Here is a 115,666-nt window from a genome sequence, read left to right as displayed (position 1 = left end):
CAGCATTCTTTATTTAATTTTCAGGTGATTTTCTTATTTAAGTCTTATATATCTGATTATTTTGGTGTCATTTGGTACTTATAGGTTCAGTATATATAAGTACTGTGGTATATAGGTAATATTGAGGACCAAAGAATACTTTGATCTTGGGACTGATTCTCTACCCCCAACATGTGTGTGACGAATGCACTATTTAAACCGTTTTTATATCCCGATGTTTGATCTTAGCTTACGAAACCTTCTGCTCACTTTAAGAGTTTCACTTAAAACACAAATTTCTCTTACATTATATAACTTGTGAAGGATTAAAGCTGAGTTTTGATCAAACAGACGTCTACAACATAGTTGTTTTAGTAAAAAAAAAAATTCAGCCAGCCTTGCGGTGCCTTTTTGATTTTCTGTTTGCGAGACAGACAATTTTGTATGCATAAGACTTTTATAATGACTACATGTAGTTTTTAAGTACAAGACTGCAATAGTGGATGTTCAATCCTTGATTTCCATAGTCACCTGATATATGGAGAGGATGACCTAATTACTTTATAAAAATAAATTAATATTTAGAAACACACATCGATATCCTGTTATTTCCAGTTCTCTTTCAGGTCTGAAATCTTCTAATCCTTTTCAATTTCAAGGTTTTATGAATCAATTTTAAGGTGACTTGTTAAATTTGTTGTTAATTACAAAATAAGCAATTTTATTTGAAATTAACAAAAAATGTAAACATCTTTTCTGATAATGGCCAGTGTTCTTAATACCTATTGATTTTTTTATTCTCTCTCAATACTTCAAAGAGAAACAAAATTGATGTGGGTTTATAGTATAATTGCAGTGTTTATAATGTGTTGATAAATAGATCGGTGTATTAAACATGTCGCTGCTGCGGACATACAGGCAAAACTATGTGATGGCCGGCCGTAGTGGTAATTGGTACTGTATTGGATATTTACCTAGTTACTTCTATATATGTATATGGTGTGCGGCATCCGTCTTTGAACTTGGGAGCGAATGCCACAAAGTGCCACAACTGCCCATGGCTGTTTGTATTGTCTCGATGTTGACACAATAGTATAACAAACATTAGGACTGACCTGTGTACTGGCCGACTCTCTGTTCATTGAGCCGTCCACCGACCTTGTGATACACCTCCGCGTGGTAGTGCTGTCCGGTAGCCTTATAACGTAGGCGCGTAGGACACAAACATACATAGGGGTTATAGTTAGGGCCAGACAGGACACTCCCAATAATACATGATACCCAGGTATACACAGGTTATACTGTACAAACTTTTGATTCATTGAAAATGGCGGAAGTGTCAGTTAATCAAGTACATATAAGTTCCCCTTGGTAGTATTTGTTGTCTTTTATCAATCCTTTTGTCTAAGGAATGTAAAAAGTAGCAGCAAAAATTGTGATGGCCATGACTTGTATTGACTATTGATATCGATATTATAACATCAACTGAATAAAATGTAATTGCAATGTTGGATAGAACTTAATTTTCTTCAGGAATAGCTGAAAATGCATATGCTTATAAATGTGACGTGATTAAGTAACTCAGTTGGTAGAGCACTTGGTTAGTGTTCTGAGGGCCTCGGGTTCGATACCTGGTCTGGCCGCTACATTTTCTCCTCTCCTGTTACATAAATGTCTTTTGAACTTTGAGGAAATTTTCATTCTTTTCTTCTATCTTTACATTTTTACCTGATATTTCTCATCCCACAACAAAAGTAGTATTAAAACATGATTTAAAACTGGATTTGAGTTCCTAGACAAAATAATAAATTCTCTAATTCATGCTCATTTGTTGTCTGTATTCCTTACATTTCAAAATTAAAAATGCTATTATGTATAATGGAATTGGAGAATTTCACATCTTCTCACAAAGACGAAGATGCTAGCTAATGTGAATTAGACAATTAGAAATCTGAGAAATGTTACGAGTCCTATATATTACACGCCATTTAGAAATTGATGGGGAGAAATGTGACAGGACAATACACATTGTCATACCTACAGAGACAGGCACTAGGTTATAGCTGTCACTGTTAATGGAATCTGTTATTCCTTAGCTCTGACTTCTGTTAAATTTATTTCTATATCATTATAACAAGGAATGTTACACTACACAAACTGTCATTCAGCTAGCCTCTGGAATATACACAAGCAAAACATTGTAGACTCAACACCCCTCTGGAGTTTACATACAGTTATATGTAAAGCAGCTGTCGCCATCGATCTTCTGCTCATCGTTAACAATTATCTGTAATGATAGATAACGGTGATGATAATCTTCACACAATTGTTTGTGGTTACTCTATTGTTTTTTACTGGAGGTGATAAAACACAATATGTCATCAGATCATAAAGGCAGCATGCAAACAAAGCCACATGCCACCAAATTTATAGCAGGGAGAGGATGAGTGCCTTTACCTCAGGGGCCCTGGAGTGATGAATGGGCAAGGGAAAGGTGTCCGTGGTGTTTGATCACTGTGTAACATTCAGTCAGAAAAAAACACAACATCAGGTAATTGTTTCAGAGTCTGTCGTCAGGATCTGTCATTACATCTTCCAACATGCTGCCCAAAGGTAGGAGGTAGAAGGACAGCTTTAACTTATTCACAACTGAAAATCCAAAATGAACGATTCTAGTCTTTGAATAAGAAGAGTTAATTTGGTCTCCTTGTAGAACTATGACATCAGGGTCCACTTGTATAAAACGTCTCAAAAATGAGGAAAATCTGGAAAACATGGGTCCAGGGAAAATCTTTTGTCCTTTAGAAGTTTTTTTACAGAAGATCCTGGAGGCCATTATCTGAATCTGCACATTGTAACAGGAATTAGTAGAACGGTGAAAAAGAGCTTGTGTAGTTAGGATAAACTGAAGTTTAATGAATTGGAGGCGATGATAATTTAATTATTTTCATACCTGCTATAGGTTTAGGTTGTTGAAGTCTTCTTAACATGTTGAATAAAAACAAGTGATTTTACTTCATCAAACTAATAATAAAGACTATGTGTATGTAGTTAAAATGAATGAGAAAATTGTATATTTTGTATATTTTATATATATCTTGACTATGTGTAAGACGAGCTGCTAAGCTCAACATGTTATTAAGTTTAAATAGAGTCTATTATTATTATTATTATTATAAAGAATCACATTATTACAATCACAGGAAGATAAGAACAGAAAATAGAATCAACAGAAAGGGATTGGTATTGTGGGGAAATAAATTAAAAAAGAGAACGAAATAATGAGAGCCATGAGCAGGTTGTCATGGAAACAGACGATTAATTTGATAAAAGTGGCTGAAGAGAAAAGAAATGATATCTAGCCTGTCGCCCTCTATGGACAAATCCTTTAGTCTGCTCAGCGTTTGATACCTGATATTGTTCCACATTTATAAATCAGTTCAGTCATTAAAGTATCCATTTTTATGGAATATCGTCAAACAATGAAAATTTTAGGAGCCAGTAAAACGCTCTGGCCTTTATCACCATCACTGAGTCTGACTTTAATCTGCAGAGCATCAAAGACATAACCACCATTGTCAAATTACACTTTTTCTGCTAAATGAGGATCAATTTGCATGAAATTGGGTTTATTGCTTAGGATGATGTTTCGTTGTTAAGCCTAAATGAAAGACTGGAGATATTTTACTGTGTAAAGTTAACATTCTCATTTGATAATGGTGTCATCATTTCAAGACCGGAGTTGTACTGTTGTTGTTGGAGTTGAGCAATTATCATGATTGTGACTGAAAATGTAACCCATTTTTTAGACTGATTGTGACTGGTGTTATGTTATCACCAGTTGTCATGACTGGAGTTGGACTGTTAATATCATGACTGGAATTGGACTGTTAATATCATGACTGGAGTTCTCTGTTGTCATGACTTGCCAGTTGTCATGACTCCAGAAGTTCTCGATTGTCATGACTGTCAATGTACAGGTGTCATGACTGCAGTTGAACATTTGTCATGAGTGGAGATGGACAAATGGCATACGACTGCAGTTGTACAGTTGTCATGACTAGAGATGGACAATTGGCATATGACTGTAGTTATTGGTTGTCATGACTGGAGATGGACAGTTGTCATGATTAGAGTTATCGGGAATCATCACTGGTGTTGTCAGTTACTGTCCTGACTGGAGTGGTCAGTTATTGTCCTGACTGGAGTGGTCAGTTATTGTCCTGACTGGAGTGGTCAGTTATTATCCTGACTGAAGTGGTCAGTTATTGTCCTAACTGGAGTTGTCGGTTATTGTCCTGACTGGAGTGGTCAGTTATTGTCCTGACCGGAGTGGTCAGTTATTGTCCTGACTGGAGTTGGACAATTAGACTCTCGGAGTTGTACATTAGTTTTCATGAATGGTGTACATATAGTTATCAACAATGGAAGTCAACTGATATTAATACAGGAGGAGTTGTTACAGATGTCATAGTATAGTTACCAGTTGTCATAATTGGAGCTGTACTGTTGTTCATGTTCAAGAAGCAAAATATTTACTTTTATGTTGGCTCTTATTTAGGGATATGCAGATGGTATACTGTAGCATTTATGGGATTTTCCGGACAACTCTGCATGTGTGCAGATTTCTGTCTTGGGGACTCCGATAACGTTTAACATGGGGACCTCCTCTAAAAATATAATTATAACCTCACTGTGACATGTAGCAGTTCCATGTAAGGCACATTCTTTACTCTTAATTGTTGATAGTTAAGCTAAACTTTTCATCTATGTCTAGGTACACTGCTGTGAAGAAAATTAACAAATGTCAAGTCTTTTCTTGTTTCATGCTTTATTTTTTCTGAGATAAAAGAACTTGATGTATATTACACATGAGTTTTCCCTCTACATACCCCAGAGAGAAAATTAATTTGGCATTTTGTTGATCCTTTACAGAGGTTCGACATCAACTGACGATAGAATAATTGATGGAGGAGAGTAGTGTGTATAAATAAAGAGGCCTGTATGTGTTGCCTTTGATACTTAGCGGGATCAAAGTGTCAATGATATTTAAAATCAATCCCCTATTCCATTTAACTGTATAACATACAAAGAAGATAAAAAACAAGAGAGATTTTATGGTAGTGGGTTATGAGAGAGATTTTGTCCTGTATGTCTAACATTCGGCTGGTTTGGGTTCAGTTTACAGATATATCAACTCATCAGCTCAGGCCGTTTGTATATATTTGAATATCAATGAGCTCTGCTGTGGAAATAAAATATTAAATTACTTTGTTAATGAAATGGTACCGCTGTGTTGATTAGTATTCAACCAAAGAACATTAAACATTTAAATTTTGCAATGAAATTATTTCCTGCATTAATGTCAACATGTAGGGTATCATATGACAGAATCTATATTGTTCTGGAAAAATCTTTGATATAGGTCACATGGTAGGTATTAAGGTAAAATATCAGCCAATCGATGAAGAATACGAAAATGATCCAAAGAAATAATCAGAAATCTTTTAACTCAGCTTGATGTATTAAAGAGGGAGGATCAAGGAAGCAGGCAAGGTGCCCTTTTTTGGTGAATGTTATTACTTTGGTTAAGAAAGACATAAAAAAGTTTGGTTGTCTTTGATATTAGAGATTAAATGTTATAAGGTTCAATCTTTTCCCCCTAAAATATGTTTAGTGTATTTGTTGGTAATGTGTTTTGGTACTGTGATGAAGTTGTACTGTGAACTATAGCTAGGCTAATTACATAATACAGGCCAGTCATGGCCCCTAACACAATTACATACACTACTTACATACATAATAGGCCTGTCTCCATTCTTAATTATCTCATAAAACCGATTATGTTTGGTAATTAACTGATAAAATCAATTCTTTATCAGGACTTTTGAACCAGGATACTGTAGAACTATTACAATGATATAAAAGATACTCGTATCTGTATATAAAAGTTGCAGTAGACAGGATCTGGAATGAAGCAGACACAGTAGAGATCATTGACCCCCAATACTTCCAAAAACACGTCTATACGTTAAAGTTAGAACAACCAATGAATGTTAACTAGCATTTTATTATCATACATTTTTCCCAAATCAAACAATGGAATATTATTTCGCTGTCTGCTTTTATAGCTAGTGTAGGGTACATTTGTTCTGACATGAAACTGGCTAATTTTGTTAAGAGAAAGGAAAAATATAGTCAACAGGCTTTGAACCTATTACCTTCTGAATTACAGGCTAAAATGAGCTTCAATATCTCCATTCAGAACAGACCAGTAAATTCTCTCTTCTGCAAGTTGTCTACCAGGATTGTGTTAAAAATTATCAGTATCCTGTAGTTTAGTCTAAATTATGCATCATTATCTTCAAGGCATTGCTGCGTTGAATTCATTTCTTACAATGCATTACCTACAGTACATTATAACTTGTACTACTGATAGTGCATTACCTGAGAAGCATTATCAATAATGCATTTGATTACCTACTGAGCATTACCTGTTCTGTTTTACCTAATGCTGCATTACCTGCATTTCTATGCCTCGGTATACAGGTGTGAAGGAGATTGGTGTGCGGTAGTAACTAGACCCCTGATCACAGATACAGATGTGAACACCAGGGCTAATGAGCGAAGGGCTGTTTTTGATGAAGCTGTCAATTTTTTAAGAGGTACTGGCTCTGATGTGGTAAACAACGGCTACGCACCATTTGACTAACTGGGTGTCGGCCATCTTGGCTGGGCAGTGTTGATGTAAACAAGCAAAGTGATGTAGCTTTTGAGTGTTTTGCCATCATGAGTTTTTGAGTGCAGAATAGGTATAGATAACGGAGGGGTTCAGAGTAGCAGAGGGACATTATCATTACCCATTATTGTAAAGTGTTTATTGGTAATGGCTGTATTTTACTTACTTTTTGTTACCATGGTAACAAATGGAAAAATGTAAAATACTTGAAATCTCAAAAATATAGCAAAGCATGTTTTTTAGACTTTTTTGGAATGTTCATCACTTTTTAAAGGAATTTTCAATTTCTACAGGAATAAAGAGAAATTAAAGAAATGCTTCTTGGTGATTTACTACAATGGCGGAATTGTTCTTTGTTGAATAAAACTTTTCTGGTGCTGTAATCCCAGCAGTACTATTACATCACAACAATTAGCTTAACGCTTAACAACCATGTAATGAAACTTCTCTAATGAGCTCTCTGGTGTGTATGGAGGGCTTTAGCTGCAAAGGTTGTTTCCATGTTGTTGTCTCAGTTTTCTTGTCCAATCAATACCATTTTGATCATTTTCGCTCCCTACGTGCCAGGCGCTCAAGTTAGTTTCCTGTCTCCTGGGTGTAACAAGGACATTTGCCGTCATCCATCTTCTAAGCTCGCACGCTTTTCCTGCGAGAGCTGTCTATAATCACAGTTGATGGATCAGGCTCACCGCGGAACTCCAGCTAGAAATCTGTATCCAGTCTTGGAACCTAATTTTCTTGTCGGATCTGAAAGCGAGGTGTATCAATATTGGAGTATAATATGGTTAGACGCTTGACATTTTGACAATGATATTCTTTTATAATCAATATTTTATCTAAACTCCCAAAAGTTGAATGATTTTTGGATGGCATATCAAGTGATTGCTATTGTAAATTGCTCATTTTTTTCAAAAATTGACATTAATTACTGACAGTGAAATATTCTGAATTTAAATGCAAAAGTGCTGTTTGTTTGAATAATGACATAAAAGCATGATATTTACTTATTCAAAGCTGGTGATCATAAATAAAGTCAATTCCATTTGCTAACATTGGACCTGAAATGTATAGACAAATTGATAACACACTTTTAATATGTTGATACTAAGTAACAAGAGCAGTTTAACCTTGACCATTTAACTAAGCTGGTAAATTATTTAATTACGCCAGGTCGCATTCAAAAAGTTTTAATGTGTAAGGTTTTTAGTACTATTGATATAATGGCCTTTGAAGTGTACTGTTAACTAGAGTAAGACAGATGAGCTATGAAAAGGCTGTTTTGGTCGTTTTTGTCCATTAAAATTGCTCTATAATCAAGACCATATTTAAGTTTATACTGACATCCACCATATGCTATTTAACTGGGGACATTAAGTAGATGTACAGAGATAAAAGACATTACACATGTAGCTGTAAAATATACAGCTGCATCGAAAAAAAACAAAATTTACACGAATAAAAAATGAGGCTGCAGTCATTTCTGCCCACGTATTGAGGATGTAGGTCTTCCATGTGTAATACAAGAGATGAAATGGGTCAGGAATGATTGGCGGAAACACGAAAAAACATCAGAAAATTTTTGAAGGGGAAAATGCTTGATTTTATCGTTAGAACAATAATGTTGATGAATTTGAGGCCACGACCCACCACGATGTTCCAATATAGGAAAGCAAATACTGGCAAATGTAAGAATTATCGTAGGTTTTCCAGGGAGCAATAAATCGGAGAGATGATAGATGGACCTTTTAGCTAGAACAATATCACAAAGTTATAGGATAGTTCAGGATGATGGCATTTCTCTGATTGTTTGGATACCACAACTCAAACGAACCGATTCGATTGGATACACTTCCCAAATGGACAGATTTTATTGGCTAAAACAATAGACTGGTATACATCATTACTTTAATTCGCTGTCATACTGATTGCTGAATACCTCCCTAGGGAAGCTTTGGAAATGAATATACCTTAATATGACACCATTTTATGGAAAACTATATCAGTGTTGATGCTTGGATACTCCAAGTTGATGGGAGTTCATCCAAATATTGAAAATTGCCGCAAGGGGTACTCAGTAAGGGAATGGATGAAGTTTTTCAGTTTAGGGTGATCGAGTGTGATTACGAAAAAGCAACTGCCAGGCAAACTGAAAAAGAGGCTGTTGATTAGATTCCATCACATGGTTACAAATGGCTTCCCTGGGTACAAATGGCTTCCTCGGATATGAGATGAAATCTGTCCAAAACGAAGAGGAGTGTGATTGATTAAGTCCAGGAACTCTTTTGAAACTGGAAAACTCAAAAGTGATTAGCATCACTGTAACGAATAGAGTTAGTGAGATTAGAATCTGGCTACTGGAGTATGAGCTGGGATTTTTTGTGACGTTTTATCAATACAATTTTGCCTTGTAGCCTCGATATGGCCGCCCCTGATGATGTGATCAGAGGGATAAGCGCTGATGCTGTTTTTGTGGAATTTTCCGTAGGCATTATCAGACAGTAGAGCGGTGTGGAAACAAGACTCAGGTGTTGATGTATGGCTCTGGTGTTCCGTTTCTTCAAACAAAATCTCCTGCTATGAAAAGAGTTTACCTGAAGTAAAAATCTCAAAAATTGGCCTAGTAGTCATATTAAACCATCTGTGGAAGGTTAAAGAGGTCAAACTAAAAGGAATTCTGTAGCTTAGTGTAATCAGATCTCCCTTGGCAACAATAATAAAATACAGATAAGACAAGGCACTTGTTTGTTTCTTTGGAAAATATTTCTCTGAGATAAGTCAGTGGTTTGAAGATCATAAAAAATATTTTTTATTGCTCTGGTATTTTGTGCTAAACTCAGAAATGGAAAAATGGTACACTGGATTGTCTGTATGGAACAGTGTTTTTTTCAAATTAGGTTAAAAATTACTATGTAGTTTTGTGTAAAAATAAGAAACCTGTAAAACTTCACAGATAGATATCAAAATGCGAAGTGCATCTTTTATTGCTAGATGAATTAATTTCCAGTGACTAATTTTTTTTATATTACAAGGATAAGATAGTATTTACAGTAGACATTATGAGTAGATTGTCTCTAATCGGCTGATCGAGAACAGATTAATTATCAGTTATGATTTACCTGGTATGATATTTAAGGAATAATAAAATGCACAATGCTGGTGATTACAGGAGAAATTGATCTGTCAATTGTCATGCTAAGTCAGTCTATTTTACAGGTGTGATTGGACATCAAAGGCTGACAGATAGACATATATAACCTACCAAGTAACATCAAACACCTCGTGTACAGGTATCATTGGTTCACTATATAAACACTTTCTGCTCGTGTACAGGTATCATTGGTTCACTATATAAACACTTTCTGCTCGTTGACGTAAGCGATTGATGTTACGGAATATAGATGGAGGAATTCTAATCAGATCCTCGTCAGATAAAATCATCTCTTTGTAGCTCACTTGTCATATTTGTAAAAACTTGATGATTTGTTAAAATTTGAATTCTACAACATATGAATGATGTCCCTGTATAATAGTTTTGTGGATCAGTGGTAGTGATTAGTATATGACATGTCTGATACATCTTTATCATTGAATTAGCAGACGCTCTAGCTAGCGTGCTATAGATGCATTCATTCTTTATATCAATAGTATAACCAGTATATTTTCCATCAGTGATCCAGTGAGCTAAACTTAAATAGAACATGTGATATGACTGAAGTAATCATCTAATCATAGTATTCCATATAGTTTTAAGGCTGTTTCATTTAATTCTTTATTCATCAAATGATGATTATACCAAGACTGACTTCAGTGTTAATGATTTGTCATTATGTTATATACAAATGAAGCAGTAGAACCGTGACGATTTTTCATGGTCTTTAGTACTCTTGATTAACATGGCTGATTTATGGGGAATATGTGTGATATGTTAATGATACAATGACAGCTCCTGGGTTTGATGTCAGGCTCCGAATTAATGGGAATGCCTTCATTATCAACAAGCTGTTTGCATTCAGTGAAATTTTTTTTTTCGATTAATGGCATCTCATTCAAACTGTATGAGGGTGACAATTACTCCGTAGTCGTCGTGCTGTTGTGTGGGATAAAGTGTCAATTTTCTATCGGAAAGCGGACAATAGATCGGATAGGCTTCATCGCTCTGTCATGATTACATTGGAAAGTTTTTCTGCCATTTGATCCCTGGGTTTCTGTAGCTTACAAAAATTAACTGCTCATCATCAGATCTTTGATTACTCTCATAGACTGACCAGTCTGGTCGTAATCCAGACGAAATGACCATTCTGGTCATCAGTCAGACAGATAGGCCCTTGCTCCCAATGACCATCATGATGGACGTCATGGATAGCTTAGCCTGATCACATCCTCAATCACTTTCTCGTAACTTTGAGGAAATAGTCCCTATAAATGGAGACTTGTTAGTGGGTAATTTTTCTTGAGTGGATTTGCCTTTGTGATTCATGTTGCTCTTTGACCTTGAGCGTCATAACGTTTGATGTTCTAAGATCAGTGAGATGTCATAGAGGATTGCCGGCCATCTCCTCTTTGTGATGGTCAGTTTAGATTGGTTTGGACATTGATCTTCAATCACTGCCCTACATATCTAATTACGGCCATGCTTTTATCTCATCATGTAGACATTCAGTATCAAAGTCATACTAAAACATTACCTGATGCTGAGACACAGGAGAACTGTGTTATTCGATGAATATCTTAAGAATTTCCTGATCTCTTTAATGAGGTAATTGTATTTTGTTCCTTGCTAGATTACAGAATTTATGACTCCATTTCCTGTTTTGCCTCCAGTCCTTGATGTAGTACTTTCCATACTCATATTGAATTCTAGTTCTTTGGGTGGTGGTCGTGCTGTTATTTCTGATTCTTGTATATAAACACTTTTGCCTGGGATCATAGACTGGATAGAGTGTCTAGCCCTATATGTTGTAATACTGTAAGCTTGTGCTGTATGTAGCAAGTAAGTGGATGGTAAGTGGGCCATCATTTACAGGGTTAAAATTCAAATCCTTGATGCTGTTGATCAACTATGTAATTTGCTCTACATATATCTGCTTACTGAACCAATATTAAAAAGAGATATCATTTATATCAAAATGTTACTGTATTTATTTGCAATTATGCCCCACCAAGGCCTAATCATCCTAATAATCTACCATGAGCCTTTAAGAAGATTTTAAGCTTTTACCTCCTAGTTCGAGTTTGACACATACCAGCTACTGAATGTAGGTCTATGGTTTATTTCTTGATACTCCTGCTTTTCTCCACCTGTAAAACTTGGCATGTCCTTACATAACCTTGGTGGTTAAAAGAATTTAAAAAATAGAAATTTTCATTGACTGTTTCCAATGTCCCTGTGCACTTATCTGCCATCTGTTTAATGTAAAGGTGCAGAAGGAGACAGATTTAGGGCCAGAAAACATGTAATATTTTGATCTCGAGTTGTTTGAATTATGATTTTAACATCTAATTTGCTGTGCCTTCTCTTTTCTTATACCCAATGTAAATTAGAAGGTAGTGCTTGTTTAATGCTGCGGCTCACATGGTTAAGGTGATACCTTGTCATATACAGATGTATACTACACCGAAAGGCAATGAAAGAAAATGTTAGTTTTGTAAAGAAAAAACGTGGATGATTAAAGACACTATTGACATGAAAAGAAAATGTTTCACAGCTGGCTGACCAGAGATTCAGATAGCAAGATGTTAAAATGTCCCTTATCAATAGACTTTGTGTGCAGACTTCTTGCATTTTAACGAAGGTGAATGCATTGCCCAAGTTGTAAAAAAACATAGAAAAGTTCCCTTCATTGTGTTGATGGCGTGATACAGGTTTTGTTTGTAGAAATGTACACATTCAGGGTAGTTTTTATGTAGTTTATTTGCATAAGTCGTTTAGATGAAAGATTCTTTCAGAGATGAAACAGTATTTGTGTTTGGTACATTCATATGAAAAATTGGTGATAGATGGAAGAACGTATTTTAAAAGATTTTCTAAATCTCAAATATTTTAGGTTGTGTTTATCATGTGGAATATCGCCCACAGATATGTTGAGTGAGAAAGGCAGACATTCCAGCGAGTCAAACTAACTATATAGGAAGCACTGGGTATACTTAAAACAGATACTATATATCTTTTACTTGATCTGTACAAAAATAATTTACGCGGTAGATGACTTCTATGATTATAGCGAATTCAAAGAGGATGTTTATTTCAACAAGAACAGACATGTTTGGAAGATAAAATTTTGTATAAATTGTCTTTTTCATCTCCGGGAAATTATATGAATATATATATCAACTTGTCTTCACGTATCAGGGGTTGTGATTTTAGGCGGGTATGGTGTTATTTCGTGAGCTGATTGAAACTCAAACAGGAGATTTTCAACATTTGATTGTCACATATTTCAATTTGGTTTTATTGCTATATTGGTAATAATTAATATGTAGTTGGTCATGCTAGTACATGTATTCAATACAGCCCTGAGTAAGTCATGTCGACATGTGTTGTTTCAGTATAACATATACAGAAGTGTTCACACTGTTTGATATCCAGATTTAATTAAGATCTGTGTGACATTTATTTCACGACATTAAATATTTACAAGTCTGTATACGTATTGACATATTCTGAAATTTTATGGATATTGTAGTTGTATATAAAATAAAACACCCAAGGTTCAATTACTTTACATCTCAATAGTTTATACATTTGATGAATGGGATCAAAGTGAGTTTTAACTGTCAAATATCTGTTCATGACTACTTAATCAAAGTGCAGATGTTTTTGATGACCTTTTCAGAAGTTGATGTTTAAAAAAACCAGTTTGATTGATGAGGACTTTTTCAAGCTACTTAATTAGTCTGAATTTACCATTCTAAAGAGCTGGTTAAAGAGAACGAAAGGTTTCTATTTTATATGATCAACATTATAACGTGCATAAGTCTGACTTCAAGTAGAAAGAAGATGAAACATTTGTTAAAATAAATTCATTTGATTACTTCTGAGGCAAATCTAATTTTGACAAAACCTCCAGTTCTTTTAGTGTTTGAATCATCAATTATAAGAACTCTCCTGCTTTTGAAAGTAAGAAAATTGTTAGTGATGCTGGTAGAAGTGAAGATATATCTAGCTGTTGTAACTGATGGAATGGCAGATAGTGACAAGGACAAGAAATTATGGGAGAGCTCAGAATATCTGGTCCCTTACCAATATACTCTCGATACCACTGGCGGCCGATAAGACAACAATGGCCGAGATAAGAACAAGAAAAACATGAACTCTTGTGTTATTGAAAAATATTATTACATCTGTACATGGAAAGGAATGATTGCTCCTAATAGAATTTGTCAGTTATTGTCAGTTATCAATATTAAACTGGAGTTTTCACGCACAGGCACTAGATGTGTAGGGATGTGAGCTCCATTAGTATATCCATATGGTTATATGTGTGAGGTTATACACTTTGTTTTATGCCCATAGGTATAGATTTGAGGGGAAAATAATTGGGTTTGAGGGTACATTTGTTATAGGTTGTGAGGGTATACTTGATACAGTTGCTATGGTTACTTACTTTTAGTTATGAAGTTTGGTTTGGTTTGATTGGTTAAACAGTCAGGGTCATTACAGGAAGTGTCAGGTTAAGAGTAGTAGGAAAACCAGAGTACTTGGAGAAAAGCCATTGACTTGCATGCAGATGTGGCTGCTAGAAGGTGGATAGCTCATGGTAATATGTCAGGACACTGACAACCCCTAGGTATTAAGCTAATGGTTGCTATGGTAGTTTAAATGTCGAAAAGTTTAAAGTGTAAGATAGTTTTGATAATAAAATCATTTTGTCTTTAATCAAGCTAACAAAGAGTAATTTAGGTGAATTAGGTTGTCCCTTCAGTGTGCTATTTCAATCTTTAGTCTGAATCATTCTCCTCTATAAAACCTGTGTTTACTATGTATGAAAGTCTCCAACGTCAGAACCATTTCATCTCCAAAGTAATCAGACGTTTTTCACAGACAAACGTTACTACGCTTTCCCTTTCATTAAAATGGTATAAAGTGGTGGTAGACCCACCCTCCCCAAGTAGGAAGACACCTTCTCAGGTAGGCTTCAAACGCACTTGGATCTAACAGTCTGCCTCCAGTTTATTGCCTAAGTACAAAGCAGAAAATGAGGAAATTGTGGCAATATTGCACTTTACAGTCTGAGTTGTGTGGTAATCAATACCATACTGTCAGCTTTACAAGATGTAGCAGATATTTCAGGTAGTCAAAATGAAATTAGCTAATTATACTCATACATATATACAGGCTCATTTGGAAATAGTAAACAGATTTAAAATCCTATGTATCATAGAAATAATGGTGATAATTGTAAACCATGAACCAGTGGTACTCAAGACAATACATATATATATATGAAATATTTAATCAAATCTTTGTCTAATTAGTAATAACACAATATTTGTAATGATATTTACAATAAGAAGGCCAGCCAGTGAGTATCAAAGCGATGTATTCCTGCGTGTTGCCCTGTACTGGCTAGGTAGATTTCAGGCCTGTTGATGCGAGTTGACGTTTAGTCCTCCAAGACGGCTATGCTCAGACACTGATCTGATCCTTGTCGCTTTGATGTTTTGACTTCGACTACGGCAGACAAAGCCCCGGCTTGGGTTGTCTTCCTCTGATCACTGTGAAGTTATCAGATTATATGATTTGCCTTTTGTATAAAAAAACCTTGAATTCCTGACAGAGTTTCCTATAGGCGTAAGGCATTGGGTTACTGGGCGAAGCTCGGGGAAATCTGTTTGGATGTATATATAGGGGAATCATTACATAACCCTGTTGGTAGGTCTGGTAGGTATGTGCTTTACCACTACAAAGGCTGACAGGCCACAAAAAATTACTACTTTGAGGTTTATTGCTTCATACGTTACTTAATAATGAGTGTATGATTTCTTACAAGTTGGCTCTTTGATGTTTCATGCATATTAGTCCAGTCCTTCTACACGACGACGACAACAACAGCACTCTTAAATACCAACAGATTTTCCAGTGTTGGAGCGATTGATATCGGGGCTGTCTTATTTATAGGTGTCTATACAGACCTCTATTGAAGCAACAGAAATCATTTAAAAGTTGCCACATTACTGGATTAAAATCTTCTCAGTCCAAAGCTAATTTTGAATTAACATTTTTACTATAGCATGTACATTATATTTTTACTGTAACAACAAACATCATGTGATTATGAGGGACAGGGTCAAAAGAGGGACTGTATCTTGTAATTATTATGTTCAATGACAGATATTCTTTATTGTACGATGAAATCCTTCTTGACCCACAGGGAGTTTTATATTTGTTGTACGGTGAAATCCTTCTTGACCCACAGGGAGTTCTATATTTGTTGTACGGTGAAATCCTTCTTGACCCACAGGGAGTTCTATATTTGTTGAAGGTATTTCTCCATGTTTATCAGATAAGTATGAAAAGATTATGTAATAGATAGAAATGTAAACAAGTGTTGACCATTGCTTTACCTGTATTTACCTGGTATTGATCGCACATTTGTGTATATATGTGTTGTTTGACAAAGTTCAGATCAGATCTTCGTCTGTATATAGGACAGGTATGAAACGTTTGATCACCTATATGCTAGCCAGGTTAGGGACATTTGATAATGCTAATATTTGTAGAACATTAATGAAATTATTAGAGTGTATTGGTCGGCCAGTTATCTCCATGACGATAATAAGATCAAAGGTATGTATTCTCTAACCAGTACAGGTGTTCACGCTGTCCGAGCTGGACTACCTGGACAATACATGTTAGCACTAAGTAGCGGGTTTTGTATTTGTCTACATACTAAGAGGGAATAGATTATAAGCTATCGTAACATCTCCTAAACGTCCCCCAAACCCAATCAGCCAACTTGACCCTCACTTATGACCACTTGTAAACAGGTGTATGAATTGGTGTCCCAGGTAAAGATCTATTTAATGAGACCATCAACCCTGTTGGCATTATGTACAGAATTATTATCTTCAGCCTTTATGGTGTATTTCATTCATCATAAACATTCTTGAAGATCATCAGTACAGAGGTCAGAGTGCAACGATAACACTTTGGTTGTATTACAGGGTTCAACCATGAACTTTTTTTCCTAAAGTACATGTACATTTGACCAAGTACACCTTGAGTACATATAGATAAGATGTTCATCAAACCTATGTTTTAACAGTGGCTGAGGGGGCCAGGTGGTCAGACATTATTCCACTGGCCCTCCATCTCTGGGTCATCTTTTTGTCACCAACATTTGGCAGGTACTGATGGTAGGTTGGTGGTTTTTCTACGGGTGCTCTGGGTTTCCTCCACCTCCTATACCTGACAGGTCTTTTAACGATCCTGGTTATAAAACACAATAAACCAAACTGAATATATATTTTGACCTCTGAACTTGACAAGATAACTCTTACTAATCCTCAGCTCTGTCAGAGATTGTCCAGTTTTTGACCTTGTCCTTCATGTGTATAGATGATGGTTTAGTGAACGTGTAAATCAGATGCTATCGGTAGAGTTTGTTTGTAGGTATACTTAGATTTTATAATTGTTTTGTGACCTTTACAGTAGTGTGGATATTTCCATATATATCTGATTGATATCGGATTGCCATAAAAGCTTGACATTAACACCCTAAGAAAGCCTTTATCTCCTTTGTGTAAATTGAACATTTTTATGACATTTCCATGGACAGAAAAATAGGTTGACCTATGAATTTGTTTGAAGTTGCTATTCCAACTAAAGTTCCAACATTTCTTTTTAATTTTCTGTTTGATTGATACACACCATTTTGTGTATATATATACTAGGGGTCATCCTACAGATGTTGTACAAGTAGTGATCATTACACATATCTACTCCAGGTTAAAAAGGCCATTACTTAGGACTAGTGGCCGACTGTAACACTAAAGATTACTATCGCCTCACTTAATGGCTGCCACACCTGAAAATACTTCCTACAACTCCGATTTATGTGGCCATAATTTTAGCGCCTTTCCTGTCAGGAGAGCAACTGACCACACCGCCTTTGAAGGGATCAGATTTTATGTCTAGAACCCATCCTATCTCACAAAGAAATGCAAATAGTCAAGACTGACCGTCATATCAAACTCTACACCTAGGGCTCTGAGTGACAGTCGTGATTCACACCTGGCCGAAGCTCGTTTAATTACCCGACCATGTGGCCATTGTTAGGGTCTAAATAAGTCTTTACAATGCGAAGGTTTGAAGAATTGTTAAATCTTCAGATGCATATTACTACACTAAAACGCCTTTTGATCTGCCGATAGTTGATCACAATTGTTACGGTAAATATCCACGTGGTCTGAAGCTTCAAGTATATAGTTTTCTGGACTTTACTTTAGCATTTAGATACTTTGTAATAACTATGGAAACAATTTTTGTTTGAAAGAAAATAAAAATTGATTTTTCAGATTTACTCTTCTTATAGGAAAACTCTTTTGATGTTCAGAATACCACAAAGCCTATTTTTGCTATTGGTTGTTATGGATATTGACGGTATGCTATGCCTTATTGAATGAGTAACATTTTTTTCTTGTTTACCTGTGTAAACCAATACCCCAGTGTTATGGTCACCACTGTAAAATTGTGTAATTCACCAAACGTAGAATTGCACCTTAGGATCCCAGTGTAATTCATCATCACTGATTGAGAGGGCTTCTTGTTAAAACGACAGCTAGATCATCACAGAATCAAGTCATTGAAGGGATTCCTCCATAGTGCTCTCCAGAGTCACAACAGAGTGTACGTATTAAAGGAAGAAAGGGTCACCTAAAACTTAGGTATGCATACAATATGTACCTGTTTGACACAAGAAAGGGCAGCTATTGGAGTTATTTGTTAAAACAGTATGTGTGTTATACCATGGAAATAGACCTAAATGTTTGTGTGCTACTGAAACAACTTAGCTGATAGAATAACGTATTCCTAGCTGTCATGGAAACTTATTACAAAGTAAGTATCAAAGTGTTTTTGGAAAACAAAAACGTTAATGATGTAATAAATAGATCCTAGACTATTACATGTAAGTAGATGTCCACACATACTTTTGATTTGTAATTTCTGTAGCTAGATCTTCTGTAATGTCAATACTGGAAAGTTTCTATACTAAGACTACATTGTTGTGCTTAGAATGAGATAAATTCTTTTATCTACTCCTACATATATTGGTAGGGTGCTTGACTATGTTTGTAATGTATATAGTTATGTGTAACAGAAGTGTGCTAGTTTTTTAAAACCGAGGCCCACTCACCTCCGGAGTGAAAGGTTTGTGATGATAACATGGTCTCCACATTTTTGGGTCAAGTTTCTTTATATGTAGTTACGTTGTGTAATACGGCCCTGCTTGGATGTCGCCTTTTCTTCCTGAAAAGATGAAAGAGAAACTTGGTGTCATCTTTGTGTGTGATGTGACAGTTTTATGGCTGTTTTAATAACCAGGTAGAGAGTCAAGCTACAAGTCTGCTTCCCACATCCTCAAAATATTAATAATACATAATAACAGTGTACGAGCGAGTGACAGGTTGTCGATCTGTAATATACGTCTCGATTGAAGTTTGATCAGGTCGGAATATTTCCTGTTATATCGTGATCTAAACTGGAGTAAAATTGATTTCAGGGGAAAACGTGAATATGAATCGATCAAAGAATTTGATTTTGTAAGTATATGTATATGTCATATATATCAAATATTCTTTTTGTTATAGATAATTATTTATTTTAAAATTGTTTTGGTAACATTTGCCATTCACAATATTTCTTCACAATTTCAGATTTTCAAACTTTCAATTTTCTATTTTAGTGAATTCACTGTTTTTTGCTCTGGGTGTGTATTAGCAATGACTTTTCAAAGACATGTAGCTATCCTATTCAGTCTTGTTTTCAGAGAGTATGATACATTATGGCATTCCTTTCCTCTCTACAACTCTTTCCTAAATGAAAAATTTGTAGAAAAGTTTTGATAAAGAAAGCTTGGTTACAAATGAAAAAACACAAATTTGTATCTGGATATCATATCTAAGCTTTTGACTGTCACTTTCATTGTCTGTAAACCTGATAAATTATGGGATGTATTGGCGTTTATCAGAGACCTTTGGCTTCGTGTAATCTTCTGTATTGGCTTGAAGACTCGCATAGCCCTAAAGACATCTTATGTAGGATAATGTGGCTTGGGGCCACTTATTTGTTTGTGATCGGAATTTTCATCATAAATGTTTCTAATAGGGTGAGATCAGTGAGATGTGACTGTTATTTCCCACAAATATTGATGTTATGGCTGTTTTGGTGCATCAATTCGAGATAAAAAGAAAACATTTCTGAACATGAAGACCGTAAGATCTATAGATTTATTGCTTGTTTGGTTGTAAGTATGAATAAGATAGCTGTGAAATCACTTGTTACATCTCCAAAGATCAAGGTTCTAGTGTGATTTTTGGATATTAACGATGAACAAGAAAACACAAAAGCCACTGATATATGTTATGAAATACCAGTGGAGTAGATGCAAAGGTTGGGTACTTGAGTGAAGAGGGCCTTCTCACCTCCTCAGAAGGACTGGTGATAGCCACATCAAGAGGCCCCTGACATACCTCGGCAGATCAAACGGTCACGTATCACTCCAGTCAGGTGTGAACACTCGGGAGCTTTGTACGCGCTCCGATGTCCCTAGGAACTTGCGAGTACACACACTATGTCTCTCCCTTTGTAGAGATAAAGGGACTAAATCGACCAATCACCCCGTCCTTGGGCAAGATGAAGCACCCAACGTACCAATCATCTCCTTATAACCTGTCTTATAAAAAGCTCCATTAAAATTAACACTGCAGCTTCTGCATGCAACCTGTTCCACGGTAGACAGGTGTGAAGAGACTAGAGATAGCACATCAAAGGTTGATGATTTATACCTTAAGTAACCTGAGGTTAAAAGCTCAGCAACACAAGACACCTATGTATAGGTATATCTTTGTTAGTAGTTACACTTAATACCATTGTCCTCACATAGGTATTCACATACTAACTTCTGTGATCTGATATAAGGTGTAATGTAACAAGTTTTCTTGTAGGGATTGAGAGCTTGTCTCATTTTCTCATTAATTATAAAGACATGCATCCAGTACAAAGAGATTGCTTGTAAGACAAAAGTTAATTAGTTTACATACATCTAGCTTATAGATACCGTGACAGTTATGAGTATGATTATATGATTTACGGCCATTTCCTTGGTGCATCTTGACCCTTAAGGCAGATGGAGCTCTTCTGGGTCAATTGGTGTATTTTAGCTGTGGCCTTGTAGATTGTTTTCATTCTCTGTCTTATGTTTTCATTCTCTGTCTTAGTTGTTTACAGAGAAACAAGACTTAAGTTTCATGTCCTTATCCAAAAAATAATATAGTATCCATACTAATGACAACACAACTCTATGATTTTTTTTTCAAATTCAATGAGAAGTATATATATTGATGGTGTTAAACCATACCATCACTAGTCCTCTACCTCAGAGTTAGAAGTTCAAAGTCCATAGCAGTCAGTTTCCAGATAATAAATAGTTTGCCAGCTGTCAATCAAACCACCTGATATCGCATATGAATTTTAATTTCAAATTAATCGTACTCTTGACATTTGCTCGGACATTGAATGCATATGCGAGTACATGCAGACAGGAACATGTCTAAATCCTGTATGGCGATCAGGCAATTGTCATAGATCATTGCAGCGCTTGTTGTCGGAGAACTCCTCAACCATTAGACATTTTATTGAAATCGGAGTTACTGCCCTTGTAAATTTAACGAAGCCCTAGTATGACAGATTGGTAAAACATATAAATTGTTTGCTCGTCATGTCTATGACTAAAGTACTTGACATCCATGTTTGTTTACCTGTGTAGCAGGAGTATTTGTAGGTCACCATATCGTTACATATAGTGTTGTCCTATTTCTGACATCAGAGTCTGTAAAACGTTTGGTTTAAATGTTGAAGCGTCTGTCGGAAGTGACAGGTATAGTCTGCTACTTGTCAGCAGTGGAATGTAGATAAACATGAGTACTGGTAAACACCTAAATAGGTCATTAGGTACTGGATATTTTATGGTGGAATATTAGTTATAGATTCTTACTGCCTGGCCAATGGATGTCCTAGCATAGGATCTCTTTTAAGGGCATTTGTGTCCAGATATTTCTAATATGGCAACATCAGAATGAGACATTTTACTTGTTGCTAGGCAACAAGTGTACAGGAAGTCCTTATATGGAGCTGCATGGTATTGATGATCAGGGTGCATAGGTCAGTGAAGGATTGCCAGGCTAAAGAGATACTGGCTATTACTTTTATTGGGGCCGGAATCAAAAGCAGTTTGTTGTTTGTCCATCATCAACCCTTGGTCATGATTAGACCAGTTAACATTAAATAAGCTGGATACATGGCAGATAAAAGTGAGGGGTGGAGGTTAAATTAGTGAGGTTTGAATGTTCTGGCACAGAAGTTGTGAGGGCTCACAAATCAAATGTGGAAACCCTCTTGAGCATGAGTCAGTATGTAAACGTTCCTCCTTCAGATGTGTTCGTTTGTTGTTAGCTTTACAGATTTCATGATGATGTAATAATTGCCAAGGTTACTAAAGGTCAAATGTACTTTGTATAGACGGTCTTTGAAGACAATCAAAACAAGGCTGCTTCCACTTTCTCATCTTGCCAGCACAAACCTGCATTTGTTTCCAAGGCAAAGATGCAGACTTTCATGTTTAATTTTAAATGGAATTTCCAGAAGAATTCCTGAGTAGCTATGCAGGCAACGTGGATAAAGATCTGTGATTGGATATTTCTTTTGTGCTAGAAGCTTTGATTGGCTAATTAACATGTCCTGAATTCTGGAGTTCTTGAACATGTCCCAAGCAACATCTACATACATACCTGTTATACCATTTGAACATTAAGTAGCAATTGAAGTTTTTGAAATCTTTCAAGTAATGAATTTTGAAACAAAAATTAATCAAGCCTTATGAAAAAATGATCAAATTATGTTTTGAATCGCCAAAAAAATAAATGAGCAGCTTGTCTGTGTTTGAAGCTTGAGAGCACTGAGAGTTATGTATGTGTGGCCCAGTAACGGGAGATGTAGGAGGGCTGTGTGCCTTACACCATGTAAACAATCTGTTATCACATACTGGGTGCAGCTAACAAACACTTCTGGCTTCTGCAGCTGCACTGTCTGTTTAATGTTGATAGTGTGGACTAAAGCACCCGGAAAACCCTGTGCTTAACTTCTTCCAGAGTTATTTCCCCTCCATTTTTACTTTAGTTTTACAGTGAACTCTTTTTACTGTTGTCTGACTGTCGTTGTCCATGTTTTACACGACCTGCTGTAGTAAGTTCATTACAATGCCCTTCAAGATTTCTTGACTTTATTTTGAAAAGACAGGCCAAATCACTCTCCTATGCAGTTTCTCCATACTAAAATGTACTAAATATTTTGAATTCTTTTACATTGTATTGATTTCAGTATTTTGTGATGACTTGCCTTTGTCATTTGCTTTACAATTATGTGGTTATTGTGTGTTACAACATCATTGATGACTCTTCCTAGCTCACCCTTTGACTTCCTATATTTACCTGAGACATGCACACCTGAGATTTCTTTACATCATTTACACAGGTACAAGGCCATTCTGTTATTGATTTACTCTTAAAGAATAAAAAAGCAGAATAATTTCAATTCAAGGTATTTCAATTTGATACGGCAAGGTCACACTATCTTGTGGTTAATATAGCAGTGCATACAAATTTATTGTCGATTCAGCCTTATGAAACTTTCAACAAATGGAACCCAAGCCAGCGATGCCATAAACATGGGCAAAGGACATGCAATGCTCCAGTTTATTAAAGGGAGCAGAGCCGATCACTGTCAACCCAGTAATCAGCTGTGGCTGGTTAAATCAACAGTGCAGTTTAATTGTGGAGTCTTTGGTAAATATTTCAGTACAAAGTTCTACCTGTGTTCATTTTTATTGTCCTGAGGGGAGGAATATGTAAAGTATGGATCAGATACAGCAAGAATAGATGGTTCTTTTAACTCATTCACACCCGTAACTTCATAATGAACTGGTCTAGGCTTTGAATTGGAAGAGCCTAAATGTGTCTTCAGGGAAATGAGTTAGGAAGGTGCCAGGTTAAGACAAAGGTGGAGAAAAGCCAGAGTACCCAGAGAAAAACCACTGTACTACAGTCAGGACATGGCAACTCTCCCATGTGGAATTCAAGCTCAAAACCCAAAAGTGGAGTGCTAGTGATAATATGTCGGATCACAGCAACCACTCAGCCACTGGACCCTAGTAAGGGGATGAAAAAATACGTATAGTACATAGATTTAGTTATGCAGTGAATATCAGAATAAATTTGAAAATATAATCTGATGTATGGATTTGTGTATAGAGAAGGTATAGAGTATATAAAACAATACCAAGGAATTGGTAAACAAATCAAGAGGCTTTGGCAAGAATTCAAATACAAAACATTAAAATCTGAAAAAGTAAAACTCCAAAACCACTGTCTAATCTTACAGCTTTCAAAATCATTCAGAATTGGTTTTCGTTCCAAAATTTGATCATTGTAAGTGTTAGAAGCTAAAGATTTCAGTTAAAAAAAAAAAGAGAGCTTATCATACGGTAGCTGGAATGTGGTGGTTTTAGGGAGGATCTGTGGGGGAGATAGGAGGATCCAGGTACAATCAAGTGAGAATGATGATACAGAGATAACTACCACATATATAGACTATAATCTGGGGATAGACTTTCTGGGGTACGTCTTGTAGCTTTGATTGGAATAAACATAACATCACAGTTTTACACTTTCTGGGTTTTAAGCATGTTTGGTATAGGAAGGGAAAGACAGGAGGGAGGTGATATCGGGGTATTGATAACAAAAGTTACTTTGTGAAAATTAAAAAAATTGAATAAATATATCAAAATATAAATTTATATATATGTTTTACTATAGAAATGTCCCCTTTTCACAAATTGTATTTTGATGAGGAACTATTATAAGATTTGTGATTATTCTGTGTATTGGTACAAAAACATCTAGCTCTATAAACATTTCTAATGAAAAGTGTATTGTAGATATGATTTTAGGGATGATATATCATATAGATCAGTAGAAGTCAAACGATTGTTATAGTATGCTTGTCTTTGATATACCTAGATCACCAGTCCCTTGTACTTCGCTGTTATGTAGATAGGGACTGTCATTGCATCCTATGTATATCAGGTTGTTATCTCAGTCTAACAATAAGATTTCTGTGTAGGATCTCCATAGAAGGGAGAGATGAAAGGCATCTCCATCCACATACTTATTCATACATACGCCTCATTTGCATGTTGGAGCCTCTGTTTGATGTTCCTCTGATGTTAAGAGTTCAATTAGAGTTTTAAATATTTCTTCACTCAAAGCTATAGTAAAATTCGTACTAGAAATTCTTTTTGGGAAAAAAGAGAGGTTCAGAATTTTTGTCAATTTTTAACCAAGCCTGCAGAGTATATGAAAAATGCAAGTGATGCTGACAAATAATGTAGGCTGTGATCCCACCAACAACAGAGAAAGCCGTCTTATCATGTAGTTAAGCTTACCCGTTAATGTAAAGAGAAAAGAATAAAAAGTCAAAGCCCCCATCATTCGTTTGAAGATGAAAGCGGTAGTAGAAATGTGTTGATCTTCTAAGGTAGATAGCACCTAATTACAGCTCTATTTGTACTACCTGCCTGCCTGTTGTTGTTATATACATACATAGATATACGTACCGTATTCTACCTTTATAAGCCCATGCTTATTTGACCCACTCCATGTGTCACTTTACAATGAAAGAGAATATTACCTAGCCTATACCGTATTTTACCTACAATCAGCTCATGTCGAGTAAAAAGCCTGAATGTCTCTCTGAATTAACAAACTTCACAATTGTATGTTCTATGATCAGCTCATGATGAGACGATATTAGGCCTTGACCTTCATGTGAGTTTTGACCTTCATGTCAGCCTTGACCTAATTTATATCCACTTCCTGGTATGTAGAGTAAGGTGTTGTTCCTGTGTTAAGAGTTACTACAGTAATAACTAGAGATCTTGGTGAATAGAATTATGTTTTAGGCTAGAATTAGGGTGTATTCGGTTCTTATCTGGTAGAATTTCTGTACCATTTGTGATATTATCCAATTAGAGAAATAAATTGTGAAAGAATAGCCAAACCAATTGGGAAGTTCATGCAAAATAGAAATCTTGGAGTTGGGTCTATAAGTTCCCAAATTGTGGGCAGCAGTCTATGGGTATGGTTTTCATATCATAAATGTTAACAAATCATGGCTTAATTAGCATAACATAATGGTAAACTTCTCGGAAAACAAAACTGGTGAAAAAGACATTTCAGGGAAGTACTAAAACAGGAAACTTGTGAACATTGCCTCTGTTTGCCTGTAGTAGGCGACTCTGCTTTATGTGAGACTTGTGGTGTAAATTACAACAAAGTTTAATTAAAACCACTTGAAGGTACCACAAAAGTGCAATCGATGCACCTCACAGGTCTCAAGGATAAAACCCCAAATGGTGGTATGTTAGGTGGGACATGTGGAATCGCCAGCACTTTTAACGCCTGAAATGATACATATGTCTTATTGAAGACAGGCAAAGTTTCACAAAGTCTCTATCGGAGCTGCCAGAAACCCTTTCTTGTGTTGATAAAAAGTTTCATATGTCATTGAATATGAAATTTAAAGTGAGAGCTGTGAAGAGGAGAGGCACATGGTTTGGCAGATATCTGACTGGGATGAGGAGAGGTGAAATCTACATTGGACTGGCCTTTTGACGAGACAGCTATCAAAAGATAGGGCAAGATTTATATACACGTAATTATCATTTTGATGTTGTCTAAATTACATAGAGTGCACAGTTTGCCATTGTAAACATAGCGAGGGTTAGTGTTGGATCCTTCTGCTACACAAACTGACAAAAAATACCTTGCTGAGTCATAAAGCGAAAATTTGTAAAAAAAAAAAAAAAAAAAGTATAATACCCCACGCATTTCCAGTGAAGAATTCTTGGGAATAAGCCCATCGTTTGGAAGTGATAGGGTGAAGAAAGTTTTGCTTTGATTTAGAAATCTTTGAAATGTATTAGAGTAAAGAAAGCCAGGAAAATGTTAAGCTGTTTAAGAAATTTTATTTTAAAGGAACACAGCACTGGAACTGATTCTCATAAAACTTGGAAGTCCTACAAAGATAGAAAAAGTGAACAAAATGTGTAAACAAAGATACTGGAGCATTTCGGGGTATTTTGCATGATCAAGAGTACACTATTGGGTATTGGAGGGAGGGGGTTATTTGCAAGAGGGGTCTTATTTGCGATGAAATACAGATGTGACAGCAAGGACAATTTTAACCATATGAACAGGAATGGTTGGTGACAAAATATAAAGATATAAGGAATCGTTATAAAAATGTTTTAAAAATTGAACTATATAGGTACCACCGAGCTAATATTCTAGCTAAAAAATCAAGTGTTCATAGACTTGATTGAGATAGGTGTCACGTACAATTAAAAATAACCTTCGGTATCTACTCAGGTTGTTTGTGGTATACGTACATCAACTGATATTGTTGACCCTACTAGTTACTGTATTTGTCTACCTTAATCCATTCTACTACGACCCTCTGACAGTTGTCTTTGAGGAGGAGGAAATTATTCATAACCCTGAATGATCAAAAGATATATGGAGTTGTAGTACTATGATAAAGGCAGCCTAGAAGATCCATTGTATCAATTTTACAGTAGCTGCAACACTCTGTGGGATTTTACCATGTTTGATGTCTAACGGTGTCGGCCCTATGAACAAGCTAAGTCATCAATAATGTATGATGATATCTGTTGTGGTCGGTGATCACACCTAATACACAATTAGTCACCCACGGCCAGTCATACTCTCTCCAGCCAATTGACCATTGTTTTCAGCCAATCTACCTGTTGTTGACGAGAAATTGCCCAGGTGAAATTTCAGATATCAAAAGGAATGACCAATTAGGATTTATAACACATGTTTGATACGAAGCAAATTTACATCTGTTTAGGAACAAAGTTTTAAAAGGAATTGTCTAAAAAATATCTCAATTGGCTTATTGGAAATAAGCCATATTGTTGGCCCAAATAAGCCCTAAGATAAAACCATAACTGTACAATGCTAATTGCAAATTTCACCTGAATTATATTGTGTATTGAAAGTCAATCATTGTGTTGATTTGAAAACAGCATTAGTAGTTTGGTTTTAGAAGTCTTTTGCATAACCATATCACAAGCCTTTATGGACTCTCAGCATTGGAGAGATATAACTCATTATCATCACCAGGATTGTCCATAGAAGCCAGAGGGCCCACATTGGACACCAGAATATCACCAAGGTGTGTTAGATGATGGGAGAATATAGTTGATAAAAAGATCAAGCAAGGTCAAACATGTTTACAAAATGTGTTCATGTTTATTAAACTGTTTTTGGTCATTATATTCATACAAAAACTTTTTTTTGATAGAAAATAAAGATACTATCTATCTAAATCTCTTTTTTATCAATTGAATATCTAATTTACAGTGAATATATTATTTTACAAAAAAGAGGGAAGGTTGAAATAATGAAAATAAATTGACTTCAATAATTCTACATAATTCATAATTATAAACTTATGTATTAATTATTAACCTACATTATCAGAGATTGAGAAGTACTGTATGTTTCAAGCTGCTATGATATAAATATCAATTAATGAAAAATTGACAAGCATCTGAGGCCTCTGGAAAGTGCCCCCTAGATACACTGTAGGTAAGTGTATAAAGATCTTATCTATACAGATCCATATATAAAAATCCTTTCATCCTAATATAATCAGGGTCAAGTGAAATACTCCAGATTTCCATTTTATACAAGGAGTATGCTACTGACCAGGTCTGTCTGAACCCTTAGGGAGTCGGGAAATCAATCTGTTGATTCAATCTGGTTATCCCTAGAGTTAGCAGCATGGCCCTAGAATAGAAAGGAATGAAAATAAACCAGAACGGGTCTGTCCTCTTGGGAGAAGGCAAAAGGAAATACAAATTACTGGTATGGATTGTGTCCTGAATGGGGCTGGAGGGAGGAGAAAATGTCTGATTGATGCTGCAAATCCTTCGATATTCTGTTTCACTGCAGTATACTTATAATGATTTTAGTGTCTGGTTCAACAATCAAAGTTTCTTTTATGTGTATAATATGCTATTACCAACTTCATTAAAATGATATTTTAAAAAAGTGTTTGGATACAGACAGCAGGTGATATAGGAAGTAATATAGAATATTTCTTATAAAAACAAAGACAACATTGATTGTTTAGGTAAGATGAGGATGAGGAAGATTAACGAGATGATATACCTGTAGAGCCAGGTGATTGCAGCTCGGGAAACTAGGGATCTAGGATGAATGGAAAGGAAATCTAAGTCCTACTTCTCTGCTGACAGAACCATTAATCTTTAGGTCGGAGGCTATTCATGGTATTAGACTCTTTCTATAAGCATACCTGATATCAGGGTAGGCGATCAGTCCGCGACTGATACAGATACCCAGATAAGGTAACAAACTGATTGTGATAGGGAAGTCTTTAAAATCTTGGGTTTATGAATTCATATTCTCATCAGGTATAGTTGATACAGATGAAGAGGAGGTCAGATGTTGTTTGGAGTAAGGATGGATAATGGAGGGTGAAATTAATCATGGTGGTGGGTGGTTAAAGACACCCCATGTGGGGTACCATATTGTAGACTGAGGGCTCAGACGGTCTATTTATAGACTCTGGAGAGATTAATGGTCATGGAAAGTACATGGACACCCAGAAAGGGAGACAACCCAGACCATAGGTTTACATTGATTAATGATATATGGAAAGTACATGTGACAAGGGGAGACAATTTAGACCATATATGTAAAGATAAATGATACAGGCATGTTAAAGTACATGGAACCCAGCTACCTGTTGTAAAATAGCTAGCTCAGACCAGGTAGAAGTAGCAGTTTGGAGAGTAAAATTGTCAGATGAAGCAACAGAGTCGGAGGGAATACAGGATAATACCTACTCGTTAGAGTATCATTAGGTGACCAATCAAAAGTTGTCAAATTGATTATGGTAGTTATCTAAGGGAGATGTCCAAATTATTCTGATTTTGATTTAAATTGTCATGTGGACAACACATCCTTTATTGACTATGTATTTGTCAGAGTAAAGATGATATCTACCCTATATAGTACAATGATTCTACCATATATGTCCACTGGATCATGAGGCAACTTACTTCACTCAAGGGAAACAACTTCACTCAATTTACATTATTTAGAAATAACTATGTGCACATATAATGTCACAATTCTCTGACTGTTTGCAGAGTTCCAGTAAAGTTACTCTGGCCCTATATCAATTTGATTTTGATAAAAATAAGCAGCAGTTTATGATGCTGAAATATATGTCTACCTCAAAATGTAGTTTTTATACCTCGCAACAATGGTTGTATAGCAGCTCATGGACTAATTGTCTCTGTCGTTCAATTGTCATCATAATAAAGGACTTTGTTTCATCTCCCATCCGGTCATCTGTAACATATAAAGGTACATAATTTTATTGGGAGAATCAGTTTGTACTAAAGGCCTATGAAATCTTGATTAGTCTGGGTCTCTTTGGAAAATGTCCTTATTACAGAATTTTACTTGGATGTGATTGTCAGAAATGAAATATTTATATTTCTGGTTTTGAATTAGTTGTATGGAATATTAAGGAATGACCAAGGTTAATTTCATTCTGTCCGAATACCCTGAATATTATTTGGCTGATAAGCCATGCAGAATTATCCAGGAAATGACATTACTATAGTTTAGCTGTGTACTCTGTTGTGAACCCATGTGTATAGGGACAGGGGTCGAAGTAATTGGCATACAAATGGCGAAATTGGATGATTCAGTCAGACTGTCTGCAATCAGAAATAAAAATTGATCACTTATGGAAGCATATTTATGATGCTACTTCAAAAGATGTTGGGCCCTGTGGCGGTAATTTCCTGTATTAGTATTGCTGACCCGTTAGACCTGAAGGGACTATAACTGGTCGTGTTGGGAGTACTTTGTGGGTAGTCATACTCCTGAATCAATCCGTAATGACCAAACACACCAGTGTCCAGGTCCGTAGGTAAATGAATATTACATGTATCAATCTGTTTATACGTTCAAAGGCCAGTGGATGGATGTGACTAATTGTAGACAATGAAACCTTCCCCTAAGTGACATATTCTGCCTTCTATATAGGAGAGTTCCACTCTATATCAAAGCGGTTGAAGTAAGACATTACCGGGATTATGAGGTGGATCTTTGTCGTTAGGGGCCCTCTGCTACATTACACAGCGTTACACAGCGGCATGTTTGACTCCCTGCAGCCATTATTCATCATTGTGAGGCAAAGTGTCTTTTATGGGGTGTTAAGGATTTCATGGTGTGGAGAACAATTGTTATGAGCGAGTGCCCATTGTTATTTCTTTGCATGCGATCATCCCAGACTGCTTCCACATCATGGTACAGAAGTGATACTCTTTTATGTAGTATGGAAACCTGGATGTACTTCCTGGGGCAATTGAGTCAAATTGAAAAATTATGATATATATATTATTATTTTTCAAAAAACTTAATGGTGAGTTTCACAGCTTTTGGAAAACTTGAAGTTTTACCTGCATGTTGTAGCCAGACTGCATGATGTTGTCCATTAGTTATGTGTCAAAACTTGAAGTTTTACCTGCATGTTGTAGCCAGACTGCATGGATATTGTCCATTAATTATTTGTGTCCATGCAGGTGATTTGATCATTCTATACATTCAAAATCCTTCAAAATTCAACACATAGTGTACGTGTTTGGCGTTCAAACCTTAGATTGATTTGGCTGCTATAAGGTCAACCTTTTTTTAAACTTTTATATAAAAATATTTATTTTTAATTCCTATGAATTAAATAATACATTTATAAAGATTTTAAAAATTATGATATATGTTTGTCAATGTCAATTGAGTATCATTAATAGGTATATAATATAAAGCTTTTGCTTTTATTGACGATCGATTGAGATTAATTGGTGCGAGATAATTAACATATGTTCAACTGACCCGTTATTGGCAGCATACATGGAGATTTGATGAGGAGGCGTTCTAAGTGACAGGTATTGACAACACCTACTCAATGAAGAATGACCCATAGACTGACCAGTGTGTCTATATCCTCATTAGTATTGACTGATCAGTGTCTTACCTGTGTACCTGCTGATTACAGGTAATTACAGGTGAAACAGGTGTGGGATGATAAAGGCCCACTGTCAGTCAATCTGGGTGTTTGAATGGCTATAGATTTGTCATGAGTGTCTCAAGTCCGCTCACTTGTTTTATTTGTTTGACCTTGTGTATAGGTGTGAAGGTCATCTATCAGTGACAAGGGACTGTGGAATATAGCTCCCTAGGGGGCCAGATCAGTGACCCTGGGGCCAGACAAAAAACAGTGTCAGTGAATGACACTATGTAAACTTACACATAGACTTAGGGCATTACACCTTCTTAACACTACTAAGTCGTAAAACAGATGTTGTACCAGTCATTGAACTGGGCAGTAGTCATCAAACAGAGTGGACAGTGGACACCTTTTATATAAGTGATACTGCAATCAATACATTGGTCAGTGTATAGCTGCTAGCTAGCCAGTACTGACCAGTGAGCTGGGCTGTCAGTGTGTGACACTGGCACATTTATGATTCTACAACCAACATGTACAAGGTAGGCTAAGGCATGTGTAGGTAAATATTTGGAGGTGTATACTGTGTCAAACATAAGGTAAACAAATATGTAATAGGAACATACACCTCTGTGTTGCTCATCATTTCTCTTACTCAACACAAACAATCGTTTTTCTCGGACGGTGGGGATGGTAAACAACATCGGGAGGAAAAACAGATGGGATTTGCGTAGTAAGGTAGGCATGTGTTAGATGGAAACGATAAAACAGACAGAGGATTTCGTAATATTTTGAGGTATATTTATTTGGCATTCTATTTGTCTTTGTGTAACACACTACTGGTTTGTAAACCTTGATGCAGGGAGGGATATCTGTTTTCTGGAATTTCTTTGGTATTTGATTTACGAGAGAAAGGTATGTATAAACGTACTTTTGTGTTAATTTGTTTAGAAGTGAAGTACTAGCAGAAGGAGTAATTTAGCATTCCGGGTGACCTGCCATCTTCTGTAGGGCTATAATAACCACTGAGGGGAGATTATATAGTTTTCCTGAGGAGGACATTATCATAATTACATACTGGACAGAGTAGATGAGATATGTAGAGATCACAGTTATTGGTTATCTTTATAAGGATCAGTATACAATAGTGTTAGCTCACATAGACTCTGAATTCATCAGTATAGGCTTGACATCACCATCATTCTCTTAGTCTTGGTTGACACACACAAAAACACTCATGTCAACATGTGTGAGGACAAACCTAGGTATATACCTGTCATTAATGTAGCGTCATCATGTGTGAGGACAAACCTAGGTATATACCCGTCATTAATGTAGCATCAACATGTGTGAGGACAAACCTAGGTATATATACCTGTCATTAATGTAGCATCAACATGTGTGAGGACAAACCTAGGTATATACCCGTCATTAATGTAGCGTCATCATGTGTGAGGACAAACCTAGGTATATACCTGTCATTAATGTAGCATCAACATGTGTGAGGACAAACCTAGGTATATACCCGTCATTAATGTAGCATCAACATGTGTGAGGACAAACCTAGGTATATACCCGTCATTAATGTAGCGTCATCATGTGTGAGGACAAACCTAGGTATATACCTGTCATTAATGTAGCATCAACATGTGTGAGGACAAACCTAGGTATATACCCGTCATTAATGTAGCATCAACATGTGTGAGGACAAACCTAGGTATATACCCGTCATTAATGTAGCATCAACATGTGTGAGGACAAACCTAGGTATATACCCGTCATTAATGTAGCATCAACATGTGTGAGGACAAACCTAGGTATATACCCGTCATTAATGTAGCATCAACATGTGTGAGGACAAACCTAGGTATATACCCGTCATTAATGTAGCATCAACATGTGTGAGGACAAACCTAGGTATATACCCGTCATTAATGTAGCATCAACATGTGTGAGCTAGGACAAACCTAGGTATATACCCGTCATTAATGTAGCGTTGGAGAACCCATACAGTATCAGAGAAAGTATGTTGGAGAACAGTCAGCATCAGAGAATTTTGTCACTTACCTATGTATCAGCATCAGATGATTATGATAGTATAAGTACATACATTTGTATAAACACTGATAATTTGTATTGTGAAAGAATGTATATGTATGTATATTCAGCTTAATTAAGTTTTCAGCATTTTCATGAGTTAATTATTCAAATATCGGTTAATTTTTTGTCTTTGTCAAAATATTATAACTATCAAATGTATATTAACTCTGATGAAGCTATATAAATGTACCGAATGTTGTGGTGTAACTCATTTTCAAATGTATGAAATAAATCCTTGAATATTAAAAATGTATGAAATAAATCCTTAAATTAAAAATGTATAGAATAAATCCTTAAATTGAAAATGTTTTAAAAAATTTTATAAGAAAATATCTTCTTTAATGTTTTCAAATCTTAATTGATTGAAATATTAATTTATCAAGGATCACATTTAAAAATATGACGAAGCCGCATTTTATTTGATGTAATTTATCATAATTCTCATTATGTAATATAACTACCTAGATGATCGAGAGAGTGGAGATTATATTAAGAGCTGAGTATATATAGGAAGCACGTGACTCGGTCATGGTTTCTGTCTTTAAAGCTTTCTACATGGTTACAAACTGAAATCCTTGGATTTCAGTATATAGTTTTCTGTAGATTTACATTATTCAAATAAGGAAACACGAGAACTGGTAATATTCCCTGGTATCAGTTGTAATCTTGGCAGGGACACTACACCTCTAACCCAGAGTATTAACTGGGATTCTGAGTTTCTGACATTTGTCATGAATCTAATTTTAAAATGTTGCCTTTATAAGTGTTTTGACATTTGGGTGGAGAAGTATATGATATATTTGATCATATTTCAGCCATCTGTTGTGGGACATTTCAGATTTGTTTAACCTTGACAAGTTGTGTGTAAAGACAATTTGGTAACGTCACTAGGAATAATTGTGTTAACCTTGTCGATGGAATATTTACATCTGGACGGTAAATGCATAAATGGCTGTGGATAATTAATCTAACTAATTGGTTGTTTTGTATGTGTATATACATGCCTTCTACATGCCCTTCTGATTATCTCATACTAATACTCTCCATTGTCTTATGTCTTTGCAGGAATTATCAATTAGTATAGAAGACAATTCCACCGGTATGCCGTTACGAGGTGAGTAAAAGAATGTACGACATGCGGACATAATCTTTACTCTCGCTGCACCTGCACAGTCTAGTGCATATAGAAACTTCTATCACACACATAGACACACAATTAATCAGATGGTTTTCTACTCTGTGTAAATAATATTCTTACGATGGGAACCTCCGTTAACTTTTATGTAAAAGAATATTTCATGTCGAAAAGTTCAATGCATTTACAGCCTTGAGGCAGTCCTACTTTTGATTATTTCCCTTTAAAGTTTTGTATCGATGAATCTGTTTTATGTTAATTGAATAATGTTCCAGTATAATATCACAGCTCTGAAATGCTCTTTAAAATCAATTAGATTTCTTATTGTTACCTGATTCATTGTAAGGTAACACAAAGTTGACCTTTGGTAATTAACCCAAGGTCGGACAGATTAGTTGTAGGTTAATTCTTATAACAATAGGCCAATTATCTACATACAGGTGCCAGCTGAGTAACCTTATATATGTTGTTAATAAGGAAAGCAGGTGAAAAAAAATGAGCTTTCACTAAACATATGGTATATAGGTATAATCATAGGTATCAATTCCGGTTTATAGATGCAAACCTGGTACAGTAATTCAGTATCTATGCAAAATGCAGAGTTTACAGCAATTAAATCAAGTTAATTGTATGAAGGGAGGCGGATAAGGTATCCAAACACTAACCCTCGACCTCTGGGTCCCGAGTTTGAACCCCGTTTTGATTGGCTGATTTGACAAGTTACTTGTCTAAAACTTCTTCCTCTGGGTATTAAGTTTGATTTTCATTTTGGTAAGCAAGTGGCAAGGTTAAAAAATAATATCTTATAATTTAACTTAATATTACAAATATTTCACTCATGAATATTGACCTGTTAACTTATAACTATGTGTAAAAAAAAAAAAAAAAAACATGTAGAAATGGTGGTCATAAATTAAAAATTTAGTTTGACCCTCACATCAGCCATCACTGTATCTTGATAGTGGTAGTAAATGGGGTTGTAAGTGTTGAAATGCAGGTGCACGATATAGATCTGCGTTTAAAATGTTTTTAACGACTTCTGTACTCAGTGTTCGAAAAATTATGACAGATTTATGGTAAATTTAGTACAACACACAAAAAAATGTGTATTCGTCCCACACAGTGCCCTTAATGTTACTAAGGATGTAAAGATGAGGTCACGCCTGCAAGGTCAGACACATTAAAGCTAAATATAGTCATTTCATTTTCAAACATTCTTAATTACATTTGCATCAAAGATTTTTTATAAAAATAATTGAACTGTTTATTAAATTGTCATATGCTGTAAGTCATAGTTGAAAAATGATGATTGTATTAGAAACAATTTCATCCCTTTTCTGCATTGACTTGTTATTTATTCATTTTCAAATTTTGTGAGTATAACCCTAACAGCTGTTAGAATTTATAAGGCCCATTTTATAACTGGGTTCCCATAAAGGGACCCAGCTTGGTATCTCATTGTGAAAAAAAAACTATTTATAATTCTAAATGTATTTTGATTCCAGATTTAGCTTTTTACCTAAATTTTTATGTAAACATGCAATATTGATACCTTTCATGTCCAAGTCATTTAGTCGATGGTTAAAGGGCTTGATTTATTTGCTTTCATTCATTTAAATAGACTCTGAGTGAGTTGTAAAGAATAAAGCTGTATATGGTTTAATGTTCAAGATAGGATTGTGGGTATATTCTTTTGAAGTTTAAGATACCGTCTAGTTACATAACGGTGTGTTCAGGAGTTAATCTGAGAGATTTATTGTTGAATAGTGTGTAAAACCCTCATGCACTCATCTTAACGAGATTCTCATTGTAAAAATACAGGTATGGGGTCGATCGTTTACTTACCTGTAAAATTTCCTTTATATAGAAACATAAATAACTAAAATGTTTCATTGAAGAGATTAAGGCTTAATTGCAAAAACACATTTTGTGAATGATATTTTTTATGTGAAAATATTTACTTTGAACATGGAATATAGGATAAGTTCATACTCAAATGAGCGACATCACAGCCTGTTTTGTTTGGGGACTATCTCGTATGTGTTTCATCACGCAATTTTACCATCAGAGACCAGTGTGAACTTATGTTACATCAGGCCAACTGGACGATTTAATTGTTGTTTTTATAGATATACACACCCACAAAATGCAGAAAAAAATAGAAAATAAGAACCAAGACTATTAACACATGACAGAAACTCGTTTTACCATTCATGATATTGTGGAATTTAAAATGTACGGTATTAATAAAGGTTGGAAAATAATCATGAGTTACTGCAGTCATATGAATCATACATTCGGTAGTAATCAGCAGTTTTCTTTATTTCTAGTCTTCAGAAAATGATTAAGATACCATATTTACCTATACTGTATTTGGTGCCCCATCAATTTTTTTTTTTCAAATATTCAATTATTGAAATTATGAAGTATTTCTAATCATTGGATGACACTTCTAAATCATTCTATATTAAGGTTCTTAAATTTTATAATCATTAACAGAAATTCAGTTTAGGTATCAAGTCCTCTGAGTTGAATTAAATGGTTTACTTCATATTTTATTTTTAACTTTAAGAATTTAAGTCAAAGGTTATAAATGACAGTTTTTCACTAAGTATCTTTTGATAATTAATTTTTTAATATTTTAGATGACATGGGAGTTTAGTATTGTCAATATAAATAAAAATTGTTATTATCAGAGTATGTGTTTAGGTGGTCGAGTCTGATATATCCAACTTCTGGTACAGATACAATTACAGATGGGAAATACTAATTCAATAAAGGATCAGACGGGGCTCCGTACAACACACAAAGGGACATAACTGGAAACAGATGCCTGTGATGTCACAAATTTAGCTTTTAGAAAAGGAAATGAAAAGGAGAGTTCTAAAATTAACTGATTGTTATGGCTTTTATAATCATTCGCTCTATGGTCCTAACACTCTTTATATTTGAGAAGAATGCTTATGAAGAGTTTTTGTGAAATCCTGGATTAATAACTACATGCTCCCCTTGGTAATGATTAATAACTTGCTGCTCCCCTCTCTCTGGGTGCTGGAGGAATGATGAATGACTGTGAGGTAATGCGATACACCCACATTCTATTTGAGTTTCTCTCTCTCTAGTCTGGCCAGCCAATATTCCCAGTAGGACTGGCTGTTACACTAACCCCTCCCTCTGCTCTGTTGACCCAGCTGTACATTGGGCTATTGATTTTACCAAACTTCCTCCCCAACATCATCTCAGTCTGAGGTTCAGCTGCTGAAGGCAGACCGTTTGAAATTTGAAAACCCAGAACAGCAGGATGTTTGCATGTCATCTTTATTTTCGAGTAATGCTTTTTAACAGCATGAATAATCACTTGATACCTCTGGTTGAGAAATCTCACACCTTTTTCGAATTTCCGATATTCGACATATTCGTGAGGGATAAAACCTTGAGTGGTAGAGCCAATATAATTCTAACATTGGTGTTATGTTACCTTGTTTGTGACATGCTAGGACCAGGCGTGTAATAATTCATGTTTTTTTCAGTTGAGTTACCGCCTCAAAAAATGGACACAGATGCCAGCAAAATTTTAGCATTCGATCAGGCAGAGTTGGACAAGAAGGAGAAAGGAGAAAAGGGAGATAACAAAGGGGACAACCGATTAAACATCGAGGTAAGTCTTTATGAAGATCGTCGTATCATTGCATTTGTTAGCTGGATAGGTGTAGAATTCATTGACACTAATTTAACTTCAGAACAACAGGACATGCCTATAAAGAGTCTATATGAATTCACAATAATATCAATATTATTGTAGTATTTCTTGGTTTTCATTAAATAAAAGTGAATGAATTAAAAGCTGTTTCTTTCGAGATTGTTTTCAATCTTATGTGAAATTTACTTAATAGGAAATTGTAACCCTTAAACTTAATGCAATATTAAATAAGGTTTCTTCAGTATGAAATACAAAATAATGGAAAACCCATTTGTGATGTAAACTGATATATCAATCATGATTTCAGATAGGTTTGATAATTGATGAAAATGAACTATAAAACAAGATCAGTGTCAGTTCATGTGTCATAGAACACAGTACTATACAGGACAGTTCAGTTATAAAATGGCTGACTTTTTACCCACAAGATTAAGATAATCAAAGAGACTACATGCTGTAGGGGGATTTTACTAATCAATAGCCTGAAGGCCGAAGGAATTTGTTGGGATAAAATCTGTTCCCTAGATAGCCATGTTAGGGCACTCTGATCAAAATTGATTAGCACGATAAATGTTAACTTGGTCTCATCAATTTAATTAGGAATAATTGTCTCCCGAAATATTCCTAGGAGGTTCAGAGGACATGGTCTATTGTGAACACTGTACTACATTCAGAAGAACTTTTAGCAATACCAGTTTAATAAAAAAAAATTAAACCTTGATATTTATTTACAATTTGATCTTATGTGAGTATTTTACAGCAATATATTTCATCAGATTATCAAATAATAAAAATGTCAGAAATGGGTTATTTTTGTTTTGTAGATAAATGTGGAAATACAAATATGCTATCATTTCTTGTAATTATGAAAGTGAATAAGAAGAGAAAGGGATAGAAATATCTATTATCTTTTAGTTGTTAATTACTACATGGACGAAGCTGCAGAATGAGAGAAAGGGACAGAAATAATATCCATAGTGTTTAAACTGTTACTACATGGACGAAGCTAGCTGTCCCAAGCTTGTACTAGGTTGGTGGTGGTCAAAGCTAGCTGTCCCAAGCTTGTACTAGGTTGGTGGTGGACAAAACTAGCCGTCCCAAGCTTGTACTAGGTTGGTGGTGGACAAAGCTAGCTGTCCCAAGCTTGTACTTGGTTGGTGGTGGATGAAGCTAACCGTCCCAAGTTTGTACTAGGTTGGTGGTGGACGAAGCTAGCTGTTCCAATCTTGTACTAGGTTGGTGGTAGAACGAAGCTAGCCATCCCAAGCTTGCACTAGGTTGGTGGTGGACGAATCTAGCTCTCCCAAGCTTGTACTTGGTTGGTGATGGACAAAACTAGCCGTCCCAAGCTTGTACTAGGTTGGTGGTGGACAAAGCTAGCTCTCCCAAGCTTGTACTTGGTTGGTGGTGGACGAATCTAGCTGTCCCAAGCTTGTACTTGGTTGGTGGTGGACGAATCTAGCTGTCCCAAGCTTGTACTAGGTTGGTGGTGGACGAAGCTAGCCATCCCAAGCGTGTACTAGGTTGGTGATGGACGAATCTAGCTGTCCTAAGCTTGTATTTGGTTGGTGGTGGACGAATCTAGCTGTCCCAAGCTTTTACTAGGTTGGTGGTGGACGAAGCTAGCCATCCCAAGCTTGTACTAGGTTGGTGATGGACGAATCTAGCTGTCCCAAGCTTGTACTTGGTTGGTGGTGGACGAATCTAGCTGTCCCAAGCTTGTACTTGGTTGGTGGTGGACGAATCTAGCTGTCCCAAGCTTGTACTTGGTTGGTGGTGGACGAATCTAGCTGTCCCAAGGTTGTACTAGGTTGGTGGTGGACAAAGCTAGCTGTCCCAAGCTTGTACTTGGTTGGTGGTGGACGAAGCTAGCCATCCCAAGCTTGTACTAGGTTGGTGGTGGACAAAGCTAGCTGTCCAAAGCTTGTACTAGATTGGTTGTTGATAAAGCTAGCCGTCCCAAGCCTATATATGTACTAGGTTAGTGGTGGACAAAGCTAGCCGTCTTATACTTAGCTGTATGTTATATCTTTACTGTGGTCAAGCGTTACCTGTAAACATTGAAATAATTAAAAACGGAAACATGAATATGTCAGGCTGACAGGTATATGGTGATATGAATGGGATGGTTAGAGCAACATAAACCTTTTATACGACCATGACCTGCCTTTGTAGATCTTTGGTGTTCAGACGGACTTGATGGACAAAGTGGCTCCAACATAGGGATGTCATAAAAAAAATGGCCACAAACTTTGACCATTAGACCCATCAAACAGTTTTACTGACATATTATGCATGTGATTTTGTGATGGTCATCCAATATCAAAGCTTGACCAGTGTCACCAATGAGTGGACACTGTATGACCTCTACATCTGTCAGTTTATTATGAGAAGATAACTCTAACTGGTCTACTAATATCGACCTTTCAGGACTTTTTCAAAAATTTGATAGTGTAAGCTTAAAATGAGGGTTGGTTTTATACATTTACAGAACAACCCAAGATAACATAGATGGAATAGGTTATCATTCTTTTGATCTCAAGTTGCAGAAGTTGGAGCATTAAATTTGTGATGAAATATATATTTTAAGATTTTAAAATCAGAAATTTGTTTTCATTAGAAAATTTATAAAATATTGTACCTGAGGAAGGCAATTAAAATAGAAAAAATAATTCCATAATGTATGATTTTATGCCTAACCAGTTATACATGATTACAATAATGCTCAATAAATTTTTGATTTCGTCATTAAAGAAAGGACGGGTGAGTGCTTTTTATGACACTCCTCCCCCTCATATTTAATAATAATTATTCAGATCTTCTCAGCATCAGATAAATACAGGTGTGAAAATCAGGTAATTGCAGTATAATCGCCATAGCTCGTTAATTGATTATTGGTCTTTTATATGTGCTACATTAATCAATACACACAGTATAACGACCTTTAATTTGCTGTTTGTCGCTGTGTATTTTGATTCTGTGCGAATAGAGCATTTACTTGCTTGATTATAGCTGTTTATAAATACCATTATCTTACAAAGCGAGACAAATGAGGCATTTCCTTTTGTCAAAGCCGGTAAAACAGGTGGACGAAAATGAATGCTTTGATGTTGATAAAATCGAAAATGGTTGATGATGATGATGATGACCCGAGCATTCTATGCAGTGAAGACCCTAAGTAGCGCACAGTTTGTACCTTCTATGGACACAACCATGGGAAGCTTAATGATCTATATGAGAAATTGATTAGTATCTAAATTACCTCTACCTATAGTTTTACCTAGACATGCATAAGTTGTTGATTTTAGCTGATATTCCTCCATAGTTGTACCTTTCTTAATAACTTGATTTATAAGAGAACAATCATTAAATCTCATCTTTACTAAGTTTTGATAATTATATTGGCGCATTAGGAATCCAGAAATTTACTATAAATATTACTGATAATGTAGGAGATTTAAGACAATATTTTTTCAGCGTATAAATATCCTGTAATTGTTGATGGGAGAAACAGGTAGTTGTTGACAGGTAAATAGCTCTAGTATATCCAGGTATTAACTTCTGTCGGAGCTGTTTATTCATTAATTAACAGTGTACACATAGAGATGAGAGCTCTGCCGACCCACGCCCAGGCAATCAGGTGTTTACATCTAGATCGTGTGACTGATTGATTTCGGTGAGGAAATTGTTTTATGTGCTGATGAACCTTAACGACAGGTATTCTGCCTTTGATGTGTCTGGCCAGGTGATGGATGATCAAGATCTGTGATTAGACTCGCTTTCTTCAACTCTGATCATTCAGCACACTTACTTTACCAGGCAACAGTATGAACACTTTTCTTACAGAACCTACGGCTAATGTAGAGCTTGAAGGGAGCTTAATTAAGCATACCTCAAGCTCCCTTTCATAGTGTGTGATGCAGAACTCACTTACACAGAACTTAGATATTTTCCTTGAAGGAAGCTTATATTTAAGCTTATCTACCTGACACAAAGTTAAAAAGCATACCTAACTTACCTAGAGCTTAAAATGTACCTCCTTTGAAAGGGCTTCCTTGCACAGAGCTTAAAGCATACATTACTTAAGACATGAAGCAATCTTTCTTATACCTTCCTTACACATATAGCACAAAGCCTATCTCCATGTCTCTAAGGAGAATTATTTTCTTCTTGATAGAGAAAGTAAGAGTATATTTCCTGTAATGATCAAGAGCTTTAAAATTGGACTTTCATGCATGCACATGTACCAATAACACACTTGTGCAGGTACATGTAGCACACTTGCACATGTGTCATTCGTGCTTCTTGGATAAAGTAGAATTCTTTATTCTCCCTGAAGATTTCTGACCAAGATAAGCGTTAGCCACATTGCATGACCATCCAGCTGAGCCCATCTGTAATATTGATGTTACCTGGTCTTCATTAGGCCACTCTTAAAGCACATTCTCCTGTACACAAGTTGCACTTTTATTAAATCAATCTGTTCATGGCATTATTTACGGAAATGTTGGTAAACCTCAAAGTTACCTTTAATGAATGTTGTAAAAACAGCTCTGGATGCCAGGGAAGATTATGCAAGATGGAATTTCCTCTAAATCATTATGTAGAAAGTGAGATCTTTTTAAAAAATTGAAAATTGATGGTTGTTTCACATATATCTTCTATCTTAACTTTGATGTGTAAAAGTATTCAGAATAATTATCATGGCCACATATCGCTACCACATATTTCATTTCAACATCGGAAACTCCGCCAATATTGTGTTGATTATAGTTGAGTGCGTAATGGCCGTTTAATGACGTCGTGTTATAGGTGCTAAATATGTCCTTACACATTGGTTCAGGTTCTTAAGTTTTCACAATTGATGTTCTAACATACAGAGCAGTTTAGCCTGACTTTATGGCTTTTTAAATTGGAGATGTTTTAATGTAAATGTTTCAATGGTTTTGTAGAAATATATGCGGGTGTACTTACAATATCATTAGTACCGTCCATTACTGACGTGTGAATACCTTTGTAATGACTGTCAGATCTCATGAGTGTTAGAGTCATTTGTACATGTATACATAGTAATTTTTGGCTGCAAATTCTGAGTTTTTTTAGTTTATGTATTTCATCCAGTATTGTTCATTTTAAGAATTGTCGTCTTGGTGGACAGAGGAAATAATTGTCAGATTGTGCTTATGTGCAATAAAAACCTATGGTCTTTTAAGGTTTGTGTGGTTTTAGTGAATGAAGAAATATTAAGTTCTCAAAATTGCCACAGAAAGTTAGCCGAAGAACACTATTTACAGGCAGTACCCAGAGTAAAACTACTAGCCTACAAGTTACCCACACTTAGACACAAAAAAAATGTCTGTTTAGGGTTACATTGGCAAAAAAAAATAGGGTTGGTCGGTCTGGAGAATTAAAAAAAAAAAATTTAGTGTCTTTCACTCTAAAATGATGGCCGGAACTGTAGTCTGAGATCAAAATCCAGACTTTTAAAAAAAAAAAAATTGTAGAAAAGTGGAAAAAAAATTAGGGTCGGGGGTAAAAAATTAGGGTCAGTCAGGTAACCCTAAACAGACATATTTTTTTATTTGGCCTTATATTTGAGACCCAGAGGAATAGAACTAAGAGCTACTTAAATATGAATATGATTTGTATTTATATGCTTTGTTCCCTCAATATAGATGTGTGGAAGTGCTAAAGGTGTTATCTATATAAAACAAACAAGGGCAGATTTACACATTCTTTACTCTGATGATATAACTGATATATTTCATTCCGTAATGAGAACTAGAATTTTATCTTTTATGTCACCAATTTCAAGGAGATGCATTTCACAGGAAATTTTCATATTTCAAAAGAATTTTATAGGGTTTCATTGGTGTGCCCATCTGCTGCCTAGCTGTAAGTAATATTTTCTAAACACTCAGGTTTCTCCCTTTGAAGACAATCCTGACATTATCACAATCAAACACTCATTTCATTTTTAAACAAACGGAAAATGGCCAGATTTTTTCAATCATCCTTCTAACATGACATGCACGCTTGTTTCATGTGTTTCCTGTTAAAGGATCTGGTCCTTTGATTGTAAAGTTTGTATTGTGTTTCTAATAACAATACAATAATCTATCTGGCTTTGTACTACACAACACCGCCCTATGACTGCAGCTCTTCATATGTCACATGGCCAGCTTCCAACTCACATACTTCTTTATTGTGAGTTATCAAAAGGGGGTGGTGATATCTAGGGTACAGGGAAGGCTGATAGGGTATCAATATCTAGGGTACAGGGAAGGCTGATAGGGTATCAATATCTAGGGTATGGGGAAGGCTGATAGGGTATCAATATCTAGGGTATGGGGAAGGCTGATAGGGTATCAATATCTAGGGTATGGGGAAGGCTGATAGGGTATCAATATTTAGGGTATGGGGAAGGATGATAGGGTATCAATATCTAGGGTACAGGGAAGGCTGATAGGGTATCAATATCTAGGGTATGGGGAAGGCTGATAGGGTATCAATATCTAGGGTACAGGGAAGGCTGATAGGGTATCAATATCTAGGGTACAGGGAAGGCTGATAGGGTATCAATATCTAGGGTATGGGGAAGGATGATAGGGTATCAATATCTAGGGTATGGGGAAGGCTGATAGGGAATCAATATCTAGGGTACAGGGAAGGCTGATAGGGTATCAATATCTAGGGTATGGGGAAGGCTGATAGGGTATCAATATCTAGGGTACAGGGAAGGCTGATAGGGTATCAATATCTAGGGTACAGTGAAGGCTGATAGGGTATCAATATCTAGGGTATGGGGAAGGATGATAGGGTATCAATATCTAGGGTACAGGGAAGGCTGATAGGGTATCAATATCTAGGGTACAGTGAAGGCTGATAGGGTATCAATATCTAGGGTATGGGGAAGGATGATAGGGTATCAATATCTAGGGTATGGGGAAGGCTGATAGGGAATCAATATCTAGGATATGGGGAAGGCTGATAGGGTATCAATATCAAGGGTATGGGAAAGGCTGATAGGGTATCATGATTTAGGGTACATGGAAGGGTGGTTGGGTATCAAGATATATGGTATAGGGAGGGGCTGATGTGGTGTCAAAATTTAGGATATCGGGTGGAGCTGCTGGGGTATCAAAATTTAAGGTATAGGGTAGGGGCTGCTTGGGTATCAAAATTTAGGGTACAGGGAAGGGCTAGTGGGGTATCACAATTTAAAGATAAAGGCAGGGAGGGGCTGCTGGGGTATTAATATTTAGGGTACATACAGGGAGGGGCTGCTGGGGTATTAATATTTAGGGTACAGGCGGGGAGGGGCTAGTTGGGTATCACAATTTAAAGATAAAGGCAGGGAGGGGCTGCTGGGGTATTAATATTTAGGGTACTTACAGGGAGGGGCTGCTGGGGTATTAATATTTAGGGTACATACAGGGAGGGGCTGCTGGGGTATTAATATTTAGGGTACATACAGGGAGGGGCTGCTGGGGTATTAATATTTAGGGTACATACAGAGAGGGGCTGCTGGGGTATTAATATTTAGGGTACAGGCGGGGAGGGGCTAGTTGGGTATCACAATTTAAAGATAAAGGCAGGGGGGGGGCTTGTGGGGTATAAAGATTTAGGGTAGAGGGATTGGCTGATATTTAGATAAGAATGAACATTATTTTAGCATTAACATTTACTTGGCACATGTGGAATACAACTTTGGAGAAGATATTAAATTGTTATAGGTGTACATACATAAAAGTTTCATCTGTCTCGGAATGTGATCTTCAAAGAGTTATGTATATTAGAATATGATTGTTTGTAGAGATGTTTGGATGTGAGTGGATGGGTGTTTTCTCCACTAAGAGGTAAAGTAACAGCTGTATTCCGGGATTGTCCACATTCCACTTTAAGAGTTGTGCGATATCTCTGTGATGACTAACGGTTTCAGTGGCTGTCTATAAGGTTTGGGCCACCACGAGTTCCTACCCCCTCTACCTGTCCAAAGATATCTCTGTCTGATAGTGCAGAGATAGCCAATGGTATGTGACTTGTATCTCATGTTTTTGTCCAGGTATCTGACATTTCGGTGAGGATAATCACCTCCCATTCGTTAGGAAGCTGATGGGTGCTAGGAGCCATAATAAAGTCTGTCCCTCACCCTCTGGGCTACTGATGAACAGGGAGAACTACAGTACAGAGACAGGGGCTGTGTGCTGTGTGTTTTGTGGTGATAGCTATATGGATATTCTATCTGATAAGAAGTTGTTGTTTGGTCCTAATTGGTAGAGATTCCTTTGTTTCACTTTGACAAAGCTGATGGGGTTCAAACTCCGATAAAGTCAGACTCTATCCTTTCAGTATACATATACAGAAGTCATAACTCTACCCATATTTTATCAACAAAAAGAATAACTTTTCATTTGCTGGTGTTGAAGCTTAGGTTCCAAAAACCATAAAGTTTGGCAAATTGATAAGCCAAAAGTGATGCCAAATATTACAGTAAGGTAGCACTAAAACGTAAGCATCAGTCAGTTACCATTGGAGATGAACATACAGCCAATGAAAACACGAACAGAGTAGGCCATTAGTAGTAGATAAACAATATTGACAGGTGACTTTAAGACAACACAAAACAAAAACAATCCTTGTAAAAGAAATGATGTTATTAAAGAAAATTCTATCAGAAATAAGAAGTATAAAACCCAAGTTTACATGAGGATGCCTACAGAAAATTAGAAAAGTGGTGAAAAGTTTTAAATTAACAATAAACAATGTTTGAAAGTTTAATTTGATTCAGGGTAAGTCACTGTGGTATTTGATTTATTAACAAAATCATGTGTAATTGTTTATGGTTACAGGAATTTGAGTGTGGGGTGAAGTTTGGAGGCACAGACAACAAGAAACAAGAATGGTCATTTACTCTGTACGACTTTGACGGGCATGGCAAGATTACAAAAGAGGTGAGTATTGAGAGCTGATGGTTCTATGCCATTATCAGTAAGGCTGTCTCAGGGTGGGATGGGATCTGAATAAGGGTACTGTAGGTCTTAGATGATCCGTCAACTCAATATTAGGGATCTTTTATCCAAGAAAGTTCCAGTTGTCTTGTGTCTGAATATAAAAGCTCCAAAAGTCTCTTGTCTCAAAGTTAGAGCACCTTTACTTTCAGTCATCAGAACAAGAACAGAAAAGTGAATGTCATAAAAAAATTGGTATGTAAGTGACATGAATGCTGTCGCTGTATGCCATTATTGCTGATAACGGACCTAATATTCACTGTCAGATATGATTCATGGAACTGATTTGTTCGCTGAGGACAGCCAACATCTAGTCATACCGTCATGGACCTGCCATTGTTAAATAGCACTCGTTGGAGATGTATGATAAGACACAGATGCTAGACGAACAAAAAACGCTATCAATATTATTATTGGGCTGGTGTTTGGCCAGGCATTGAATACCTGTTTACTAGACATTAGCTGTAACAGTGTGAAGGTGTCACTTGTCCTGTCAGACTGTCGGTTTGCATATTTAATGCTAATTTGCATGATTTTGTAATTATGATTAAATTTTGCACATGTTTAAAGCAGTGACAGAACATCAAGCCCTGTTTTTTTCTGTAGCAGTTAATATTGATGAAATGAATACCTTGTTATATTATCTTACTCCAGGCATATTGTTATGCCATCTTAACTTTCAAAACAGACATTTTTTAAACACAATGCCATTGTCAGATAAGTGTGTGTTTCAAAGGCATGTGTACTTCATTAAAATGATCTCCATTCACATTACAACAAAACAATCTGACAATCTGACATGACAAATGATCCATTTTGAAACATCATAATGACATTGATTTTATGCAATAACAATCGGAAGCGAGTATTATCACTTTGCATTGTTGACCCTGGTGAAAGCATTGAGAGTGCAAACATTGAGGAGTGTAAACATTTCCTCACTAATGGCGACAGCTTATTATCATTTCTTATTTTACAGTTTATCAGTAGTGTTATTAGTGTTTTCCTTGATTTCATATTGAATAGATCAACATTTTCATGCATTATTTTGATAGGAGATTGAGCCATTATATATTCATACAATGTGTATTGATCCCTGATTTGTTGTGTATAGTTTTTTTTAACCTTTGATTGGTTTTATAAAATGTAAAGTGGTCTTTGATTGGTCCTATGGAGAATGTATGCTGACATATGATAGGTTGATTGTAATGGTCAGTAGGCTGGACAGTAACCTTTAAGATTATTTGCACCAACTATCTTTCATCACAAAATGGATGTCAGCCCATGCTAATGAAATATTTGACTGTGCAGAGGGTCCAAATAAAAAAGAAAGATGGCTGACAGATCACACTGTTGATTTAATTAGCAGTCTAAACAATACACATATAGGCCTTGTGTTTTTTAAATAGATCAGCAGAAGATATAATCAAGACAAATATGCTGAATGACCTTTCTTTTAACATTTAGTTTGTTGTTTGCCAATAAAACAGAGCCATTTCAAATTCTTCTTTGAATAAATGTGCACATTAATAAGTCGTCAAAACCATAAGAAATTTGAAAGCTGTAATATTGAGTCTGGTTCAAGATGAGCCAAAGTGTTGATAGCATACACATATCTAATGACTAAAGCATGTTCAGTACAAAATCATCCTCAAAAACTTAATTAGAAAAATGTGTGAAATCTGAAATTTCTTCTATCATAGTGTTAATGAAACACAAAGTATAATGAGTTAATCAGGAGAGCAGTGGCCAATCGTACTGCTCCTGGTCATTACAGTATTGGGCATTCTTCCAGCAGCTGAAAATTATTTTTGATTTCATCTTCGGGGTGATGTGTACCAAAGTGAAGCTGGTGTTTTCAGTGTAGTAGATAGCAGTGTTGGTGTTTGGGCAGTTTATTGTTGCTGGCTACAGGAGAGGAAGCCGTGTGCTGACCCAGCACACACAGAAAACCAAACACAATTTATCAGTATCAGCCGTCTCTCCTTGTTGGTGTGCATTGTATGTGCATACATCTGTGAATACAACTTTCTTTGAACTTCGGAACAACAACTGCAAGCCAGCAAAATGTTGGTTAATTCGGTTGCCTTTGAATTGCCGACAGATACATATTTAACATAGTTATGTATAATTGTGTTTAGCTAGCATTTTGGAAAATTATTTCATGTTCTGTAGTGATATAAATGTTGATTAATAACAGTATGACCTTAAAGTAGGTTCACTGTGAAATGATTGCACTCATCTGGATATTGTAAAGACAAAGCACATGTGTGTGGTGTGGTATTTTGTGATGTAATTGTTGACTTAACCCTAGTCTGTTATTGCCTTTTCAGGATCTTGCCAGTCTGCTGAAGGCTCTTTATGACGCGGTGGGGTCATCCATCAAAATTCCTTCAAACGGAACCAAAACACTCAAGTTACGTCTGACAGTTGGACAAGATGGCTCTCAGTTACCGGGCAACCGGACATCTCCTTTAAAAGTTAAAGACTGTGGTAAAGAGAAAGTGAAGGATATTTCTAAATCAAAAGACTCTCCTAAATCAAAAGAATTCTCAAAGTTGAACAACCTTACAAGAACTCATGTTCAAATGCCAGTGAAATGTAATAATGAAAGTAAAGGGCAATCTTCAACAGGAGTAAATCCAACTTCCTGTCAAGGTCAAGGGGTCAATCACACTTCATGTCAAGGTCAAGGGGTCAACCAGAGATCTTGTCAGGGTCAAGGAGTCAACCATACATCTTGTCAAGGACAGGGTGCTAACCAAGGATCTTGCCCGGGACAGAGCTGTAATAAAAGGATACAGTTAACGTCCCAAGAACAACAGGAGCTGGCTGAGCTTGTTCAGGAAAACATGGAGCGTAACCACATCAAACAACTCAGGTAGGTACCTAATACAACCTTGGTAGTTATCCAGAGGGATTTATACAATACAACTTTAGTAGTTATCCAGAGGGATTTTTACAATACAACCTTGGTAGTTATCCAATGGGGTTTATACAATACAACCTTGGTAGTTATCCAATGGGGTTTATACAATACAACCTTGGTAGTTATCCAGAGGGGTTTATACAATATAACCTTGGTAGTTATCCAGAGGGATTTTTACAATACAACCTTGGTAGTTATCCAGAGGGATTTATACAATACAACCTTGGTAGTTATCCAATGGGGTTTATACAATACAAACTTGGTAGTTATCTAGAGAGATTTCCACAATACAACCTTGGTAGTTATCCAGAGGGATTTATACAATACAACCTTGGTAGTTATCCAGAGGGATATCATAAATCCAATAGGTCAATACAACTTGTAGTTATCCAGAGGATTTCTACAATACAACTTATTATCCAGAGGTTTATACAATACAACCTTGTAGTTATCCGGGGATTTATAAATAACCTTGTAGTTATCCAGAGGGATTTATACAATACAACCTTGGTAGTTATCCAGAGGGATTTATACAATACAACCTTGGTAGTTATCCAGAGGGATTTATACAATACAACCTTGGTAGTTATCCAGAGGGATTTATACAATACAACTGATTATCAGAGTAGAGTACAATACACTTGTAGTTATCCAGAGGGATTTATACAATACAACCTTGGTAGTTATCCAGAGGGGTTTATACAATACAACCTTGGTAGTTATCCAGAGGGGTTTATACAATACAACCTTGGTAGTTATCCAGAGGGATTTATACAATACAACCTTGGTAGTTATCCAGAGGGATTTATACAATACAACCTTGGTAGTTATCCAATTAGGGTTTATACAATACAACTTTTGTAGTTATCCAGAAGGATTTCTACAATACAACCTTAGTAGTTATCCAGAGGGATTTATACAATACAACCTTAGTAGTTATCCAGTAGGGGATTTATACAATACAACCTATACATACAACCTTAGTAGTTATCCAGAGATTTATACAATACAACCTTGGTAGTTATCCAGAGGGATTTATACAATACAACCTTGGTAGTTATCCAGAGTGGTTTATACAATACAACCTTGGTAGTTATCCAGAGTGGTTTATACAATACAACCTTGGTAGTTATCCAGAGTGGTTTATACAATACAACCTTGGTAGTTATCCAGAGTGGTTTATACAATATAACCTTGGTAGTTATCCAGAGTGGTTTATACAATACAACCTTGGTAGTTATCCAGAGTGGTTTATACAATACAACCTTGGTAGTTATCCAGAGTGGTTTATACAATAAACTGGTAGTTATCCAGAGTGGTTATACAATACAACCTTGGTAGTTATCCAGAGGATTTATACAATACATTGGTAGTTATCAATAGGTTTATACAATAAACCTGGTAGTTATCAGTAGTGAGTTTTATACAATACAACCTTGGTAGTTATCCAGAGGGTTTATACAATAAACTTGGTAGTTATCCAGATGTTTATACAATAAACCTTGGTAGTTATCCAGATGTTTATACATAACTGTAGTTATATACAACATTGGTAGTTATCCAGGGGTTTATACAATACAACCTTGGTAGTTATCCAGAGTGGTTTATACAAACAAATACTAAACCTTGGTAGTTATCCAGAGTGGTTTATACATATAACCTGGTAGTTATCCAATATAACTTGTATTCCAATGTTTACAATTACATAACCTTGGTAGTTATCCAGAGTGGTTATACAATAAACTTGGTAGTTATCCAGATGGTTTATACAATATACATACAACTTTGGTAGTTATCCAGAGTGGTTTATACAATATAACCTTGGTAGTTATCCAGAGTGGTTTATACAATATAACCTTGGTAGTTATCCAGAGTGGTTTATACAATATAACCTTGGTAGTTATCCAGATTGGTTTATACATGTACAATACAACCTTGGTAGTTATCCAGAGTGGTTTATACAATATAACCTTGGTAGTTATCCAGAGTGGTTTATAATATAACCTTGGTAGTTATCCAGATTGGTTTATACATACAACCTTGGTAGTTATCCAGAGTGGTTTATACAATATAACCTTGGTAGTTATCCAGAGTTTGTATGTGATACAATGTAATAGTTGTTCAGCCACTTGACATGGGACTTACGCTAGTGAAAGGTCACAGAAAATATCACATTTGATTTTAAAGCCCCATTTTGGTCTTTATACAAAATGTGTATATTATTCTGTTGCTTTTAAAATGCTGCACAATCATATTATTGGATACGCTTGACAGACATTTCAATTTTATGCTCGTTCATCTTTATAAACGTTGTCTTTTTTCATTGATCACGAAAACTTGTGATATGATTTATGACGCCTCAGTATGAAAGGATGAAAGTAAAGCCAATTTGTACAGGTGGCCAATCGGGATGATGAGCTATGAAAGCCTACGTACAAAATAATAAGCACTGAATGGATTCATGAAAACTCTATGGCTGACATCAGTGTGTATAGGAATCCAAGTGGTTACATGTTTCTCACAGAGTTTTATTAGAAAAGTCACAAGGGACAGCTGTGTCCCACTAAATACTCTATTGGGACAATTTGAAAGCAGCCCAGCACGGCCCAGCGATACTCCTTTATGCATTTTCTGTTAAGTGATGGTTTGCTATTGTAGTGGTGGAACAGATAGCATCTATAACACAAGATGAAAGTTATTCAACATGCCTATATAAGTGGTTCAAAGATATCTACAAGTCGGCCAATTTACATCTGTGGTCACTGGGCTGCAAAATTTATTTAAGAGGCATAGTCTCATTGAGAATTTACCAGTTATTAATGGTAAAGAGACGTCCCATCAAACTTAAGACAGTCAACAATATTATGAACAAGATTTCCAGGGTTCCAAACTTTGATATATTTATGCTGGTAAAAATGAACTTGCTTAAAGTGAGCATGTCGACCATCATTGTGTGTATTTTGAGAGACTTTGTTGGTTTTAAAGGTGGTGGATATTATTCACCACAAGCATTTTGTAGGCATACTACAGTTTCCATCTCTGACCTACTGTAGCCAAATGTTTATGTGGTAAAACACCACTATACATATGCAGCCAACTGTTTTATTTCTACATGAGATACATGCCAGACAATTGACAAAGACTGAAGGTAATTAGTTTTTCCGTGGTACTCTGGCTTTCCTGCGTCGGCAAAAGTGCAGTGTGTCCTTACATGACAACCATGGCTGTTTTAAGGAAGTGAAATGCAAACAAGTTTTAATCTTGAAAAGCACAACTGGATTTGTAAATTTAAAATACCATAATTACATGTTCTGTTTAAATATATTAGATTGCTCAAGTGATGAGAAGAGATTTTATTTGGAAACACAATGAAATTGAAATGACTTTATAAATTACATCAAAAACAATGTTGAAAAGGGAATCCTATGCAGCCATGATGATAACCAATACTGCCGTTATTACCCATCTGATATAACTAGTATTGTTTCTATCCCAGTATACTTGTTACGCATAATGGGATGATGGGTTTTGCCTCAGTAGTCATATTGGTGTTGATAGCACTTAAGTTGGTACCTTTGAAATTGAAATTGTTGATAAAACAGAATAATTTAAATGTCACTTCCTCCAGCGAGTGCAGGCTATCCCATCTAGAGACCTAGCCAATTACATACATGTTTCCTTATCAAAGGCACCCACGACCTTGCAAAGGCATACATTTTTCATGACAAAGATATTTATTGATCACTTCCAAAAAGAATTATTTAATCATAATGTGGAAATAAATCAGAACTGATCCTTTGTGACATGGGACAAAATGAGTGTTTCAGTCCCTGTAGGTAAAATGTCTTCATTGCCTTGAACTGTAGCCATAAGGTAGCTATAGATGGTTCCTTTTGTTCTTTGTCTGTCTCCTAAATAATCCAGTCTTTTGTCTGCCTTCCGAATTATTCCTGTCACTTGAAGGGAGTGTGTCTTTGAAACAATACACTCAAAACCCCTTGTAAAAGCTGCATATTGTGAGAATAATGGCCCCATATATTCTATAGGTACTATGGTATTCCCTTTGATCTCTGCAGCTTCACAGTAGCGATGGGTCCTGCTTGACTAGCTACAGAGCCAATGTGGCCTCTGGATCGTCCCGGGAGTCAGTCACATTGACACATGCTTATAAAGTAGCTGTATACCTGCGTCTGACTGTACAGTTTCTGATCTTTTTTCCCTACTTATGTCGTCACGACTATCAGCTAGATTGCTATCTTCTTTGTCTTGAAAGTAAAGGGTTCACAGCATCGTTGATCTTATCTTAATCTTACACATACCTGTTTTTGTAGGGCAAGACTTTCACTAGTGGTTGAAGTTCACTCATTTACTTTCGGAAAATTAATCAATTAAGAATTATTGATACAATTAAGGTCATGCATGTTTTAACTGTAGAAACCAAAATACCATTGATTAACTACAGTGGCACACTCTTCTGCCCCTTCCCCCTGGTCTGACACAAAACCCCACTTCCTGGGAAGATTGCCCCTGCTGTGACTGAAAATCAGCGTTGTCGGTATTATTCTCTGTCATGTCCGCTGATTAGAGAATCGCTAACCTAGTTCTGGACACTGATCAGTTTCATGACCATTCTTTGATATCGCTATAAGCCTTTGATTTATACAAATTATTAATTTATAGTCACTGCTCTGGCTACATTCACATTTCCGCGATAAAAGACAAATATTATCACCCTTTTGATCTAGGATTTTTTTTTATATCATTTCTTGCGGGGTTGTTCGTTTTAAGTCGTATGCATCGTTGTCCCGTTCCGTGATGATGTGTAGGAAGCGCCGTGAACGTCCCCTGGTGAAACTCGCCATCAAACCAGATTGGGTCAATTGTACTCAAGTGATGGCATTTCATATGTTGGCTCCTATCTGTTGTCTCGGTAAACGAAACACAAGAAAGAATAAAAGAGATGTTGAATGGCGTTGGGCTTTGATCCTGCTTTGATCAGACTGCTTTAATTCATTTAAGGCACAGATCAATGATGTCTAATGAGAGCTTTGTTGTCCATGGAGTGTCAAAGGCAGGGATTTCAACAGGGACACGCTTAATTGGCCGGCCGCTGCCAGCTTTACTGTAGAAGATCATTATAATTCCTGACTTTTTGGACATGCAAGCCACAGGAATCAGCCACTGAATCGAGGCCATTAATTCTTAACTCAGTAATTAATTGCACAAAGAAGTCTTTTTTTGCTTTGATGTAAACATCTTCAGGCCTAATGATATATTTTAGTTATAATTAAATTGGTCTTTTATACCCTGGAAACCAAGTCAAGTGTGTCTATCTTAGTGATAATGAAGGCTCAAAATATTCTGCTGTATTATAAAAAATGTGACCTTTTTAAATTTTATTTCTCTTTAAATGGATTTGATGCTGCAGCTGATGAATAAGTATAAATTATGAATATCCTTTCTAAACTGCAATAATTCCAAAGAATTTGATTTGTACATTAGATTTTTCAGTTTCAAAACATAAAGATTTAAATGATAAAGTTACTAGAGATAGAAAAGCACAAAATACATATTTTGACACACAGAGATAAAACAGATAAAAGATGTTACTATAGAATTAACCTCTAGGCAGGGAATGAAACCATGTATTACTATGATTGGTAATTATTTAAAAACTCATAAATGATTTCAATAATAAGCTTTTTACTGAGCTGAGGGGTTTAACGTACCACAACGTATAATTCGTTTCTGGGTAAAACGCTTTTTGCTCGTCCTATATATGATAATTTTGATACTGTTGGGAAAAGCAATGTGGAGGCTAGGTAGACCTGTGCAATAAAATATTCTGAAATGAAATGCTTGACCAGTAAACCTAGCTTGACACCAGCACAAGGTTGCTGCAGACTGACTTTGATACTGGCCAGATTCAACAGCTATAAAGGACTTAGAAGTAGTATTGGTTCCATAGGGGTTGTATAAACTCGGAGGCAATCTCATTTACACAAATTGATTGATAATACTTCAACAGAAGCCAGAATCTCCTACATCAAAGTATTTTCAAAGTTGTGCTGGTCCTTTAAAGTGTCTTTGTTCACAGGCATCTCACTGAATGGATAGCTTTATCGAAAATATGGCAAAGACAATAAATTTGTGCTGGTATGAAATAAATAGCATACTCGCTCTTTTCTTACTAATCAATAACTGCAATGAAAAGTTAAATTTTATCGGGATATATAGGTAATTGAATGCTACTTTATATATAGGGGAGAGACGTCTCATCTTGATAGCTTTGTGTGCATTGTTTTGTGTTTGATTGTTGTGTCTTTGAAGTAGACATAATCTGTACGATGAAATGTTAGAGGCTGAAGTTCTATCAATGAGTGGCCCATCCGAGGAAATAAACAACACAATTATTCGTGCTTGTCAAAGCTGTAGAGCAGGTTGAGATAGACATTATCTATCAACGTATAAAGTAGTTATACAATTAAACGTCAGATATTACTATGATACTGGTGGTAGAACAAAGCAGACGGCATCTTTAGACACTCTGTTTCTGTCTCTAAACAACTATAACAGACATTTCTTAGTAAAAAGATAATGCAAGCTAGGTTTATAGATAAAATTATCAGAAATATCAAACATTGACAGAATTGTCATGTTTTCTTTGTTTAGAAAAAACTTGACATCAAGCGAATTACATGTATTTGCGATCTATTGTGGCTTTGAATCTTTTAACCAATCAAATTAACAAATCAGTCAAAATTCATCAAATAGCATGGTATCATCAGAGAATTTAGAGATCAGCCATACGAAACAGTTGCCATACCGTATCATTGCCATTACTGCATTCAAAATTTATTTGTAGCAATTTCTAACAGCATCATTCTTTTCAAGAGTATTGCCAAGGGACTATGTTTAATTCATGGTAATGTCTGTCAATAAATTCAAGATAAAGCCAAGGTAATTGAAAGTTTGGAAACAAGGGATTCAAATTATCTGCATAGATGATTCTAATTCCAGATTCTGTGTGTTATGTCATTGTTACCTAAGCACCAACGGTTGATAACAAATTGTGATGTTTAGCTCCGTACAGTATTACATTGTCAAATGATCTGTGCTTTTATTGCACTCAACAGCCTGAAACTCCTCACGCTACGTGATATGAAATTCATCAAACTTTTACATCAAATTATAAATTTCATATTACATATATAGTCATGATTGTAAGTGCCTGGGTATATCAAATATGATGATAATGTTATTTAGTATGTGCTATATTGTACCAGGGTCGGATAGGAGTAGTTGTGTAATTGTTTGTCCATCCCATTCTTGGTTTAGTGTATCCCTTGACTAAGGTTCATTTGTGTGTGAAAATGAGCATGGAAAGACATTTTGTAGCATCAACAATTTTCTGGTGTAATATTAAATTCAGATATAAAGAAAGGGAAGTACCTTGGTCTATGTATCTTTTAAAATATTTTGATACCAATATTTTTCACAGGAATTTTGAAAGCCGAACTGAATGATTTTTTTGTTCATTTCAGACGTCATCATAGCGATTGTAAAGGCACAACTAAGGAGCATTCGAACCACAAGCGACGTCATAGGGGCCACAAAAACAACAACACCTCAGCACCAGTGGATGTCAACATAAATAACCATGGCGACCAGGCTAAAGAGTGTCAGGATCGCCGCAATTATTACCTCGACCTGGCAGGAATAGAACACAATGCAATCACCAAGTGTCAGTCATTCACAAACAATGCTATCAGCCAGGGTCAAACTGCCCAGCCCCACGGGAATCACCACCACAGATCGCGGTCCCAGGATACAAATCAAAAGTGTGACAACATACGACGCGAAACTGAGTGTCTGAATGTGAAACATGAACAGCAACAAGCTGCGGCGGACACTAGTGCAAAGCATGACCATATTAGGTCAAGGTCATTTGATCCACAAGAAACAGTGGTGAGGTCACCGAAAGGTCACCATAAATCAGCAGGGTCATCTCCACATAAACATGGCCGTTTTCGACCAGTTAGTTTACCAATGCATATTCCTGACGCTGTGTCAGCACACTACCACAGACGGCACCGGCACCGCGAAAAGGATCATGATCTGGCCATGCAGCAGGTGGCTGAGTGGATCGAACGTGAACATACTTGTGACATGGATGGGGATCGCATTGTTGTGCAGCGACACGAGCATCACCATGTCCATGAACACCATCATCACCATCACTACCACCACTACTATGAGGCCTGACTCGCCGTTCTCTAATACTCAGATGTGTTCATCGTATATACTCCAGGCATATCGGCCTTCATACACCCAGCTCACTCAAGGTGCTTGCACAGGACAAGTTGGTTGAACATTGGATGAGTTCTTTACCGTGTGAACATATCCAAGCTGCTAACTTGGGTCTAGGATCATGGGAAGGACTAGGGCTCATATTTATAAGGTGCTGAAACTACAAGTCATTAACACTATAGAAATCCAGTTGTTTTTCGTCTGTGTAACTACTCATCTGAATAAGTCAATGGACTCCAGGGTTTTATTCCTCAGAAAATACCGAGGCATGAAAAGACAATTCCTGGGATTTTGAAACAGGGAAGAAAATACCCAACAGATCTGGAGAAGAGACCACCTTCCTCATTTATCTAAAATTTGAGGATGTATTTCCAATACGGAAGATAATTGCTTTTTCAGGGGTGGTAAACTCCTGTCTATTTTTATCTAGCAAGAACAGCCTCTTATTTTTTTCGGAATATTGATTGTTTATTCCTGATCTTTTTGAGACAGGAAAAGATAACTCCAGATGAATCTGTTTATGATACAATTATTACAGTTTTATTTGTTGTAAGGCAAGTTTCCATGGCAATGCTTATCACCAAAGATTAAAAAGGACTTGACTACAAGTCTACTGTGATAAAACCACACAAGATACTTTGTACCTCCAAGTGCAGGGTTCCAATATTGCCGCTCTACAGCTGTATGTTGCCTGGATACTACCTCAGGTGTTGCTATGGACACTGTTGCTATTGGAAACCCTGTCAATGCTGCCACGGACAGTGTTATAGGTTGCTACTGGAAACGGACTATTTTATTTCCTCAGTGATATGAGGAGTTGTAGCCAATGTCGTTATAATCAAAAACCTTTGTAAGAGGTGAGAGGTCATGTGTCGCATTTTCATCTGTTTTAATTTTTCATTCAGTCTGTGATGTGCTTGGACGTGTTCCATTGCAAGATTAATGTCAATATTTGTGAAATACATATATCTATATCTATATATATTTATAAATTTAGCGAAAGCTCTAGAGGTACAAGTGTAGTGTTTAGAAGTAGACAACATATATATTGTCCCCTACATCAAGATGTTCAATCAATTCTTTCCATCATATTGGATGTATGGTTGTTTGTGAATATTGCAACAGAAATAAAGGGTATTCAAATTAATCTTAACAGAATGTAAAGTCACAGATTCTGAAAAATAGTTTAAACCCAAACTTCATCTTCTGATGGTATGCATAATTTATCAGCATTTTGTGAAATTGTAATATTTCTTATACTTTTTGCAATAATTATTTCCATGGGTATAAATGAATGATTTGTTTTTGTTTCTTTTTATTGTCAAGATGTCAGAATTTGTCATCTGTTATTAATTTCATTGTCTATATACATGATATGGTATGAACAAAGCTAAAAACATGACATTCATCACATTAACTTTTGGTGATCCATGTTATTTTGAGTTTGGAGTGTAAGTGATCTCTTTGTTGTAATTCTCTATGTAACTATAAGAATGGGAAGCTTGTTGCTATAGATACTAGTATCGGAGTAGCTCAACTGTTTTACTACCTCAATGTGTGTGAGTTTCATTATGTCAAATGTTGTAATGGCAAAGTATATGTGTACAAATAACATGTGTACACATGTGTATGTATAAGTGTACCAGTGTTTACACCTGTTTGTATACAATACACACCTGTAAATATTGACAGGTGTGTATTTACCTAAATTACAGGTGTGCAAATATATAAATAGGTGTATCAGTGCGCACACAAAGTGTACCTGTGTACTGTATGTGTGACACTTAGGTGCATACTTACAGAGAAATTTGTATGCACATACTTTTAAGTAGGTTTAAGCACACACATACAAGTGTGAACTTGTGTTGTACTCACCTGTAAGTTTGTTGCATACCTGAATATAACGGACCACAAATGTAGGTGTGTTACATATCTTTATGTACATGTGATTCACTTCTGTATGTACCTGTACATGTGCATCAAACCTGTACATACTGTACTAATGTACACAATAATTATGTACATGTGTAACAAACTTGAATGTACATTATGTTACATGTGTAACACGGTTGTATGTACCTGTGCATGTGTAACACACTTGTATATGAGTAGCACCACTGTATGTACCTATACATGTGTAACACACCTGTACATATGTAACGCAACTGTATGTACCTGTATGTTTGTAACATACTTGTACATGTATAGCATACTTGTTTTAATTTTTACATGTGTAACACACCTGTACATGTGTAACACAGCTGCATGTTGCTGTACATTTGCAGCACACATGTACATGTGAATCACACCTATATTTACCTGTACACATCTGTATGATAGTGAGTGAGAGTATCAGACAGTACCTGTTTATGTGCTTGTGTGATTTGTCCACCATTCATTGGTTATCTTTTTGTGACATTAAAATAATGGCCAGTTTGTTTGACTTTGTTATTTTCTTACATTAAATTATACTGGATTACCCACAATTATCACCTGATTTCCATGGGTGTTTATTAGGATCTCTGGTCTTCTGTAACTCACGTATTGTAATATGTGTGTATTACTGGAATTAGTGGCAGGGTGGAATCTTTTGCTTATTCATTTATTTCACTTTCTTGAAATATCTATATCACTGTGAGTACATCTATACGATAACATATTAACAGGGGCAAATCTTGCATGTGAATCATTACTGATACAAAACGCTAAAATTGGCACAATTTAACAGTTTGATGCTAAAAAGTCATAAAAATCCACATGCCAAAATATCAATGTTTACAGTATCCACATAGGTTAATAATTAGGCATCAGAATACCATATTCGACCCAATGAACATCCGGGGTGCCTAAAAATTGCATAATTGGAGGGCCATCACCAAATATTATTTGCAGAGGACACATTCATATTTCTTATTTTACACAAAACTGGAATCATTGGAGCTGTTGTTCTTAAAACAAGATATTATTACAAATGCAATACTACAAAGAATAAAGGCAGGTTGAGTAAGTATCAATTTCCATATCTGTATGACCAGAAAAAGAGAGGGCCAGGATTTTACTATACATGTATAGTTTCATTGATTCAATTTGTTTCAGTTTCCATTTTGAATACTTAAACATAATTTAGTTGATGAATACTTAGATTAAATAACAAACGGATACCTAATTTGACCCCATAGGTGTTATTTTACCAAAGTCTTCAGAGCATATCAATTTATTGTCTAATTGAAATCAGCAAAATGATCATCTTCACAAGCATAATCATTTTAAGTCATTTACAACTAAATCCTGGTAGATTTAGTCCCAACACAGTTCCTGCAGAAACATGCATACCAATATAATAACAAAGTTTAGCTGTTGTGATCAACAATTTTTTTGTCCTGACCAGCCTCCGAATTTCTTTGGTGGTATGCTGCAGTGAGATAGCACTGTATAATGGGTAGGGAGACACAACACCAATTATGTCATATGAATAAATCCCACTCCAGGTAAGAGTGTAGCTCCTAAATGACCAGAGTCAGGGCTGCAGAAAGCAAATGAGTGGTTGCCGAAAGCTACCAATAAATATTTTGATGAAACTGTCCTTAAGTTTCATCTTTGAAGAATTCTAGGACAGACATAAAACAACATCACACACAATATATTGCATAGAGTGGAGGAATATGACATTAAGCATAACCAACCAACCAAATATCCAAATGATCATAAAACTGAAGGCCATGGGAAACCTACAAATCATCATAAACAAGTGAAGGCCTTGGGAAACCTACAAATCATCATAAACAAGTGAAGGCCTTGGAAAACCTACAAATGATCATACACAACTCCAGGCCAGGGGAAACCTACAAATGATCATACACAACTCAAGGCCAAGGGAAACCTACAAATGACCATAAACAAGTGAAGGTCAAGGGAAACCTACAAATCATCATACACAACTCAAGGCCAAGGGAAACATACAGATGACAATACACAACTCAGGGCCAAGGGAAACCTACAAATCATCATACATAGCAAGGCCAAGGGAAACCTACAAAAGATCATACACAACTCAAGGCACAGGGAAACCTACAAATGATCATACACAACTCAAGGCACAGGGAAACCTACAAATCATCATACATGACTCAAGGCACAGGGGAACCTACAAATCATCACACATGACTCAAGGCACAGGGGAACCTACAAATCATCACACATAGCAAGGCCAAGGGAAACCTACAAATCATCATCCACAACTCATGGACAAGGGAAACCTACAAATCATCATACATAGCAAGGCCAAGGGAAACCTACAAATATCATAAAGGCAAGGGACAACATCATATACATAGCAAGGCCAAGGGAAACCTACAAATCATCATACACAACTCAAGGCACAGGGAAACCTACAAATCATCATACATAGCAAGGCCAAGGGAAACCTACAAATCATCATACACAACTCAAGGCACAGGGAAACCTACAAATCATCATACATAGCAAGGCCAAGGGAAACCTACAAATCATCATACACAACTCAAGGCACAGGGAAACCTACAAATCATCATACATAGCAAGGCCAAGGGAAACCTACAAATCATCATACACAAAACAAGGCACAGTGAAACCTACAAATCATGATACATAGCAAGGCCAAGGGAAATCTACAAAAGATCATACACAACTCAAAGCAAAGGGAAACCTACAAATGATCATACACAACTCCAGGCCAGGGGAAACCTACAAATGATCATACACAACTCAAGGCCAAGAAAACCAACAAATCATCATTCACAAACTCCAGGCCAAGGGAAAACCTACAAATGATCATACACAACTCAAGGCCAAGGGAAACCTACAAATCATCATACACAACTCCAGGCCAAGGGAAACCTACAAATCATCACATGCACAAACTCCAGGCCAAGGGAAACCTACAAATCATCATACACAACTCAAGGCCAAGGGAAACCTACAAATCATCATACACAACTCAAGGGCACAGGGAAACCTACAAATCATCATGCACAACTCCAGGCCAATGGAAACCTACAAATCATCATACACAACTCAAGGCACAGGGAAACCTACAAATCATCATACACAACTCAAGGCAAAGGGAAACCTACAAATCATCATACATAGCAAGGTCAAGGGAAACCTACAAATCATCATATACAACTCAAGGCACAGGGAAACCTACAAATCATCATACACAATAGCAAGGCCAAGGGAAATCTACAAATCATCATACACAACTCAAGGCACAGGGAAACCTACAAATCATGATACATACACATCAAGGCCAAGGGAAACCTACAAATCATCATACACAACTCAAGGCAAGGGAAACCTACAAATCATCATACACAACTCAGGCCAAGGGAAACCTACAAAAATCATACACAACTCAAGGCACAAGGGAAACCTACAAATGATCATACACAACTCAAGGCCAAGGGAAACCTACAAATCATCATACACAACTCAAGGCACAGGGAAACCTACAAATCATCATACATAGCAAGGCCAAGGGAAACCTACAAATCATCATACACAACTCAAGGCCAAGGGAAAACCTACAAATCATCATACACATAAGCAAGGCCAAGGGAAACCTACAAATCATCATACACAACTCAAGGCCAAGGGAAACCTACAAATCATCATACACAACTCAAGGCACAGGGAAACCTACAAATCATCATACACAACTCAAGGCAAGGGAAACCTACAAATCATCATACATAGCAAGGCCAAGGGAAACCTACAAATCATCATACACAAAACAAGGCACAGTGAAACCTACAAATCATGATACATAGCAAGGCCAAGGGAAATCTACAAAAGATCATACACAACTCAAAGCAAAGGGAAACCTACAAATGATCATACACAACTCCAGGCCAGGGGAAACCTACAAATGATCATACACAACTCAAGGCCAAGGGAAACCTACAAATCATCATACACAACTCAAGTGCAAGGCAAGGGAAACCTACAAATCATCATACACAACTCAAGGCACAGGGAAACCTACAAATCATCATACACAACTCAAGGCACAGGGAAACCTACAAATCATCATACATAGCAAGGCCAAGGGAAACCTACAAATCATCATACACAACTCAAAGCAAAGGGAAACCTACAAATGATCATACACAACTCCAGGCCAGGGGAAACCTACAAATGATCATACACAACTCAAGGCCAAGGGAAACCTACAAATCATCATTCACAACTCCAGGCCAAGGGAAACCTACAAATCATCATACACAACTCAAGGCACAAGGGAAACCTACAAATCATCATACATAACTCAAGGCCAAGGGAAACCTACAAATCATCATACAACATAGCAAGGCCAAGGGAAACCTACAAATCATCATACACAACTCAAGGCAAAGGGAAACCTACAAATCATCATACACAACTCCAGGCCAAGGGAAACCTACAAATCATCATACACAACTCAAGGCACAGGGAAACCTACAAATCATCATACACAACTCAAGGCCAAGGGAAACCTACAAATCATCATACACAACTCAAGGCACAGGGGAAACCTACAAATCATCATACACAACTCAAGGCCAAGGGAAACCTACAAATGATCATACACAACTCAAGGCCAAGGGAAACCTACAAATCATCATACACAACTCAAGGCCAAGGGAAACCTACAAATCATCATACATAGCAAGGCCAAGGGAAATCTACAAAAGATCATACACAACTCAAAGCAAAGGGAAACCTACAAATGATCATACACAACTCAAGGCCAAGGGAAACCTACAAATCATCATACACAACTCAAGGCCAAGGGAAACCTACAAATCATCATACACAACTCAAGGCCAAGGGAAACCTACAAATCATCATACACAACTCCAGGCCAAGGGAAACCTACAAATGATCATACACAACTCAAGGCCAAGGGAAACCTACAAATCATCATACACAACTCCAGGCCAAGGGAAACCTACAAATCATCATACACAACTCAAGGCACAGGGAAACCTACAAATCATCATACACAACTCAAGGCACAGGGAAACCTACAAATCATCATACATAACTCAAGGCACAGGGAAACCTACAAATCATCATACATACAACTCAAGGCACAGGGAAACCTACAAATCATCATACACAAAACAAGGCCAAGGGAAACCTACAAATCATCATACATAGCTCAAGGCACAGGGAAACCTACAAATCATCATACACAACTCAAGGCACAGGGAAACCTACAAATCATCATACACAACTCAAGGCACAGGGAAACCTACAAATCATCATACATAGCAAGGCCAAGGGAAACCTACAAATCATCATCCACAACTCATGGCACAAGGGAAACCTACAAATCATCATACATAACAAGGCCAAGGGAAACCTACAAATCATCATACACAACTCAAGGCAAGGGAAACCTACAAATCATCATACATAGCAAGGCCAAGGGAAACCTACAAATCATCATACACAACTCAAGGCACAGGGAAACCTACAAATCATCATACACAACTCAAGGCCAAGGGAAACCTACAAATCATCATACACAACTCAAGGCAAGGGAAACCTACAAATCATCATACATAAAGGCTCAAGGAAAGGACAAATCATCATGACAATAACAACTCAAGGCAAGGGAAACCTACAAATCATCTCATACATAGCAAGGCCAAGGGAAACCTACAAATCATCATACACAACTCAAGGCACAGGGAAACCTACAAATCATCATACACAACTCAAGGCCAAGGGAAACCTACAAATCATCATACACAACTCAAGGCCAAGGGAAACCTACAAATCATCATACACAACTCAAGGCACAGGGAAACCTACAAATCATCATACACAACTCAAGGCAAAGGGAAACCTACAAATCATCATACATAGCAAGGCCAAGGGAAACCTACAAATCATCATACACAACTCAAGGCCAAGGGAAACCTACAAATCATCATACATAGCAAGGCCAAGGGAAACCTACAAATGATCATACACAACTCAAGGCCAAGGGAAACCTACAAATCATCATACACAACTCCAGGCCAAGGGAAACCTACAAATCATCATACACAACTCAAGGCACAGGGAAACCTACAAATCATCATACACAACTCAAGGCACAGGGAAACCTACAAATCATCATACACAACTCAAGGCACAGGAAACCTACAAATCATATACATAGCAAGGCCAAGGGAAACCTACAAATATCCACAGGCAAGGGAAACCTACAAATCATCATACATAGCAAGGCCAAGGGAAACCTACAAATCATCATACACAACTCAAGGCACAAGGAAACCTACAAATCATCATACATAGCAAGGCCAAGGGAAACCTACAAATCATCATACACAACTCAAGGCACAGGGAAACCTACAAATCATCATACATAGCAAGGCCAAGGGAAACCTACAAATCATCATACACAACTCAAAGCAAAGGGAAACCTACAAATGATCATACACAACTCCAGGCCAAGGGAAACCTACAAATGATCATACACAACTCAAGGCACAGGGAAACCTACAAATGATCATACACAACTCAAGGCACAGGGAAACCTACAAATCATCATACACAACTCAAGGCACAGGGAAACCTACAAATCATCATACACAACTCAAGGCCAAGGGAAACCTACAAATCATCATACACAACTCAAGGCCAAGGGAAACCTACAAATCATCATAACAACATACAAGGCCAAGGGAAACCTACAATCATCATACACAACTCAAGGCCAAGGGAAACCTACAAATCATCATACACAACTCAAGGCCAAGGGAAACCTACAAATCATCATACACAACTCAAGGCCAAGGGAAACCTACAAAAGATCATACACAACTCAAGGCAAAGGGAAACCTACAAATGATCATACACAACTCAAGGCCAAGGGAAACCTACAAATCATCATACACAACTCAAGGCCACAGGGAAACCTACAAATCATCATCACAACTCAAGGCACAGGGAAACTACAAATCATCATACATAGCAAGGCCAAGGGAAACCTACAAATCATCATACACAATCAAGGCCAAGGGAAACCTACAAATGATCATACACAACTCAAGGCCAAGGGAAACCTACAAATCATCATACACAACTCAAGGCACAAGGGAAACCTACAAATCATACACAACTCAAGGCACAGGGAAACCTACAAATCATCATACACAACTCAAGGCACAGGGAAACCTACAAATCATCATACACAACTCAAGGCACAAGGGAAACCTACAAATCATCATACATAACAAGGCCAAGGGAAACCTACAAATCATCATCAACATAACTCAAGGCAAGGGGAAACCTACAAATCATCATACACAACTACAAGGCCAAGGGAAACCTACAAATCATCATACACAACTCAAGGCCAAGGGAAACCTACAAATCATCATACACAACTCAAGGCCAAGGGAAACCTACAAATCATCATACACAACTCAAGGCCACAGGGAAACCTACAAATCATCATACACAACTCAAGGCCAAGGGAAACCTACAAATCATCATACACAACTCAAGGCACAGGGAAACCTACAAATCATCATACACAACTCAAGGCCAAGGGAAACCTACAAATCATCATACACAACTCAAGGCAAGGGAAACCTACAAATCATCATACACAACTCAAGGCCAAGGGAAACCTACAAATCATCATACACAACTCAAGGCCAAGGGAAACCTACAAATCATCATACACAACTCAAGGCCAAGGGAAACCTACAAATCATCATACACAACTCAAGGCCAAGGGAAACCTACAAATATCATACACAACTCAAGGCAAGGGAAACCTACAAATCATCATACACAACTCAAGGCAAGGGAAACCTACAAATCTCATCACATATAGCAAGGCCAAGGGAAACCTACAAATCATCATACACAACTCAAGGCACAGGGAAACCTACAAATCATCATACACAACTCAAGGCCAAGGGAAACCTACAAATCATCATACACAACTCAAGGTCAAGGGAAACCTACAAATCATCATACACAACTCAAGGCCAAGGGAAACCTACAAATCATCATACACAACTCAAGGCAAGGGAAACCTACAACATCATAAATCAAGGCCAGGAACCTACAAATCATCATACACAACTCAAGGCAAGGGAAACCTACAAATCATCATACACAACTCAAGGTCAAGGGAAACCTACAAATCATCATACACAACTCAAGGCCAAGGGAAACCTACAAACAGGTATACACAACTCAAGGCCAAGGGAAACCTACAAATCATCATACACAACTCAAAGCAAAGGGAAACCTACAAATGATCATACACAACTCATGGCCAAGGGAAACCTACAAATGATCATACACAACTCAAGGTCAAGGGAAACCTACAAATGATCATACACAACTCAAGGTCAAGGGAAATCTACAAATCATCATACACAACTCAAGGCCAAGGGAAACCTACAAATCATCATACACAACTCAAGGCCAAGGGAAACCTACAAATCATCATACACAACTCAAGGCCAAGGGAAACCTACAAATCATCATACACAACTCAAGGTCAAGGGAAACCTACAAATATCATACACAACTAAGGTCAAGGGAAACCTACAAATCATCATACACAACTCAAGGCCAAGGGAAACCTACAAATCATCATACACAACTCAAGGTAAGGGAAACCTACAAATATCATACACAACTGAAGGTCAAGGGAAACCTACAAATGATCATACACAACTGAAGGTCAAGGGAAACCTACAAATGATCATACACAACTGAAGGTCAAGGGAAACCTACAAATGATCATACACAACTGAAGGTCAAGGGAAACCTACAAATCATCATACACAACTGAAGGTCAAGGGAAACCTACAAATGATCACACACAACTGAAGGTCAAGGGAAACCTACAAATGATCATACACAACTGAAGGTCAAGGGAAACCTACAAATGATCATACACAACTGAAGGTCAAGGGAAACCTACAAATGATCATACACAACTGAAGGTCAAGGGAAACCTACAAATCATCATACACAACTGAAGGTCAAGGGAAACCTACAAATCATCATACACAACTGAAGGTCAAGGGAAACCTACAAATCATCATACACAACTGAAGGTCAAGGGAAACCTACAAATCATCATACACAACTGAAGGTCAAGGGAAACCTACAAATCATCATACACAACTGAAGGTCAAGGGAAACCTACAAATCATCATACACAACTGAAGGTCAAGGGAAACCTACAAATGATCATACACAACTGAAGGTCAAGGGAAACCTACAAATCATCATACACAACTGAAGGTCAAGGGAAACCTACAAATGATCATACACAACTGAAGGTCAAGGGAAACCTACAAATGATCATACACAACTGAAGGTCAAGGGAAACCTACAAATGATCATACACAACTGAAGGTCAAGGGAAACCTACAAATGATCACACACAACTGAAGGTCAAGGGAAACCTACAAATGATCATACACAACTGAAGGTCAAGGGAAACCTACAAATGATCATACACAACTGAAGGTCAAGGGAAACCTACAAATGATCATACACAACTGAAGGTCAAGGGAAACCTACAAATGATCATACACAACTGAAGGTCAAGGGAAACCTACAAATGATCATACACAACTGAAGGTCAAGGGAAACCTACAAATCAAACAACTGACAAGGGAAACCTGAAATCATCAACACAACTGAAGGTCAAGGGAAACCTACAAATGATCATACACAACTGAAGGTCAAGGGAAACCTACAAATGATCATACACAACTGAAGGTCAAGGGAAACCTACAAATGATCACACACAACTGAAGGTCAAGGGAAACCTACAAATGATCATACACAAACTGAAGGTCAAGGGAAACCTACAAATGATCATACAACAACTGAAGGTCAAGGGAAACCTACAAATGATCATACACAACTGAAGGTCAAGGGAAACCTACAAATCATCATACACAACTGAAGGTCAAGGGAAACCTACAAATGATCACACACAACTGAAGGTCAAGGGAAACCTACAAATGATCAAACACAACTGAAGGTCAAGGGAAACCTACAAATGATCATACACAACTGAAGGTCAAGGGAAACCTACAAATGATCATACACAACTGAAGGTCAAGGGAAACCTACAAATGATCATACACAACTGAAGGTCAAGGGAAACCTACAAATCATCATACACAACTGAAGGTCAAGGGAAACCTACAAATGATCATACACAACTGAAGGTCAAGGGAAACCTACAAATGATCATACACAACTGAAGGTCAAGGGAAACCTACAAATCATCATACACAACTGAAGGTCAAGGGAAACCTACAAATGATCATACACAACTGAAGGTCAAGGGAAACCTACAAATGATCATACACAACTGAAGGTCAAGGGAAACCTACAAATCATCATACACAACTGAAGGTCAAGGGAAACCTACAAATGATCATACACAACTGAAGGTCAAGGGAAACCTACAAATGATCATACACAACTGAAGGTCAAGGGAAACCTACAAATGATCATACACAACTGAAGGTCAAGGGAAACCTACAAATGATCATACACAACTGAAGGTCAAGGGAAACCTACAAATGATCATACACAACTGAAGGTCAAGGGAAACCTACAAATGATCATACACAACTGAAGGTCAAGGGAAACCTACAAATGATCATACACAACTGAAGGTCAAGGGAAACCTACAAATGATCACACACAACTGAAGGTCAAGGGAAACCTACAAATGATCATACACAACTGAAGGTCAAGGGAAACCTACAAATCATCATACACAACTGAAGGTCAAGGGAAACCTACAAATGATCATCACACAACTGAAGGTCAACGGAAACCTACAAATGATCAACACAACTGAAGGTCAAGGGAAACCTACAAATGATCATACACAACTGAAGGTCAAGGGAAACCTACAAATGATCATACACAACTGAAGGTCAAGGGAAACCTACAAATGATCATACACAACTGAAGGTCAAGGGAAACCTACAAATGATCATACACAACTGAAGGTCAAGGGAAACCTACAAATGATCATACACAACTGAAGGTCAAGGGAAACCTACAAATGATCATACACAACTGAAGGTCAAGGGAAACCTACAAATGATCATACACAACTGAAGGTCAAGGGAAACCTACAAATGATCATACACAACTGAAGGTCAAGGGAAACCTACAAATGATCATACACAACTGAAGGTCAAGGGAAACCTACAAATGATCATACACAACTGAAGGTCAAGGGAAACCTACAAATGATCATACACAACTGAAGGTCAAGGGAAACCTACAAATGATCATACACAACTGAAGGTCAAGGGAAACCTACAAATGATCATACACAACTGAAGGTCAAGGGAAACCTACAAATGATCATACACAACTGAAGGTCAAGGGAAACCTACAAATGATCATACACAACTGAAGGTCAAGGGAAACCTATCATAATGATCAATCATACACAACTGAAGGTCAAGGGAAACCTACAAATGATCATACACAACTGAAGGTCATAAACACAAATGATCTGAAGGTCAAGGGAAACTTACAAATCATCATAAGGTCACAAACTAAGGCACAGGGAAACCTACAAATGATCACACACAACTGAAGGTCAAGGAAACCTACAAATGATCATACACAACTGAAGGTCAAGGGAAACCTACAAATGATCATACACAACTGAAGGTCAAGGGAAACCTACAAACACTGAATGACACAAATACACAAAACTGAAGGTCAAGGGAAACCTACAAATGAAGGGTCACAAGGGAAACCTACAAATCATCAATACACAACAGAAGGTCAAGAGGAAACCTACAAATGGAATGTCCATATCACACACAACTGAAGGTCAAGGGAAACCTACAAATGATCCAATGATCAAACACAAACTGAAGGTCAAGGAAACCTACAACCTGATCATAACTACACAACTGAAGGTCACAGGAAAACAAATACAAATGATTTTTTTATCCCCCATACACAACTGAAGGTCAAGGGAAACCTACAAAACTGATTTACCAACAACTGACTTTTAGACAGGATACTCTAAACCTCACAAAAACCTACTGAAACTTTAGACAGGATATCTAAACCCACAACCTACCTGACTTTTAGACATGATCTTTAACCCACAACCTCTTGACTTTTAGACAGGATCTCTAACCCACAACCTTTGACTTTTTAACCCACAATCTCTGACTTTACAGGTTCTCTAACCAACAACCTTTCTGTCTTTTAGGTACAGGATGAACTCTAACCAATAACCTCTGAACTTTAGACAGGTTCTCTAACCCACAACCTTCAGCTTACCTTTAGACAGGATATCTAACCCACAACCTCTGACTTTTAGACAGGATATATAAGGCCACAACCTCTGACCTTTAGACAGGTTCTCTAACCCACAACCTCTGACTTTTACACAGGATATCTTAACCCACAACCTCTGACCTTTAGACAGGATATCTAACCCCAACCTCCCATCTTTAGACTGGTTATCTAACCCACAAAACTCTGCCTTTTAGAGAGGATATCTAACCCACAACCACATCTGCGATCCTTTAGACAGGTTATTAACCCTACAAGCTCTGATCTTTTAGAAAGGATGTCTAACCAACAACCTCTGGCCTTTAGACAGGTTAGAACCCACAACCTGCTTTTTTAGAGAGGATTAGTTTTAACCCTACAACCCTGCTGACTCCTTAGCACAGGATTCTTAACCCACAAGCTCTGATTTTAGAAAGGATGTTCTAACCACAACCTCTGATCCTTTTAGGACAGGATCTCTAACCCACAACCTCTGACTTTTAGACATGGATCTTTTAACCCACAACCTCTGACTTTTAGACAGGATCTTTTAACCCACAACCATACTGACTTTTAGACAGGATCTCTAACCCACAACCTCTGACTTTTAGACGGGATATCTCTAACCCATCAACCTCTGACTTTTAGACTGGATATCAAACCGAAAACCTCTGACTTTTAGACAGGATTTTTTAACCCACCACAACTTCCGAACTTAAGACAGGATCTCTAACCAACAACCTCCGACATTTTAGAGACAGGATATCTAAATCCACAACCTCTGAACTTTAGACAGGATATCTAACCAATAACCTCTGACCTTTAGACAGGTTCTCTAACCCACAACCTCTGACCTTTAGACAGGTTTCTCTAAACCCACAACCTCTGACCTTTAGACAGGATCTCTAACCACAACTCTGACTTTAGACAGGATCTCTAACCCACAACCTCCGACCTTTAGACATGATCTTTAACCCACAATCTCTGACTTTTAGACAGGATCTCCTAACCCACAACCTTTGACTTTAGACAGGTTCTCTAACCAACAACCTCTGTCTTTTAGACAGGATCTCTAACCAATAACCTCTGACCTTTAGACAGGTTCTCTAACAACCCACAACCCTCTGACTTTTAGACAGGATATCTAACCCACAACCTCTGACTTTAGACAGGATAATATAACCCACAACCTCTGACCTTTTAGACAGGTTCTCTAACCCACAACCTCTGACTTTTACACAGGATATCTAACCCCACAACCTCTGACCTTTAGACAGGATATCTAACCCCCAACCTCCCATCTTTAGACACACTGGTTATCTAACCCACAAACCTCTGCCTTTTAGAGAGGATATCTAACCCACAACCTCGATCCCTTAGACAGGATTCTTTAACCCACAAGCTCTGATCTTTAGAAAAGGATATGTCTAACCAACAACCTCTGGCCTAGACAGGTTATCAAACCCACAACCTCTGACTTTTAGACATGATCTTTAACCCTACAACCTCTGACTTTTAGACAGGATCACTTTAAACCCACAATCTCTGACTTTTAGACAGGATCTCTTACCCACAACCTCTGACTTTTAGACAGGATCTCTAACCCACAACCTCTGACTTTTAGACCTGGATATCAAACCGAAAACCTCTGACTTTTAGACCAGGATTTTTAACCCACAACTTCCGAACTTATGACAGGATCTCTAACCAACAACCTCCGACTTTTAGACAGGATATCTAATCCACAACCTCTGAACTTTGACAGGATATCTAACCAATAACCTCTGACCTTTAGACAGGTTCTCTAACCCACAACCTCTGACCTTTAGACAGGTTCTCTAACCCACAACCTCTGACCTTTAGACAGGATCTCTAAACCAAAACCTCTGACTTTAGACAGGATCTCTAACCCACAACCTCTGACCTTTAGACAGGATCTCTAACCCACAACCTCTGACTTTTAGACAGGATCTCTAACCCACAACCTCTGACTTTTAGACAGGATCTCTAACCAACAACCTCTGACCAGGATTCAACCAATAACCCTCTGACCTTTGAGACAGATCTCTAACCCACAACCTCTGACCTTTAGACAGGATATCTCTGAACCCACAACCTCTGACCTTTTAGACAGACTTTTAGACAGGATATCTAACCACAACCCCACCTCTTTACCTTTAGACAGGAGAGGGATCTCTAACCCACAACCTCTGACTTTTAGACAGGATATTTAGAAAGGATCTAACCCACAACCTCTGACCTTTAGACAGGTTACTAAAAACCACAACCTCCCTTTAGACAGGATACTCTAACCCACAACCTCTGACTTTTAGACAGGATCAACCCACAACCTCTGACCTTTAGACAGGATATCTAACCCTGACTTTAAAGGATGTCAACCAACCCTCTGACCTTAGACTGGTTATCTAACCCACAACCTCTGAACCTTTAGACAGGATCTTAACCCACAACCTCTGATCCTTAGACAGGATCTTTAACCCACAACCTCTGACTTTTAGACAGGATCTCTAACCAACAACCTCTGACTTTTAGACAGGAATTATCAACCCACAACCTCTGACTTTTAGACATGGAATCTTTAACCCACAACCTCTGACTTTTAGACAGGATCTTTAACCCACAAACCTCTGACTTTTAGACAGGATCTCTAACCAACAACCTCTGACTTTTAGACAGGATCTCCTAACCCACAACCTCTGACTTTTAGACTGGATATCTAACCCACAACCTCTGACCTTTAGACAGGATATCTAACCCACAACCTCTGACCTTTAGACAGGATATCTAACCCACAACCTCTGACCTTTAGACAGGATCTCTAACCCACAACCTCTGACTTTTAGACAGGATATCTAACCCACAACCTCTGACCTTTAGACAGGATATCTAACCCACAACCTCTGACTTTAGACAGGATCTCTAACCCACAACCTCTGACTTTTAGACAGGATCTCTAACCCACAACCTCTGACTTTTAGACAGGATCTCTAACCACAACCTCTGATCTTTAGACAGGATCTCTACTAACCACAACCTCTGACCTTTAGACAGGTATCTCTAACCCACAACCTCTGACCTTTAGACAGGATCTCTAACCCACAACCTCTGACTTTTAGACAGGATCTCTAACCCACAACCTCTGACTTTTAGACAGGATCTCTAACCCACAACCTCTGACCTTTAGACAGGATCTCTAACCCACAACCTCTGACCTTTAGACAGGATCTCTAACCCACAACCTCTGACTTTTAGACAGGATATCTAACCCACAACCTCTGACCTTTAGACAGGATCTCTAACCCACAACCTCTGACCTTTAGACAGGTTCTCTAACCCACAACCTCTGACCTTTAGACAGGATATCTAACCCACAACCTCTGACTTTTAGACAGGATATCTAACCCACAACCTCTGACCTTTAGACAGGATATCTAACCCACAACCTCTGACCTTTAGACAGGATCTCTAACCCACAACCTCTGACCTTTAGACAGGATATCTAACCCACAACCTCTGACTTTTAGACAGGATCTCTAACCCACAACCTCTGACTTTTAGACAGGATCTCTAACCCACAACCTCTGACTTTTAGACAGGATATCTAACCCACAACCTCTGACTTTTAGACAGGATATCTAACCCACAACCTCTGACCTTTAGACAGGTTCTCTAACCCACAACCTCTGACTTTTAGACAGGATATCTAACCCACAAACCTCTGACTTTTAGACAGGATATCTAACCACAACCTCTGACTTTTAGACAGGTTATCTAAACCCACAACCTCTGACTTTTAGACAGGATATTTAACCCACAACCTCTGACCTTTCGACAGGATCTAACCCACAACTCTGATTTTTTTAGACAGGTTATCCAAACCCACAACCTCTGACTTTTAGACATGATCTTTAACCCACAACCTCTGACTTTTAGACAGGATATCAAACCCACAACCTCTGACTTTTAGACAGGATCTCTAACCCACAACCTCTTGACTTTTAGACAGGATCTCAAACCCACAACCTCTGACTTTAGACAGGATCTCTAACCCACAACCTCTGACTTTTAGACAGGATCTTCTAACCCACAACCTCTGACTTTTAGACAGGATCTCTAACCCACAACCTCCCATCTTTAGACTGGTTATCTAACCCACAAACTCTGCCTTTTAGAGAGGATATCTAACCCACAACCTGCGATCCTTAGACAGGTTCTCTAACCCACAACCTCTGACTTTTACACAGGATATCTAACCCACAACCTCTGACCTTTAGACAGGATATCTAACCCCCAACCTCCCATCTTTAGAAAGGATGTCTAACCAACAACCTCTGGCCTTTAGACAGGATCTCAAACCCACAACCTCTGACTTTTAGACAGGATCTCTAACCCACAACCTCTGACTTTTAGACAGGATCTCTAACCCACAACCTCTGACTTTTAGACAGGATCTCTAACCCACAACCTCTGACTTTTAGACAGGATATCTAACCCACAACCTCTGACTTTAGACAGGATATCTAACCCACAACCTATCCTTTAGACAGGATTATCTAACCCACAACCTCTGACTTTTAGACAGGATATCTAACCCACAACCTCTGACTTTTAGACAGGATCTTTAACCCACAACCTCTGACTTTAGACCAGGATTCTAACCCACAACCTTCTGACCTTTTAGACAGGTTCTCTAACCCACAACCTCTGACCTTTAGACAGGTTCTCTAACCCACAACCTCTGACCTTTAGACAGGATCTCTAACCCACAACCTCTGACCTTTAGACAGGATCTCTAACCCACAACCTCTGACTTTTAGACAGGATCTCTAACCCACAACCTCTGACTTTTAGACAGGATCTCTAACCCACAACCTCTGACTTTTAGACAGGATATCTAACCCAAAACCCATTACCTCCGACCTTTAGACAGGATCTCTAACCCACAACCTCTGACTTTTTAGACAGGGATCTCTAACCCACAACCTCTGACTTTTAGAACAGGATATCTCTAACCCACAACCTCTGACCTTTAGACAGGTTGTCTAACCCACAACCTCTGACCTTTAGACAGGATATCTAACCCACAACCTCTGACCTTTAGACAGGATATCTAAACCCACAACCTCTGACCTTTAGACAGGATCTCTAACCCACAACCTCTGACCTTTAGACAGGATCTCTAACCCACAACCTCTGACTTTTAGACAGGATCTCTAACCCACAACCTCTGACTTTTAGACAGGATCTCTAACCCACAACCTCTGACTTTTAGACAGGATCTCTAACCCACAACCTCTGACTTTTAGACAGGATCTCTAACCCACAACCTCTGACTTTAGACAGGATCTCTAACCCACAACCTCTGACCTTTAGACAGGATATCTAACCCACAACCTCTGACTTTTAGACAGGATCTCTAACCCACAACCTCTGACTTTTAGACAGGATCTCTAACCCACAACCTCTGACTTTTAGACAGGATATCTAACCCACAACCTCTGACCTTTAGACAGGATCTCTAACCCACAACCTCTGACTTTTAGACAGGATATCTAACCCACAACCTCTGACTTTTAGACAGGATATCTAACCCACAACCTCTGACCTTTAGACAGGTTCTCTAACCCACAAACCTCTGACTTTTAGACAGGATATCTAACCCACAACCTCTGACTTTAGACAGGATATCTAACCCAACAACCTCTGACTTTAGACAGGTTTCTCTAACCCACAACCTCTGACTTTTAGACAGGATCTCTAACCCACAACCTCCATCTTTTAGACAGGATCTCTAACCCATGACAACCTCCTGACCTTTAGACAGGATCTCTAACCCACAACCTCTGACCTTTAGACAGGATATCTAACCCACAACCTCTGACCTTTAGACAGGATCTCTAACCCACAACCTCTGACTTTTAGACAGGATCTCTAACCCACAACCTCTGACTTTTAGACAGGATATCTAACCCACAACCTCTGACCTTTAGACAGGATATCTAACCCACAACCTCTGACTTTTAGACAGGATATCTAACCCACAACCTCTGACCTTTAGGTAGGTTCTCTTACCCACAACCTTTGACTTTTAGACAGGATCTCTAACCCACAACCTCTGATCTTTAGACAGGATATCTAACCCACAACTTCCGACCTTTAGACAGGATTCTAACCCAACAACCTTTTACTTTTAGACAGGATCTCTAACCCACAACTTCTGACTTTTAGACAGGATCTCTTACCCACAACCTCTGACCTTTAGACAGGATATCTAACCACAACCTCTCGACCTTTAGACAGGATTCTAACCCACAACCTCTTCCTTTAGACAGGATATCTAACCCACAACCTCTGACCTTTTAGACAGGATCTCTAACCCACAACCTCTGACTTTTAGACAGGATATCTAACCACAACCCTCAACCTCTGACTTTAGACAGGATTATCTAACCCACAACCTCTGACCTTTAGACAGGATATCTAACCAACAACCTCTGACTTTAAGACAGGATCTCTAACCAACAACCTCTGACTTTTAGACAGGATATCTAACCCACAACCTCTGACTTTTAGACAGGATATCTAACCCACAACCTCTGACCTTTAGACAGGATCTCTAACCCACAATCTCTCTGACTTTTAGACAGGATCTCTAACCCACAACCTCTGACTTTAGACAGGATCTCTAACCCACAACCTCTGACTTTTAGACAGGATATCTAACCCACAACCTCTGACCTTTAGACAGGATCTCTAACCCACAACCTCTGACTTTTAGACAGGATATCTAACCCACAACCTCTGAACTTTAGACAGGATATCTAACCCACAACCTCTGACCTTTAGACAGGATCTCTAACAGGCACAACCTCCTGACCCTTTAGACAGGATCTCTAACCCACAACCTCTGACCTTTTAGACAGGATATCTAACCCACAACCTCTGACCTTTAGACAGGATATCTAACCCACAACCTCTGACCTTTAGACAGGATATCTAACCCACAACCTCTGACTTTTAGACAGGATATCTAACCCACAACCTCTGACCTTTAGACAGGATCTCTAACCCACAACCTCTGACCTTTAGACAGGATATCTAACCCACAACCTCTGACCTTTAGACAGGTTATCTAACCCACAACCTCTGACCTTTAGACAGGATATCTAACCCACAACCTCTGACCTTTAGACAGGATATCTAACCCACAACCTCTGATCTTTAGACAGGATATCTAACCCACAACCTCTGACCTTTAGACAGGAAATCTAACCCCACAACCTCTGACCTTTAGACAGGATATCTAACCCACAACCTCTGACCTTTAGACAGGATATCTAACCCACAACCTCTGACTTTTAGACAGGATCTCTAACCCACAACCTCTGACTTTTAGACAGGATCTCTAACCCACAACCTCTGACTTTTAGACAGGATATCTAACCCACAACCTCTGACCTTTAGACAGGATCTCTAACCCACAACCTCTGACCTTTAGACAGGATATCTAACCCAACAACCTCTGACTTTTAGACAGGATATCTAACCCACAACCTCTGACCTTTAGACAGGTTATCTAACCCACAACCTCTGACCTTTAGACAGGATATCTAACCCACAACCTCTGACCTTTAGACAGGATATCTAACCCACAACCTCTGACCTTTAGACAGGATCTCTAACCCACAACCTCTGACCTTTTAGACAGGATCTCTAACCCACAACCTCCGACTTTAGACAGGATATAACCACAACCTCTCTTTTAGACTCTCTAACCCACAACCTCTGACCTTTAGACAGGATCTCTAACCCACAACCTCTGACCTTTAGACAGGATCTCTAACCCACAACCTCTGACTTTTAGACAGGATCTCTAACCCACAACCTCTGACTTTTAGACAGGATCTCTAACCCACAACCTCTGACTTTTAGACAGGATCTCTAACCCACAACCTCTGACTTTTAGACAGGATCTCTAACCCACAACCTCTGACCTTTAGACAGGATATCTAACCCACAACCTCTGACCTTTAGACAGGATATCTAACCCACAACCTCTGACCTTTAGACAGGATATCTAACCCACAACCTCTGACCTTTTAGACAGGATATCTAACCCACAACCTCTGACCTTTTAGACAGGATTCTCTAACCCACAACCTCTGACTTTAGACAGGATTCTCTAACCCACAACCTCTGACCTTTAGACAGGATTCTCTAACCCACAACCTCTGACCTTTTAGAAAGGATATCTAACCCACAACCTCTGGCCTTTAGACAGGATCTCTAACCCACAACCTCTGACTTTAAGACAGGATATCTAACCCACAACCTCTGACCTTTAGACAGGATCTCTAACCCACAACCTCTGACCTTTAGACAGAATCTCTAACCCACAACCTCTGACTTTTAGACAGGATCTCTAACCAACAACCTCTGACTTTTAGACAGGATCTCTAACCCACAACCTCTGACTTTAAGACAGGATCTCTAACCCACAACCTCTGACTTTTAGACAGGATATCTAACCCACAACCTCTGACCTTTAGACAGGATCTCTAACCCACAACCTCTGACCTTTAGACAGGATCTCTAACCCACAACCTCTGACCTTTAGACAGGATATCTAACCCACAACCTCTGAACCTTAAGACAGGATCTCTAGACCAACAACCTCTGACTTTTAGACAGGATATCTAACCCACAACCTCTGACTTTTAGACAGGATCTCTAACCCCACAACCTCTGACTTTTAGACAGGATCTCTAACCCACAACCTCTGACCTTTAGACAGGATCTCTAACCCACAACCTCTGACCTTTAGACAGGATATCTAACCCACAACCTCCGACCTTTAGACAGGATCTCTAACCCACAACCTCTGACCTTTAGACAGGATCTCTAACCCACAACCTCTGACCTTTTAGACAGGATATCTAAACCCACAACCTCTGACCTTTAGACAGGATATCTAACCCACAACCTCTGACCTTTAGACAGGATCTCTAACCCACAACCTCTGACCTTTAGACAGGATCTCTAACCCACAACCTCTGACCTTTAGACAGGATATCTAACCCACAACCTCTGACCTTTAGACAGGATATCTAACCCACAACCTCTGACTTTAGACAGGATATCTAACCCACAACCTCTGACCTTTAGACAGGATCTCTAACCCACAACCTCTGACCTTTTAGACAGGATATCTAACCCACAACCTCTGACTTTTAGACAGGATCTCTAACCCACAACCTCTGACTTTTAGACAGGATCTCTAACCCACAACCTCTGACTTTTAGACAGGATCTCTAACCCACAACCTCTGACTTTTAGACAGGTTCTCTAACCCACAACCTCTGACCTTTAGACAGGATCTCTAACCCACAACCTCTGACCTTTAGACAGGATATCTAACCCACAACCTCTGAAGACAGGATCTCTGACCTTTTTAGACAGGATATCTAACCCACAACCTCTGACCTTTAGACAGGATATCTAACCCACAACCTCTGACTTTTAGACAGGATATCTAACCCACAACCTCTGACCTTTAGACAGGATATCTAACCCCACAACCTCTGACTTTTAGACAGGATATCTAACCCACAACCTCTGACTTTTAGACAGGATCTCTAACCCACAACCTCTGACTTTTAGACAGGATATCTAACCCACAACCTCTGACTTTTAGACAGGATATCTAACCCACAACCTCTGACCTTTAGACAGGATCTCTAACCCACAACCTCTGACTTTTAGACAGGATCTCTAACCCACAACCTCTGACTTTTAGACAGGATCTCTAACCCACAACCTCTGACCTTTAGACAGGATCTCTAACCCACAACCTCTGACTTTTAGACAGGATCTCTAACCCACAACCTCTGACTTTTAGACAGGATCTCTAACCCACAACCTCTGACTTTTAGACAGGATATCTAACCCACAACCTCTGACTTTTAGACAGGATCTCTAACCCACAACCTCTGACTTTTAGACAGGATATCAAACCCACAACCTCTGACTTTTAGACAGGATCTCTAACCCACAACCTCCGAACTTAAACCTCTGGCCTTTAGACAGGTTATCTAACCCACAACCTCTGACTTTTAGACAGGATATCTAACCCACAACCTCTGACCTTTAGACAGGATATCTAACCCACAACCTCTGACCTTTAGACAGGATCTCTTACCCACAACCTCTGACTTTTAGACAGGATCTCTAACCCACAACCTCCGATCTTTAGACAGTTTCTTTAACCCACAACTTCCGACCTTTAGACAGGTTCTGTAACCCACAACCTCTGACTTTTAGACAGGATCTCTAACCCACAACCTCTGACTTTTAGACAGGATCTCTAACCCACAACCTCTGACTTTTAGACAGGATATCTAACCCACAACCTCTGACCTTTAGACAGGTTCTCTAACCCACAACCTCTGACCTTTAGACAGGATATCTAATCCACAACCTCTGACCTTTACACAGGATATCTAACCCACAATATCTGACCTTTTGACAGGATATCTAACCCACAACTTCCAATCTTTAGACAGCTTATCAAACCCACAACCTCTGACCTTCAGACAGGATATCTAACCCACAACCTCTGACCTTTAGACAGGTTCTCTAACCCACAACCTCTGACTTTTAGACAGGATATCTAACCCACAACCTCTGACCTTTAGACAGGATATCTAACCCACAACCTCTGACCTTTAGACAGGATATCTAACCCACAACCTCTGACTTTTAGACAGGATATCTAACCCACAACCTCTGACCTTTAGACAGGATCTAACCACAACACAACCTCTGACTTTTAGACAGGATCTCTAACCCACAACCTCTGACTTTTAGACAGGATATCTAACCCACAACCTCTGACCTTTAGACAGGTTCTCTAACCCACAACCTCTGACCTTTAGACAGGATATCTAACCCACAACCTCTGACCTTTAGACAGGATATCAAACCTTGACCATTTACAGATCTCTCCGACAACCTTTAGACAGGATCTTTAACCTACAACCTCTGATTTTTAGACGGGATCTCTAACCCACAACCTCTGACTTTTAGACAGGATATCTAACCCACAACCTCCGACCTTTAGACAGGTTGTCTAACCCAAAACCTCTGACCTTTACACAGGATATCTAACCCACAACCTCTGACCTTTAGACAGGATATCTAACCCCCAACCTCCCATCTTTAGACTGGTTATCTAACCAACAACCTCTGCCTTTTAGAGAGGATATCTAACCCACAACCTTTGACCTTTAGAAAGGATATCTAACCCACAACCTCTGATCTTTAGACAGGATCTCTAACCCATAACCTTTGATTTTTAGACAGGATCTCTAACCCACAACCTCTGACTTTTAGACAGGATCTCTAACCCACAACCTCTGATCTTTAGACAGGTTCTCTAACCCACAACCTCTGACTTTTAGACAGGATCTCTAACCCACAACCTCTGACCTTAAGACAGGTTCTCTAACCCACAACCTCTGTCCTTTAGACAGGATCTCTAACCCACAACCTCTGACCTTTAGACAGGTTCTCTAACCCACAACCTCTGACCTTTAGACAGGATATCCAACCCACAACCTCTGACCTTTAGACAGGATATCTAACCCACAATCTCTATGACCTTTTGACAGGATATCTAACCCACAACCTACAATCTTTCGACAGGTTCTCTAACTCACAACCTCTGACTTTTAGACAGGATATCTTACCCACAACCTCTGACCTTTTGACAGGTTCTCTAACCACAACCTCTGACCTTTAAACAGGATATCTAACCCACAACCTCTGACCTTTAGACAGGATATCTAACCCACAACCTCTGATTTTTAGACAGGCTCTCTAACCCACAACCTTTGACTTTTAGAAAGGATCTCTAACCCACAACCTCCGATCTTTAGACAGGATCTCTAATCATGATCAACATCCTCAGACTTTAAGACAGGATCTCTTACCTACAACCTCCGACCTTTAGACAGGATCTCTTACCCACAACCTCTGACTTTTAGACAGGATCTCTAACACGCAACCTCCAACCTTTCGGTAGGTTCTCTTACCCACACCCTTTGACTTTTAGACAGGATCTCTAACCCACAACCTCAAATCTTTAGACAGTTTTTCTAACCCACAACCTCTGACCTTTAGACAGGTTCTCTAACCCACAACCTCTGACCTTTACAATTATGACCTACTCCACAACCTCTGACCTTAGGACAGGTTCTCTAACCTACAATTTCTGATCTTTAAACGGGTTCTCCAATCCCAACCTCTGACCTTTAAACAGGTTCTTTAACCCCCAACCTGTCATTTAGACAGGTTCTCTAACGAACAACCTCTGACCTTTACACTGATGACCTAACCCACAACCTCTGACTTTTAGACAGCTTCTCCAACATATAACCTCTGACTGTTATACTGATGACCTAACCCACAACATCTGACCTTAGGACAGGTTCTCTTACTCACAACCTCTGACCTTTAGACGGGATGTCCAACCCACAACCCCTGACCTTTGGACAGGTTCTCTAACCCACATCCTCAGATTTTTTCTGATTTTCTTACTCTTTGAGTTATCTGGTACTGTTCATAAAAGAAAGCAGCCCTATCTTTTAGCTAATATCACTGTTGCATCTTGGAATATTAAGTGAATTGAAATATTTTGACACATTTCATTTGGGGCCACATACCTTGTCATTTCAGATTACCTATGAAGCAGAATTACTTGCAAGACACTTGCCAAATCATTGAAACATGCTATCTATGATAAATGCATCTTTTACCCATTTTATGATTTTTACAAAAAAATTATTACCATATATATAAAACTAATCAGCATCAGCAATCTATTGGTATATTATGTTTACAAGTTTTCTGTCAAAATTGTGTTTTAAAAACATTTACCATTGATAGAAAAAAGAAAACATTTGTAAAGAGTTTGTTTTTTTATTTCTTGAAAATCATTCAAATCATGTATTGCATGTAAGTAAAGATAATACAATATACACTTTCATATAACAAACATAAGCATTAATAGCAGATCTCCAATTAGAACACAAACACTTTTGGCAGCTGTAATTATATTATAATGCATAACATTATATTTTGGTGGTAACATCTTAAATCAAAGCTAACAATAAAGCAGCTTGATTCGATAAAAAGAAAATATACATTTTATATTGTTTCATCCAAAAAATATTTTAAGAGTCTGATGCAATTCAAACTGTGATGGACGGAAACTGAAAGTCAAATAAACTAAGTTTTTGACTTGTTTCAAAATCATTGTTGCTTTAGCATACAAAGGGTAATAACTCTTATGAAAAAAATGCTTAGAATTGCATAAATATTTATTACTTTGGCTCTAGAAATAAATATTTTATTAACTCATTCATCCCTGAAATTTCACAATGGACTGTTCTAGTCCTTGATTTGGAAGAGTCCAAATTTGTCATCAGTGGTGAATGAGTTAAGATACTCAGACTTTCTTCCTCCCATTTATTCAAAAAAAGAAATATACACATTGATTCCCAGCTATAAAACAATACCTACAAATGACCATATGACAATAAAACTATGCACTATACAGGCAATACTCAACCATGTACAAATACTATAAGTATAGTTAAATTTAAATTGCCACCTTATTGAGACAACCAATACACTGTATAGCAATTTTAGTCATTTTATACTCAATGAACAAAACAAATGTTCAAGCTAATGTAAAAACAAATTTTCTAACTACTTGATTCAAAATCACATCTGTTTATCATCTGTTTTAATATCAATAGTTCAAATATCACTAATATCAATGCCTTCCTTTTATTGCATTGAAAACTTGCTATAAAGATGTACTGCTTACTGGTATATGTATACAAATTTTTTTATTTTTAAAGACAAAAGTTCTTCAAAATCAAGCCACTAGGAAAAAATTATTTCTTAGAAAAAAGTCACCCTCAGTCCCCGATATAAACAACCATGCTCATGACAGTCTTTAATCAGCATGAGTTTTCTCCACGACTATGCTAGAGTCACCATCCATCACGCCACAGTCAGAGATGACCGCATCGCTTAATGGCCGATCATAACTGTCTGTTGACTGGGCTTCAATGGCTCGGACCACATTCATACCGTCTAACACTTTGCCGAATACCACATGTTTACCATCCAGCCAATCCGTCTGAATGAGTGTGATGAAAAACTGAGAACCGTTGGTATTTTTTCCTGTAATATAGATATATTGAAGCATTAAAGTTGATGTCTAATATGGAGGCCTAGCTAGGATTAGTGGCGGTCTTAATGGTTTTGTCTATACACTTAACTTAACTAATGGAATTTTGTTGGATCAATTTGCGAAACTGTATCTTGTTTTAAAAGAATTTTAATTCAATGCATTTTTATAAATATTTTTTAAAGCAATATATTATATGACAAGATACAAAAACCTTTCATAATTCACATTTGGTGCCAGTTTGTTGGAAAAATTAACAAGAGTATCGCTCACCTGGTTTGTAATGCCAAGTAATGTTCTAAACACAGGTTCATTGTTTCTTTTCTGAAGGAATTTGAATATTTACCTCTAATTCTCCTATTGGGCCCCATCCCTCCTGCCCCCGGGGGGTCAGAGCCAAAATTTATACAAGTTCTGTTCCCCTTTCCCCATGGATGTTTATGGCCAAATTTGGTCACAATCCATGCAGAAATCTAGCAAAAGTAGCGATTTATAGGATTTACCTCTATTTCCCCTATTGGGCCTCGCCCCTCCTGCCCCCGGGGGGGTCAGAGCCAAAATTTATACAAATTCTGTTCCCCTCCCCCCATGGATGTTTGTGGCTAAATTTGGTTACAATCCATGGAGAACTCTAGGACAAGTAGTGATTTATAGGATTTACCTCTATTTCCCCTATTGGGCCCCGCCCATCCTGCCTCCGGAGGGGTCAGAGCCAAAATTTATACAAGTTCTGTTCCCCTTCCCCCGAGGATGTTTATGGCCAAATTTGGTCACAATCCATGGAGAACTCTAGGACAAGTAGCGATTTATAGGATTTACCTTTATTTCCCTTATTGGGCCCCGCCCCTCCTGCCCCCGGGGGTCAGAGTCAAAATTTATACAAGTTCTGTTCCCCTTCCCCCAAGGGTGTTTGTGGCCAAATTTGGTTACAATCCACGCAGAACTCTATGACTAGTAGCGATTTAAAGGAAATGTTGACAAGACGGATGGACGGATGGACGACGGACGCCGCACCCTTCGGGCCAGGTGAGCTAAAAATAAATGGTCTGTTCTATTTTTGATATTTCAACCCTGGAATTTTATTACTGCTGAAGTTTGGTTTTCACATGGCTTGTTTGTTTGTTTTTATCTAATGACCCATCCATCAAACATCAGCATTGTCACATGGCAATGATCATCATGACAATTACGCCACTTTTAAAACTTAGTCAATTAATTTTGTAATGCCACAATGTAATAAAAAGCAGCTCTGGATTTTGTATCAACCATACATCCCTGTCCATAGGCCTAGGTCTATGGTGGTTCTTTTCAAGACATTTACTGGGCAAAGGGAGGCAACTCAAACAATAAATACCTGCGTTGGCCATGCTGACCCATCCAGAACCATAATGACTAATATCAAAGTTTTCATCCTCGAATCTCTCTCCATAAATACTCTTCCCACCAGTACCATCGGCATTAGTGAAGTCACCACCTGTAAATTAGATAGGATTCATTAGATAACCAAGAATAAAATGTTTAGTAGATAAAATTAAAATTTAACAGCAACAAAACATTCTAGACTTTTTCTCCTTTTATTATGCCTTTTCATCTTAAAAAGGTTCAGTACATTAACTGATTTTAATTCATCATTCTAGCAAGTCAATTTAGACAAAAGATATATACATAATATTTCAATTACTGTTTAATTTGTATTTAAGATAAAACCAATGATATATCCTCACCCTATATGAAATTTTAGTTCTCAAAATAGGAATAGATATACCATATGCTATATAGTGTTGGGAATCAGTTGAAATTTCATGGATGATCATCAGTTTTATTTAATAAGTCAACGATTGATTAAAATCGATTATTTTATTCCTTGATGTATAAATAAGTCCTATATGAAAATTTCCTTCAAAGGCTTACAATTGCATGGACTCTCTGTGCTGTCATGTTTTCATATCGCTTATTTTCTTCACAAATCATGCTCATCTGAACGTTTACATTACTACATAGTGCTTATGTGCTCTTCAGTTCCCCTAGATGCTTAAAATTTGAAATATGAGTGACAACCACATACAAAGAAATGATTTTAACAAGTTGGCTGATTTTAACAAGTTGGCTATGATTTTTTTTGCATGTTTTACTTATCAGCTAACTTTACTCTTTGGTTTATCATGGTGTCATAAAATTCCGATGAACCTTGATTACAGATTCTTTACTTTATTAATTGATCAAACAGCTCGAACCAACGATGCTCTATGAACTCGATTAATCGGAACACCGCTAATGCTATGAGTTTTGTTCTTTAATTCATGATCAAAAGCACATACATCTCGCACATCGCGGGACTACACTGTGTAGGTCATTGGAGACCAGGTAGCTCAATCAGTAGAGCATCCAGCTAGTGTTCAGAAGTCACAAGTTTATACCGCGGTCTTGAAACCAAATTTTCTCATACCCTGTTACATATACGTACATACCTTGAATCATAAAATCTTTGATGACTCTATGAAACTTGCTGCCCTTCAGACCATATCCATTGACACCAGAGGCAAGCTGGGCAAAGTTTTCTGTTGTCTTGGGAACAACATTTCCAAATAAACCAATCACAATACTTCCTGCCGATTCCCCCCCGATGGTTATATCAAAGAATACTTTCTTTGTCACTGTTAAGTCAAGCCCCTGAATGAAAGATAAAATGTTATTCAGTAAGAAATACATTAACATGTGCTTACCATAGGTGTGGGGGAGGGTGACGCTTTTACAAGCCTAGATCTGTTCTTGATCTCTAAATAATCTGAATGATAATGGATGCAGTCGGTGATCATGCTCTGTACATGAACAATGACCTGAATAAGTTTGTAAGACAAAGATAATAATTGTTGTATCATACCGTCAAACTTGTCTTAGCGACCGCCTATGTATAATGACTACCTGCTTAAGAAGACCACTTTCCCAGGCTCCAAAATAATACATTTCAACACAATTTGACTTATGCTTTACAGACCAGTTTCTCTTGGTCCCTACGGTGGTCTTTATAGACAGGTTTGAGAGTGTACTTGGCCTTTTATCTTAATATTCCATGCGTCAGCAATATTGTTTCAATATCAAAACAAAATCAGATGGATATAAGGCAACATATGCAGAGCTAGCCAGCTTGAGCCACCATTAACAGTAATGAGTGAATGTCTAATATAGGAAAAAATTAATAAATACTTGATAAGAATATATATATAGGGTATGAAAATGATTTGGTACCGAAATTCCTGGCACCGTTATATTAATCTTTATATTAAGACTTAATCTATTCACAAGATGACTAACATCAGTAACACCTGCTCAAAGACAATGTATACAAAAATACGTAGGTAATGATGAACGGAAAAGCTTTCTTGTTGCCACTTATCAAAGTACCAAAAACTTAAGTTTAATAAATAATTTCCAATCAAACATGGAGTTTATCCATAATATAAATAATACAGTACATTAATCAAGTAAATAAATGAAGCAGCTGAGCTAAAAACCAGTACTAGGCCTACATTGATTCATGAGACAATCTGAGGGGTGGAAAGGGGGGAGTCTATCGTCGAGCATCTCGGGAGGGTTCGATTCACCTTTGTTTGTGATCTTATAAATGCAGCTGAAATGAGTGTGTACACATCACAGTTTATAAAATTGAACAGGTGAATTACTTGTGTCTGTTTACCTGTATACAAGGCAGTAGAGCTATAAATGCTAAAGCAAACACTTGTGAAACTTCCATGTTCAGGATCTCAGCCTCAGCAACCCACTGCGTGCACTAGCCACGTATTGATTATCTTTTACCACAAAGCAGAATGCTGAATGTCGTAATTAACTGGTTCGAAATGCATAACAAAATGATACCATATCAAGTCGTATATCTCTAGTTATTGTATTTTTCTATCTTTATTAATAATAAAACAAATATATCTTCTAAAATGAAATTTTCCCTTCCGTGTATTTTATACAAATTACTAAATTATTTGGCAAATCGGAATTCACTTTTGAGACCACCAAACTACAGCACAAGGGACGCCACTCGTACTAAAAAAGGTTGACAGTAGACCGTCAGAAACGACGTACCATGTATATGGACACAAGAATTTGGACAATTCATATTTTTACTTTATATTTCATGAATTTTAAAGTTTTTCCTTTGAATTTTTCTAATTCTGTCTATTGACGGATTTTAAATTATATTCATGTAATTCTATGTACACTTTCCGAAGTTTCATTTTCAAAATATCATTAGGCCTATTTTATGCATCCTTAAACATAATTTCCTTCTTTGTTCTTATCAAGATGTCAACGAAAAAGTTTGCTTGCTTATAAGATTTGCTTTTCTAAAAAAAATACGTAACGAAAATGGCCAAACATAATCGTTAGACTGACTTTTTGTTTGTTTGTTTGTGTGTTGTTATTTCTATTTACATAAAACGAATTTTAGAAATACTTGTTTAATAGGGAAACATTTAAATAATTGCTGAAAATAGATTTGTTTCTTTGTTGTTGTACATTGTAAATCCAAATAGATGTACATGTAACTAATATATTCACGGCCTTGTGTCTTGATCTCCCGTATCCAATAGACAATGGCTATAAGCTTAGTCTTCCTGTGCCACTGGGAGGTTTGCATTGCGTAAAACACGTTGTGACGTCACCAGCATTATATATTATGACGTTACAGTAGTCCGAAAGTATTTCGGGAATTAAGTAGAAAAGGCCGGTGCAGATTCCACCTACTAGCAACAGGCATCCCATTGCTGTGTCCCTGATGTTATGGGATGTGGAACATCAAAGGTAATGCATTGGCCGACACCGCCTACCGCCCAGAAACGGGTTCGAATGAGTAGAAGGATCACTGTGATAGAAATTCCTCGGGATGTGTGGCAGAGTCCTTGGTGTTACCAGGCTGAGCGTAGACAAAACACTAACAACGCCATTCGTCGGAGGACAAGGTCTATTGCAGATATATTTAATGATTATGATATGCTTGAGGAAGATGCCGATGAAGATGATGGCCATACCCTCGCTATAGATAAAATTCAAATTCTACAGCTACCATATTGTTGGATCGATGACTGTGAACATTCGCCTTTAGAGAAGAAAGGATGACCTCAGCAGTGCACATTTTAGACAAAACAAGATATTTCGTATAATTGTTTGGGCAATTTTGCTTTTTGACTTTCTATTTCTGAAATACAGCTAAAATTGATTGTATATCTAAATAAAGTATAAGCATCCGCCCACAATGTCACATTATATTCGTACATATGGTTGCGATTGTGTCAAAAGGCTTAATGCAAAGGAGAACGCGGATTATTTTCTATTCTTGCTCCCAGGACAAGATTCGATGGAACCTCATGATAGGCTTGTTGCAATCACAGTTATACATACGGTGGCTAGGAAAGGACATGGAACAGAAAAAATTATTGTGTGCGAAACCAAAAATATTGCAAGTGAACGCAGTAATATTGTTTGTGTACACAAGAATAAATATCGACAGTTAATGTTACTATTGCGTTCACACGCAATAACTTTTTATTTTTCGTGTCCTTTCCCAGCCACCGTATACGAAAGAGCATAAACGATACCCATCATATGAACAATAATTGATGTTTAATTGTGTATATATGTGTCTAATAAGCATAAAAATACATATAAAATAATTTAATTTGCATTTGGTATACGCGCAATCAGTACTTCAATCCATATAGGGCTTAGCAACAAGCACAACACAAATAATAAACCACACTTCCACTGAACGAGAACATTAGAAAGAAAATCAACAAAAAAACATAAGGCATGGCAGCGATATTTAGAAGTGAGAACAGAGTCGAAATACAGAGAATATACTAAAATCAGAAATCAGGTAAAGGGTGCATTGAGGAAGCGAGACGAGATATGGAGAAAGACAAAACAGGAAATGTCAAAAGAAACCCGAAACGTTTCTGGAAATACATCAACTCGAACAGAAAGGTTAAAACCGGGATTTCAGAACTTAAGGGTCTAGACGAAGATGATTCAAAAATTGATGTGTTGGATGGGGACAAAGAAGTACTTGCACAATTTTTTAGTGGTGTTTTTACAGAGGAACCTAGAGGAGATATGCCAACTGTGGATAATAAACCAATCATACATGACTCTAATGAACTTTTATGTACCGAGGAATTAATAATGAAATTGCTGGGGAACTTGGACAGTAACAAATCACAGGGTCCAGACCAGATACACCCAAGATTACTAAAGGAACTAAAATTAATTCTATGTAAACCACTTCGTATAATTTTCAACTAATCAGTACATGGAGGTTTAGTACCTAAGGCGTGGAAGGAAGCCAGCATAACGGCTATATTCAAGAAGGGTTCAAAATCAGATGCAGGAAATTACAGACCGGTGAGCCTAACAAGTGTAGTTGGAAAGACAATAGAGAAGATAATCAGAGATGCAATAGTCAACCACATGGACCTAAATAATCTATTCAGTGATAAACAGTTTGGATTGATAGCAAAAAGGTCAACAGTTCTGCAACTATTGATGGTACTAGAAGATTGGACCGATATTCTGGACCATGGAGGAGAAATAGACGTTGTCTACATGGACTTTATGAAGGCTTTTGACAAAGTGCCCCATAAAAGATTAATCGCCAAACTACGAAGTTATTAAATAAACGCGAAAATAGTTAATTGGGTGGAGAACTTTCTTAGTCAACGAAAGCAACGCGTAATAGTGAATGGGAAATCATCAAAGGACTATCCAGTATTGAGCGGAGTTCCTCAAGGCAGTGTCTTGGGTCCGATCTCATTTGTGATTTATATAAATGATTTACCGGAACATACCACATCAAATCTTTCCTATTCGCCGATGACACCAAATTAGAAATGAAGATGGTAAAAAAGGCTTTACAATCGGATTAAGACAAACTGCAAGAATGGCCAAACACATGGCTACTGGAATTCCACCCGCTGAAATGTAAGGTTCTAACCATAAAAGGAAAAAGCAATGAAAGTCGGAAGTACAACATGACAGATGCAGGAGGTAAAAAAATTAATCTTGAGAACATATCATCGGAAAAAGACATAGGAGTGCATGTGGACAAGGATCTAAATTTCTCTATAAACATTCAACAAGCAGTCAATAAAGCCAATAGTATTCTTGGACTAATAAGAAGATTATTTGTATACATAGATGAAATAGCATTTAAACAACTTTTCAAATCATTAGTAAGACCACATTTAGAATACGCTGCAAGCGTCTGGAATCCATACAGAACAAAGGACATCGAATCTATAGAAAAAGTACAGCGGAGGGCAACCAAACTATAGCGAGAGATTAAAGCGACTAGGTTTACCTTCACTATCCAACCGGAGACTGAGGGGAGACATAATAAATGTATACAAGATAATGAACAATTTCCATGACGAAAGGGTTACAATTGGAATATTTGAGCATGATACCGCATCCCGGACGAGAGGTCATTCACAAAAATTAAAAAAAAAACACATTGCAAGTTAGATATACGGAAATATTCCTTTGGATTTAGAACTGTCGATATATGGAACAGTTTACCAGAAAAAAATCATAAACTCAACAACAATAAGAGACTTGGAGATAAGTCTAGACAAGCACTAGGCTAATTTGGAACTTAAATACAACCACTTGGGGAGCTATAAAATGGAACACGGATGTGCCAATTAACTAACTTCATTTAATAATTGATATCACTTAATTACTAATTGTACATCATGGAGATTATTTCATTGTATTTCATTGTATGAGATATGGACATAGAGGCATGTTACTTGCTTGCGTCCATAAAATATCTTATCTTATAGTAACATCGATTTTTTCGGGACGCAATTAATTAGTTTTAATATTTTTATTTTGAAGTAAAATTAGAGGCTCCAACTTTTCAATGATGGTAATGGCGTAAAGTAAGTAACTTTTGTAACTGAAGGAAGTTTGTCTGCTCATGGTTTTGATAAAGAAAAAATACCATTCTTTAGCGTTGGAGCATCTTTAATAGCTGTAAGTCATGGAGTCAATGTCATATTCAGCACTTTTTAACTATTGTATAAAATACAACGTACTATAGAAAATTTAAAGTGTATTAGAACTTAATTATTTTGTTCACAAGTTGCTCAGAAATCAACTTCTTAAAACATACTTTCCTATGATTTGATTGAACCCTTATGTAAACTGATGGAGTGAAATGAGAGGGAGTAACTTTGGTAGTGTTCGGTGTCAGAAACAGGCCCTCCTTCATTTACCTCCTCCCCAGTTTGCGACTTCCCACGGCGATAAGACGTTCGTGTTTCTGACACCAATACTACGTGGCATCTTACAGACCATCCCATACAGACGCTGGCATTAGAACTCACAAGAACACCATCATGGAACTCTCACACTTGTTTGCTGTTCTCGGACTCTCCCTTCTCAAACTTGTACAGGTAAAACACCGAATCGTTGTTCTATTGTGTATGTGTATTAATCTTTTGAAATATTATGAGATTTTTTTTTTGTGCTGAAATGTCTTAAATTCTGTAATAACGTCAGAGTTGCTTCTTTTGATAATGTTATAAATTGGGCATCATTATAATGATTAAGATTCGATTTGTAGAACATACAACCACGAATGAACCTTGAAAATAATTAGAAAGATCCTCTGAAAAAAAGGATTGTCGATGGATATATATATTTTTTTTAATAAGGATAAAACAACTTTTGAACCATGAAAGAGCCTGTTATGTATTATAAAGATGTAGATGGTAGTTGTTAAATATTAATTGATGCATTTGTAACTCGTTAACTTGTATACTTTTTTATCAAACCGTTTTCAAACATAGTGTTATCTTATATGAGTTATGGTATAGGAAGGCATACAAAGAGAGGGGCACACAAAGCTGCTGACTCGTCTCTGTATATGTGTAGTGGTACACAGGAGGGGGTACACAAAATCTGTTTACGTGGCAGTGGCAGACCTACATACGTCAGCAGGAGATGTAGATGCGCTTGCACGTGTGCGTCGCATGCTCCTGGTACGGACAAAGGTCTTACTGTACCCTGTGGTGACCAGTCATATGTTTGCTATGTACACATACTTATAATTTACTTATAATGTGTATAGTAACTTAATATGCACATCACTTGTTGAATGGGTATAGATCAAATTTCATCTGTTAACAAGCTCAGATGTCAATCATCTGAGGCAAAAATAAAACTCAGACATACGAAAGTAAACATATGTAATTTCAAATATTTACTATACATTTGTACATATATGCTACCAAAAATTCTTAGACGTTTTTCTATTGATCAGACGGTAATATTTTTTATTTGAAAAAAAACTAAGCCTTTAAATTTTAATAATATTTATTCACAAAACTAGCCCAATGACGTTCGGCACTTATACATCCTTGAGGAGCCTAAATGCTGATATTGTTAGACAAAGCCTCCGGAGTAATGTTATCGTGGCATTAATTAATTAATTATATATCAACTGTTGTGCCAACTTTATTCTATTGCTAAAAGCGGGATATGTCAATAATCGGTCACCACAGGTTTCCAACTTGTTGTTTAGAACGGCTACGTACATTGATGATTAGACTTTAATATCTTCTTTATTTGATAAATTTCGTCATCATCTTGTCTGTACCAAGACGTGTAGTTTCTTATTAAGGGGGAATAATCCACATTTTTTTAACATCTGGTATCGTCTCTCTTTTTTCCAGAGAAATCTCGTTATAAACTGTTTACTGTTGTTGCATGAGTCATTGCCTGGTCAGTTCCAAGGGAGGATGTGTCTGGCTCGGTGCTGGTAAACTTCTCGTCTATAAGCAAATATCCTTCAGCAGAAAGTTGTTCCAGAATCTTATCATAGGGAACTGGGGATCAGTTTTAGTCTGTGTATTTTGAGTCTTTCATAGTCTGTTTATTCAGCCGTTATTAGTAAGGGGTATGCGAAGACCTAGATAAGGATTTAAGAATTAAGACACTCTGCATGTAAATTTATTGCATTTTTTGCACTACTTCCTCTGACGGATTGGAAACATATATCCGAATACCATTGATAGTGTATAGTGTGTGGCGAAATTCTTATCGGCTTATGCCTCCCCCCTCGTCTCCTTTGTTTTCAACTCCAATACCAAATATTTGAATTTGTTAGCGCAGACCACAAAAGACTAAGACACATTTAGACTGTACAGCTGATTCCCAGATGCGTTTTAACTACTCATAAAAAATAAAATAGTAAATAATGAAGTCACTGTTATAAACCATGGCATAATTAGTAACATTGCCACTTGATATTGGCGTAAAATTATAATTATTCTCCAATTCAAATTCTAAACACGGTTCTATGAAAGTCGATTCAAATAATGTATTTAAAAATTGCTTTCAATATTTTCATGTAATAGATCTATGCAACAAAGGATCGTCATTTTTCAATTTTCATTTTAAAACAAAATGTATTAATTCCCTTTCTTTCGTTTTTAGGGCGGTGACTTGACAGTCACGAGCAAAGTTTTCTTCGACATCACCATTGACGGCGAGGAAGCTGGTAGAATCGTATTTGGAGTATTTGGAGAGGCTGTTCCCTTGACAGCCGAAAACTTCGTTCAGTTAGCCAGCCATGCTAACGGTTACGGCTACCGTGGCAGCAAGTTCCATCGCGCCATTAAAGACTTCATGATCCAAGGTTCGTTTAAATTAAATCTTAACCAACTTTTCATCATCAGTTTCATTTTGATCAAAATATCTTTTGATAAATTTGTGTGTCAAATATCTAACAAGAAGGATAACTGTCACAATAGGGTATAAACAACTTTCTGTGCGAGTGTACAATGTCTTGCATGATATGAAGTTGGGTTATTGAAAAACATCGAATAACTGTAGTGAATACTTGTGTAAATCACTTCAATTTTTTGTTTCCAAATTAGGTGGAGATTTCTCAGAAGGCGATGGAACTGGAAGTAAGAGTATTTACGGACGTTACTTTGCCGACGAGAACTTCAAACTTGCTCATTATGGTGCTGGATGGGTCAGCATGGCCAATGCAGGTAAAGGATAGGCTTCCTTTTAGTAGATTAATTACATACAAGTGTAGCTGGATTGGACTGGGTCGATCATCGGTGACCAGGTAGCTGAGACGGTAGAGCACTCGGCTAGTGTTCGGAGGGTCCCGGGTTCGAATCCCGGGTTCGGGCCCTGTTACACAAGTACCGCCACCATTGCTTAGTACCGCCACCATTACTTCCACGTACCCACCAGTGCATATCTCCTATATTCTGATTAATTCATCATTAACTGTGATAAGTATTCGGTTTCCTCGTGCCTCGCACGGGACAGTCTGGTAGGGGTCTCGCGACTTTCACAATTCGCATCCTATTTCATCGGGTCTTGTATTGTGTCCAATACGGGTTTGCCGACATACCATCAATGTACCTACTGTCATGTTGTCTTTCTTATATAACTACCGAAATGCAGTCTTTTTCACGAATCGATTTGTTTTTCATTCAGAGTGCACTTCCGTCTATGAAAAGCAATGCTATTCTCATTCACTTCTACACTAATCACTACATGTTATCTTATCTTCAAAATATACTAAAGGATGTTTTCTTCTTTAAACCATATTTACATTGTCTAAGCATGCCAAACTTTCTTGTTTTAGGAGCTGATACAAACGGATCTCAGTTTTTCATAACGTCTAAGACTACTTCGTGGCTGGACGGGAAACACGTGGTTTTCGCGAAGGTCCTGGAGGGTATGGACGTGGTGAGAAAGATCGAGGACCTGGATGTGGATCAGGAGAACCGTGACAAACCCTACTCTGATGTCGTCATTTCGGACTGTGGAGTCATCGATGTGGACACTCCATTTGATGTAGAGACAGGACCAGCAGGACCAGCGGAATGACAGAACATAGTGAAGAAAATAATCCAGCTCAGGGCTAAACTGACTCTACTGATGAAATTGGATATGTAGATATGGGGGAGGGGGGGGGGGTTAAACGGATCGGTTTATACTTTATAGACATGGGGCTTAACGAGTCCATCTGAAATGGACAAAATTCTAAAATCATGGGGCTAAAATGACTCATCTGAATAAATGTGTGTTAGTCGGATAGACGTGAAAGTACTGGTCTTATTTGACTATACTAAGGAAAATTGACATCTTTTTACGGAGCTTCATTGATTTTGAAGAGTCGTGAAATAATTTTAGACTTAAGATTTGACTTAGCCAATCATAAATGATCTAACGTTTTGTAACGCCATCATTGATTGGCTAAGTCTAAAATTAAGACAGGTTTGGGCTTCAGAACTGTTTCACGCTCCTTAGGCCTGAGTGTTTAGTGACGGGGTTTAATTGTGTCAACTATTTAAAGTAATGTCTTTTTGTCGAGATTGGTGAAACCGACTGGCTATATAGACAGAAGCGCAAAATATACGTTTTAGGAGACTATGTGTTGGACACTATGTTGGAGATTATAAATCTTAAATAGAATTAATACATGGTATCAGAGTTTGTTGTACTCAAAAACCAATTTCAAAGATAGAGAGGACAGAGTATTTGACAATAAAATATGTAGAAAGAAACCTAATTATTTCTCGCATATCATCCAATCATCGACTATAACATGTATGTCAATGTGGTTAAAAAACCTCATTAAAGCGTCCGTCATTTTAGCCGTTTGTTTGCCTAGTAATATGCAGTGTAATTTTGTTGTATTTCATATTTGATATGTTATTTTGTATGCACAAGATATCATGTTGTTTGCAATAAAATCAAATGTTTTTACTATATATATTGTATTTCACGTTATCATGTAGGCCTATATGCATGGGGTTATGATGTATGAGCGAGGCTATAAATTTTCCTCGTCAAAGTTTCGTCATAACTCAAGTTATCCCCAAAGTTGCCATACGCAAATGGTATCATGTGTTCACCCCAATGAAAAATAGAGAAACATAAAATAGAAATCTAACACCGCCTTAACTATAGAAATCCGTCAATGACATGGCATCAAGGTCCATCTGGAATGTGTCTTTGGCTGTATCCTTCAGTGAATTAGCTCTATAAAATTGACAAAAACTGTACGATTAGAAAGACACAACAGACCCAAATCGAACACTCATTTCACGTACGCAACACAAATGACCATGGCAACTAACAGGATGTGAAGCTTAGTCAACTAAGTCAATCTGTTGACATACCAAGGAAGAAACGAAGTCGGGGGAAAAGTACTTTAATCAGCCTAGGTTACTTCTTTTCAACGCCTATAGGACAACTCGATGGGTATTCGCCACCTTAAGAGGCACTTCCATGGTCGACACCAAGGAACTGTCTGTACAGTGCTAGGTTAATGACAAGGGTAGCATGTAAGCCTAAGATAGAATGAAGGTGCTTGATAGAGTGAAAAAGATTAAATCTATTGAACCGTAGCATTCAAAAAGACAATGATATGCATGTACAACCTTAATTGGCAAATTTTGCGATTTCATCGAAAGAAAAGAGAGAGTGGGAGAGAAAGCCTGTCAGCCCGGCATGAGGTCGATCTCAGATTTACAGTAAAGTTCAATTATACAGATACATCTGCAGAGTCAATAGGGCCATCACCTAGCTGGGTAGCAATTCTAAGCTGGATTTGTTTGAAAACATGCGACACATCCAAACAATTTAAAATTCAAGGATTAGCGCTCAGCATTAAGGTAGTGGCACGGCTGGTTCGCCCGTTTTCAGTATAGTGTGACCGGGTGGGTGTGTTGCTTGGTACAGCACTATAAAAAGGGTAAGAGTTCCACTGTAAATAACTTCATACACACTACACACCGCATACATGGGAGGTAGTCCTTACTTGACCCTGGCTGTTAATACGACGTTTATAAATCAAACAAACAAAGGGATTGATTTCACAACAATTTGACGAGTGTGAGGTGACACAATGATGTTTAATGAATAAGGGACCATTTGTGCTGAAACCTTGGATGAAAATAAGGCGATTTGTTTGTAACAATGGCCAAGTGTTACAACTCGCCACTACATGCTATAGAAATAAAAGAACCTGTCACCAGTGACAGCGTACAAGACAAGTCACCAACCTGCCATCAAGAGCATAGGCGAATCCATTTGATACTTAGATGATAGAGTAATTCAGCTCTCATTACGAGGGGCTGGTTCCACAAGGGCGAAAAACAATAAATAAACAACCAGAATCACCCAGGGATTAACAATAGTAGACAACCAGAATCACCCAGGGATTAACAATAAATAAACAACCAGAATCACCAAAGAATTAACAAAAGTAGACAATCAGAATCACACAGGGATTAACCATAAATAAACAACCAGAATCACCCAGGGATTAACCATAAATAAACAACCAGAATCACCAAAGGATTAACAATAAATAAACAACCAGAATCACCCAGGGATTAACCATAAATAAACAACCAGAATCACCAAAGGATTAACAATAAATAAACAACCAGAATTACCCAGGGATTAACAATAAATAAACAACCAGAATCACCCAGGGATTAACAATAAATAAACAACCAGAGTCACCCAGGGATTAACAATAAATAAACAACCAGAATCATCCAGGGATTAACAATAGATAAACACAACACCAGGATTAACAACCCAGGGATTAACAATAAATAAACAACCAGAATCACCAGGGATTAACAATAAATAAACAACCAGAATCACCCAGGGATTAACAATAAAAAAACAACACAGAATCACCCAGGGATTAACAATAAATAAACAACCAGAATCACCCAGGGATTAACCATAAATAAACAACCAGAATCACCCAGGGATTAACAATAAATAAACAACCAGAATCACCCAGGGATTAACAATAAATAAACAACCAGAATCACCCAGGGATTAACAATAAATAAACAACCAGAATCACCCAGGGATTAACAATAAATAAACAACCAGAATCACCCAGGGATTAACAATAAATAAACAACCAGAATCACCCAGGGATTAACAATAAATAAACAACCAGAATCATCCAGGGATTAACAATAAATAAACAACCAGAATCACCCAGGGATTAACAATAAATAAACAACCAGAATCACCCAGGGATTAACAATAAATAAACAACCAGAATCACCCAGGGATTAACAATAAATAAACAACCAGAATCATCCAGGGATTAACAATAAATAAACAACCAGAATCACCCAGGGATTAACAATAAATAAACAACCAGAATCACCCAGGGATTAACCATAAATAAACAACCAGAATCACCCAGGGATTTACCATAAATAAACAACCAGAATCACCCAGGGATTAACAATAAATAAACAACCAGAATCACCAAAGGATTGACAATAAATAAACAACCAGAATCACCCAGGGATTAACAATAGATAGACAACCAGAATCACCCAGGGATTAACAATAAATAAACAACCAGAATGCAAAAGCATCGACAACTTCTAAAGACGAACGCTTAGAAACACGCAGACAAGTAACCGTCCCTAGCAGCAATTTGCTATCCAGAGTCCTGTGCATAAACATGACGAAAAGATCAATTTACCAATATCAGTTCAAGGTAAAATATCAATTTTCTTAAAATCTTGCCAATAATTCTTCTTTACAAAGTACAAGTGTATCTGTTCCCTGGACTCGTTGTCTGTGGATGTTGTCCGAGCTCTGAAGGATGGCAAAGTTTGATAAGTCATTGCATCACACATTGAAAACGTAGCCAGGTCAGCTGTATAAATTAATATTTCGAAGTTGACTGCAGGTCTGATTTGGTTATTGTGGAGAAGGAAGACGATTTACAATGAATTAGTTTTAAATTGGTACCCAACATAGTGACACACAATTCACTACTGATCTGTTATTGTACATGTTTGATGTACCGGCTCAGACAAAATGCTACAATATTGGATCTCATACCGCCAATTATAATGGTTATTTTATACTATGTGACAAATTTGTGGATATATACACATTTGGGTCACTGTGTTGCACTGGACAAGGTTTGGTAGTCACCCAGTTCCCTAGTCTAATGGATGTCATTATATTAAAACACGAGTAATTCAAGCAATATCAATGGAATGGTTGACAGTATGACAAGACTTTCGGATAGTTTTCTTAAATCTTTTGTTTTTTAAATGCTAAGTTCAAGTTGTCTTTATACTGACGTTTATAATTTTGTTTGAGAAAATGATAAAAAGTAGATATTACAAAACAAATACCAAAAAGCTAACGGAAATAAAGTATGAAATTGACATCTGACTAGCGGGATCTGCCGTAAACTATCTACAGACGAGCCGAGACAGTATTAAGGTGATGCATTCCCTGGAGTTCGGATCTTACCACTTCTGCCATGGAAGTTACCAACATATCACACCTGTTGAGTGACGACCTCCATTTACACCTTGTCCGTAGGTCTGCTGAATCTTCATAAATGTCAGATTCCTCGTCAAACTTCACACTTGGATGCTATCGATCCTGTGGCATTAGGGTAACTATTGTAGCATGGCAATGGCTGGCTTTGTTTAACTGGTAGTATATCATAATAACAAATTATGAAAACTAAATATGTTGCTATTGCAGCGTCATGCATTTTGCATAACCTTCAGTAAAATGGTGTTTTGACCTGGGAGTTATATAGATGTTCTGGTTTGGTAATTACATCTCTTTCCACTACATCTAGCATGGCATTGAGATAACGCGTACGTGATATCGTAACGGTTAATCAGCGTAGCGCTTACTATTGAGACTTGTCTGATTCGGTGTGTCTTGTGGCATCCTCGATACACTGGGGGTTACTATCGCTGTCGATTTATCCATCCCTGGACTATGTCACATTTAAACTGAAGGCTCTGTGCGGTTCGGTTTTGGATGACTGTGTGGCTTTGACATTGGGCGTCACTCTCTGTAATCTCGGAAGTCTCCGTAGGCCCGTTATAGGTCTTTTTTTTTCTCCTGAACTGCCTTCAGTTTTACGATGACATAGTCCAGTGGTGGATATAATTACAGTGATAGTAACCCCTGGAATATAGAGGATGTTCATACGGTTGGATGATTGTGGGTTTTTAAAGCATTTTCCTACTAGGAAGCACCAATGACAGCTTTCAAAATACATGTATGACTCGATATACACTTATTTGTTTCTAACTACCATTTAAGTGCACGTCAAACATCACAATACAGTGGAATCTTGTTATCTCGAAATAGACAAGAGTGTTTATGTCAACCTATGTATGTTCGTAGTTAATAAAGACAAACAAAAATTGATAGTTTCAATGAGTTATAACAATTTTGACTTTTTCATAGTTATGGTATAAGACATGTTATGGTTAAGGTTTTCCACTTATTGTTTTCACTCTTTATACACGCTGTCAAATAAGCTTCAGACTACATATAGGGATTGAATTTCGCTTTTATGTTACCATGCTTGTATGGAGCAATTCCTCTAAGAATATATTCTATGGGGAGCGTTAGCATATGACATATGTATTGTTTACTTTTTTCCAAAATTCTATGAAAAACAATAATATACACGTAATGTTGCGTCAAAATGTAACCAAAGCCATGTGTTTCTTTCAAAAAGTAGCCCCTTTACGTTGCATAGAACATTTTCTTACGCGAGTTCAAAGTTCAAATAGTAGCCTAATTGACCTTTTGGCCCCGCTTCTAAGACTCCGGGGGTCAGCCCTATCATTTGTACAATTTCGAATCCCCACCCTATAAGGATGCTACCATTGCATTATGAGCGTAATCCCATGCTTAGTTGCAGAGAAGAAGTCGTTTATATGGAAATAGTCAAATTAATTTCTACTCAAAATTAAGTCAACAACAATAAATCAAAGAATTACGAATAGCAATATCAAAAGTAAATGAATTGATCATCGAGTTTCAGTACAATATTATTACACAATATTAAAATGATTTCGCAAAATTTGGTAATTAAAAGTCTCGAATAATATAATAAATCGAATGTACACAAATGTTCTAATAAGCACTTTTTCCTTATGAAAATATAATCGAAAGCGAAACAGCCTTGTATGGATCTTTTTATGGACATTTAAACATTTAAACAACGTGTCCATGGAAATAACTTATATATATATACGTATTATAGCAGTAGTAACAATGACAATGTACTCTCTCTTACACACCCGTAAAATATAAACACACCTGCATCTATCACTCGTCAAACCCGTCACAATTTCTTATATCCACTGTTAATTTCCATTATGGTATAATCATATGTACCTTCATCACACAAGCACACGCGTTTTGTTTTGCACCACCTTTATGTTCTTTTTGTGGCTGATTATTTTAATATGCATTTAAACACATTTCGAGGTCTGAAATCGCGAAATTTTGTATTCGAGAATAAGTCTTAAGAGGTGAGTTCGCGAAATTAAGTACTCACGAAATATAAGTGATTTACAGTAACCACGAATGCATGTAACCGTAAACTTAAAAAAGAAGCCTCAAACTGCCATTCTGATTTACCAGAGTTACTTTCCGTCGTTTCACGGACTCCGTCAGTACTGACAGAGTGAAACGAAGGTATAGATGGGAATGAAAGCTACGAAAGAAGCACTATGTTTATACTAGGAAAGACACATTACCCTTTAATACCACAAGTATACCTCAACAACAAACAAGGACTGGACAAAAGATACAAACATCCTGTTAATATTACATTAGTCCATATATCTGTATCGCTCATTAGGATCCATTATCAATGGAAAAAACTACCTGAGAAATAAATAAATAAAAGACCAAAAAGACCAAAATCATTAAAAGAAGATGTAGATATCCATAGTAAAAAAATAAGATAAAAATACGGCAGATTTTCAACATAAAACTGCTAAAAGACCTAATCATGTCATTATATCAACGATATGAAATAAATAAAGAAGGAACAGAAAATACCTTTTTGAGAAACTTTAGATTGAGGCAAGCTGATAGGTTATTTTCCAAACGCATTTGTATTGTGATATAGTATGAAAGTGAATATAACATTGAGATAAAAAATTCGTTTAAAGATGCTTTACCGCTGACGAATGGTATTTTGTCTCTATTAAGAGCAAACGTATTTTTCTTTAGTTACAAAAGTTACTTACTTTGCACTTTAACCACTATTGAATTATTTCACTAAAAATTAATTGCGTCCCGAAAAAATCCATAGCCGTATATGGAATGAAGTACACATGTACTAATTGCGCATGCACCAAAAGCAAAATCAATTATTTCATATGCATTTTCGTTTTAATTAAACACGCATTTACACGATAAAACATCAGTTATTGTTCAAATGATGGGTACCGTTTTTGCTCTGTCGGCGGTGGAGCATCTTTAAACATGTTTGAAAAGGCACATTGTGACAAAGACGTTTTCAATAGGCTAGGCCAAGCAAAATATTTTCCTATATTAATATTCTGTCTACATATTATTTTATGAAGTGATTACATACAAAATTTAAAGCAACTTTTTCAAGCTACGTTGATGACGAACTGCACATCTTATTGAGATATTTGTTGATGAAATCTTCCGGTACTTCAGTTGGTATCTGAACCCACTCGTTCTTTGCTGAGGATTTATCCTTACTGAACCACTTTTCGTACCAACATCCACCCCAGATTGCAAATTGCTCAAAATGCCAGTTAGGACTCTTCTTATACGACAAAGGGAACATTTCAAACATGGCAGCACCTGGCCGCAGTAAGAGAGTGTGCGCCAATCCGGCGCCATGCACCCCTATTAAAATCGATGTATTATAAATTATCCTTATTTGGTCCTCGATTGAAAATGAGTCTAGCTGAACAGCGTTTAGACGTCCGTTAGGGAACGTTGTATCTAAGTGTTTTATGAGTTCCTTTTCATTTGCTATTTTTCTACTGATTTTTCCGGATGGATTTCGAGGATGTGCGACGTAGTCGTGCCTAAGTATTAGAGTTACTAACGTTTTATTTATACCTTTATCACAGGTAGGCACAATGGAATGAATCCCAACAGCCTTGTAAAGTGCACTTTTAAAATCACGTATGAATGGAAGACTTGGAATGGCTTGACCAATCGGAGATGCCGAAATTGGCATCACCCATACTACTTCCTTTATGAAGATGTCACCGCTCAAACTCCTAACGCGAATAACTCTTCCGAACAGGAGGTTCCATAGATTGTCTAGCTTCCCCAGTGGATGAGCATCTACTAGAACCACTGTCGTAGTTTTAGGGTCTTTTTCGAAAAGCCGTATCGTTGTGTAAGTGTTATACAATTCTATGAGTGTCCAGTACATGTTGGCATAGTCGCCTCTTTTGATAAACACGGTAAAATTGGAAAATTGAGAAGACTTCGATGGAATATCAACTTCTCTTTCAGACACTGTAAGAAACCATTTTGAAAAATAAGACCTTGGTGAAAACTTCAGTAACGGTATTGAATCGCAAGGAATACGGAAAAATCCGGGTTTTAACGAGACTTCCTCGGCACTTTCTGATTGGCCCATAACTTGTTTGATAGTCTCACCTCCTCTAAGTTTACTAGTTTGCAGACGAGTATCGATCAGAACATTTTTCATGAAAATAACATCCAAATTGAACACTTCCAAATTTCCATTACAATAGATAGATCCACCTTTTCCATTTTTCACCCTATCTGAAATCATATCGATTGTTTGTTCCGCTCTTTGGTGCGAATGAAATAATTTTAATTTCTTCACTTTTTTATGATCACCACCGACAACTTGAGATTTCTCTTTCCTTAATTTGGCATGTGTCTGTTTGTTGTGGTATACATGGCTTGACTCCAGGATCGTCCTGTGTGATCGGCCTTGTTTTGATTTGTGTAAGTAAGTCTTCGCCCTCAGATTTGCATAAACATGTAGTTCCAGACTGATCAAGATAGCTAGGGAAACCAATAGGACGAGGTACATCCACCTGCAGCAAATATGAATACGGACACGGGACTTCATTGTAAACCTTCATCCGCTATATCAACATTTCTTAGGTCGATTAAAACACAGTGAGACGTCAGTCAAGTATTGTCATTCCTGGTAATCCTAAGTAGATGTAATGTATTCATACTTTATTCAAAATCCATTTCTTTATTTTTAACTTCTTGGTGCAATCTGTCGCATCACTACAATAAAAGAAAAGAACAACTTAACAAAGGAGATGAGGTGAAGGCCTGGAAACGCCAGCTATAGCATATTACCTTGTTTACTATCTTGTCTTTTTTACAATCTAATTGTGCATAATGTATTTTCAATTAGTCATAAATATTTCCATTTGTATATACATGCATAATATAACCTTAGGCATTATCAAAATTTGGTAATAATACGATTTAAGATTAACACTGGTTGTTGATGATGATATGATGATGATGATATGATGATGATGATGATGATGCTGATTAATGATGATGATGATGATGATATGATGATGATGGTGGTGACAATTATGATGATGATAATGATGATGATGATGATGATGATGGCGGTGAGTGCTGAGAATTGTGAAAGTTTTGATCAATGAGGATGATTATGAATGGATTTAATTGATGAAGAATTTTGACTGATGGGGATGATGAGGCTGAACATTTTAGTTACATAGGTAACATTACTCGAATACACAACTATTACATAATACACATGTACACAATAATATACAGGTATGGACGACTGGTGATAGGGAATGAAAAACACGGTTAAATAAACACATAAGAAAAACCCACAAAATCGACCAATCGATAAATGTTATATTTTCAACAATTGTCCTCCAGATACAAAACAATACGAATAACTCTTCTCTTGTAAATTTTCTTCATTTTTTACCGAAAAGTTGTGAAAGAATGAGTATTTGTATTGTTTTAATGGAAAATATTTACCGTTACCGCTGAAATAAAACCGTATTCAGAAATAATCCAAAATCACAAAACAGCTAGTTTATGCCCTCTTGCCTATAGAGATGTCACATATATAGTTCACATATAGCTATGTTATTGTGTTATTGCCATTGTCGTCAGACTGCTACCCACACAGTACATATCACAGTCAGGTACACCTACAACAGTGCCTCTATCATCAAAATAATTAGTCTGCCAACCAATACAAGTCTGCAAACGAATTTTGCTTAAACTAAAGAGGGAACATGAAAAATACATTTCTATATCCCACAATAATTCTGAATAATAAATAAATCATGTAGAGGTATCAATATGATGGTAAGACAATTAATTTGCTTTATGTAATGTCGGAAATCTTATGAATGATGCATTTAAAATATGTTTGGTCATCAAGACGTAGAAAAATGGCGATACAAATCGACTAAAGGAAAAATAGTAATTACAAGCTTAATGTCGATTAATCAAGGATAGTTTTCGCCACAAATAATAATCGAGATTTACAGAGACTCGTGAGGTAGAAATAAAAGACAATAGGTTCAGGTGTTTCACCAACAGCATAATGATAATATAGCTCAAATAGACGATATGGCAGTGGTGCAAAGTGGTTGGTATTCTACCGCCAACGTTAGGTTGAAACCTCTTGATAATAACGATGGCAAGACTGTAAGGTGTTGGGAATATTCTATCGGTAACGTTAAGCGTAAGTATCGGTATGCCGATATATAAGCAAGTTTTAAAACGATATGTATCGCTTCGCGAATTTTGAATTTGTATGCCAATTTATATCGTACTAGTTCACTACGAGTCACGGGAGAATCTTTGTGCATTTCCAGAAAATAATCGTTTAACGATGGAAGTTTTTGAAATATACAACCATAGACATTTGTGTGATTTTATTCGAGAGGCAGAGTGGGCCAAAATATACTTACATCAAGCTGCTATCGGTAAAGGCTGCCAGATGCTGCTCTGGAATAGCTCTCGTTTAGATGTTCAATCCTATTTTATGCATTATATCACTAAATTGATGACATTGAATTGAGCCATTTCCTAACATTCACATCGTAATCGTAATGGTTGTAAAATATTCCCAACATCTTATTTAAGGTTGTTGCATATGCATACGCTGACACGCCAGAATAATTTATTTTAATGTTTTGGTAAATGTTTTAGCGAACTATACATAATTCATGCAATGAAAACAGAATTGGCAATATTGATACATTAGTTGGTTCGCTGCATACACTGAGTGAAATAGCTGTGTGGGGACTGAAAAAAGTGCCATATGATACTGGACAGGAGGTTGAGAAAAGTCTACACTGGGGTGGGGGTAAATTATTCACACGTATGACCTATTTTAATGCTAATAAAATGAATCGTAAATAAACATACCAAAGGCAGACAAACTGACACAATAAAACATCACAATACTTTGTCACTATTTTGTGACCGGGTGGGGTGTGTTGCTTAGTGTCTTCAGCAGCATGCTTCAGTGATATAGCACTATAAAAAGGAAAAGAGTTCTGCTACACAAGAAGACACAACACGAATATACCAGTCTCCCAAAACACACACCACATACTTCATACTTGCAATACACCGCATACATGGGAAACCGTCCTTACACCACCCTGGCTGTGAATAGGACGTAAATATAATAAACCAAACCTGTGAACAATAGGTCTGTAATGGAAAACCAAATGAGCCTGAAGAGCAAGCGTCCTCTACGTTATTGAGGTCACACAAATATTAAACCTTACTGATTGGATCATCAGACCTTCACCTCTACGCCAATGACGTCACACAAATATTAAACCTTACTGATTGGATCAGACCTTCACCTCTACGTCATTGACGTCATACAAATATTAAACCTTACTGATTGGATCAGACCTTCACCTCTACGTCATTGACGTCATACAAATATTAAACCTTACTGATTGGATCAGACCTTCACCTCTACGCCAATGACGTCACACAAATATTAAACCTTACTGATTGGATCAGACCTTCACCTCTACGTCATTGACGTCATACAAATATTAAATCTTACTGATTGGATCAGACCTTCACCTCTACGTTATTGAGGTCACACAAATATTAAACCTTACTGATTGGATCAGACCTTCACCTATACGTCATTGACGTCATACAAATATTAAACCTTACTGATTGGATCAGACCTTCACCTATACGTCATTGACGTCACACAAATATTAAACCTTACTGATTGGATCAGACCTTCACCTCTACGCCAATGACGTCACACAAATATTAAACCTTACTGATTGGATCAGACCTTCACCTCTACGCCAATGATGTCACACAAATATTAAACCTTACTGATTGGATCAGACCTTCACCTCTACGCCAATGACGTCACACAAATATTAAACCTTACTAATGGGATCAGACCTTCACCTATACGTCATTGACGTCATACAAATATTAAACCTTGCTGATTGGTTAAGATAATATAAATCGACTGATAATAGAGTAAACAACATAAAACAGACATGTAGATTATGTATATAGATATTTATATATCAGGGGAAAAGCCTTATAAAAAAGGCAGGTTTAGCGGACTGTAGGAGATACCTGTCTTCTGTCAGTCGGGTCAGACTTTCCGTCGTAATGGGAAACAAACTATCCCCGACGGATTTCGATGTATGTCGTAAATTCATCCGTTGGTCAACCATTACTGGCTTATTTTACATATTCCTCCGTGCACATTTTCTCATAATTTACCTGTCTATTTGACGTTCAACTATACCCATTGATTTCATGAACAGCACCAATATTAAAAAAAAAAAAAAAAAAAAAAAAAAAAAAAAAAAAAAACGTTTACTTATTCATGATTGTAAATAAGCTCTACTGGTGATGGAACATTCGCAAACGCACATACAGTGTACATTAGTTCCGTTTGTATATTGCATTGATGAATTTTGTGTTAATGCTGTTTGTTAGATACACAACGTGTAGAAACTGAGATCTAACAGTCCAACGGTGCAGGTCTATACAACTCAATGTCAAGGTATGGGATGTTGGTTTGGCCTATTATGTTTTACATCTTATAACAATATATAACAGTTAGTTATCAATAAGGACAGCAACCAAATTTTTTAGGCAATTGGAGGAATGTCTGCCACAGAAACTCTAATATGGAAAACTTGTAGTAGAATATCACAAACATTGATCAATTACCAACTGCGAAATTGAGTTATGTAAAAATATCATTAATGTTTCAAATTGTTTATTATTAAAATAGAGAAAGACAGATATATATATATGTGTGTGTTGTATAGCGTACTTAAAGTACTTGGATTATCTTAGCTGCTGATACGATACCGAATAATATAAAACTAAAACAAATACCTTATAAAAATCTGTTTAAAAGAATTTGACTTAAACGAGTAATACTGCTGATTCTACTGCCGTTTTAAGTAATGTACACATTAATGACTGTCACTTGACACTTTGGTACCACAGATGTTTTTTTAATATCGATAAATAATTGATGCCAAAACACGCATAGAGTATGTTCACGCAACAGACGGGACACAGAAATTGCCAGAAAATTCGCCTGTAATCATACAAATACACATGCAATGGTCAGAATTGGTCGCTGACCGGTAAAGGTTCATAATTTGTGCTACGTCTATGTGCATATCGTTCAGATTAAAAAAAAGGGATATTCAAATTGAACAAAGTTTGTTTCATTTGCTCTGTATTCATGATAAATGGTATATATTGCTGACACTTACATGTAGGTTTTGTTTAGGTGGTCTATGGAATACATAGACTGAGTACTAGAATTTTAGGATGTCGATAACAATGAATTACTGTTGGTTCAAATCAAGTTATAAAATCCAATACACCCGGTTACAGACTATTATTTCCACTGTGGTTCAACAAAGCAAGCATTCTTATATCTATTTATTATAGCATATACTGTACTAGCTAAACTATATAATTTATATGGATTGTATGAAACATATACTTCAAAAATATTATTTACCAAAACAATTTCATTACAAGAAAATACAGGAAAAAAAATCAGCGAAAAAATGTATATGATTAGATTGACTTACGTAAACTTGTTAAAATCCATATCTTGCATACTCCTGGTAGTTTTAGTTCTGTGGTAGTAAATAGGAAATACTGGTTGGCTGAGAGGTATCGGTTAACACAGGATTGTTACGATTTATAAATTTAAGTATTCCGACCCCATGGGATATATACGCGGCCCCAGGGGAAGTCTGGATGCAAACACACGTATCACAATCTGTAGTATAGGGCCCACGGAGGATACCACTATCCCGACCCCTCGTCTAGTATAACGTATTGTGCATTGGTTATATGACTATACCAGTACATGTCACGTTATACGGTACGATTAAACAATGGCTCGGTATGGTTATCATTACCAAATCTCAAATGACTCGGTAGGGTTAAATAGTGCATTCATTAAACGTATAAGGTTCAACCACCATACCTTGTATTAGTCCTATTTATAACGTTTGTAATTTTAGATCATTTAGAATCGAATGGTGTACAGGAGAGACGTCTTTGTATGGCACAGATATGTTGAACCATTCCATTATTTACTGAATTGTGTCTCATCAAAATTATTTATGCAAATCATATTTCAGACTTAGTGAGAAATCACAGATATTTAGTACATATATCGTTTAAAAGATGAAATATATAATACACCCAACGCTACACTATCTGCCTTTCATCGCGCATGACATCATCCTCGATACTCCAGGGGTTACTTTCACTGTCGTTATCACTGTCACGTGACATACAATTACGTATATTACATGCTATTTTTACATGTCGCGATTCATATTCTTTTGATAAAAAATGTCTTTTTGAAAGAAATATGATAAAGGATATACAATGTCATCTCTCCAATACGATATCACGATTAATTTTTAAAATCAAATAGATTTTATTAGAATTTGGTTAGATTAATATGTCCCTGATAACAAATGTTAAGTTATCGATGTTCTGGCTATGTATGCCTTTAACGGATAAACTATCTTCTTAGCGATTAGTCTGAGGTCCCGGAGAAAATCCATTGACCTGGCCAGCATTTGGTAACTTCAACATTGTCGGTTATATGTTGATGATATTATTGCGTTGAATTTGACTGAGAGCAATGTTACCATGGTTACCTGTATCTCGATGTCAGAACTAAACCACGGATTTTACATAAAAACAAAACAAAACAAAAACGATAACGCCTTAAAAATCTAAACTGCGTCATTCGTCAACTTCGCTGGTAGCCATGGGTTTCCAGTAATTTACAGACTGCCGGAAATCTCCGATATGTTGCGATGATATGTTTTAGGTATAATGTCGTAATAATGGTAAACGGTACGTGCTAAAACTAATTACTTTACTGACAAAAATTAATATTACACCATTTAAAAATTAATATTACACCATTTGCTTTTATCAACAGAAATGATTAAATTCGATCATATTATTGATTCGAAAATAAAACACACGATTCATTGAAGACTTGAATAAAACAAAAGTAATTAGTTGCCTTTATTCATTTCACACCTCTTTGTTATTTAGTCTATACAGGTCTCACACACACGGACTTGAGAGTTATTTCTCCCAACACGGGGACTTTTAAAAGAGTTAGCTCTCCCTGTGTTTTTAGATCAATATGGATCCGTATAGAGCATATTAGACCAATACATTAGAAGGGAACGTAGCAATATCGAGTGCGGTTTATAAAGCCCTATTAAACGGAACCCAGTGGAGACACTGACACCCCCATCCTCGATATCACAGGG

The 115,666-nt window shown here is 37.2% G+C and overlaps 4 protein-coding genes and 1 long non-coding RNA gene across 10 annotated transcripts; 2 read left to right on the top strand and 3 right to left on the bottom strand.

Moving 5' to 3' along the window:
• Positions 1–7,228: 7,228 nt before the first annotated feature.
• LOC138315503 (uncharacterized) lies at positions 7,229–21,747 on the bottom strand. The gene is made up of 3 exons (XR_011207503.1): positions 21,698–21,747; positions 19,075–19,187; positions 7,229–7,465 (listed from the first exon to the last, which is right to left on the bottom strand). It is a non-coding gene; the product is annotated as an uncharacterized lncRNA (long non-coding RNA).
• LOC138315501 (protein naked cuticle homolog 2-like) lies at positions 18,661–61,747 on the top strand. Of its 6 annotated transcripts, none has more exons than XM_069256565.1 (6): positions 18,661–18,776; positions 35,292–35,340; positions 38,892–39,019; positions 47,914–48,015; positions 50,406–50,953; positions 58,546–61,747. In XM_069256565.1, exons 1-6 carry the CDS (start codon positions 18,759–18,761, stop codon positions 59,264–59,266), a joined length of 1,566 nt encoding a protein of 521 aa, XP_069112666.1. In that variant the 5' UTR covers positions 18,661–18,758; the 3' UTR covers positions 59,267–61,747. The 6 variants fall into 6 exon arrangements, with proteins under 6 accessions (XP_069112666.1, XP_069112667.1, XP_069112665.1 ...); XM_069256566.1 differs by lacking the exon at positions 18,661–18,776 and adding an exon at positions 32,452–32,668; XM_069256564.1 differs by lacking the exon at positions 18,661–18,776 and adding an exon at positions 32,735–32,864.
• A 24,892-nt stretch (positions 61,748–86,639) lies between these two features.
• On the bottom strand, positions 86,640–91,771 carry LOC138315500 (peptidyl-prolyl cis-trans isomerase B-like). Its single transcript, XM_069256563.1, has 4 exons — positions 91,636–91,771; positions 90,410–90,611; positions 89,296–89,415; positions 86,640–87,934 (listed from the first exon to the last, which is right to left on the bottom strand). Exons 1-4 carry the CDS (start codon positions 91,690–91,692, stop codon positions 87,705–87,707), a joined length of 609 nt encoding a protein of 202 aa, XP_069112664.1. The 5' UTR covers positions 91,693–91,771; the 3' UTR covers positions 86,640–87,704.
• Positions 91,772–96,243: 4,472 nt separating this feature from the next.
• Positions 96,244–100,750, top strand: LOC138315499 (peptidyl-prolyl cis-trans isomerase B-like). Its single transcript, XM_069256562.1, has 4 exons — positions 96,244–96,400; positions 98,445–98,646; positions 98,888–99,007; positions 99,619–100,750. Exons 1-4 carry the CDS (start codon positions 96,344–96,346, stop codon positions 99,861–99,863), a joined length of 624 nt encoding a protein of 207 aa, XP_069112663.1. The 5' UTR covers positions 96,244–96,343; the 3' UTR covers positions 99,864–100,750.
• A 5,735-nt stretch (positions 100,751–106,485) lies between these two features.
• On the bottom strand, positions 106,486–114,200 carry LOC138315498 (uncharacterized). Its single transcript, XM_069256561.1, has 2 exons — positions 113,942–114,200; positions 106,486–109,085 (listed from the first exon to the last, which is right to left on the bottom strand). The coding sequence occupies exon 2, from the start codon at positions 108,916–108,918 to the stop codon at positions 107,443–107,445; it is 1,476 nt and encodes a 491-aa protein (XP_069112662.1). The 5' UTR covers positions 108,919–109,085; positions 113,942–114,200; the 3' UTR covers positions 106,486–107,442.
• Between the last annotated feature and the right edge of the window lie 1,466 nt (positions 114,201–115,666).

The sequence above is a fragment of the Argopecten irradians genome, chromosome 2 (assembly GCF_041381155.1).
Source record: "Argopecten irradians isolate NY chromosome 2, Ai_NY, whole genome shotgun sequence".
Taxonomy (NCBI): domain Eukaryota; kingdom Metazoa; phylum Mollusca; class Bivalvia; order Pectinida; family Pectinidae; genus Argopecten; species Argopecten irradians.
Note: the sequence above shows the minus strand (reverse complement) of the source record. Positions and strands in the feature narration are given on the sequence as shown.

What these genes read in the sequence shown, in the direction of transcription:
- LOC138315498 (XM_069256561.1), bottom strand. Translation starts at nt 108,918, where the DNA reads ATGAAGTCCCGTGTCCGTATTCATATTTGCTGCAGGTGGATGTACCTC.
- LOC138315501 (XM_069256564.1), top strand. Translation starts at nt 32,817, where the DNA reads ATGGTAAACAACATCGGGAGGAAAAACAGATGGGATTTGCGTAGTAAG. An exon ending in CACCGGTATGCCGTTACGAG is followed by an intron (nt 35,341 to 38,891) that starts GTGAGTAAAAGA and finishes TGTTTTTTTCAG; the next exon opens with TTGAGTTACCGCCTCAAAAA. An exon ending in ACAACCGATTAAACATCGAG is followed by an intron (nt 39,020 to 47,913) that starts GTAAGTCTTTAT and finishes TTATGGTTACAG; the next exon opens with GAATTTGAGTGTGGGGTGAA.
- LOC138315500 (XM_069256563.1), bottom strand. Translation starts at nt 91,692, where the DNA reads ATGGAAGTTTCACAAGTGTTTGCTTTAGCATTTATAGCTCTACTGCCT. An exon ending in CTCTACTGCCTTGTATACAG is followed by an intron (nt 90,612 to 91,635) that starts GTAAACAGACAC and finishes TCTTTCATTCAG; the next exon opens with GGGCTTGACTTAACAGTGAC. An exon ending in GGTCAGCATGGCCAACGCAG is followed by an intron (nt 87,935 to 89,295) that starts GTATTTATTGTT and finishes TCTATATTACAG; the next exon opens with GAAAAAATACCAACGGTTCT.
- LOC138315499 (XM_069256562.1), top strand. Translation starts at nt 96,344, where the DNA reads ATGGAACTCTCACACTTGTTTGCTGTTCTCGGACTCTCCCTTCTCAAA. An exon ending in CCCTTCTCAAACTTGTACAG is followed by an intron (nt 96,401 to 98,444) that starts GTAAAACACCGA and finishes TTTCGTTTTTAG; the next exon opens with GGCGGTGACTTGACAGTCAC. An exon ending in TAAAGACTTCATGATCCAAG is followed by an intron (nt 98,647 to 98,887) that starts GTTCGTTTAAAT and finishes TTTCCAAATTAG; the next exon opens with GTGGAGATTTCTCAGAAGGC.